Below are 144,179 nucleotides of genomic sequence, written 5' to 3' on the forward strand. Positions count from 1 at the left end.
ATCAAGCAATGTATGCTTTAACTGCTGTCTGGATCCCACTCTTTTTGAAATCTGCATGGAAGACAATCTATGTGAGGAGCAGAGCAGAGAAATGTTTTATCCTGAAGGTTGACAATCCTTCTTCACTGTTTGTATTCTCACCAGTCATAATTGAGAATATTTCCACCAGGGACAAATACTACAAATCAAGCGTCAGGTCAAATAACCTGAAAAGTGTCCTTGATTGGATAGGAGAAAAAATCCATCCCATGGAGAAAAACAGAGATTCTGGGACATGAGGGACAATTAAGTAATAGGGTAGATAGATGGCTGCATTTGAATTCTTGAAGATCAGAGTTCAAATTATGTCTTGATGCTTACTAGCTATATGACTTTAGGCAAATAATTTGCTTTCCTGAAAAAATTTCTGCCTCTAAATCCCCAAACTCATTTTTTCCATCAGCAATTTTGCCCTGTTCAGCTTCTCAAACTTTGAACAGTCCCAGAGCCTAGGGGAATTCAGTAGGAGGATCAGGTATCATAAAGAGGAGAGAAATACCCCCAAGCTAATCCCTCCCCAAAATTCAGATCATAAGGAGAAAAAGGACACTTTTAGGCACCACAATTCAAAGCTTATTTTTCTTTCATCTGAGGGTTCTGGCATTTGGCCACTATATTCCTTGGTGTTTTGATTTTAGGATCCCTTTCAGTGGGTGATCGATGAATCCTTTCAATGTTTATTTTTTCCTCTGTTCCTATGACTTCTGGGCAGTTCTCTTTGATAATTTCCTGGAAAATAGTGTCCAGGCTCTTTTTTTCATCATGTTTTTCTGGAAGTCCAATGATTCTCAGATTGTCTCTCCTGGATCTGTTTTCCAGGTCTGTTGTCTTCCCCAGAAGGTATTTCACATTTTTCTCCATTGTTTGATTTTTTTGGATTTGCTTGACTGATTCTTCTTGTCTCCTTGAGTCATTCAATTCCACTTGTTCAATTCTGATTTTCAGTGAAGTATTCTCTTCACTCACTTTTTTAAAATCTTTTTCTAATTGTCCAATTGAGTTCTTTTGTTTTGTGGAATTTTTTTCCATTTCGCCAATTTTGTTTTTTTAGAGAGCTGTTTTCTGTTTCCAGTTCACCAATCCTATTTTTCAAGGATTTTACTTCTTTATCCACTCTCTCTTTAACTTTCTCCAGGCTCTTTTGCCAAGCCTCCCTCTCCTTTTCCCAAGCTTCCCTCTCCTTTTGCCAAGCCTCACTCTGCTTTCCCCATTTTTCTTCTAGCTCCCTTGTGAGAGCCTTTTTAATCACTTCTATGAGGTTCATCTGTGCTGAGGAACAGATGCTCTCCTCCTTTGGGGATTCACCTGGGGATTGCCTGTTTTTAGTCTCCTCAGGGTTTAGAATCTGCTCTCTATCCGTATAGAAGCTGTCAAGGGTTAAAGTCCTCTTCAGCTTCTTGCTCATTCTGTCTAATAATCAAAGACAAACTACCAAAGAAAAACAGAAAAAACTGGAGTCTTTCTTTGGGGGGGGGGGGGGGGGGCTGGGTGTGTTATCGAGCTTCCTCTACAGACTGCAGGGGGCAGCAGTGAGGCACTAGCAGGACTGTGCTGCGCCTGGTGCTGAGTCACTGTGGGGGGATAAGGGGTGGGGCGGCCAGGTCCCGAGAGACTCCAGCTGTTTGGGGTTGTATTCTTCAGCCCCGGTGTTTTTAGCTTCTCTGCTGGGCTGCTGACTTGCTGCCGGAGCAAAGTATCCAAACCTGTAGTGAAGCTCTCCCCGCAGAGACAGCTGCGATCACTCCCCACCCCCTCTCCAGTCTGCTCCCGTGCTCTCACTGCCGCTGCCCTCAGCCTGCGCCAGATCTAAAACCGTCCCAGCCCTCCAGTAAAGACAGACCTTTCTTGGCGGATCTCAAGGATGGCTTCTCTTGGTAACTATATGTGGGTTTTTTCAGTCAAGCATTGATTCAGAGGCTTGTAATGAAGTGGATAGTGAGAGAAAGCGTGGAGCTTATGCAGCTGTGAGCCTCCTCTCCGCCATCTTAACCGGAAGTCCAAAGCTTATTTTTCAAAAAAAGTTTGTAACAAAAGAATAAATAGAGGATTTCCATGAAGAAATGTTAATTTCTCTGGATTTGGTTTCAGATGATCTGGGCTGGAATACTGGTTCTGCCATTTACTAAATGTATGACTTTGGTCAAGTCATTTAACTTCATAGTTAAAGATATAATGCAATACTATCCTAGTAGAACAACTCATTGTTTCAGGAGATTAGTACTATAAGGAAAGGCTGAACTTCATAATGTGTGTGCGCCTGCACACACACACACACACACACACACACACACACATGCACATCCTTTAGTTGCAAATAGAACTTAAATCCTACAAATATTGATCTTTACCTACAGAGACAATCAAACCGTTCTCCCAGATAACTGTTATACCAGTCAAACAAAATATTCCTCCAGATGGAACTTGTTTCTGTATCTCCTCTTACATTCTTCACCTCATGTCCCCCACCTTCTGGCTCTGCTCCCACATTCTTCCCAGGAATACAATAACTTCTCAGCTATCCTTTGAATTTCTTTCCCAAGAACAAATTTCTTCTCTCTTGAGTAAAGCCTTATGACTGGATTGATTTCCAGTTCGAATTCTCATACACTACTATAACATTCATTTATTAAAACTTTGTTACTAGAATTATCTCATTTTAAGCTTATGAGAAATTTAATATCCCTAATGTACATGTAATTCCTTCTTTTGTGGTTTTATGTAGTTTATTTTACATGAAGAAATGAATTCAATCACAATTTTTATGAGACCCTAGTTAAGTTAATTTCTAACACTTAGGCAGACATTGAGCTCTCTGCCTTGATTTACATTTATATCTATCTCTAATAATCTCTAGGCCTCTGTGGTTGAGACAAAATTCAGATTACTAAAAATATTTCTGTAACAGAACAACAAATTCTAATAGCTGTAGATAAAGAAGCAACATGAAGGAAGGTGGGAAAAGAGCAATAATTTTCTCTGGACCTCCTTCAGTTCTTGATTAATTGGTACACTACTGACATCAGCAGATGCCTTCTCTTCTGGGATGCTTGTAAGGCCATTGGCCCTTTTCAATTGACCCTCCTCTGATGTAGATCCACTCTACCTTTTCTCTATTCATTCATTTGTTGCCCCTGGGTTGCTGATTAATTTTGATTGAACTTTTTCAATTTCTGATCCTCCGAGGTCTGAGATAACTCCTTCATTCTGTACTTGTGACCAGCTTTTTCACATGATGGCTTTAATTGATTCATAAAATTGTACAGACCCTATGATTCAATCAAGAAGTGTTCTTCAAACAAATTAACAAAGTTAATTAATTTCAAGAGAGGTGGGATCCGCAATGGAGACTCAGCATTACACACCAATTCCTCAGCATTTTCTACTTCACAATCAGGTGCTAAACCCTTCCTTCTCTTTGTCTCTTTCAGATCGACAAGCTTCTCCCCAATGCCAAGGCCAAATTCCACAGCTGTAAGTGATTTCACCTTCGAGGGGTTCTCCAGCTTCAGGTGGCAGCACCGGCTCATTCTCTTTGTAGTTTTTCTGAGCCTGTACTTTTTGACACTGACTGGCAATGGCATCATTGTGACCATCATCCGCCTCGATCGTCATCTCCACATACCCATGTATTTCTTCTTGAGTGCACTGTCTATCTCTGAGACATGCTATACATTGGCCATCATTCCTCGCATGCTGGCTGGCCTTCTAAGTCCGCACCAGCCCATTACCATCCCAGAATGTGCCACACAGCTCTTCTTCTATCTTACCTTTGGCATCAATAATTGTTTCTTGCTTACAGCCATGGGCTACGATCGTTATGTGGCCATCTGCAATCCTTTACGGTATTCAGTCATCATGGGGAAGAGTGCTTGTATTCAACTGGTAGGTGGATCATGGGGGATTGGCCTTGGAATGGCCATAATTCAAGTGACATCTGTGTTCGGCCTCCCATTCTGTGGCGCGAGTGTCATCTCCCACTTTTTCTGTGATGTCCGGCCTCTCCTAAAACTTGCCTGTGTAGATACCACTGTCAATGAGATCATTAATTTTATTGTCAGTGTGTGTGTCCTTGTATTGCCCATGGGCTTAGTCTTCATTTCCTATGTCCTCATTATCTCCACTATTCTCAAGATTGCTTCAGCTGAAGGCAGGAAAAAGGCCTTTGCCACCTGTGCCTCCCACCTCACTGTAGTCATCATCCACTATGGCTGTGCTTCCATTATTTACCTCAAACCCAAGTCCCACAGCTCTCTTGAGCAAGACAGACTTATTTCAGTGACCTATACTGTCATTACTCCCTTGCTGAACCCTGTTGTATACAGTCTAAGGAACAAAGAAGTCAAGGATGCTCTGCGCCGTGCTCTGGGCAAGAAATCCCTGTCCCCTTAAGTGATCTAAGCCATAAAAGGCCATTTACTCAGAGTCTCATCTTCCCAACATCCAACAAACAAGAATATTTCATTTTTCAAAATCTATTTACAGGTTGCAAAGTAGATAGTTTTAACCATTTGAGGTGAGGATACCCAGTTAATGTTTTCTTCCAGGGCAGAATGTTATGCCTCTAGATGAGTGAGGAGCTGCTGGGTAGGTTTTCTTCAGACAGGGAGCAGTGATTTTCCCCACAAACTCAAATCTGGAGAAGATATGAAAGTGGTTGAAGAAACTGCTAGTGTTCTTGAAGACAGATTGCTTGGGGATATTTCAGTCCTGAAGTAAAAATCTGAAGATTAGAGAGAGAGGTTGATCAAATAAAAGTTCTAAAATTCAGTTACTATAAAGAAGAGAGCAGATGAGAAGTAAAGAGAAAAATTCCTATGGCAAAACAAGAACTGTTGCAGTTCAGAAATAAATAAATTCCTCTGACACAATTCCTAAGCTACACAAAACTGTACTCTATAACCATATTAGCTGTTTGTAATTTGACAATTGGTATATGATTTGAAATCCTCAAATCATATATAATATAAAATGTATATTCTTATATAGTCATATGCATACATATTCATTAGAACCTACATATGTGTATATATCTATATCTACAGATATCTATATCTCAATAAATACAATTTTGTGAGTTGGACTATGGTTCCAGTGTTTAAAAATTAAGTTCTCCCATGTCTCTTTAAATATATAAATGGTGACAATAGAAATGAGCGTTAATAACTAAAGGAGGGCCTCATTTAGGTTTCTCCATTGAGACATTCTTCATCAGACTGATTAGATAAAGTCTCATAATGTCAGCCATTCTCACTCCCACACTTTTTGGAAAGAACAAAATTGCAGGTCCTCCAAGAGTGGTTGAAGGGAAAATCCATTATACTCTACAAAACCTTCTCTTTCTTTTTAAGTGATGTATCTCAGAAATGCTTTAGGGATGTGTAAAGGAGAGAAGGGAATTCAGATCAAGCAGGGCATTATTTAGATTTCAGGATGTCAGTTAATAAGCATTTACTTAATAATAACTACATGTCAAACTCTGAGCTAAGAACTAGAGGTACAAAGAAAGGCAAATCCTTGTATATAAGGAGCTCACGTTCTACTGTGGGAAGATAATATATCAATAACAAAGTATGTATAGGATTTATTTGGAGCAGAAGAAAGATAATATCAGAGGAGAAAGCAAATTAAATGGATAGGAAAAGGCCTTCTGTAAAAGGTTAACTTTTCCTCCTTATGTTATGCAGTTTTCAAATAAATTGGATAAGCCAATTGATATTGTAGATACTGGGAAATCCATAGTTACTGAGAAGCCCCTGAAAATGGAATTTATGTCCTTCATTTAGTGCTCTCAATTGATGCAATCAGACACAGGCCATGGTTATTCAGTCAAAACTGACTAATGTCAGCATGACAAGGCTAAGATCATAGGTTGGTGACCAATACTATTTATTCCCTGTTTACCAAGCCAATGAGGCTTACTTGGATTTAGTTCTGGAGAAACCTGACTTCTTCCTAAGGAAAATAGGCCCTTCATTCTCCTGAATTATTGGCTTATTAAAACTCTTCACCTAGGTTAGTCTAAGGACAGTCTCTCCAGCCTTAGCTATCCCACAAAGGGGCTAATAAAAGAGGTATTCAAGAGACAACATGGATTAAGTACTGAATAAGTTGATTATAGTGAAAATAAAAGAATTCCTGTGTACACAGACTAAACCTGTTTAAGTGTCTTAAGCTGTTAGTATACTTTACTATTAGTATAGTTAATTACAAAGCTATTCAAGTCTAGTTGGGAGAAGAAAGAATAATGAAAGACTGCTAATTATCCAGTTCACCTCCACTGGCACCATACAATCAACCAACAAAGCTTGATTTTTCCAACAGTTTCTCTTGGATGCCAACTTTTCCCTTGGTGCTAGTTTGTTGGTGTTGCTGCTTAGGAAATCTCTCTATGCTAATGATTAACTCCTGAGGAGAGAAAGATGCCAAGATGTTCTTTGCACTCTCCATATTTTTTGATGCTCATAAAGTTAATGCTTCAGACAAGTAAAGAAACTAGCGAGACTAGAGGAATCATTTCAAGTTTGGCTAGTTGAGTTCAATTTCTACTTGAGTAATAGTCATGACATTATATTACTGGGGTAGAAAAAAAGCTACCTTTCTCTTTCTCTAGATTAAAGGATTCTGGTCATAAGGGAGACTACATTCAATTGGACAAGAAGGTGGAAATCACTACTTCTTTTACCAGGTATGGTTGCCTATGTTATTAGCACAGCAACCAATTAGGGGATTTTCAGCAATGAGTTATGAACTTGACTAGAAAGTGACCCTCTAGAGTTTTATCATCTTTATCATAGATGAATAATAACTTCTCATATTTTATAAGAATTTTAGAATTCTTTAAATCCTTGAATATACATGAACATATTTGGACCTAAAAATAACTATGTGATGAGTGTCATATCCATTTTAGAAATAAAATAATTAAAGTTCAGAGAGTAAAATGATTCGACTTGGTAGTTACATGGAAATAAAGACCTTTCTTCTTCACATATTGTATGTTGGCTCCTTCCCAAGTGTTCTTAATTCTTGTGCAAAGAATAAGGAAGGATAAAGACTGTGTCAATTAGATACTGCATCTGTCAGGACTATCTTTCCATCATTTTCCAAAGGCTGACATTATTTCATGAGAGAGCACCAGAACTGCTTAAAATGTCAGGGCTCATAGACCCCTGGAGTGTGCCTAATACTCATTCATTTCAAACTCCCAAAAGACATTTTAGAGGCATCTTGTTTTAGATACTCCTCAAACCATGGCTATATTCCACTATAGTTTCTTTATACAAGAGAATTGTGTAAATGAAACTCATTCCATCTTATAAAACTGACTCCATTTTGACACGTAAGTGTCATTTTCTTGTAAATTACACCTGCTTCTTAATCATGAAAAGTAAATGACATCCTATTTCATATCTGGAAAAATCCTACTCACTCTATCCTTTCCTAACTCCTAAAACTGGTGCATCCCCTTCCCAACTACCAAGTCAAAAAAGACTTCTCCTCTGTCTTCTTCCAATTAGAAAGCAGATTAACTAATCTTAAATAATAGTTTATATTCTATTAATCCTTTGTTTCTAATGTATAAAATTTTTTCTCCCCCTAAATTCAAGATTCAGTGTCAAGCTAAGTGGGCTTCATCTTGGTTTGTTATAAAATTGCAATGGATTGCTTAGTAAATCAATATTTTGGAAGCTCAAAATATTGTTTCCTCAGTTATTTCAGATCACTTATCACATCTTTTTGCAAAGCCAGCCAGGTCAAGTCAAAATCCTGAGCCCTAGGACGAAAGCCTTTTAGGAAAACACTCTTGCTCCATGGGACTTCTTCACTGAGGATTGCTCCTGGAGGTAGGACTTTCTTCTTGATTTCAATTCTTCCAAACTAAGGGAAGTCCCCCCAGCATCCTTGGGTCATGTGTTTCTTGGAAACTTTCTTTCAGGGGATAGGTAAATTTTCAGTGACGTTGGGGAAAAGTGCACTATGTGCTACAAGCAACAATATTGATGATTGACATGGTCAGTAATCACACATAACCATAGTTGGTGAATGACTGACCAACTAGTAATGGGAGCAATTCAAATTATGTGGGTTTCATTTCAAACTGCAAAAGATTCAACTGACAATCTATTTTGACCTCAATTTGGCACTTTTGATTATTAATTTATTTTTTATTTTTTTTATTATAGCTTTTTATTTACAAGATATATGCATGGGTAATTTTTCAGCATTGACAATTGCAAAACTTTTCTTCCAATTTTTCCCCTCCTCCCTCCCACTCCCTTCCCCAGATGGCAGGTAGACCAATACATGTTAAATATGTTAAAGTATATGTTAAATACAATATATGTATACATGTCCATACAATTGTTTTGCTGTACAAAAAGAATCAGACTTTGAAATAATGTACAATTAACTTGTGAAGGAAATCAAAAATGTAGGCAGACAAAAATAGAGGGATTAGGAATTCTATGTAATGGTTCACACTCATTTCCCAGAGTTTTTTCGCTGGGTATAGCTGGTTCTATTCATTATTGAACAAATGGAACTGATTTGGTTCATTTCATTGTTGAAGAGAGCCACGTCCATCAGAATTGATCATCATATAGTATTGTTGTTGAAGTGTATAATGATCTTTTGCTCCTTCTGATTTCACTCAACATCAGTTCATCTAAGTCTCTTCAGGCCTCTCTGAAGTCATCCTGCTGATCATTTCTTACAGAACAATAATATTCCATAACATTCATATACCACAATTTATTCAGCCATTCTCCAATTGATGGTCATCCACTCAGTTTCCAGTTTCTAGCCACTACAAAGAAGGCTGCCATAAACATTCTTGCACATACAGATCCCTTTCCCTTCTTTAAGATCTCTTTGGGATATAAACCCAGTAGTAACACTGCTGGATCAAAGGGTATGCACAGTTGATTATTAATGAAATTAAGATTGCTCTATAATATATAAAAATCCAAATGGGGTCCAAATTTAATCTGAAGAAGGGAATTTCAGTTATTGCAAGTTTTAGAAAACTGGGCCCACTAAGTTCTTCTGTCTTATTGTATTGTCTGAATTTTTATATCTTTGTAAAATGTTCAGGAAAAGTCTTTGTCTTGTATTATGTTAAATATTATTTGTTGATTCTGCTACCCTGAAAGATTAATAAGGGAAAAAATGTAACCAATCCTAAACCTTTCCCCACCTCCCTGAAAATAAACCTGTTATAAAAACTGCAGTCAAAGATTTTTGTGTGCTGAAAAAGATGAATGAAGTTGAAACAGTTCTATCAGTTTTCTGTAATCTGATGTTAAACTCCCTACCCTAGTAAGCAGGATTAATTTTCATTTTAGGTTTCCAATGGAAATTAGATTAAAAGAAAAAAAAACTGCAAAATATTTTTTCTCTGTCATTTCAGCCTTAAATATACTAGGGTTAGAGAGATAAAGTTAGATAATCAAGGAAAGAAAACCTTTTTTTCCTGGTTTATAGAAACTTGTGGTATTATAAATAAATTAGAGATTGAATTTGTAACTGCTAAAAACATTGTAGTAGATTTTAAAGGTTTGAAAGTTAAAGAGATTGTAGATTATTCATTAAAGGATTTGGAGATTGATACATTTTTAGGATTGTAGGGGGGATCTGTTGGGACTTTGGGTAATTTCAGGAACCCACACTTTCTCTTTAGGAGAAGCTTAACAAATATGAAATAGCTTAGTGAGTTTGGGGGTATTCCTCTGTAGAATTTGTTTTAAGGATAAATTATAAGACTTTGAGACTAAAAGTTACAGAGACATCACTTTCTCTGGTGATCAATAGAGCTATTATTTTTGTGCAAGAAAGGAATGTAGTTTTCCTGATTAGGAAAAAAAAAAGTTTTTTTTTTCCTAGTGTTAAGAACTGTCTCTTGTGAACCCTTTTTAGACAAAAAAAAAGGGGAAAAATTGTTTAAATCAGAAAGCTGCTTAAAATAAATAAAATTTAATTAAGGAAGGAAAAAGGTGATTTATATCAATAATGGACCCATTAGGAGGGACCATCTACCCCATCTCCACCATCACTCAGACCCAGATCCTGTTCTGGATAAGGGGGATAGATACTCATAATGACAGGAGGGGAAGAGGTGACCAGGAACTAGGAATGTCTTTTGGAAAGCATTAAATAGAAATCTCAAAATCTTATATAATGGAATTAATTATTTAGGAAAATTAGAAACATAATCACCAAAGAATATTAGGGGAAAAAATCATGCATTTGTAAGCTCTTAGGAACTCCCCAAAGTAATAGTATTACAATTAAGCAACATGGTATAAAATTTTGTGCTAAATTGCAAAGGAAAAATTCCATTGGGAAAAAAAAATTAATTATTTGAATACATTGGTATATGATTAGCAAATATAATAGTCTGCCCCTTTCACATGATTGTAGGACCTCCCCCCTTTCTTCCCCCCAATGTTTAGAATATCATGACATCCAAAGGAAAGAGATTGAAATTCAAGACTGCCAATTGGACTCTCTTCCTATCTTTCATCCAGGGTTAAAATGGAAAAGTCTTTGGGAAAGAGAAAGTGAGGCTAAATTATGAATATTAAATGAATTTATTTGGTATTGGAAAGGGGAAGGGAAGGAAAAAAATACATTCTTTTCCTCATTAACTTTTTGTATTTCCTTTTGTATTATTCTCATTTCTCTTCCAAATTTTCCTCTATTTCTCTCACTTGATTTTCAAAATCCCTTTTGAGATCTTTCATGGCTTGAAACCAATTATTATATTTCTTAGAGACTTTAAATGTAGGAGTTTTGACTTTTGTTATTTTCTGAATGTGTGTTTTGTTCTTTCTTATCACCATTTCTATAGTCAGAATATTTTTCTGTTGTTTGCTCATTTTTCCAGACTATTCTTTGGCTTTTAAATCTTTACTAAAGTAGAATTCTTATTTTTAGAGTTCAAAGTGCAATGTTCCAAACTGTAGGGGATTTTTGCAGCTGTTTTGCAGTGTGTTTGTAAAGAACCTTCTAGGTTCTTTGTTATGAGCCAGAAATTGAAACAAGGTGATAACTCAGTGGAATTGATAGAAACAATGTTTAAGTTAACACCTTTGAGAGTTCACACATTAGCTCACACATTAGTTCACATGTTTGGGAGATTTCAGGGTTCAGTATGAGATATCCAAATTCATACCTCCCATAATCCCACTCTCAGAGGAGAAGTCAATCTTTGAGTTTGCACCTCTAAAAAGCATAAAAAGAGCTTCAGTCAGTCAGTCAGTCAGTTCAGAAGATTGCCAGGAGTTGGAATTGAGCTAGAGGCAGAAGCTGGAAGAGCAAAAAGACAAGCTGTAAGAGCTCTTGGAACCAAGCAGAAAGATAGGCCTCCAAGAAAACTAACTGGGCTATTTTGGAAGAGACAATAAAAGACCGTACTTAAATCCCTGACTACATTTGGGGTGATTATTACTCTGAACCAACACCAAAGCTTCCTCCAGAAAACCTCCCCAAGAAACTTGCTCACAGAGAACCATCATATATTATAAAAAAAGAACACCACAGTTTTTGTACTGTGAGCTAGTACTGCAACTTGAATATGAGTATGGACAAAGCAAGTGTCCTCCCTCAATGCTAGCTAAGAGACTTCTGTAATCTTCTGATTAACTCTTTGGTCCCCTTACCTGCTGCTGTGGATTCAGTGACTTCCAAAGCTCATTCCTGGTTCGCCAGGGCTCACCTCACCAAATTGTCTTTGTCATCCAAGTACTGTTATGTTTGGAAATTGTAAGTATTGTCATTGATTCAGGTGCTCCAAGTACTATTGCTGGTTTGCTGGAGCTTGGGATGTGCATGGCCTCTGCTGTGACTGTGCTCCAGTTGCACCTTAGTGCAATAGACCTTTCCCGCTGACCTTCTAAATTGTTTTGGACTGGAAAAATGTTTTGCTTTGTTTTCTTGTGAGTTCTGACACTCCAAAATTTGTTTAGAATCATTATTTGAGAGTATTCAGAGGGGTTCTGGGGAGAGTTCAGGTGAGTCTCTGCCATTTTGGCTCTGCCTCTTGAATTCCAATCTTAAGTTTTTTGTGACTGGCATATAGAAAGCACTTGATAACTAGTTGTTGACTGATTTATATTTGGACATTTCTTTGCCAAGTAGGGGGAAGATGATCTTTATGTTTGGCTCATCTTTGCTATCTAAAGTCCTTTCCCTACTCAGTTTTTGAGGTCCGCAATGTAGATAGTCAACAGATCATAACCTTTGGTTTTTTTTTTAATCATCTCAAGACTTCAGGTTGATATGAAAATTAAACACATTCTCAGAGCATTAACTCAGAGAGTCTGGTATGTGAGGGCCAATTGTAAGGAGGTCTTTTGATTCCCTGTTGTTTGGCTCTTGATGCAAACTCCTTAGGGATAGGCAATAAGACTTTAGGGAGAGGAATTCTCAAGTCGCAGACCAGAATAGAAAGGTTTACTTCCCAGTATCAGGACTTAAAGAATTGTTTTCCAGGAGACAGGGTAGAAAAGAATGATGAAGGGGTGGTAAAGACTGATATGATTTTCTTCTCAACCTTGGTCAGTCACAGGGTGAGATGGAATCGAATTAGATTAAGTGTTTATTGGATTGAGCAGTTATTTCCTTACCAATGCCATTATCTGGGATTGTGTTTGTAGAGTGATAGAAGAAAGGGAAAAAATTCAATAGTCTTCTCTATATCTAACTAATGTCTTTTCCAGTCTTTCTTTCCTACTTCCTGGATGAACTTCATTTTGAAAGAGGGAAATAGTCACACTATTAGATCAAACAATTTGGTTGTTGTAGTAGAGTAGAAGGACATTGAATCTGAAATAGTAAGACCTGGTTTTGAATACTGGCTTTGCCATTTACAAGTTATGTGTGACCATCGAATCTCTATACTTCCTGGATCCTATGTCCTTATCATAGGGTAATGCTGGAATGATCAGGTGCATCAACTGGCATAAAATGTTATTATCATTATCCTTTTAAATAAAAAATTTCACCCAACTTCACTTTCTTTAACACATGATAAAATTGCACCAAGCCAATTGATGCAATTTAGTTCTCTGAGGGATTCTGCTCCTTATTTAATAATATTTAATTGTCTTATAACAATATTACAAAGATTAAATAAAAATGTGGAAAACGAAGTATATGTTAGTACTTATGCATCTTCTATGTGCAAAATATTGGGAACACAAAGACAAAAAAAAAGAAATAGTCCCAGTTGTAAGAGTTCAGTTTGGGGAAGGGATGCATAGGGATTATGACACACATCCAAACAAGTATATTAAAAGGAAACTAAAGAAAGGGGGAATGAATTCTAATAAGTGCAGTGGAAGTAAGAATTATGGGTCACAGAGGAGCTAGCACCTAAGCAGATCCATGAGTGAAAAGGTAGAGATAAAGAGGAAGTGCAATCCAGGAATATAAAACAACTTATTTGAATATATGGCGGTTTGGATAGAGTATCAAGTTTAGTTTATCAACCTGGCTGAAACAATGAATTTATGAAACAGAATAGTATTGAGTAAGGTGGGAACCAGATTGTAGAAGACATTCAATACTACTTCAAAGAGTTTATATATTTGTAATGTGGAGATATTGAAAACTTTAGAGCAAAAAAGTAACGTTGTCAGACTGTTAAGCATTTATATAAATACCAACAGTTATGATGATGATTACATCTTAAACTTAAATGACAAATTAGTTACAAATAAATCACAAGGACAAAGTCAGGTCCACTTAATTCAGTGAATATATAGCATTCAAGAATTTTAAAGAGACACAAGAGTAAAATTGTGAAAGTAAAGACCATCATGTGTAATTTCTTATAATAAATAGCTCCAAAACAGACTATAGGCAAATTTCCACTTGATACCTGTCTTTAAGGTGGAAAGCCTAAGAAAATACAGACAAGTGGGAGAATTTCACTTTCATGTTTCGTAAAGCATAGAATTCATAAACTATACAATCACTGAATTAAAAGACAGTAATTTAGGAGCAAAAAAACAACATAACCAAGGAAGTCTTCATGGATGAGTTGACATATCAACAATAGTTAATGCTTATATTATATATTTTAATACCTTGAGATATAGCATGGCATTGGGAATCAATCTCTGAGGTAGGAAGACTTGGGTTGAAGATCTGCCTCTGAGGCATACGAGTAAGGTGACCATGTTCAATAATGTCACCTCTCAGTGCTCTGGACAACTCCCTAAAACTATGAGTTTTAGAACAGGTACTAACTTGAATTCATAGAGGGTGTTTCTTCATTCTGGATTCCCCTATCCTAAATAAATCATAGACCCAGTCATATTTCTTATATTCATTTTATCTCATTTTATCCTCATGCTAGTTCTGTGAGATGAGTAATAAGGTTATTGTTTTACAAATGGGGAAACTGAGTCTAAGGGTGAAAAAAATTCTGTAGTTTACACTGTTGATAAGTTTTGCAAGAAGGATTTCAAACTCAGCACTCTTCTCATTCCAAATTCATGACTTTTCCTAATGTCAAATTGTTTTTCACTATGATGGCACTGTCTTTAATTAGGAATTAAATGCAGGAACTGGTACCTGGAGAGTTGAAATGGGGATAGTATTTTCTATAAGGAATCAGTTTGAATTTAAACATGAAGAAAGGAAGTCATGGAGAATTTTCAGGAAAAATTTCCTAGATCTATGAATTGACCCAAAAGTAAATGCAGTTGTCAATGGAGAAGTAGAAAGGGAAATAAAACAAATTTAAATTTTAAGCTAATGAGCTCAAAAATTTCATTGATAGTTGAGGAAGAGGATTTAGGAGTGATTGGAAGCTGTTTCCCAAAGATATAAGCCCTATATACTATAGTGGCCAAGAATACTTGTGAAATGTTGAATGACTTAAAGAAGGGCACTGGAAGGAAAAGTGAAAATGCTATCTCTTCTTCTCTAGTAAACAACACCCAGCACCCTGGGTGCAGTGTTAGTCACTGCCCTCCAGGAAACAATGGAATTGGAGTTGGCTAAAAGAAAGATATTTTGGTATAAGTGCAATTACATTAAGATCTATCAGAACTTTGGAAGTACATGTTTTCATCAGTGTGGATGTTTCCTCTACTGTAACATATTACAAGTCCTCCAACCCTTAATGAATAGCTTAATAAAATATTATGACTCCATTTTTTTTTGTGAAAGAATTGTCCCCCTTAGCATACTCTTTAATGGTAATCCTCTTAAATTTACACAAAATCATGGGTACTACAATGCATTATTGAAGCCTTCCAGCTTTGTAGGAATTTTCAAAGGTGGTTCTTCTAGGGGTCTCTGGGTTACTTCTACATAAAAAAGCATTAGATTAGCACAGAAAATAAGAATAAAATGACAAAGTAGGACCCTTTTAATCTAGAAAGCCTAAGAATGAGATAAAATGGAATTCTTTTTTCATCCTCTCCTTCACCATCTACCTCTTTCTTTCCTTTGCTGCCTTCCGCCTTCCCTCCCACCCCCTTCTCTCTCTCTCTCTCTCTCTTTCTTTCTCTGTCTCTCTGTCTCTCTCTGTCTCTGTCTCTCTCTCTCTCTCTCTCTATATATATATATATAGTATATATGTATATATATGTATATATGTGTATATATACATATATACATATATATATATACACACACATACACATTTCCACATCCACACCCACACCCACATACATATACATTGTATACATGTGTATACACACACACACACAATTTATTCCTAATTATATATTAAACAGTTTTTAACATTTAGTTTTATTTAAAAAATGAGTTCTGAATTCTATCCTTTCCTCCCTCCCTCCCTTCCCCCTTTCCTAAGGCAGTGAACAATCAGATATAGGTTATACATGTAAAAACACGCAAAATATTTCCCATATAAGTCACTTTATACAAAAAAACTCAAAAGAAATGAAAGAAAGAAAGTGAAAAATAACATGCTTCAGGCTCTATTCAAACATTATCAGGTCTTTCTCTGGAGATGGATAATATGCTTCATCATTAGTCCTTTGGGATTGTCTTGGATCACTGTATTTTTTCTCTCTAGTAAATTTATTTATTTTTAATACACATTACTTTATGAATCATGTTAGGAATAAAAAACAGAGCAAAAGGGAAAAAATATGGAAGAGATAAAAAAAAATAACAGGAAAAAGAAGTGAACATAATAGTGTTGATTTATATTTAATCTCCTTAGGTCTTTTTCTGGATGCAGCTGACATTTTCTTTCTTTCTTCTTTCTTTCTTTCTTTCTTTCTTTCTTTCTTTCTTTCTTTCTTTCTTTCTTTCTTTCTTTCTTTCTTTTTTTCTTTTTTCTTTTCTTTTTTTTGCAGCTGACATTTTGTGTCCAAAGTCTATTGGGATTTCTTGGATCACTGAACTACTGAGAAGAACCAAGTCTTTCATAGTTGATCATTGCACAATCTTGCTGTTACTGTATACAATGTATTCCTGCTTCTGCTGGTTTCACTCAACATCAGTTCATGTAAATCTTTCCAGGCCTTTCTAAAATCAGCTTGTGAATCATTTTTAATAGAACAATAATGTTCTATTACCATCATATACCACAACTTGTTTGGCCATTCCCCAATTGATGGGCATCAACTCATTTTCCAGTTCTCTGCTACCACAAAAAGAGCTGTTACAAACATTTTTGCACATGAAGGTCCTTTTCCTCCTTTATAATTCCCCTGGGATACAGACCCAGTAATAGTACTGCTGGGTTAAAGAGTATGCAAAGGTTGATAACCCTTTGGACAGAGTTCCAAATTGCTCTCCGGAATGATTGGATCATCAACTCCACCAACAATGCATTAATGTCTCAGTTTTCCCATATCCCCTCCAACATTTATTATTATCTTTTCCTGTCATTTTGGCAAATCTAAAAGGGATGAGGTGGTATCTCAGAGATATTTTAATTTGCAGTTCTCTAATCAATAGTGATTTATAGCATTTTTCATATAACTATAGAGTCATGTGAAAATTGTCTGTTTATATCCTTTGGACATTTATTAATTAGGAAATGACTTGTATTCTTATAAATTTGGTAAAATTCTTTATATATTTCAGAAATAAGACCTTTATTAGAAACATTGACTGTAAAGATTTTTTCCCAGTTTGATTGGTATGGCACTGAACAAGTAGACCAATTTAGGCAGAAATGTCATTCATATTATATTAGCTCGGCCTATTCATGAGCAATTGATATTTTTCCAATTGTTTAGATCTGACATGATTTGTGTAATTGTGTTTATGTAGTTCTTGGGTTTGTCTTGGCAGATAGACCCTCCAAGTATTTTATTTTCTCTACAATAATTTTAAATGGAATTTCCCTTTCTATCTTTTGCTGATGAGCTTTGTTATATCTAGAAATATAATATCTAGAAATGCTGACGATTTGTTTGGGCTTATTTTGTATCCTGCAACTAAAGCTATTAATTGTTTCAAGATGATTTTTGGATGATTCTCTAATCATGTCACCTGCAAAGAGTGATAGTTTTATTTCCTCATTGTCTATTCTAATTCCTTTAATTTTCTTTTCTAGCCAACATTTCTAGTTCAATGTTGAATAATAGTGGTGATAATGGGCATCTTTGTGTCACCCCTAAACTTATTGAAAATGTGTCTAGCTTCTCTCCATTATAAGTAATAATTGGTCTTGATTTTAGATAGATACTGCTTATTATTTTAAGGAAATTTCTTTATCTTTGTGCTCTTTAGTGTTTTTAATAGGAATGAATGCTATGTTTTGTCAAAAGCTTTTCTGCATCTATTGCTTTCTATTGGTTTTGTTATTGATGTGATTGATTACAGTAATAGTTTTTTGATACTGAACTAGCCCTGCCTTCCTGTTATAAATCCCACTTGGTCATAGTGTATTATCCTCCTGATAAGGGGCTATAATCGCTTTGCTAATATTTTATTTAAAATTTTTGCATCAATATTCATTAGGGAGATTGGTGTGTAATTTTCTTTCTCTCTTTTGGTTCTTCCTGGTTTAGTTATCAAAGCCGTATTTGTATCATAGAAGGAATTTGGCAGTACTCCTTCTTTCCCTATTTTTCCCAAATAGTTTACACATTATGAAATTAACTACTGTTCTTTATATGTTTGGTAGTATTCACTTGTGAATCCATCTGGTCCCTGGACATTTATTCTTACGGAGTTCATTAAAGACTTGTTTGATTTCTTTTTCTAAAATGAGATTATTTAAGTAATTTAATTAAGTAATTTAACCTGGACAATTTATATTTTTGTAAATATTGATCCATTTTGGTTAGATTATCAAACTTACTGAAGACAATTGGACAAAATAGCTCCTAATTATTACTTTAATTTCTTTTTCAATAGTGATAAGTTCACCTTTTCATTTTTGATGCTGGTGGTTTTTTTTTTTTCTTTCCTTTTTCTGATCAAATTAACCAAAGGTTTATCTATTTTGTTGTTTTTTTCATAAAACCAACTCTTAGTTTTATTCATTAGTTCAATAGTTTTCTTAGTTTCAATTTTATTCATCACTCCTTTGAGTTTCAGAATTTCTAATTTGGTATTTAATTGGGTATTTTTAATTTGTTCTTTTCCTAGCTTTTTTAGTTGCATGCCCAATACATTAATCTTCTCTTTCTCTATTTCATTCATGTAGCTAATTTCCCCTAAGAACTGTTTTGGCTGCATCGATAGGTTCTAGTATCTTGTCTTGTTATTGCCATTCTCTTGGATGAAATTAAGAATTGTTTCTATGATGTGTTGTTTGACCTACTCAGTTTTTAGATTTAAATTATTTAATTTCCAATTGGTTTTTAGACTCTTTCCCTAGTTCTTTATTGAATATGATTTTTATTGCATTTTGGTCTTAAAAGGAAGCATTTATTATTCCTGCATTTCTGCCTTTGATTATGGGGTTTTTATGCCCTAATCCATGATCAATTTTTGTGTAGATAAATTATAGATATAGTTTTCTCATCTAGGTATGTAAACAATTTACCCTTTAAATAATAGATATTTCCTCCCTATTTATCTTTCTATTTTCTCTTGAGTCCTGTATTTGTAAATTAAATTTTCTGTTTAGTTCCGATTTTTTTCAATAGAAGTGACTGAAAGTTTCTTACTTCATTGAAGATCCATTGCATCCCCTGAAGGATAATGCTGAATCTCACTGGGTAGTTAATTCTTTGTTGTAATCCTAGTTCCCTTGCCTTCCAGAATATGGTATTCCAGACTCTCTGATCCTTTATTGTAGAAACTGCCAGATCTTGGGTAATCCTGACTGTTTCTCCTTAATATTTGATTTGGTTTTGTCTGGCAGCTTGTTATATTTTTGACTTGAAATTGTAGTTCCAGTTTTGCAACATATGTTTCTTGTAGTTTTCCTTGTGTGATCTCTTTCAGAAGGTGATCTATGGATTTTTTAAAAGATTATTTCTTCCTCTGTTTCTAAAATAGCAGAGTAGTTTTCCTTAATGATCTCTTGAAGAATGCTGTCCAGGTTATTTATTTATTTATTTTTGTCATGGCTTTCATGTAGGCCAATGGTTTTAAAACTGTCTCTTCTGGATTTATTTTCCAGGTAGACATTTTCCCAATGAGGCATTTCATATTATCTTCCTTTTTTTTTCATTTATTTTAGTTTGTCTGATTGATTCTTGCTGTCTCAAAGAGTCATTAACTTCCATTTGTCCTGTTCTAGTTTTTAATGTATGATTTTCTTCAGTTAATTTTTGTATCTCTTTTTTTTTTTGTTTGATTGTTGTTTCTAGTTTTTAAGGAGTTGTTTTCAGACAATTTTTTCCTTCCTTTTCCAAGCTGTTGACTCTCTCATACATACCTCTCATTTACTGTCTCATTTTTTCTTCTGCCTTTCTTATTTGCTTTTGAAAGTCTTTTGTGAGCATTTCCAAGAAGTCTCTTTGGGCTTGAGACCAATTCACATCACTCTTTGAGATTTCTTCTGTGAACATTTTGTCCTTATCTGAGTTTGCATTTTGGTATTCCTCATCATTATAGTAGCTTTCTGTAATCAAGATTCTTTTCTGTTTCTTGTTCATTTTCTTTCCTTTTCTTTTGGTATTTCCTCTTTTTTTTTTTTTTTTTTAACTTTTATGATTGAGCTTTGCTCCTGGAGTAAAGGGGGCAGTGTCCCAAGCTTCCTGCACAACTTTGAGTCTTGGCTTTGAGAACAGGGCTCCCTTATGTTTGTAGGGATATCTTTGGTATTTGTTTCAGGAAACAGCCTGATTTCCCAGAGTTTGCTTCTTACCTGGGACTGGAAGCAGCCCCACTGATTTGCTCCTCTACCACCAGGATTGAGGATCTTAGTTTATTTATATCCTGTCACTGCCTTTCCTGGAGTCTATTTAAGCTTACCTGAACACCCTTTTCACTTTATTAAGACTGACCTTTCTTGAAGTTTGTCCAGTATATCTTGAATTCTTAGAGAATGGATTCATTCTATCAGACTCACTGTGTTGTTGAAAATAGCTAAGTCATTCATACTTCATTCTATAATTTTGCTGTTACTAAGTACAATGTTCTTTTGGTTCCATTCATTTTACTTTGCATCAGTTCCAGGTTTTTTTTTTTTTCTAAAATCTGCCTACTTGTCATTTCTTATAATATAATATTTATCATAGCTTGTTTAGTCTTTCCCCAATTGAAGGATATTGCTTTGATTTCCAATCATTAGCCACAACATAAAGAGGTGCTAGAAATATTTTTTACAAACAAGTTCTTTTCTCCTATTTTTTGATGTCTTTAGACTATAGACAGCACTGGTATTACTGGATCAAAAGATATAATTTTATAATGCTTTCAGTATAGTTCAAAATTGTTTTCTGGAATGGTTGGATCAGTTCACAGTAATGTCAACAGTACATTAATGTCTCAGTTTTCCCACATTTTCTCTAACATCTATCAATTTTTTTCATTTTTTAAAATTTTTGCCAATCTAATAGGTTTGAGGTGATACTTCAGAGTTGTTTTAATTTACATTTCTCTAATCAATAGTGAACTAAAGCATTTTCTAACATGACTGTAGATACCTTTGTCTAAAAACTGTTTTTGATTATTTATAAAGAGAAATGATTAGTATTTTTTTTTTATAAATTTGACTCAGTTCTCTATATATTTCATAAATGAGTCCTTTATCAGAGGTACTTGTTGCAAATTTTTTCTTCAGTTTTCTGTTTTCCATGTAATTTTGGTTGCATTGGTTTTGCTTGTGTGAAAAGTTTTTAATTTTATATCATCAGAATTCTATTTTACATTTTGTAATGTCTCTCAATATTTTTGGTTCTTTTCAGCAATATATAATTTTACCAAATTATGTTGTGAAGAGGATGGTGAAGGTGAATAGAGCTTGTTATTTAAATACTACAATACAGAACATAATTCTTTTTGCATATGTAGGACTATATTTTATAAATAGGGAACCAGATTCTCTCTATCCCTCTGTTCCTCCCTCTCCTTCTCTCTGTCCCTCCTTCCTTCTTCCTCTTCCTCTGCCATTCTTCCTTCTCTCCCTTTCACCCCTGTTCCCTCTCCTCCCTGCTCCTCCCCACCCTCCTCAGTCTCTCTCTGCTGTCTGTCTTTCTTACATACAATATCTACCTTGAAATTTGAAAAGAGTAGTTTTAGCATTAATAAAGTTACTTTAGAAATGTAATCTAAACTTATAAGTAGGTAAAAAAGTAATTAACATGAAAATATGATTCACAAAATTACCATGGGGTTTAAAGGGAAACTAGAATATTTCAGACATATCCCAACTTCTAGTGATTGACATCCTTTAGAATTCCCTATTTATCCATCACATTTCTTTGCACTTTATTATCAGTGATTCTTGTGTTTTTGGTATAGAAAATGATCTTTTTCATGTGGAATCAGGAAAGCCATGAAGGTCCATTTATCCCTTTACATTCTTTAATGGAGGAAATTCCACCATCATTTCTTCATTTCTTTGGCTGAAAACTAACTTATATTTGTAGAACATGAATTATCAACAAGCCATTATTTTGTGACCTTAGGGTTCTCTTTGTATGGTAATTCTCTTCACAAGACCAGTAATCCAGCTATAACTAAGTTCCTATGTCTCTAGGAATTGTCTATGGGACTTAAACATTGAGTGATTTTCCCAGAGTTTCATGGCTAGTAATTAAAAGAGAAAGAATTTGAACTAAGATCTTAATTTTAAGCTAGAAAGTTTATACATTAAATGAAGCTATCAATATTGAAGTAATGTTACTAGGAGAAATAATCATGATTAAAAAAAAGATAACTCAAGAAATTATGAAGGAAAATTGTCCTGATATTCTAGAAACAGAGTAAAAAATAGAAATTGAAAAATCCATTATTTGTCTCCTGAAAGAAAAGACAAAATGAAAAAACACAGGAATATTATAGCAAATATCAAAACTCTCATGTCAAGAATAAAACATTGCACATTCAGAAAGAAACAATTCAAGTAGAGTGGAACCAAAGTCAAGATAACAAAAGATTTAATAGCTTCTATATTAAAAGACCAGAGGACTTGGAATAGGATATACCTGAGAGAAATGGAGCTAGGATTACAACCAAGAATCACCTATCCAGCAAAACTGAGTATAATTCTTCAAAGGAAAAGATAGACATTCAATGAAATAGAATATTTTCAAACATTCTTGTTGAAAAGAGTTGAATGGGAAATTTGGATTTTTTCAAATACAGGACTCAAAAGAAGCATAAAGAGGTAATCAGGAAAATGATATCATAAAGGATTTAATAAAGTTTATATGTTTACATTCCTACATGGGGAAATGATATTTATAGCTCATTAGAACTTTCTCATTATTAAGGAAGACAGAAGTTTATATAGGCAGAGGGCACAGATGTCAGTTGGATATGAAGGGATAGCAACTAAAAAATAATAAAATTAATGAAGGAGAGAAAGGAAAAAGAGGAATGGTGTAAATTATCTTCCATAATAAAGAGGCAAGAAAAAGAAAAAAAAAGTGAAGCTTACTGTTATCAGAATTGGCTCAAAGAGGAAATAGCATACACATTCAATATGGATATAGAAATATATCTTACTCTATAGGAAAATAGGAGGGGGATGGGATATGAGAAGGGAGAAAAGTTTATGATAAAAGAGAGGACATATTAGAGGAGGAAGGGAGTGGCCAGTAGCAAAATGCTTTTGAGAATGGGCAAGATGAAAGAAGAGAGAGAATAGAATAAACGGGGGGAACAATAGCAATGATTATTGTAAAATAGCTAGCAATAGTAATTGTAAAAGAATTTTGAAGCAAGTTTCTCTAATAAGGCCTTATTTCTCCAATACAAAGGAACTAAGCCAAATTTATTTTAAAAAATAAGAACCATAATCCAATTTATAAATAATTAAAAGGTATGTTCTATGCCCAAAGGGCTATAACTAATAATATGAATATTAGGCATGAATAACAAAAAAGTTTAAGCTAAAAGGAAAAAGACCTTTATATAATAATATTTGTATTAGTTCTTTTCTCAGGGCAAAAAAAAATGAAAATTGAGGGAATGCCTATCAATTTGGGAATGGCTGAATAAATTGTGGTATGTGATTGCAGTGGAATACTATTGTTTTATGGGAAATGATGAACAGAATGTTCTCAAAACAGAAAAACACCACCCTGAAAAGCCCTCCATGAACTCAAGCAAAGTGAAATGTACTATATACAAAGTAATAACAATATTCTGGGATGACCACTTATAAATAACTTTGCTATTCTCAGGAGTACAGTGATTGACTACTAAGAAGAATTGTTGATTAAAAAATCCTATCCATACCCAAAGAAGAAACTTATTGTGCCTGAATACTGAATACATATTGAATCATATTCTCTCTCTCTCTCTCTCTCTCTCTCTCTCTCTCTCTCTCTCTCTCTCTCTCTCTCTCTATTTATTTTTGTTTAAGGTTTTTTATGTTAGGGTAGGAAATTTAAAAATATGACTTCTATGAAAATGTTGTCTAACTTCACATATGGTTTCTTAATGGGAGCTATGACTGGGATAAGGGAAAGAATCTGGAACTCAAAAATTTTTTAAATGTAAAAAAATTGATTTAAATGCAACTGGGGAAATATTAAACAAATAAATAAGGTAAAAAACACAATTCTTTTTTGATTATTGCAATGAACTGTGTTCTCTATGTGGCTATCTGTGATCCTTCATAATCAGTTATCATGGGGAAGAGAGGATATATTCAAATGACATGTGTATTATTGATCATTGACCTTAGCATTGCCACTCTTTTGGTAACATATATGTTTAACCTCCCTTTCTGTGAGTGCAGCATTATCTCCCACTTTTTTGTGATGTCTGGCCCCTCCAGAACCTTGTCTGTGTTGACAGCAGTATATATGAATATTTTCACATCCTCTGTGTGTGTGTGTGTATGTCATTTTGCTGTTCATGGGCTTGATATTCGTCTTTTATGTCCTCATTATCTCTAGTATCCTAAATATAGCCTCTTTTGTAGGCAGGATGAAGGCCTTTGCTGCATATTACATGTCTAATTAATTACATGTCTAATTAATATCTCTTCAAACACTTCAAATCTTTTATGTTCCCACCCCAACCCTGAATTTTCTTTTCTTGCAAAATGTTCCCATTGGTTGACCTATCCTCATGTCATTAGCTCAAAATCCTTCACCATCTTTATTACCTGCCATTCAATAACTGTGCTTATCAATTACCTTCATAAACTTGGATGCTGAGATCTGACAAAATAGCCTAGATGAAATCTGATGAATGCAAAGCACAATGAACTTTCACAGAAGTAAGCTGAAGTCTGTTCTAACTGGTTCTCAAGAGCTAAATTTTTACTAAAAGCATTTATACTTCAGAATATGGCAAATGTCACAAATCAGGACTTAATTTATTGTTTTGTTGATTTCTAGACTTTAAAAATGATGGAGAAAATGTTAATGCTGCAGATTAAACTTAAAATTATGTCATGTGTACATTTTTTTGAAAATTATGGCTACATATATTTGAATTCTAAACTCCCTATTTCTGAAAGGTTATGTTGATTTTTGGGGGATACCATACTATATCTCTAACTCATATTGATCTTGGAATTTTCTAAAACTTCCCAGGTCTTTTCTCAGAACAACCACTTTTTATCCACACCTCCACATTATTTTACTTGTGAAATTGATATTTTTATACCCAACTGCAAGACTTTGGATTTATCCCAAAGAAATTTAAGCTTATAGGACTCATCTCAATACTCCAGCCTGTTATGATGCTTTGGGTTCCTAATTCTGTTATCTACTGTTTTAGTTATGTTTTCAAGGTAAGTGCCATTTTCAATCTCATGCCTCTTCCCAAGTCATTAATAAAAATGCTAACTAGCAACCTAGGGCCAACCACAAATCCTTGGTATACTCCATCCATTAAAGGCACCCTGCCATCTCAATATTTCATCATTAAAATTTATTCTTTAATTCCAATTCCCAGTCAGTTTGTAATCCTTCTGATTATACTATTATCTATTACATAGCTCTTCATCTTCTCCACAAACATAGTATGAAATTTTTTTTATCACAGGCTTAGCAAGAGTCTGGGTAAACTGTATCCACAATACACACAAAATCTACTAGTTTAATAATCTTATCAAAATAAGGTATAAGCTACTATGGTCATTTTGGTTATATCTGACTTTTGTGACCCCAGTTTGGGTTTTCTTGGCAAAGATACTGAAAATGATTTGTCATTTTCTTCTCTAACTTATTTTACTGATAAGGAAACTGAAGCAAATATGGTTAAGTGACTTGTCCAAAGTCACATTGGTAGTAAATGGCTAGATTTGAACTCAGGTCTTTTTAGTTCCAGGCCTGGAACTACTTGGCTGCCCACAAGCTACCTCTACTTGTTTTAGAAGAATCCATGCTAATTTCTTGTAATTATCTGTTTGCTTTCCAAATGTTCATATCTTTAATTACTTATTCTAGAATTTCTACAGGTATCAACATCAAGCTGACCCTATCACTTGTAGACTTTGTTCTGTTCCTTTTTCTGAAAATTGGGACATTTACTCTTATCCAATCTTGTGGTTATCGCCCATATTTTCCACATACATCAGTTCCTCCAGGGTCTAAATATGTACTTCATCCAATTTCATCCAGTTCCTACCACATTAATAGATACTTAATAAATGTTTATTGGCTGACTGACTTCCTATAACAGATGACTTGAATTCATCAAGGATATGTAGGTACCCTTTCCCTTTTCCTTAAACTGTGCATCAATTCTTTCCTGCTTTAGTTACAGTGCAAAACTTTAAGTAAAAATAAAAAAATCAAACCCTCCAATCTATATCTCAAAATTGAGACTACTCCCCCCACTTTAAACACTTTTTTGGGGTGTTAACAACAAAAGTTACACCAGCAACTGCAGGGAGCCTTTGTTTTGGAGTTCTGCTGAATTGCACAATAGACCTTTCATTAAGGAGGCCTAAAATATTCCCATTATGTCAGACATCTGACTATTTCCATTTTATAAAAATTCACAAAATAAACTGACTTCCTCAGGAAACTCCCTTTGCCTTCTGGGGGACTCTTTTCTTTCATTTTGAATGACCCCATTTACTAAGAACTTAGTGTTCTTAGAGTGTGGATAGGAGAGAGGAGCATTCCTCACATCAAGCAGATCTTTTTACATTTTATACATATATTTGTTTCCTTCTCATACTATATGTTGTTGTTGAGTTGTGCACAATTCTTTATGATTTTCCTAGGGTTTTCTTGGCAAAGTTACTGGAGTGGTTTGCCATTTTCTTCTCCAGCTCATTTTACATACAGAGAACAAAGGTAAACAGGCTTAAGTAACTTATCCAGGGTTATACAACTAGTAAATATCTGGGTCAGATTTGAACTCATGAGGATGATTCTTCCTAACTCCAGGCCTAATGTTCTATCCATTGTGCCAATTAGCTGTCCTCTCATGTTATATAGTTTTCAGTTTATTTCATATGTCAGTTGATGCCATTGTCAATTAGAAAGCCCATCAATTATTCTTGGAATTGGCATTTTGGCACTTGATGATTTCAATATATAAAGTTACGATCTCTTCATATTGAGTCAACAATGATTAAGCACTCTCTGTTTGTAGAGAACTGGATTAATACTAATCCTATAAATTTTATAAGATTTGAAGAGTTTATTTAGTTAGGGCATATATTATTATCTCCCTATTTTTCCTCACTCTGTTCCTGATTTTCCAGACTTTTTTCTTTCTACCCCAACATCCTTTTCACCTTGTAGATGCCTCTGTCCTTATGACCTCTTCCTCTGACTGATGAATTCCTGTTCAGCACTAATATCCATATTTCTGTCTGATCCTGCTCTTGGCTTTATATACTTTTTCCTCTGCAATAAATCAATCAATATTCATTAAGCTCCCACTATGAGCTAGTCATTCTACAAAAGGTAGTCCCTGCCATCAAGAACCTTACAACCTAGTGGATAAGTCAAAATGCAATTACATACCTATAAACACACAACATGAACTATGGTCAGGAGAAATAAAAACATAATGAATAGGAGAGGAAAAGGACTTGAATTAAGAGATGTTGAGAAAGGTTTTCTGAGTTGGGACTTAAAGAAAGTTACAGAAGTCAGAAGATAGTGTTAAGGAGGAAGACCATTCCAGGAATGGGTGACAGAGAAAGTGCCCAGAGTCAAGAGATGAATTATTTTATTCATGGATAACTGAGGTCAGTGTCACTGGATCAAAGAGTATGTGCAATGTGCAAAAATGTTTGTGGCAGCCATTTTTGTTGTGGCAAGAAACTGGAAAGTGAATGGATGTCCATCAATTGGAAAATTGCTGAATAAGTTATGGCATATAAATGTTATAGAATATTATCATTCTATAAGAAATGACCAGCAGGATGATTTCAGAGAGGCCTGGAGAGACTTACAAGAATTGATGCTGAGTGAAATGAGCAGGACCTGGAGATCATTATACATGGCAACAAGAAGACTATATAATGATTAATTTTGATGGACATGGCTTTTTTCAATAATGAAATGATTCAAACCAGTTCCACTTGTTCAGTGAGGAAGAGAGCCATCAATACCCAGAGAGAAATGTAAGAACTGAGTGTGGACATAACATAGCATTCTCACTCTTTATGTTTTCTTGCATTTTGTTTTCTTTCCCAATTTTCTTTTTTCCTTCTTGATCTGATTTTTCTTGTGCAGTATAAATATGTACACATATATTAGATTTAACATATATTTAAACATATTTAACATGTATTTGGACTACCTGCTCACTAGGGGAGGGAGTAGAGGGAAGGAGGGGATAATTTGGAACAGAAGGCTTTGCAAGGGTCAATGTTGAAAAATTACCCATGTGTATGTTTTATAAATAAAACTCTTTAATTAAAAAACAAACAAACACAAACAAAAAGTAAACAAAGAGTATGTTTTAGGACGAAAGGTATAAGAAACCTGGAAAGATAGAAGGGGACCAATATATGAAGAACTTTTATAATTGGAAGCAATAAATAAACTGGAGTTTACTGAGTAGGAGAGTAACATGTTTAAACTTGCACTTTGGTGGCTGAATAAAGGAAAGGTTGGTTTTGGGAGAGACTAGTGGCAGACAGACTTATCCACAAATTATTGCAATAGCTTAAGGAGTCAGGTGATGAGATCCTACACCAAAAGGAGGCAGTGTCAGAGAGGGCATATCTGTGAATAGTTGCAAAGGCAAAATGGACATCTTTACAATGGATTAGGTATAAGAGATGAGAGGTTGTGGAGAGCTAAGAACAACTCTTGCTGACTGAGATATGCTTTTGCTTTTTACAATAGTAAGGAATAGTAAGGGAGAGGGTTTAGGGAGAAAGATAATGAGTTTTGTCTTGGACATATTTTATTTAAGATGAATACTGGACATTCGATCTGAAATATTTGAAAGGCAGTTGGAGAGATGAGACTGAAATATGAGATGAAATCAGGGCAGGATAGATTTAAGAATCATCAAAATAAAGCATGATAATTATATCTATGGGAACTGATTAGACTACTAAATGTAGTATAGAGGGAAAAAAGAAGAGGACCCTGGACAGAATCTTGAGGGCATCTATAAGATAGAGAATATGATCTGGAAGAAGATCCACCAAAGACAGAGAAGGAGCAGTCAAATAATTAGGAAGAACACCAGGAGCAAGTGATATCCAGAAAACATAGAAAGAGATATTAAGGAAGAAGTGATCGACAATGCCAAAAGCTAAAGAGAAGTCAAGGATAATGAGGATTGCAAAAAGTCAATAGTTTTGGCAACTAAGAGATCACTCATAACTTTGGAGAGAACATTTTTAGGTTGAAAGCCAAACTGTAAGAGACAGAAAAAAGAATGGGCAGAGAGAAAGTAGAAGCACCTATCACAGATAGCCTATTCAAAGAATTTAGCTACAAAGGATATAAGAGATAAAAGATGATAGGAGAGATAGAACAAATGAAGCTTTTTTTTCATGATAGAAGAAAACACAAATCTTTTGTAGGCAATAGAAAATAAGCCAGTAGACAGGGATATATTAAAAATAAATGATAGAGTGAAGATAATAAAGAGGACAATGTGTTGGATGGAATGTAATGGAATCACTTGAACAGATAGAGCAGTTAGCCTATGTGAGGAGTAAGGCCATTTAATTCTATAAGATGGGAATGAAGATGGAGGTAGAAGACATAGAAATTATGCAAGTTTAAATAAGATCAGTAAAGCAATGCTCTAGTTTTCTCAATCCTCTGCATTTTACCCTTTTGAATTTCAAAAGCTGCTAGCTCAATCTAGCTTTCATTTGATCCTTTCTACAAAGCTGATTTTGTACTTTTCCAATTACTATAATACTGGTGGAGGCTTAGGCAATTGCTTAGGCAACCCTCTGGCCAGAATGGGTAGTAGGGTGCTTGGCTACCATATTTCTTTCTTTCTTATTTGTTCCACTTTCTTTTCTGCATTCAAACCAAACATATTACTGACTAAAAATTTCCTTTTAAAAAATAGTATCTTATTTTTCCAAATACATACAAAATAGTATTTAACATTCACCTTTGCAAAATCTTGTACTCTGAACTTTTCCCCTCTCCACCCCTCTCTTTCCCTAAGACAATAAGCAATCTTATATAGGTTAAACATGAGTAATTCTTCCAAATGTGTTTCCATATTAATCATCCTGCACAAGAATCAGATCAAAAAAGAAAAAAAAATATGTGAAAGAAAAAAAAAACAAGCAAATTTACAAAGAAACAACATCATCAAAAGTGAAAATACTATACTATGATCTACATTCAGTCTCCACAGTCTCTCTCTGGATGCAAATGGCACTTTCCATCTCAAATCTATTGGAATTGTCTGGAATTGTTTTTTTGCTTGTTTGTTTTGTTTTGTTTGTTTATTTGTTTTTTGATGGTGCCAATTTAAATATATTTTATTCTCCAGGACAAGAATTGCATTTCCACTTGTTTATTACAGTACTTATAAAGTGCAATGTTGTTTAACTTCTCCCTTTGCACACATTCAAGTATTCAGAATGCCCAAATTTACACAGTAACTTAAATGTTGCCTTGGCTACAAACTCGAATCCTTCAATTTTTGGAAAGCTGTGTGGAATGCTCTTTCTTCTGGGAATCAACTAATTGTTGAAAAGAGCCGAGTCATCATCACATAATCTTGTTATTATTGTGTACAATGTTCTCTTGGTTCTGCTCACTTCACTTAACATCAGTTCATTAGACATTTCTTCAAAGACAAAAGAAAAAGAAACCAGGGGACCTGAGATCTATGTGACCATGTGCATTTTTTTCTGTTTTCTTCAGTGTTTCATTATATCTTCTTTCAAATTTCTGAGTTTAGGGATGAGAAAAGAGATACCTGCTACATTCAATAATGAGTCTAAATCTGCATCTGCAATTTTCTACTCTGTTCCTTATCCTACCTTCCAAAGACAAACAAAACAAGCTTAATTTCATTTCCCCAAAGACAACATTCAAATGTTTGAAAGCAATAATCACATCTCTCTTAAAGCTTCTTTTCTCTAAACTAAACTTCCCAGTTCCTTCACCCACTTTCCTCTCAAAAGCCTAATCTACAGAAATGCTCTTCTAGAAATGTAGATTGTCAATATCTTTCCCAATATATGCTGTGCAAAATGAAAAACATCACTAGGAGTGGTTTGATTCTAGCACACTGAGATAACCTCCCTCTTTGTGGAATAGATGCCTTCTTAACCATGATCTCATTTGCCTTTCTACTGTAATTGACTTAACACTGAACTTGCTTTTTTTTTTTCTTTTTTATTAAAGCTTTTATTTTCAAAACATATTCACAGATAATTTTTAACATTAACCCTTACAAAACCTTTTGTTCCAAATTTTTCCTTCCGTTTCTCCACTCCCTCCCCTAGATTGCAACTAATCAAATATGTTAAACATGTACAATTCTTCTATATAATTTTCCACAATTATCATGCTGCACAATAAAAATCCAATCAAAAAAGAAAAAAATAAGAAAGAAAACAAAATGAAATCAAATAACATTAAAAAAGTGAAAATACTATGTTGTGATCTTCACTCAGCCCTCACAGTCCTATCTCTGGGTGCAGATGGCTTTCTTTATCACAAGACCATAGGCACTAGCCTGAATCATCTCACTAATACTAAACTTTCATTGCATTAAAATTTCCAGAACTTTCTCACAAAAAACTTGCCCAGTGAAATCTCCCCATACTATCTAGAGTGAATTTTTTTTAAACTTAAGAAGTCTCCATTTATTCTTAGTAAAATTCATCTTGTATTTGCATTATCATTCTAACCTTTAAGAACTTTTTATATCCCTACTTTGTCATCCAATGTGTTAGCTATTCCTCTTAAGGTCATGAGATCTACATATATAAAATGTTCCTTTTTAGGAGTACAGATCTTTGATCTACAGAGAGTTTATCATGGCATACGTATGAGAAATGGATCTAATTCCATTTTTTTCACTATGCTGATAGCCAATTTTCCTATAGTTTTCAATTACTAAATAATCATTCTCCCTAACTATTTTTTACGATCTTGGATTTATCAAATACTATATACTATATACTTTTATACTATATACTATATACTATATACTTTTTTATATAACTATAAAATCCATTATCATATAAGCTTTCATAATATGATGTTCAACACATAATTTGAAATCTGTCAATTCAGTCCTTCTTTCTTTGTTTCATTCTTTTTGACAATATTTTCTATCTATTGCTCCATTTAAATTCCATTAGCACTTTGTCAAATTCCAATTTCATGAACTATTTATTTATATTTTGAATTTGGTTTGCCAAGTTTATTGGCTCACTTTAGTCATGAACACTGCATAGCTCTCAAATTATTTAATATTTCTTTTATTTCTGTTTAAATAATTAACAATTATATTTTCATAGCACTTTTATTGTTATGTTTTTTCAGAATTGAAAAAAATACATGAAATGTTAATTATTTTTGTGGGCGTAACTTATGGCCTGTCATTTTGCTAAAGGTATTTATCATTTTTTTGTCATTGGTTAGGTCCCTTGGGTTTTTTAAGTGAGCCAACATAAAATTGTAAAATTAATATGTTAAATTTTACTTTGCTTATGCTTATTCCTTGAATTTATTTTTCTTGTTATTTTCCTAGCAAGTATTTTCAAAATCTAAATGTTCAGATAATAATGGTGATAATGGCCAACAGTTTTTTTTCATTCTTCTTGATGGGAAGGGCCTCTAATACTTTTTCATTATATATAAACTGGCACTTCATTTTAAACATATGCTATATTCATATGAAAGAAAACATTCTCCCATTTTTATGCTTTTAGTGTTTTTTAAAAATAAAAATGAGTTTTAAATTTTCTTAAAAGTTTTTTATGTGTAAATTAATATCATCATGATTTTATCTTTGCTCTCATTGCTAATGTTTATTCTATCATTCCTTCTAATAACTAATCACCCTCATTGGTATAAATCTTACTTGAAATTTGCTATTAGTCATTTAACATTTTAAATTATTAATCAATTGTGATATTAGCTATTCTTACCAAATTTGGGATACCATATGTACCCCAGAAACAATTAGGGAGAATAGTGCATTTAAAAAAATTAAACAGTTTTTATTATGTAGAAATTACTTATTATTTGAATATTTGATGGTTTACCTTTCTGCTCTTAGTAATTTTTTATATTTTATTTTTAAATGACTTATTTAAGATGTGCTTCTGAGACTGATGCACAACTTAAAGCTGGCTTGGTATTTAATTTTTTATAGATAATCTTTAATACATGTAATGTTTGAAAGTCTTGCCCCTCTGTCTTTATTATTCTACTTTTTCTATTAAGTTTCTTCCACAGAGCCATCAAATCTAGCTTTTTCAGCACCATTTTCAATTCTATAATTTTTAATTTATATTTTTATTTGTCCCATTTTATTAGAGAAGCAATGCTCTAGTTTCTCAATTCTCTGCATATTTATGTTAACTAATCTCTAATCATTTTAAAAATAATTTTAATTGATATTTCTTATTTTATTGACTTTATTTCATTTACCAATATATTATTTTCCTTCTTTTCCCAGAGTATAATCCTCATTAATTAATGGCAAACAATAATGAATAAAATCTCAACAAAACCAACCAACATATTGAAAATTTATATAAAAATACGTTAGAATGTACAGTTTTCTATACCTATGTTCTTTTACCTTTGCAAAGAAATGAGATTATTCTTTCTCATACAGCTTTTTTTGAGTCATTGACTTGTGATGATTTCTTTTATGTGATGACTACATAAGCACCCTGGATCCTTTAGAATCAGGCAGAGTCAGGATCAGTAAAAGTCCTTGATTTTTATTCTTTGTGGACGAGAGTGGAATGGCGACACAAATCTGGCCAGGAGTCACTCTGGCTTTCTTACTCCATCCTTTTTTCCCTCCTTCTCATCTCTCTATACACCAACACATCGAGCCTGCACAGAATGGTGGGGTGGGCCATTTTCCAAGCAAATGCTAATAGAGTATTGTCCAATTGGTAATTAGCCTTAAGTGCTTGCTTGTCTGAACCTCAGTGCATGAATTCAAGAGTTTCAGCCCTTTACACTTTTATATCATTCTAAACAATATTTATTGACAGCTTTCACCTGCATGTTTAAAAATATCCATTGCTTCACAAAGTCATCTTATAACAAAGAATTAAAAATGGTATAGCCAAGAGAGGCAGAATAATAGTTTACAAAAACTAATCAAAATACCAAAAATGTGTATCATATGAAGTTTACCATGCCCTTTTTAGTGTGTTTAATAAAATGTGTGTTATATTTTATCAAAGAATTTTCTGTATCTATAGAAGTAGAAGTATTCATGTGATTTTTATTGTTTTTATTATTGATATAAACAATTATGCTGTTTTCCTAATGTTGAGCCAGTTCTGCATTCCTGGCATAAATCCTACCTGGCATAATATTTAATCAATTTAAATTATTCCTTCCTATTATTTTATTTAAAATTTTTACAATATTTATTTTAAAATGTATTTTAAAAAATAGTCATTATTCTTTCTCTGAATTTGCTCTTCCATGTTTAGTTTTCAAAACCATAAAAGGAATTTGGTAAGACTCCTTTACATATGTTTTAGAAATAATTTAGATAGCATAGGGATTACTTGCTCCTTTAATATTTGGTAGAATTCAATGGTAAATCCAGCTGGTTCTGAGGATTTGTTATTGTTATGGAGTTCATTGATGGCTTGTTCAATTTATTTTTTAAAAAGAAGGTTATTTAGATATTCTATTTCCTCTTCTGCTCATTGGATAATTTACATTTTTATAAGTATTCATGCATTTCCCTTAGATTGTTAGTTTTACTAATATATAACTGGGACAAGGTAATTCCTAATGATGTTTTAATTTCATGTTCATTGGTAGTGCATATACCCTTTTCATTTTTGATAATTCTAATTTTACTTTCTTCTTTAAAATTATAAATTAATGCATGATTTTTAAAAATTAAAACCACTTTTTCTTTTATTATTAGTTCAATTTTTAAATATTTTTCTATTTTATATATGTATTCATTTTTTGCTGAGGTAACTGGAGCTAAGTGACTTGTCCAGAATCACACAACCAGGAAGTGTTAAGTGTCTGAGGTCAGATTTGAACTCAGGTCCTCCTGACTTCACAATTTTTTATTTTCAATTTTATTAATTTCTCCTTGACTTTTTAGAATTTTCATTTTGGTGTTTAATTGGAAATTTTTTACTTTTTATTTTTCTAATTTGTTTTAGTTTCATGTCCACTTTATTAATCTACTCTTCTTTCCTTTTTTGACATATTAATTTGAGATTCTCCCTTTTCTCTTAAGTACTGCTTTGGCTGCATCTCACAAATTTTGGAATGTTGTTTTATTGTTATCATTGCCTTTAATAAATTATTAGTTGTTCTATGATTTGTTCTTTGAACCACTCCTTCTTAAGAATATTTCATTGTTAATGAACTTTAATTTATGATTCCATGGACTTAAAATGCTATTTTCAATTTCATTATGGTCTGAAAGGAGCTTGTGGGATCAATAGGCCCTAAAACATGTTAAATTTTTATAAAGTTTTTATGTACAGCTGAGAAAAAGATATACTACTTTTCAGTTCCGTCAGTTTTCTCTAGAGGTCCAGTATACTTAGCTTTTGGAAAATTCTATTCTTTCTTTCTTATTTTTTAATGGTTAGATTTATCTAGTTCTGAAATGGGAAATATGAAGTATCTTACTAGTAAAGCTTTACTGTCTATTTCCTCCTGTGATTCATTTATCTTTTCCTTTAAGAATTTGGATACTATGCTATTTGGTCTATATTAGTTTAGTGTTGATATTATTTCATTGTCTAAGGCCCTTTTTATAGCAAGATATTTCTCTGCCTATCCCTTTTAATTAATTCTATTTTTGCTTTTGCTTTGTCTGAGATCACGATACTATCCGCCTCCCCTTTTATATCAGTTGAAGCATAATAGATTCTGTTCCAGCTCCTTATTTTATTTTTAGTGTGTCTCTCTGTTTCAAGTGTGTTTCTTGTAAACAACATATTTTTGGATTCTGGTTTTTAATCTAATCTGTTACATACTTCTGATTTGTTTTCTTTTGGGAGGAGGTATAAGTTCATCCCATTTACATTTACAATTATGAGTGATAACTGCACATTTTCCCCCTTTCCTTCCTCTTTCCCTCCCTTGCTCTGTCTATCTATGTGTCTCTCTCTCTCTTTCTCTCTCTCTTCTTTGAAACTATCCATTCTTAAAAATGTTGGGTAACCACTGCTTTCTTTTATCCACTCTCCCTTCTATCATCATCCCATCCCACATTTCTTTTATATCCTTTTTCTCCTACTTTCTTGTTGGGTTGTTGTTCTTCCTTTATTTTCAAAGAAGACCAGTGACATCATGGGTAATGTCTTGGCTTGTGTATGAACTATATTAAGTGAGAAAGAGTTGCACAAAGTCATCAATCTCATTCTCTCTTCCAAAAATCATCAAAGAACAGTGGCAATACAAAAGTTAAAATGATCAGTTATGGCTTGGGATATAATAAATGCTGTTGGTATATTTGGTGTCTGACTGAGGTGTAAGTATTTCATAGTGCCTGCTTCAGCAGCCTTCATGGCTATTGAAACAAATTGTTCTGGTTCACTTATTCTGTAAGGAGAAATCTTCACATAGTTGGAATAGATAGCTCTCTAACTCACTGATGGGTTTGAAGTCTGTCAGCTATTTTCAACCTGGTTTAGTCCATCTACTGAGATGGTTTTAGAGGATTTGGCCGCTGTGCATGTTACAACTTTTTGGACCTACAGGTGAGAATATGGAAAAGTTGGATGGTAGGTGAATACCACAGGTATGGAAGTATCCCTGAAAAGGACTTAGTAAGCTCTCACCCCAGAAGTGCTAGTTTTCCTTGAATACCTATTATTGATTGATACACACACACACACACACACACACACGTACACACACACACACACACACACACACACACACACACATATATATATACAGTCTATATACCTATATATGTGTATATATGTATACATGTGTGTATATGTAATATATATAAATATAAATTATATTTATAAATACAAAATAACATATAATATATAAATACATGATATATAAAATATATAATACAATAAAAATACAAATGTACAATATATAAGCATATGCATATACATATATATATTCCTCTTTGAATTAATATAAATATGAATGAATCTAAAATGTTTCCATGTCCACTATTTTCCCCTTTATTGTAAAAGCTCTTTCTTTTGAATCTTTTTTATGTGAGGTAATTTCCCCTATTCTACTTCCCCCTTCCTCTTCTCTCACATTTTCTTTCTTTTTTATCTGTTCATTTTTTTTCACATTATCCCAACATGAATCATTTACTCCCACAACTTCTTTTTATATAAAATTCTTGTAACTTCTCCAATAATGATAAAATTTTTAGAAGTCATATATGTCATTTTCCTATATGCTAAACAATTTAACTTAACTGAATCCCTTATGTGTACTCTTTCATTTTTGTCTTTTTTGTGTTTCTCTTATGTCTTTTATTTGAAAGTAAAATTTTCTATCCAGGTATTTTTTTCAGGAATGCTTGAAAAATGCCCCCTTTTTTTTCCTGGAAGGAGTATACTCAGTTTTGTTGAATAGGTTATTCTTGGTCGTAAATTCCAGGTTCTTTGCCATCTGTAATACTGTATTTTAAGCCCCCTATTCCTTAAATATGGTAACTGGTAAATTGTGTGTGATCCTGATTATAGCTTGTTTGAATGATTTCTTTCTGAGTGTTTGAAGTATTTTCTATTTGGGTTCAGAGCTCTGGAACTTGGCTATAATATTGCTGAAAAAATTTTAAAATTTTGCATTTATAGTAGCCCTCTTTTCAGGACAAAAAAAGGGAAATTGAGATGATGCCCAACAATTGTGGAATGTCTGAATAAAATGTGCTATGTGATTATGATAGAATATTATTGTTCTATGGGAAATGATAAACAGGATGCTCTCAGAAAAATATCTGTAAAGTCCTTCATGAACTCAAGCAAAGTAAAATGTACTATATACAGAGTAATAGCAATATTCAGCTGTAAATGACTTTTGCTATTCTTAGAAATTCAATGAGCCACTGATTCACAACTACTTTGAAGGACTTATGATGAAAAATCCTATCCATACCCAGAGAAGGAACAGATTATATCTGAATACAGATTGAAACATTCTGTGTGTGTGTGTGTGTGTTAGCGTGTGTGTATTAGTGTGTGTGTGTGTGTCTGTTTCTCTGTCTCTCTCTCTCTGTCTTTGTCTTTATCTCTGTTTCTTTGTCTCTGACTCTGTGTCTCTGTCTCTCTTTGTCTGCCTTTCTGTGTGTGCCTCTCTGCTTGTCTTTCTCTTACTTTCATTGGAGTCCAGCTCTAGTGAATAAGGAGAATATGAAAGAATATCCAAGACTAGGCAGAAGATATGTTTTGTAATATCCATTTATTAAATATACATATATATGTTCCTCTTTGAATTAATATAAATATGAATGAATCTAAAATGTTTCCATGTCCACTATTTTCCCCTTTATTGTAAAAGCTCTTTCTTTTGAATCTTTTTTATGTGAGGTAATTTCCCCTCTCCACCCAAAAATAGGGTGAGTGCCAGCGTTTATATACCTTTTAGGCTAGTGTTACAATATTACTAGCTACTTTCATATACCTTCCAGAGTTAATGCACAATCTTATTTTGACATTTCAGTATCCACCTTAACTATGAATACCAAGGTACTTATCAACACAGAATTGTAAATACCATAGTTGTGATGTTCATCAATACCAACAGAATAGTTGTGATTTTGTCAATACCAAAGTACTTGTCAAAACAGAGTAGTAAATAGTACAAATTATCATACTAACATATTTACCTCAATTATGTCTTTAATTCATTGTTAAGGGGTGAATGATATAGTTAAAATGTCCTTTTCCTGTAGCAAACACTCTCCATCAAAATTATTCTAAATTTATCAAGTATGTCTTTACAATTCATTGTTGGGGAGATGGTGAACCAAAAGTTTGAATGGCTAGCCCTAGCAGAGAGCAGGTCTCAAGTAATACCTGAACCAGACTCTTGCTGTTCATGGACTTATTCAATACTGGCCTTCTACTCTCTCTCTTTCTCTCTCTATCTTTCTGCCTCTGTTTCTCTGTCTCTTTTAATTTTTCTTGAGGTTTTTTTTTTTTTTTTTTTTAGGGTGGGAAATCTATGTTTACTTTCACAACATGACTTTTATAAAAATATTTTGCATAACTTCCCATGTGATTTCTTAATGAGGGCTAGAGGTGAGGATAAGAGAGAGAATCTGGTACTAAAAAGCAAATACATCTATCTATATATACATAGAGAGAGATATAAACATAGATATAGATACAGATATAAAAATTGTTTTAAATGTAATCAGGAGAGAGGCAGCTAGGTGGAGAGAGCACCAGCCCTGAAGTCAGGAGGACCTGAACTCAAATCAGAGAGGGGAAATTTTGGTCTTCTTGTTGTGATTGTCCTTCAGTCAGAGAAGGCTGATGGACTGGACTTTTCCAACTCTGCTGGCCCTGAGTAGTTTTCAATCTTTGAACTACTACACTACTTTCAATCAATTGAACTACTCGTAGCCATTCTCGTGGCTCTTTTCCGTGGCACTCCTCATGGCTCTTTCTCACTTAATCCACGAGAAAGGGCCACGGAAAAGAGCCACGAGGAGTCCCACAGAAAAGGGCCCCGAGGAGGACCACTAGGAGAGCCACAAGAGGAGCCACGAGGAGAGCAAGGAAGAAAGGTATCAAATAGCTTTAATGATGTTGCTTTATTTTGAAGACTGCATGTGCTCTTGCCATTCATTTTTCTTGCCACTCCTTTTTCATTGTTTCTTATAATATTCTAGATCTTTTTTTTTCCTTCAAAGAAATTTTATTATTCTTTTGCCTATTCCAATAGAGTGTAATGATACCAAATGTTTAAATTAGTTTAATAATCTAAATAACGTCATTATAGTCCAGTCCTGAGCATTCAATATTCTAGTAGTTATTTCAGTTATTCTTTATGTATTTAAGAAGTATTTTGTTACTTCATCTATTCTATCCTAAGGGTGATTTGGATAGATAGATAGATAGATAGATATAAAAGTATAAAAAAAAGGTGGATAGATAGAGATTATTTTGAATGGGGTTTCTCTTTTATTTATTTCTTACTAGATTTAGTGATCAATATATGGGAATGCTGATATCTGGCATGTTTATGCTATATATTACTATGTTAATGAAGTTGTTATCTCAATTAGCTTGATTACTGCTTCTCTAAGTAAACCATTGTGTCTTGAGGAAATAAAGATAGCTTTCTCTCCTTTTCCTTTATCTGTATGTTTTCAATTTATTTCTCTTCTCATTTTTTCTGTTTCTTGAAGTTTTAAAACCATACCAAATAACAATGAGAAGGGGGACATCCTTGCTTTATTAATGAATTTATTGAGAAAGTTTCTAGTATTTACCCATTGTATATAATGCTAATTTTTAATTTTATTTAGTATATTTTAAACGATAATAATAGCCTATATATTATATTTTAAAATTACAAGACATTGAATATCTATTATCTGATTTGATCCTTAAGTTCTGAAGAAGTAAGTAAGGAAGTAAGTTCTGGGAAAAAAGTACTATTATTATCAGTGTTTTGCAGATATGTTAAATGGATTGCCAAATGATAGAGATTGAACTTTTATTGGGGGAAGGGGATAGAATATATTATTTTGTTGAACTTTTTTGTGATTTCTTGTAGATATGGGATACTTTTGAACTTGACTTGCCTTTTGAATTTGAATTTACTTTCCCTTTATCATATAAAAATATTTTATCATATAAATAATAATAAGCACTTTAAGGTTTGCAAAGAAAAATTTCAAATGTTATTTCATTTAATCCTTACAGTTCTCTGAGGTAGGTGCTATTATTTTGAAATCTCAAAATTTGAAATTTGAAGAGGGAAAAACTCTTCACAGTTATAGAAGAATTTTGTGTTAAATAAATTTCCTTTCTTTCACATTTGAAATTGTTCAATTTAACTACTGTATGCTTTGAAAATGAAGTGTGGGTTTTAATATTTTTTTCTTGGAAGCAATCTATATAATCTCTTTATTGATGTTTTCTTATAAGTAATAAGAAATTCTGAGGAATTTTCTTGAATTATTTATTGACTTCTGGCATTCAGGGTATTTCTTTTTGTTATATTCTCCTGGAAAAATTATAATTTAATTTATTCTTGTATACCTTGTTTTCAAAGTGAGTTGATATGATTTCCATAGCATTTGTGTTTTCTTTTAATGTTGCTTTTTGTTTTTTCTGGCAGGTTGTCTCCCAGTTTAGTATTTTTATTCTATTTCTGTTGCTCTTTCTTTCACTTTTTAAACATCATTTTTTATTCTGAATTCAATTTTTTTCTAATATGTCAATAATTTTAAAATTCTGCTCTAGAGACTCTAAGTCATAACCTACATCAATTCTTAAATATTTCTCTTATGGATTTAATTTTATTTTTAAAATTACTTTTGTGTTTTCTCTTCTATGTTCTATTGGAAATACTTTGGGGTTTTGCATTTCTTCAGGCATTTGTTCATTTTTTTTTATTATATTTGTTAAAAAAAAAAGTTCACATTATCTTTGATAGCTTGGTAACTCCTATTTTAGCATTTTCCCTATTGATTTAACTTCTTTTATTCTGGGCCATTTTTTGAGGTCTTTTTTTCTGAAATATTTGGTATTCCAATGTTTTTTGTATCCTCTAATCACTGGCTTTTTGATCACCCTTTTGTTGGTGGGAGTATACCCACAAAGCTGGGTTGAAAGCCTTCCTTGTTTCTTTCCTGAGAAGACAAAAATGACCTTTGGTAGTCTTCAGTTCCCTCTCTTTCATGCTTGACATGTCTGACCATGCTCTCCGATTGCTAGCTTGTTTATTCCTTGTTTGTCCTAGCTAGTCTAAATTAGTACCTACCACATTCTAGGGAATAATGTTTAAAGAGGAAAAGTGTTTCAGGCAAATCCCTCATAACCTTAGCATTTCCCAGTCCATACCTTGCTCTAGCCAAAAGACAGTGTTCTTTCATGAGATGAAAATAAGAAGGCTTTTTGTTAGATATCAGGTCATCAGGTATTTCAATCTGGAGGGAAAACTCACGAATGTAAAGAATGTAGGAAAGATTTTTCCCAAACTAATATTTGGCTCATCATCTAGTAATTCACATTAGAGAGAAACTTTATGAAGGTGTTAAACGTGGGAAGGTTTTATAGATAGTTTTTGCTGTCTATAAAAAAATCCATAATGAAGAATAATCTTATTAATATATTAAATAAGAAATGGCCTTCAACTGGAACAGTGACCTTTCTTAATATCATATTGGGAGAATATGTAATTAACTACACAAATGTAATGAATCTGGAAAGGATTTCAGCAAAAGATACCATCTTTGATTCTAAATTAGTAATGCAAACTAAAAGAAAGCCTTATAGTTGAAGGAACTTTATATGTTCTTACTGTGGTTTTTTTCAAACCAGTTTCCTTATCTTCAAATCCCTGACCATTTCCCTCCCTTATTAACCATATTTGCAACTGCTGATTTTGCTGTGTTATTCTCAGGAAATTAAGGGTCTCTTTGACAGATCCTTAATTCCACCTTTCACAAATTCTCAGAATCATTAAGCACTTTGTCCTATTCATAGGAGAAAAGATATTTCTGCTTCTTGCTAAGTCTAATTATTTTTTTCTGCTTCCTAGGTCCTATTCCCACTTCATTACTCCAGCAGTCATTCTTTTACTTGCTGACTCATCTCTGTAAGGCTTTACTTATCATGTCATAGAAACCTCTTTGGTACTGGAAACTCGTTTCACCTCTGGACTATTTCTCCCACTGGAAGTACTCTTTCTCTCTTAGACTCACCTTTTGGTTCACTGATCCCTTTCCATATATCCAAATTGAAGAAAAAGAATTGGGCAAAAATGCCTTAATTCCCCTCAAGATTGTAATACTCCTTTTCAACTTTCTTTTTTGTATTGTCCTCTCTCATAAAATGGAAACTTTTTCAAGACAGGGGCTGGCACATAGTAAGTGCATAATAAATGCTTGTTAATTGATGGACTAATTTTACTTCTTCCCCTCATTCTTCACTTCAGGCACATATGACTGGGTGGAATCTATTTCTGCTGTTCTTTGGACAGGGGATAGGTTTTATTAGAGTCTCAGGGTGGTGGGGGGTAGGAGAGAAAGGGGGCAGTTAGTGTGAATAAGGTACAGGTCTAAAGTTAATAAAACTCATCTTTTTTAGGTCAAATCTGACCTTAGACATTTATTAGCCATGTGATCATGGCAAGTCATTTGATCCTGTTTGCTTCCGTTTCCTCATCTGTAAAATGAACTGGAGAAGGAAACGGTAAATTCCCAAATGGGGTTATGAAAAAGCTAGACACGATTGAAATGATTGAACAACATCTAGAAGAAATTCTGCCAATGATAGATAACAGAATAGCGGAAGGGGAAATTTCGTTGTAAAGGTCCACAAAAGCCGCATTTCTCCTCAGGATTAAGGATAAAAAATGAAGGCACAGAAGGAAAAGTGCTAATATATTGACACTAGAAAAAAAAGCTCTGACCAAATATTTTAGCTCTATCCTCTTATTTTACAGACAAAGTCAATGAGTTCCATTGGGAGAAACATATTTATCTATGGTCACACAATTAATCAGTGCTAGAGCTGAAAACTAGAACTCTGGTCTCCTGATTTTCAGTGCGATGTTTTGAATCTCGACAGTCATAAGCTTTTTTTTTTTTTTTTTTTTTTTTTGGATATACTACTTCTTCCCCCCTTTCCCCCATAATTAGTAGAGAAAGGAATGCAGCTACTCAAATGACTGAGTTTTATGCTTCAGAATCTTTTTAGTATTGGAAAAAAAAGATCCCAAACTCAATTTCAAAGTCTGTGATGCTTTACTGGAATGAAAGAGATTGACGGACACAGCCGTTGATTCTTACGAGAAGCAGGCACATGCTCCTAAGACGGAGTGCCCTCTTAACAGAGGCTAGAGGAAGCTTTTCTATGTTAGTCCCCGTCCACTTAGCCTTTAATTGGCTAGAGAAACAGTTCCTTGGACGGCCAAAGAACGCCCCAGGGACGCTCTCTTCCCCACCCCAAGGTGTCTAGATTTGTGTTATTGATCCTCCGGGCAGAGAAGATACAATTCCCAGCCTCATTAAGAAGTATTATAAAGAAAAGCCTTTTCCCTGTCATCTACACCAGCTCGTTTAAGCCAGTTTCCAGACTAGACCCCCTTATCAGAATTCTGCAGCCATGTCAGTTTCTCCTGAAAGCTCATTGGTCATTATTATCTTACATAACCTTGAAATTTACAACTTTCTGTGAAAACTTAGTTTGCTTTTCAATATTTCTCATTGTCTGCTCGAGGTTTCTGAGGAAATGAATTTTAACTGTTTTGTGGAAACTTAAGCCTAGTTTGTCTCTCACCTTAATGAACAAATCTATCTTTTTGTCTTTCTGCCATATCAGCTGCTATAAACTCAAAATGTGAAATGCCCTTCCAAACTCAGTGATAAATATTACTACTTCCCATGACATTCCTTAGTGCAACTATAACATTTAGTTCACTTGTTCTATTTCACAAGCAGCCCTTGGAATGAGGGGAGAGAGTAGGACACCATCTACTAACTGAGATCAAGCTAAAAAGGGAAGGAAGAATGGGTAGAGGGGATGACCTGGAAGGTTCTGGAGGTTTGTTTATGTGTCAAGAAAAAGGATAAGGATAAAGTATAAACCGAAAGAGAAAGAGGCAAATAAAGCCGGAAGGAATTTTAACAATTATTTCAATTTTATAGAGGAAGAAAATTAGCCCTAAAGCAACATCTGCTCTGTGAAGCTCTATTGCTCATGCTGTAACCTGAGATATCAATGATAATGGTATCAGGTCAGATCAGGATCTAGACTAGTTTCAGATTCAGAAGATCAACTCCATTTTCTTGGACTCAGGATCAAGGTTGGCCTCCTATAGCATCTCAACCTTTGATTCAGCTTCAGGATCAGCCTTTGAACGGCGTTTGGTTGCCAAGATCCTCTCCTTTTCCAACAGGTAATGGAGTTGCTTCCTTGTCAAAACCAATAAAGCCGTGTCCACACCAAATAGAATTCCTGTCATCAGCGGGATAAGGATTTGCATATAGCTGAGAGTACCTAGAAGAAGATTTGAGACAAGCAGCTAAATGAAACAGTTCCCAATCTGAAAATCAAAATTTAGAAATAATTGAATGAGACTCAAAACTTTGTCCCTCACTTTTAGTTCTACATGGTCTTAAGATGAGTAGGAGGAATGAGGAGCCGGAGCGGGGCACTCAGTATGGTTGGGAAATAGTAAAGATTCTCTTCCTATAAAGCTCCTCCTCTCCATAAAGTAAAAAAAAAAAAAAAAAAAAAAATTGAACCAAAAATTATGAACAGGTCTAACAATCAGTCAATTAACAAAAAAAAAAATCAAGCCCTGCTACATGCTAGGCACTGTCTCAGACCCTGGGAATGAAAGGACTGAAGTGAATCAGTACTTTTTAAGGAACTTACATGCTCTCAGGAGAGATGGGGTAGTAGGGAGATCAGAAAAAGCCCCATGCAAAACAAGTATAGTTTTGAAGTAGACTTAGGACATGGGAAAAAGCTGATATGAAGTCATGGAGAGGAAGAGTTAAAAAAAAAAAAGTTGATTTGACTGAAGCCCAAAGTAAAGTGATGTAGAAAAAAAGAGTGGTAGCAAAGTATAAATGGCACTAAATGCCAAAAAAGAGGAGTGCAAAGTGGTGCAGTGGATAGAGCACCAACCCTGAAGTCAGGAGGATCTGAGTTCAAATCTGGATCAGATATTTAACATTTCCTAGCTGTGTGACCCTGGTCTAGTTACTTAACTCCAATTGTCTCAGGGAAAAATAAAAGGAGGGGTGAGACATATATTTGTAGGTATCAAAGAAGGAAGGAAGGTATAAATAAGGAAAGACAGGTTTAGAAAAAAGGAGTATAATAAGAAGAACTAACATTTGGATTAAAAAAGCTTTATACATCTCATTTGATCTTGGTATTCACTCCCAGCCCAGTATTCTATACACTGTATCACTTAGCCACCTCAATTTTAGATGAACTTTGTTGAGGGAAATGGAAAGGAATAGTATTAAGAACAATCCTGGCAGTCTTGGGACTACTTGATCATCAGAGATAGGGAATAAAGGAGAGAATTGTGGTGGAAAAGTAAAGTCAGCAGAGTCTGAGTTATATAGTGAAGTGGAGGAGAGAGCTCACAATGAATATGCCCTTTTTTTTGTTTCAGCAAAATACAAGTAAGTTTCTCAGAAGAGGTTTGAGGATAAAAGAAAAAAGTTTGGAACACCCACTCAGGATAGTCATAAAGAGAATAAATTAGGATTCAGCCAAAGAACTACTTCATTATAAGGACTCAGTTAAGATTAGTTAGCAAATTCATAGTTGACCCAGTCAGTTGAGTGACTTGATCAGGATCTATCCAACAACATGTTAAATAGGGGAAAAGAAAAAAAAGGTTGAAGAGATTAACCTAAGACTGATGTTGATAATGTGTGAGTATCAACAGGACAAGAAGAAATGGAGAGTAGGTGATTGAGTAGCATTGAATAGGTCAAGATCCAGAAGGAAAGAAAATAAAGTCATTGTAGGAATAATGGCCTCAGAAAGCACTAATGAGTATAATCTTTAAAAGCTACAGTAAGAATGAAAAACAATTTTAAGTTTAAGAAGAGTAAATCATGGGGGAAGATAGACTAAGAGGAGATTATATTTTTAGAGAGAAATTTCAGAATTCTTGATCATGGATGTAGAACTTTTATGAGTGATGGCAAAGAACAAATTTGTGAATGGGAATGATATGGACTAAAGGAATAGAACATGGGAAATGAATAGACAAAAGAGTATATTTTTAAAGTGGCATTAAAAGTACATATTCTTTTTTTTGAAATTGAAATTTTGAAATAATCTAGGTTACGTGGTTTCCAGACTGATTACTACTAACCTAAGAAGTTTTTGCAACATTAAGTTAAAAGCAAAATATTTTCCTCTAGGACTAGAAGATCTAAAGAAAATGGAGGAGGGAGCAACTAGGTGACACAGTGGATAGAGTACCAGCCCTGAAGTCAGGACAACCCCAGTTCAAATCTGGTCTCAGACCTTCCTAACTATGTGACCCTGAGCAAATCAACCCCAAATAGCCTCAGGAAAAAGAAGAAAGGAGAAGGAGAAGGAGAAAGAAAAGAAGAAGAAGAAGAAGAAGAAGAAGAAGAAGAAGAACAACAACAACAACAACAACAACAACAACAACAAGAAAATGAAGAAGATGAAGAACAACAACAAGAAGAAAGTGAAGAAGATGAAGAAGAAGATGAAGATGAAGAACAAGAACAAGAAGAACAAGAAGAAGAACAAGAACGAGAAAGAAGAACAAGAAAAATAATGAAAAAAATGGGCAGAGTAAATGGGATGATTATTGGGTACACTCTATTTTAAAATAGGAAGGTTCAAATAGGTGACCATTAAGTCAGTTTCTAGTTCTAACATTATGTGTATCAGAGTTTATGTATCAGATACTAGCTAGTCTCAATAAACCTTGAAATTAGTATGTATAATGTTCACAAAACAGAACAGAATAGTTTCCAAGATGTTAGGTGGAATTTCCATGGGCTCTTTTAATTTCCTCAGAAAATGTAACAAGGATAAATTTCCCCATAGGTCATGGAATGAACACTAATTGCTTTCTGGAAAAGTCTACTCTATTTCCTTTCCATCCTCTGTCTCCATTGATACCCCAAACAGTTGGCTTCCAATATTAATTCAGACCTTCTGCTCCCCGAAGTGAAAGATACCCTCCTAGGGTCCTATTTTTCTGGACTCTAATCATAAAGGGTTCTTTACCTTGATCTTAACTCACCTTTGAAATCAATATATAAAAGTTCTGAGGTATAGAATATTCTCCATAGGATGCCAGAGCAGTGGTAGAAGCCTCTGTTGTTGATTGTGGCATAAGGAATATAGAAGTTATGGTTCTCATACCAGTAGTTGAGAGATCTGTTATTATGGTAGAAAGTCACCTTGTAGACATTTCGGTTTTTCCAACCATGGCAACTCAAAATTAGAGGTTCTCCTTCTTCTATAACCAAAAGTGAAGCTTGAAGGAGCAGCCAGTCTGAAAGTGAAATAGAAAACCTTCAGAGACTTTCTGTAGTTTTGACATTTCCTTCCTCTCCATGGAGTATTGGAAGGATAGAGAGTTAGAGAGAAATGAGGGATGGAATAGAATATTTAATTTTTCTTCCAGACATTTATCTAGATCATGAATTCAGAACTTCTTAAATGTCATGAATCTTTTTGGTAGTCTGGTGAAGCTTAGGGACCTTTCCTATCAACCCCTTCTTAAAAGAACTTTTAAAAATCATTATTAAAAAATTCCTTCAATCTATGGAATCTTCAGCATGGATCAGAACTGATATCTTGAACCCATTTTAACTGTTTCTCCCCCAACCTAAGCTACAGATTATTTAGGCACACCAAGTCCTCATCAAGAGTCTTAACTTGTGGAATAGTCTATTCTATCCTCTTCTATTCATTTGTGAATATATCATAGTTCCTCTTTTCTTTCACCCTTTCTGCAGCCCATTTAAGTCATTGGGTCATCATTAGGCAATCATCCACACTGGCCTTTCCATATAATTTCCTGCTTATTCCATTAGAAGATGATATTGATGATATTAAAATAATTTTTTGCACATAATTTGCAATAATGTTTTTTGCATAAACAAAACCACTGCAACCAGTATTAAAAGGAAAGTAGAGATCTGGGAAATAATCTTTGTATTAAATATCTTTAATTAATGTCTCATTTCTCAAAACATATAGAGAACTGAATCAAATTTATAAGAATACAAACCATTCAGAAACAATTAACAACTTTAACAAAGTTTCAGGATACAAAATAAATCCACATAAATCATCATCAAAGTCCAACAAAGTCCAGCATCAAGAGTTATAAAGAGAAATTCTATTTAAAATAACTGTAGATAATATAAATATTTGGGAGTCTACTTGCCAAGACAAAGTCAGGAACTATATGAACACAATTACAAAACATTATTCACACAAATAAAATTAGATATAAATAATTGGAAGAATATCAAGTGCTCATAGACAGACCAAGCTAATATAATAAAATTGATAATTCTATCTAAATTAATTTATATATTCAGTTCCATACCAATCAAACTGCCAATAAATTATAGAGCTAGAAAAATAATATAAAAAAGTTCATCTGGAAGAACAAAAGGTCTAGAATTTCAAGGGAGCTAATGAAAAAAAAAAAAAAACAAATGAAGGTTCCTGTACCTGTTTACCTTTACCAGACCTAAAACTATATAATAAAGCTGCAGTAATCAAGGCCATTTGGTAAGGCTAAGAAATAGAGTGGTTGATGAATGAAATAGGTTAGGTTTACAAAACAAAATAGCCAATGACTATAGTAATCTAGTGTTTTATAAATCCAAGGACTACAGCTTCTTGGATAAGAACTCACTATTTGACAAAAATTATTGGAAAATTTGGAAAATAATGTGGCAGAAATTAGGAATTGACCAGTACCTAATATGCTATATCAAGATATGGTCAAAATGTGTTCATATATAGACATAAAGGATGATCCTATAAGCAAATTAGGATCTGTTGGAAAGGAAGAAATTTGTGGCCAAGACAAACTGGAGAATATTGTGAAATGCAAAATGGATAATTTTGATGGTATTATATTGAAAAGTTTTAGTACAAACAAAACCAATGCAGCCAAGGCCATAGGCAAAGCAAAACAAAACAAAACAAAACAAAACTGAAGAAAAAGTTCATTGAAGGGTTCTGATAAAGACCTCATTTCTAAAATACATAGAGAATTGACTCAAATTTATAAGAACACAAGCCATTTTCCAATTGATAAATGGTCAAAAGATATGATAATTTTCAGATGAAGAAATCGAAGCCATGTCATATGAAAAACTGCTCTAAATCACTATTGATCAGAGAAATGCAAATTAAGACAATTCTGAGGTACCATTACATACCCCTCATATTGGCTAATATAACAGGAAAAAGCAATGATAAATATTGGCAGGGATTTGGGAAAACTGGGACACTAATACATTATTGGTGGAATTGTGAACTGATCCAACCATTCTGGAGAGTAATTTGGCACTATGCCCAAAGAGCTATACGAGCATACCCGTTGACCCAAGAGTGTCTCTACTGGATCTGTATCCCAAAGAGATCATAAAAAAAGGAAAAGGACCCACATGAGCAAAAATGTTTGTAGTAGCCATTTTTGTGGTGGACAAAAACTGGAAATTGAGTGGTTGTCCCTCAGTTGGAGAATGGATGAATAAGTTATGGTATATGAATGTAATAGAATAACATTGTTCTTTAAGAAATGATCAGCAGAATGATTTCAGAAAGGACTGGAGAGACTTCTTTGAAATGATGATAAGTGAAGTGAGTAGAACTAAAAGAACACTGGACTACAACAACAAGATTATATGATGATCATTTCTGATGGACTTAGGTCTTTTCCACAATGAAGTGATTCAGGCCAATTCCAAATAGATTTGTGATAGAGAGAGCCATCTGCATATAGAAGAAGAGCTATGGGAACTGAATGTGAATCACAACATAGTATATTCACCTTTTTTGTTGTTTGCTTGCTTTTTTCTCTCTCATATTTTTCCCTTTTTGATCTGATTTTTCTTGTGCAGCAAGGTAAATGTGGAAACATGTTTAGAAAAATTGCATATGTTTAACATCAATTGGGTTATTTACTGTTTAGGGGAGGTGATGGAGGGAAGGGAGGGAAAAATGTTGTAACACAAAGTTTTGCAAGGGGAAATGTTGAAAACTATCTTTGCATGTATTTTGAAGACAAAATGCTATTAAAACTAAACAGTGATTACAAGCCATTCTCCAATTGACAAATGGCCAAGTTTTCAGATGAAAGAAATCAAAGGTATCTATAGTTATATGAAGAAATGCTCTAAATCACTATTGATTACAGAAATGCAAATTAAAACAACTCTGAGGTACCACTTCACACCTATCAGATTAATTAATATGACAGAAAAAGAAAATGACAAGTGGAGAAGATTTGGGAAAATTGTATGATAATACGGTATTGGTGGAGTTTTGAACCGATCCCACAATTCTGAAGAGAAATTTGGAACTATGCTCAAAGGGCACTCAAACTACCCATATAATTTGATCCAGCAATACCACTATTAAGACTATATCCCAAAGAAAACACAAAAAGAGGAAAAGGAGCAAGATGAACAAAAATGTTTATAGCAGCTCTTTTTGTGTTAGCAAAGAATTGGAAACTGACGGAATGCCCACCAATTGGAGAATGGCTGAACAAGTTGTACATATGAATACTATTTTGCTATTAGAAATCACAAGCAGGCAAATTTCAGGAAAAAAAGTGAAACGGCTTTCATGGACTGATGCAAAATGAAGTAAGCAAAATCAGTAAAACACTGTTCATAGTATCACCAATATTGTATTATGATGAAATATGAACAACTTAGCTTTTCTTAACAATACAATGATCCAAAACAATTCCAAAGGACTCATAATGGAAAATACTATTCATATGCCAAGAAAGAATTATGGAGTCTGAATGCAGATCAAAGCATGCTATTTTCACTTTTTTTGGTTCTTTTCTTTTGGCTTGTTTCTCCTCTCACAATATGACTAATATGGAAATATGTTTTACATGATTACATATACATAACACATATTAACTTGCCATCAGAGAAAAAGTGAAGGAGAGAGAATTTGGAACTCAAAAATTTTTAAAAGTTAAAGTTAAAAATTGTCTTTACATGTGTTTGGGGAAAAAATGCCATTAAAAACAGAATATGAATTCTTTGAGAGCAAAGATTGTCTCACTTTTCTATTTGTATCCCTAATACTTATAACTGTACTGTGTTAATAGGAAGTAATTCATGCTTTTTAATTCATTCATCCATGTATCCATGCATTCATTCATTTGAATATAACTATCATGTCTTCCTTAATTCTTTTCTTTTCCTTGCTAAATATCCCCAGTTCCTTCAATTGATTCCCACAGAGTATAGTCTCAAGATTCTTCACTGATCTAGTTGCTATCTGCTGGGCAATCATCACTTTATCCAATTTCTTCCTAAAGTAGGAAGCTCAGAGCCACACATTTGTTATCTGACTCAAGCAGATTACGATGAGATTATTATCTATTTAAGTTTGAAAATTGTGTCTTTCTTAATGTAATCTATTTTAGTTGTTATACTGAAATTATCGAGATTATTTTATTGACTCAGATTGAAACTACTGTCTCCTTCCCAAATCCCAAGATCCTTTCTACACACACACACACACACACACACACACACACACACACACATCCTTTGTAATCATGTCTTTTGCAATTTGTATTGGTGAAGTTGAATTTTAAATTCAACTGGGGGTTTACATTCATCTTTCTTCAATTTGATCAGAGTAGAGTAGAGGATTGTAGACTTAAAGCTAGAAGAAACCTCAGAGATCATCTAGACTAATGACCTCTTCCAGATGAAGAAACTAAAGTATAGAAAGGCTAACACTTAACTAAGAGCATTTTTTGCATAATTTGGAGAAATAAAATGCTATTAAAAACAGTCTGTGATAAATACTAATCTCAGTTTCATCATCTGAAATATGAGGATAATAATAGCATCCATCTCACAGGATAATTGTTAAGAATAAAATGGGGGTAATATGTACAAACTAAGAGATTTGAACTAATTCAAATAGAGAGCTTTCCCTTATACCATTCTCATTGTCCAACACTTATATTTTTCAAGTTTTTGCATCTTGATTCTGTTGTCTAACATATTAGCTATCTTTTTAGCTTGGTGCCATTTGTAGATTTGGTAAATTTTCCTTCTGAGCCTTTAACAAAGTCTATGATGCACCTCTCAGATTAGGTAAATGACAGAAAAAAATAATGATAAATATTGAAGGGGATGTGGGAAAACTGAGACACTAATGCATTGTTGGTGGAATTATCAAATGATACGATTTTGGAGAGCAATTTGGAACTATGCCCAAAGGACTATCAGACTGAGCACCGTTTAATTTATCAGTGGCTCTACTGGGTCTGTATCCCAAAGAGATCATAAAAGATGAAAAAGGACCCTCATGTGCAAAACTGCAGTCTTTTTTATAGTGACAAGGAACTGGAAATTGAGTAGATAGCCATCAGTTGAGGAATGGCTGAATGAGTTATGATCTGTGAATGTAATGAAAAATTATTGCTCTATAAGAAATGATGATTTCAGAAATGTCTGGAAAGGCTTATATAAACTGATAATAAGTGAAATGAGAACATTGTACACAGTCTCAACAAGATTATGTGATGATCAACTGTAATGGATGTGGTTCTTTTCAACAATGAGTTGATTCAAGGCAATTCCAATAGACTTGTGAAGAAAAGTGCCATCCACATATAGAGAATTATGGAGACTGAATGTGAATGTGAATCAAAGCATAGTATTTTCACCCTTTTTGTAGTTTGGTTGTTTTTTTCTTTCTCTCATGTTTTTTCCCTTTTGATCCGATTTTTCTTGTACCAAATTACAAATATGGAAATATGTTTAGAAGAATTTCATGTTTAACCCATATCAGATTGCTTGATGTCTTAAAGAGAAGGGAACAGAGAGAGAAGGAAAAAAATTTGGAGCACAAAGTTTGAAAAGGTGAATGTTGAACTATTTTTGCATGATTTAGAAAATAAATATTATTTAAAAAACCCAAAGTCTATGATAAATGTTGGTCTCATTTCTCCATATGAAATATGGGGATAATAATAGCACCTGACTCATAAGATAGTTGATATGATAGATGAAATAATATGTAAAAAGCACTTTGTAAATCTTAAAGCAGTATATAAAGATGCTACTTCTCCTCCTCCTCATCTTACTATTATATGGAAGCAAACTTTTCAAATTAGAACTTACAATGTGTCAGGCATTGTTGGCATTAATTGGCAATTCAAACAGTTCCTAATCTACCTAAAAGTATTCTTATAATTCTTTTTTTTTGCTTTATCAACAAAAATAACATAAGGCAGCTTGTCACATGCATTATTAAAATCTTGACAAATGCTATAGAAAATATTTTATTGTTCAATCAGTCTTTTAACTCTTATAAACCTTATCAACTCTATCAAAAAAACAAATGAGGTTAGTCAAACATGATCTATTCTAGATGAAAATATTCTGACAATATGATTCTAGTTGCTTCTTCCCCAAATTCCCTCCTAACACAGTTAAGAGAGTTCAGCTCAGTCCTGCAATCATTTATGATCAGACAATTTGAGACACATGACATTGAGTCAATCCCTTTGGCATCTCTCCTATATGAATCCTACTATCAAGGAAAGTTGGGGCCCATGAATCAAACCAGTTTTAAATCTTGCACAAAAAGAAAGAGAGTAGCAGTGGAGAATTGTGCAGTATGGAGAGTCAAAAAGACCTCATTCAGGTAGCTAAGCGGGAAGAACCATTAGGAAGGTACTCCTCATTCTTTCCTTACTTTCTCTATAACTTCCTGGATACTATGTAGAGTGGACAGATTGAAAAAAAAAATGACATGAGTATTCATTGTGTTTGGATCAGCTGTAAGTCAATAGCTATAATACTCCCAGTGATTTTACAATGCCCTCTGGATCCCTTGGCATTGTTACTATCTGATTTGCTTATGTCCTCTAACCTTGACATTCACACTAAAACTTTCAGACTTATCCAACTTTCCTGCAACTCTGTTGCTTTATACATCTTCTTTTCTAATCAGAATGTGAACCTCTGAGCAATAGAAACCATTGTGGTTTTTTTTTTGTTTGTTTGTTTGTTTGTTTTTGATTTGTGCATCCAACATTTAACCTAGTGCTTAATACACATTAAGCACTTGAAAAATATTTATTCATTCAACTTTTCCCCCAAATCTCCCTAGATCCAATACTTACCACTGTAGACACCCAGAAACATAGAGTCACTGAAGGCAGAATCACCAATTTGACACTCATATTCTCCACTGTCTTTGTAGGTGGCAGAAATGATGTCATAAGTGGGAGTTTTTTCTAAGAGCCGGGAACCATTGTGGAACCACTGAGTCTGGTTAGTACTGGAGATGTTGTATCCCTTACAGTGAAGGCTCACATTTTCTCCCCTGAAAATTCTGTTCCATGGAGGAGTCATGGATAGTAAAGCCTTTGAAGTATCCACTAAAAGTCAGAGAATAGAAAGGCAAAGAAAAGAATAATTGAAAAGGTGTTAGTGTCAGAAAACTCAGACATCAAAAGTCAATTTGACAGTCAGTTGTTTGTCCTGGCTTGCTCTAAGGCCCTGATGTTCTGGAAGGGAGACTCAGAGGAAGAGGAGTCCCTGACTCTTAGTACACCTGCTAAATCCAATATCCTGATCTCTATTGTCATCCTTCTTGTCCTCTCTGCAGTCTTTCATGATCAGTATATCATCCATTTATCTTGATATTTTTTTCCTAGGGTTTCTCTCTCTCTCTCTCTCTCTCTCTCTCTCTCTCTCTCTCTCTCACTCTCTCTCTTTCTCTGTGTGACAATACTTTCTCTTGGTTCTTTTCCATCTTGCCTGACTATTTTTGCTAGATTTCTTCCGCACCTTTCTCTATAATTGTGGGTATCCCCATGGGCTTTCTTCCCTGCTCTCTCTCTACTGTCTCACTTGGTGATTGCAATAGCTCCCATGGATGTAATTATCATCTCTATGCAGATAATTCTGAGGTCTATTTGTCCATTCCTAACTTCTCTCCTGATTTTCAGTCTAACATCTTTTGAACTAGATCTTGTAGACATGTTAATCTCAACATGTTCAAAACTTAATTCATTATGTTCTGCTCTACCCCTTCCCAAATCCTCCCTACTTCTTAACTTTCTTAATATTGCCAAGGATGTCACCGTATTTCTAGTAAAACAATCTCCCAACCTAGGTATTATTTTAAATGCTTTACTCTCTTTCACTTTCCATATTCAATGAGTCCAATTCAGTCGCCTCATTATGTTTTTTTTTAACCTTTCTGAGTCTCAGTTTCTTAATCTGTAAAATGTATAATACCATGTATTTTTTACCTCTCTTGAAAGGCTTGAAAGGCTGTTGTGAGGAAGGTGTTTTGTAAATGTGCTATAGAAATAGGAGTTATTATTATAAAGGTGAGACTACAGGTAGAGGGAACAAAGAGAGGATAGATAAATTAGAAATGCTTACCCATGGGCTTTCTGCTTGAAGCTGTAAGAGAACAGAAAGAACAGATTAGCTCCAAGGGAAAAGAGAATACCCACAAATCAGGCCATTGTCAGGATGGGGGTAATCTTCCAAGATAATCAAATTACCTTGGAGCTAAGTAGTCATCTAGGAGTAGCCTAATCATGGAAGACTATAATGGGATTAATACTTAATAAAGCCTGTGTGCTATCACTGAATGGACAGCCTCAGTCAAACTAAGGCTCGTTGAAGATTTAGATTAAAAAGGCCAAAATCTCTCATTACATCCAGGGCATCTCCAATCATCCTGATTTATATTTATCCACTGAACTCAGAAGGTTCTGGAGGAGAAAGTGAGGCAGGTGACCTTGCACAGTCATCCCTCACTTAAATACAATCCACTTGCATGTCACAGCAAACCCTTCCTAACATCATGGTCCTCTTGGAGAATGAAGGACAAACAACAATAGTATAGCTCTTAATGCTATGGCTATTTGCATTTCCTATTTTGTCTTGTGAAATTGATATTATTGATATTATAATATTAATTTATATTGAGATTTCAGTCTCCCTAAATGTTAAAATCTTGGGGGAAAAACAACCAGCCTTCTAGCTGGGAATGTTTCTTTTTCTATCTTATACTTGTAAAGTTGACATTTTAACTCCCTCTTAATGATTTGTGTATAGCTTGTGGGTGTATATTTAATTATTTACTATTTCTATTAGATTAGTGAACTGTCTTTTAGTAGGGACTGTCTTTTGCTCTTTTTTGTATTCCCAATATTTAGCATGGTGTCTGGCACTTAGTAAGAGCTTAATAGATGTTCGTTGACTGACCCCAGCTGGAAAGGTTTATATCTATCCCCACTGAATTTGATATTAGAGAAGAGGATCATAAGCTTATAGCTAGAAGTGACCTGCCTACTCCTTCATTTTACATATGAGGAAATTAAAGTATGGGGAGGCTGTCACTTAACTAAAATCGCACAGGAAAAGAGCACCATAAGCAGGATTTTGATTCAAGGTCATCTAATTCTTAAACCAGAAAGCTTTCCCTTATGCCATGCTAATGGTCCAACACTTAAGTCTGTCAAGATCTTTTTGGATCTTGACTCTATCATTCAATGTATTAGTTAGTCTTCAAGTTTTTTTTTTCCTGTCTGCAAATTTAATAAACTTGCCATTTGACCCTTTAACGAAGTCTGTGATAAATGTCAGTCTCAATATCCTCATCTGAAATATGGGGATAATAATAGCATCTTCCTTACAGAATGGTCGTTATGGAATTAGAAATATGTATGTATATATATGTTATATATATATATATACACACATATATGCATATATATGTATTGTGAATGTGTGTATATACATCTATGTGTGTGTTTGTCTCTTTGTAACCTTAATGAATCATATAAGCAATCTTTATTATTCTTCTTACTATTTGAAGGTTGTCTTTCCAAGTTGCTATCAACTGACTATTTATCTAGGTCCTAATCCTAACTATGTCATTATTTAGTCTATATTTCTCTATTTATCTACAAAAATAGTGAAAGATAGGTTGTCAAATACTTTACTGTAAAAGAAAAGAAAAAATGTTATTTGGATATGATGTGTTCTAAATAAAGACAAGCTTACTTTTGCAAATACTATCTCTTTTCTAGATATTTATCAATCATTCCTGTCACAATGCACTCCTGAATTTGTTGAGGAACTGAAGTCAAGCCATCATTGACAGATTGTATCCTCTTTCCTTTTTAGAGGGCCGGGACAACATTTGTTCTTCTTTAGTTTGTGGCTCTTCTTTTGTTCTCATTTCTCAGCCAAGTCTTAGAAAATCATGGGTCAGCTAGGCTTAGTGTTGCCAACTCATCAAAGGCAGCTAGGGTACTTTTTAAATATCACTCTATCTTAGATTTCTTTTTTCCTATAACTTATTTGTTCTGTCCCTTCCAGTCCAAAAATTATTCTCCATGGATGAGAATAGAGAGATAAAAATAAGAGTGAAATACAAAAAAAAAAGTGTTCTATAGTTTCTCCATTGTCAGTAATCATTATTTTTCCATTCCTACTCCCAGCAGTGCTCTTATTGCTTTTTTGATTGATCTTTAAAAATTTTTTTTCTCTTCCCCCATTTGACCATTTCCCCCCAATTTTCCTTATTTCCTGTTAGCCACAGTCCATAGTTATTGTAAGAGGATAGAATGGGGGAGCAGGGATGGAGATTGACTTATAGGAATCCCATCCTTCAAACATGGCAGCAGTGCTTATAACATATCCACATGCAGTTTTGGCAAGCATTCCTCTGGCAATGAGTAGGTCTTTACTTTACTTTAGAACATGCACAAATGCCCTGTGATCATTTCTTATCCACTACACATGTTGGGAAGAAAAATAGGTCTGATTGGCAGATACACTTTAGGGGTCCTGGCTGATCTGTACTGACTTTCAGGATTTTAAAAAATTCTAAATTGATCCATTAGTATCTAGTGCAATCATGCAGATCTTTTTAGAGGTCTATGATGCTTTAGAGGAGTCTACTGATTTGTAGTTTGTCTTTTGTGAACTTCTAGAGATAACTAGAACTTCTAGTTATCTCAACTACTATTCATTGTAGTTACTCTCCATGACATCTGGAATACTTTCATCCTTTAATTAAAAAACCCTTTTGATTATATTTGTATAACATCAGGTAAATGAATTTAATCAATCTGGAATCTGTGATCTTCATGCATTATGGATTCTGAGACCTGAGTAGAAGTTTCAGTGGAGTCAACATGTAGCATTCATAGTACATTATATGCATATAATGCTAGAAAATCAAGGTTTTAAAATTGACTTAAACCTGAAGGAACTTCAGCTGGATCTGTTCTATGACTGGAAGAGATTGTTGATTGGAGTAAAGAATAGCTTTCTCAAAAGGAAATTCCCATTTCAGCTAAGGTATAAAGAAAAGATAGATTCTTTCCTCCCACTCCTATATCAGGGAAGAAATAACTACCAATAAATAAATAGCTATCATTTTGGTTCAATTGCTGGATTTAAGGTCTCCGACTTTATAAGAGAATTATAACAAAAACTCTCAGGGCTTTAAGCTATGACAATAATCACAGAGCCTATTCTTCTTATAACAGCAATGGGATAGTACTTCAACTGACACCACCAACCAAAGCCAGAAAGTGGAAGTGGGGAGAAATTTCACAACTTCATCAAAACCTAGGGTGTCACATATGGACAAGTATTAACCACTCAGGACCAGCAGAGGGCTATATCGAGCAGAAACTATATAGGACACCCATGAGAATGAGAGACTAGACATTTAGCAGAAACAGCAGGCAGTGAGAAACCAGTAAGAAACAATGTTAATGGGAATACCACAAAGGCATCATTAGGGTAATTCTGCAGAGCTAGGGACTCATTTTCTCCTCCATAAGTGATACTTGACTACATATGCTCCCTGAATATGAATTCTTCCTCAATGTATTATGTTTGCTTACTTATCCTACTGGTATGTGTATGTTATATCCAGGTTTCTGGAAAAATGATTTATTGCTATTTTCTGACTTTGAAGTTTCATTAAGTGCCTTTGCTTCAAAACAATTGTGTATTGAGGTGATTAGATATACTGGTAAGGCTTCATGAACTATGTTTTGGATTGGACCTACAAAGTGCCTTGAACTTGGGTAGCCTTGTAGAGGGACCCACTGTGACAGGTGCAGTTGATTCTCAAGGTTTTACATCTGTTTTTGAGGCTGATGAATTCAGTGAAGTGAAATAAAAATTTTAGAGCGGAGATCTAGAGAAGTAAATGCTGGGATGAAGGCAGAGTGAGAGAAATATATCCTGAAGGTGGTTCTAACTTCACTACATCAAATGAAGTCTGTTAAGAGCCTCCAAATGCAAAAACAAACAAAAATATAACAGGAAAAAAAAAACAAGAGAGACCATTCCAGAGTTGTTATAGGAAAAAAAAAAACAAATCTGAAAAACAATTTGCCAGCATGTAGTTCTGGTCATACATATGGAATCTCTCCCTTCTTTCCTACCTTTTCCCAACTTTCCTGTAGGCCTAGGATGACCCTGTGATGTCCGAGATGGTGGCAGTTTTAGGCAACAACTTTTGCAGGGGTCCTCAAACTTTTTCAATAGGGGGCCAGTTCACTGTCCCTCAGACTGTTGGAGGGCCGGACTATAGTAAAAACAAAAACTTTGTTTTATGGGCCTTTAAATAAAGAAACTTCATAGCCCTGGGTGAGGGGGATAAACGTCCGCAGCTGCCAAATCAGTGGCCATAGTTTTAGAATTATCACTCTGACTGTGTGTGTGCACGTACAAAAGCTCGAGGTCCTAGCTACTAGCACAGATGAAGCTCCTATTACTATAGATGCTTTGATTCTCAACCCTCTTCTTCACACACAACTTGAACTATCCCAGAGCAGCCCTGAGACCTGTCCAAGACAAAGACAGGTAAATTAGAAACACCTGACCTTTAGGATGAATCTCTTGCCAATGTCTCAGTGAGAATCCCACTATTACAGTTGAGGCCCATGAATCAAGTCAATTCTAAGCTTTGCTAAGAAAGAAAGATGGAGGATGTGGAGAGCTATCTAGTATGGAGAACAAGAAAATGGGGAAAACAGGAGACCAGAAATGAAGAACTATTTTAACATACCATAGGAAGAAATAAGCAAAATATAGGAATAAGACAAAGGACACATATACATACCCGTACACATACACAAACACACATAAAAATATATAGACATATATAATACACATAAGATACATGTGATTATGTAAATACATTCATTTATATGAAATATCAATTTTTACACAGATATATTTAACATATACATGCATATATGTATATAAGCATTCTTTTTCTTAACTGATGCTATCAGCTAGCAGGTACTTCATTCAGGCAGCAGTGGAGGGGAATGTTATCTTTCCCCCTTATCTTAACTTCCTTACCCCAACTTCTCATACCCCATGAATAGTAGCTGGATGAGAAGAATGATACGGATCTTCATATCTAATGAACTAAGCAATAAACACTTGGGTTTGGGTGAGATCAGGGCTACGAATTATTAGCATCTGTTCTGACAAGTGTCCTAAACCCCTGGGCACTACCTGACTTGCTGGTTCATCCTAAAGGCCATTGTACTTTGCCATCCATATCAATCTTCCATTCTTAAAAACTTTCAGTTCTAATTATCTACTCTTTAACTTTTACCTCTCCTAATTAGAACATGAGCTTCTCATATTTCCTTCCCTCCCTCACCCACCCCTCTCTTTCTGTCTAACTTTATTTTTTTGTTAGGATTGGAGATCTATATTTTCTTTCACAGCATGATGTTTATGGAAATGTTTTGTATAATTTCACATGAGGTTTCATAATATGGGGATGGGGATGAAGGGAAAGAATCTAGAATTCAAGTTTTAAAAATAAATGTAAAAAGTCTTTTAAAATGTAACTGGTAAAAATATTAAAGAAATAAATTAAAAAGAAAAAAAGAACATGAGCTTTTGAGGGATAGAGATTATCTCGTTTGTTTACTTTTTTAAATATGTATACCCAAATATACTTAAAATACTTTTTCATTCATTCTCAGATTCCTGGATCTTGCCTCAAATCTTCCTAGGTCCAGCACTTACCAACATAGACTCCCAGATATACAGGGTCACTGAAGGAAGAATTATCAATCTTACATCGATATTTTCCACTGTCTTCAATGGTAGCTGTGAGAGTAAAACTGGAAGTTTGGTGTGAGATGTTAACGCCATTGAAAAGCCATTTGGTCTGATTGCCACCCGAAATACCAGGTATTTTACAGTGAAGGGTCACATTCTCTCCTTTGGAAACTCTCCAGGAGGGATGCAGGGAGACTATTGATCTTATAACAGCATCTATGGATCAGAAAGTAGGGGAAAAAAAAGCAAAAGAAAGGATATTTATAAGGTTGTTAAGACTCAGAAATTCAAATAATTTAAAAATCTAACAGTCAATCAATCTTGCCTTACTTTGAGGCTTTGGATAACCTGAGCACTAAAGGGAGATACAGAGGGAGTAGGAAAATCTTTGCTTTTTTAGGACTCAGTCCTAGAAAGATAGGTGAAGTCAAGTTTCATATCCAGGGAAATATTTAAAGCTGGGAACTATGAATAAGTATAAATCATTATGAAGAGTTAGGGTTATGAGAAAAATCATTTCAAAAGGAAATAAGAAGGGAAGATTTCATGTGTAGCTATGGCTGAGTCATTTATGTTCCCTGGAATGTGGTTTCCTTATTTTTAAAATGAGTGACTTGGATTAGATGCACTTTGAAGTCACTTTTAATTCAAGAGCTATGTTCTTAGAGGTGTTGAGTATAAAGTAGAATTTGAAAGAAAACTTGTTTCAGATAGTGATACTAGATAACAAAAAAGTGGGAAGCAAATGAGTCTGTGTGGATCTGAGAATAGAAGTCACAAACAAGTAGATTGTATGAGTGCAATTTAATTAATAAAGCTCTCTGAATCTGTTTTTTTTTAGCCTAAAGATGGGTATACTAATACATACTCTGCCCATCTTGTGAGTTTTTTTTTGGGGAAACTATTTTGTAAACCTTAAAGGGCAATAGAAATGGAAACTATTGTTATTAGAAAATAAGAGGCAACAGGTAGAAGAGACAAAGAGAGGATATCAGGAGTACTTACCTACGGACCTTCCACTCAAAGCTGTAAAAGACAAGAAAGTAATGATGAGCTCCAAGGGAGAGAAAAATATCTGAAGGTCAAGTCATTGTTAGGGTAGAGACTGGAGTATTTGGGGAAAGTAACCAGATTCTAAGACAATAGTTCCATCATTCCTTTTATATCAACCTGCCCCTATCTCTGAGCTGTGCTATGCTATCAGAAGTACAGGGTTATATTCAGAATTTTCATAATCCTGGCTAAGAATTGAAGAATACTCTTAGTGCTGGAGTTCCTTTATTCTTCTCTTTACTTAATCTGAGCTGCCACTCCAATCCGAGTCAAACCTCTAATGTTTCATTCAAGATTTTGATAAAAAACAATATTGAGTGTCTTCATTCAAAAACCAAGGGAGTGAAATTAAACTACAATCTTCTTTCAATTTAGTGACATTGGAGCATTTCTTTTCAAGTCTTTGACTCTAGAAATTCCACACAGATGTGACCAAAGCCTGAGATTCTTGGGAAGTCAGAGCTGGGGGAATCTCTCACCTGGATTCCTTCAGCCTTTAAAAGGGTCACTGTTCTCCAGGGATTTAAACCAAAAGTTTCCATCTTTTTATAAAGACTTCTTTCCACTCTCATCCAACTCTGGCTTGGTAGAAACTATATCATGAAGGAATTAGGGTTGTCATATTCTTAAGGTCAGACCTTCATTAGGCTTAGCTCAGTCTTTTTTCTTTTTCCTTCTAATCAGAGCCCAAATCAGAATCCATAGACACAGGGAGAGATGAAACCTCCCTAGGAAAGATCCCTAACATACCATCCCTACTTGGCATCTGTATCAGTAAAAAAAAAAATCCAGCTTTGTTTCCATGCTTCCATCCCAACACTTCTCAGAACCCTTTACTTACCCCCAAATAGTAGAATTACCCAAAGTAATTTGGGTGTGAATGAAAAACCTTCCATAGGAACATGAGCTGTCTCAGTAGCCTGCAGGGACTGAAAAGAGAGGAAGGAACTGTAACCAAGAATACATAAAAAAGAGGAAGTGTGGTGCTTTTGGTATCAGATCTCATTCAGTACTAGCAGCCTCTTGACTTCCTTCCATTTCCAGAAATGATATTCAATAAGATTACATGTTTATCCAATTCACTTTCACAAATTCATTTTCTTCCCACTTTATTCACTTCCCATAAACCCATGCAAATGGCAAAAATTTGATTGATGGGAGCAGCCAGAGCAGATTCTTGCCTGGTAGAGGAGAGCCATGAGTATATGGGGATCCATTTTGAAGAAGGCATGTAATCAGTTAAGTAAGCAACATATGGAGGAGGGGACAAAATATATATTTAGTATCAATTCAAGTAAAAAAAAAATTAAAAATTACCCCGTTTAAAGTTCTGAGAGAGACACAAAGATATATTTGTGTCTTTGATCATAGGGTTTTGAATTTGAATTTGAACACTCTATTCCAATCTCTGATTTGCATTGCCTCAGACAAATTGAGACTTAAGCCAATATCTCCCACTGTATCTAGGGCTATCATCAATCATCTTCACCTATATTTTGCCACTGGACTTTAGTAAATTTGGAGAAAGAGTGAGGCTGATGATTTTGCATAGTTCTGTGTCATTCAGATTCAACTGTCTTGCAAGTCAAGATATCACCCTAATGTCATTGATCCTCTTTGAGAATGAAGAATGTACTACAATAACAAGGCAACAATTTTACAGATAGACTGAAGCCAGAGGCAAAGTGACTTGTCATACAGCTTGTAATTAAGAACCAAAACCCAAACCTCGGTCATATGGCTATAGAATTAATGGTCTTATCATGGCAGAAAACTTTTCTTTCTCTGTCTCTCCCTCCCTCCCTTTCTTCCTTCATCCCTTCCTCCCTTCCTTCTTTTATCCCTCTTTGTCTGTCTGTCTCTGTGTGTCTGTTTCTCTTTCTCTGCTTCTCTCTCTCTCTTTTTCTTTGTCTCTGTCTTTGTCTCTGTCTCACTGCTTCTGTCTGTCTGTTTCTTTCTGTGAATTGCAGTACAATTAACAGAATCCACCTTATTCAAAAACTTGAAATTATCTTTGATTCTTCCTTCTCCCTCACTTTTTTTTAGTTCTTAATTCTTTATTCTTTCAGACCCTACCTTAATATAAGTTTTTATTGTCAGCTATCTAAGAAAATACCTTCTAACTAGTCTTTGTACCTTTCCTTCCCCCCCCCCCCAATCTAGGTTTGAGTTAGTTGTCAGAATACTGATACATACAGCTTATCCTCTAAACTCCTTTGATCAGAAATTCAAGGAATCTTCACTATTACCCTATTTTACCTCAATGTTCCTTTAACTTTTCAGTTTCAGGTACCCCTTTTATTTTTAAAAGTTATTGAGGACTCCTCCTTCAAAGAGTTTCTGTTTATGTGAATTATATCTAGCAATACTTATAATATTAAAAATCAAAGTATTTTAATATTATTGTGAAAATTGTTTTGAGGTCATTGGATCCCTGAAAGAGTCTTCAGTGACTTTCTAGGAAAGGTCACATTTTGAAAACCTCCAGTTTATTTAAAAAAAAAAAAGAAGACAAATCTCCTTACCCCTGAGGGATCTCAACTATCTGGTATTTTACTATCTTAACCTGGCCACTACTTTTCATTATCAACTTAGGTCTCAATGACCTAGATTGTTTGCATGCATCCCAAGTTTTCCTACCTCTTTACTATCTTTCATACTATTTCTAAAGCATGAAACAATCTCTCTCACCTTAGTACATTGTTATAAAATGCAAATTTCCCATCCCCAGCATCTAGTATTGTGCCTGGCATAAATAATACATGTTGAATGTCTATTGAAGTTCTGTCCATCCAGAGAAATCTAGCTCAACTTTCATCCCTTCCATAAGGTTTTCCTTGATAATTCCAAGTAAGAATGATCTTTGCTTCTTTAAACTATTTGGTACATTGAGCTTCTCTCTATGGTCTTATCATTGTTTTATTTCACATTCATTCTAGCTATTTATGCGCTATATCCACTTTGCTAGGTGTTAAGCTTCATGAAGGCAGGAATTATCTTATTTACAGTTGTATCTCCTCTACATGATATAGATCTGGACATAGTAGACACTTAATGAATTTAAATGTGTTGAATTTGTGGCATTTGAATGATTTAATCAAGAGGCAGCAGTATAGTCAAATGGATTAAAAAGCTGGCTTTAAAATAACAAAAACCTCAGTTTAGATCTTGTCTCTGACACATTTTTGCTTTGTGACACCAGGCAAGTTAATTAAAAATTAAGTGCTTGAGGCAATTGTCTAAGTTACAAAGAAGGTGCAAACCTGCATTGGTACCTCATCTGGAAGATCCCTATTTCAGTGAAAAATCATGGATTCAGACTCTATTTATAACTTTATCATTTAGGCAATATGGAATTAATTTTGATGTATGATCATTAAGAAAATTATTCTTGAAATGTATCTGTGGTAGATAGGTGAGAATGGACTAGGACCCTAATTAGGGAGAAGAGTATGTTGAAATCATCCATTCAAGAGGTCTAGCAAATCATTTCCCCTAGATTAACTTCAATGTCTTTATCTGAGAAACAAGAGGGTTAAAATCAATGTTCTTCAGCAGTCCCTTCCAACTCTGATAGTATCATGATAATTAACGCTAGAGGAGTTCAGGAAACTCTGATGTGATGGGATGACTGGGTTACTGATTATTTGTCCTACAATACAAGGATTACATGTATATCATTCCCCTTTAAGTCCTTATGCCCCCTATTGGCTCATCACAGAAATTATTCAAGTCAGGTCAGAGTCATCTCTGCATTCTGGAAGTTGTCTGTCTACACTTCTGAGATACTGCCAAAGAACTGATCTTGGTGAAAAGAAGGTACAGTGAGGTACTGGATGCAGAAGAAGAGTCATAGAAGGAACTAAATGGGATGTAAGTTTGTGAACCTTGGAGATAAGAAATTGGGAAAGGTTAACTAAGAGAAAGAAGATTAGTTTCTAATGTGAGAACTAGTTAGCAGGTAAGGCTGGGCTGGAGCCACAATTTAGCTTTTCTCTACTGAAAATTATAAGAATAAACATTAATAATAATACATTTTCCTAGTGTTTTGAGGATTTTGCAACACTTTCCTTACAACAACCTTATGAAAGTAGTATTATTCCTGTTTTACCTATGAGGTTACTGAGTCTCATAAATTTTAATCAAATGGTTTGTCTAAGGTCAGGCTAACAAGTATTAGGACTACAAGTGTAACCCATATTTTCCAACTATAAACTTTCCATTATAACAACATTGAACTATTCTTATAGGATTTAGAGTTATATGGTACTTTATAAATCATATAATTTAATTTTCTTTCTTTATACATGAAGAAACTGAGGCATAAAGAAGTTAAGTAACTTATGCAAATCCATATAGTTAACAAAACCATTAGCAGAATTAGATTCCCCCCATTTGTGCTTCCTCAAAACTTCACCATTTTTATTGATCACACCACCATCTTTATGGTTAATCATCTTCACAAACTTGGAATCATATTCCCTCTCCCTGACCTTCCATATTCATCTTCCAAGTACTAAAATTCTATCTTCATAATACATCTCATATTTGTCCCTTTCCATTCCTACAGAATCTACCCTATTTTTACTCCTCTTCACCTCTTGCCAAGACTATTATAATAATCTGTTAATTGGTCTTCCTCCCTCAAGTCCCAGCTGTGCAGTTAATGTTACCAAAATATAATTCTGCCCATTACTCCCTATTCAAAAATCTTCAATAATTCTCTTCTCCCTAGAGTAAAATCCAAACTCCCTTGTTTGGTATCTAAAGTTCTTTGCAGTCATGCTTCAGTCTATCTTCCACTTACTGTACATTATTTATCTTTACATATTCTATATTCCAGTTAAACTGACCTGCTATATTTCCTTAGGCAATAAAAATCATTTATGATTTGGGATAATTAGGAAAACTCATCTTGATATGATAAATAAGAGGGAATAGACAGAAATCTTAATTAAGCCTAATTCCTCAATGACATTTCTCTAGAAATTTACATATTTTTCCAAATCCCAATCATAAAAAAAAATCAGTAGAGAAATTTGAAAAAAAATTACAATTCTCCTGTTAGAATTAAAGGTTAGCAGTCCGCATAGAGACATTACTGATTCAAAGAAATTCAATAACATCAAGTTAAAAGTAAGAGCAGTTACAAAGAATATGTACAGTTTTTCTGGGAACCAAGATAGAAGCACATAGGAGAAAGATGATTATAATCTAATCATTTTTGCTTGTAGCTGTTGCCATGTTATAAGTATGCGATCATGATCCCATTTGCTGTTAAGTGAGTCATTCTTGCAAGCAAAATAAATATTAATAAGTTTGTGCTCAGTATATTTTATACAAACCCTATGAGTGATCCAAGAAATTACAAGTTTTGGAAGCAAAATAATTCCTCAAATTGGCAATTTTTATATGTGATTGATTCTGTGTAAGTGCTGAGAGCCTTACTAGGATATCAGGATTCTATTATATCAAAATCATTTGAATATTACCCAATAATGTTTGCTGGAGTTCTCTGATGTTTGAATATTCAGAATAGGCTGTCATCCCAGTGCTTAGCACAACGCCTGGCACATAGCAGACATTTAACAAATGTTTAGTAAATGACTTATCGAATTTTCATAAATGTTACTAAACTTAATATTTTTATTTATTAAACAAATTTTGCAATAGCCATAATAATGAATAGAGTATGAAGGATCCTAGAGTAGTTTAGGAAAGATAAAGTAAATTGATCAGCTTAGTAACAGATACATTTGAAATTGTTCTTAAAATATGTGTGTGCTATGAAAAATATAATTTCTTGATCACAAATGCGAAAGATTAGTATCTGTTGGGGATTTGAAAACATTATGAGAAAAGGTAATAAAGTCTGGCTATTCACTTGCCTTGTCTGATCTCACTTTTGTATAGGAAAAATGAAATAGTGGAGTCTCTCTGTAGTCATATACAGAAGGTAATTCATCTGCATAACTGTCTTAAAGGATTGCTAGGTTTTTTCTTTTTCAAATGAGAGATTCAATACCATTTTATTTAGGTTTGTACTAATTTTACCTGTCATCCAAGAGATTTCGCATTCTCTCCCTCCTAAAACTACTTTGTATTACTCTTTACATACACTTTGTAATTTCCTTTTTGTTTATGCTGTGCTTTAATACTTTTCCTGCCCATAGTAGGAATAGAATACATTTCTGCTGATTGAATCAAGTAAAATTGAATGGACTCAAACCCAGTTCTCCAAATCTACAAATCTACACCTCTTTCCACTTATACTGTGAGATGTGTGAGATGTACAGAGATTAAATATTAGAGTCATTGAAATACTTCCCTCATTCATAGGATCACAGATTCTGATATGTGAAGGATCTATTTCTACTCCAATTTCTATCTTATTGATAAACTTCCTCTGAAACATCTCCACTGTTCTTCATTCTACATCAATTGAACACCTCCAGTAACAGGGAAGTCACTAGTTCTTTTTGGTTTTGTATAGGTATATTTCTTAGGAACATTTTCCTTTGAGGGGAAGAAGGAAGGAGCCAAGATGGCAGAGAAAAGACAGGAAGTTGCTTGAGCTCTTCGCAGTTTCTCTCAGAAACTACCCTAAATAAAGTCTCTAAATGGATTCTGGAGTGACAGAACCCACAAAAATTTGGCATGAAACAATTTTCCACCTTGAGATATCTTGAAAGGACTTCAGGAAAGGTCTGTCTCACTTGGGAAAAGGGGGAACTTTGCCCAGCCCAACCATATTGTGAGAAATCTAGCTGGATGTTCTTAGCCAAAATACAGACCAGCAGTGGCAGTCTCTCCAGTCTGAATTATATGGCTAATGACTCAGCAGACCACCTCTGAGACCTTCAACCTCCATACAGAAGGCACATTGTTAGCCCCAGAATCCTGGTACAACAGGTGGAACTAGGATAGGCCAACCCATTGCAGTGAGAAAGCAAGCAGAACCTCCAGTCCCAACATAAAAAGCCAATGAAACACTCCTGTTCCCCTGCAGAAGAAGCTTGGGATAGTCTCACTTGTCTCCTAGGAGCAGAACTATTTTTTTTAATGAGCAAAAAAGAGCCCTGACTGTAGAAAGCTACTATGGCTCCAGGGAAGATCAGAACACAAGCCCAGAAGAGGACAGCAGTAGCAAGATGCATATATGTGAAGCCTCAAAGATGGATATAAATTGGTCTCAAGCTCAGAAGATTCTCTTAGAAAAGCTCAAAAAGGGTTCTAAAAATCAAATGAGAGGTAGAACAATTGGAGGAAAAAATGAGAGCTATGCAAAATTATGGATCAAACAATCAACAGCTTGGGGGGAACGACCAACAGCTTGGAAAAGGAAACAGAAAACTTGACTGAGTAAAACAACTCCTTAAAAACTAGAATTGACCAAATGGAAAAGGAGGTTAAAAAAAGCTAACTGAAGAAAATAATTCATTAAAATTAAAATTGGACAAAAAGAAATGACTTAATATGATATCAAGAATCAGTAAAAAATAAAGAAAGAAAGAAGAAAATTTAAAAGTACCTTACTGGAAAAACAACTGACCTGAAAAATAGACTCAAGAAAGATAATTTTAAAATTATTGGACTATCTGAAAGTTATTATCAAAAAAAAAACAAAGGAGTCAGGACAACATCTTTCAAGAAATCATCAAGCGAAACCACCCTGATATTTTAGAAACAGAGGTTAAAATAGAAATTGAAAGAATCCACCTGACATCTCCTGAAAGAGATCCCCAGATGAAAACTCCAAGGAACATTGTAACTAAATTACAGAATTTTTAGGCCAAGAAGAGAATAATGTAAGTGACCAGAAAGAAACAATTCAAATATTGAGGAGCCACAGTTAGTATTACCCAGGACTTACCGGCTTCCACATTAAAGGAGTGGAGGGTCTGGAATATATATTATAAAAGGCAAAGGAACTTGGACTTCAACCAATAATCAACTACCCAGCAATATAAAGCATTATTTTTCAGAAGAAAAGATGGACATTCAATGAAATAGGGGATTTTCAATCATTTCTGTTGAAAAGATCAAAGCTGACATGAAAATTTGATCTTCAAATAGAAGATTCAAGAAAAGCACAAAAAGATAAACAGGAAAGAAAAAAATGTTAAATTGTTTATATCCCTACATGAGAAGATGATGCTTGTAACTCTTGAGAATTGTATCTTTGTTAGGGCAGTTAGAAGATATATACATAGAAAGAGAATAAGGTATAAGTTGACTTTGATGTGATGAAATTAAAAAAAATTAAAGGGCAAAATAAAGTATTATAATGGGAGAAGAAGAAAAGGAAAGCAAAATAGGATAAACTGTATCACATGAAGAGGAACAAAAAACATATTACAGTAGAAACAAAGAAGGGATGAACATTGTTTGAATCTTATTCTCATTAGACTTGGCTCAAAAAAAGAATAACATATCCATTCTGTTGAGTATAGAAATTTATCTAACACTATAGAGAAGTAGAAGAATAAAGGGGAAAGAAAAAGAAAGGGAGTGGATAGGAGAGAGGACAGAAGGAGAGGAGAAGTAGAAGAAGAAAGAGGAAAGAATGGAGGGGGCTGATAGAATGAAGGGAAGATAGAGATGGTAGTCAGAAGAAAAATACTGGTAAGAAAGGGTGAAAGGTGAGAATAGATAAAAGTTAATTTTGATATGGTGATATAAAAAAAATTAAGAGATGGAAAAGGATTATACTGGAAGAAAAAGAAAAGATAAGTAAAATGGGGTAAAATTGGGAAAGAAGGGAGGAAAATAAGCATTATTTGAACCTTAACTCATCTTATTTGGGTCAAAGAAGGAATAGTACACATAGTTCATTGGGTACACACATTTATCTTACCCTATAGGGAAGTAGCAGGAAAAACAGAAAAAGAAAAGGGAAGAGGAAAGGTTGATAGAAGAGAGGTCAGAAAAAGAAGAAGGAATGGGTATGAAAATACAGAGCTGATAGAAGGAAGATTGAGGAAGATGGTGGTCAGAAGAAAAGCACTAGTATGAAGGGAAATAGTGAAAGGAGAAAGAAAAGTATAAAAGGGGGAAAATAATATAGAGACAAATATAGAGTTAGTAATCATAACTGTTAATGTGAATGGGATGGACTCTCCCATAAAAGCAGATAGCAGAGTGGATTAAAAGCCAGAACCTTACAATGTGTTGTTTACAAGAAACACATTTGAAGCAGAGAAACACAGAATAAAGGTAAAAAACTGGAGCTATATATACTGTGCTTCAGCTGAAAAAAACAAACAAACAAACAAACCAGGAGCACATCCCTGCTTATTGCTTCTGTCATTGTTGTTCAATCATTTTAGTTATGTCTAATTCTTTGTGACCCCACTTAGGTTTTTTTAAAAGGTATTGGAGGGGCAGCTAGATGGTGCAGTGGATAGAGCACCAGCCCTGAAGTCAGGAGGACCTAAGTTCAAATCTGGTCTCAGACACTTAACACTTCCTAACTGTGTGACCCTGGGCAAGTCACTGAAGTCCAATTGCCTCAGCCAAAAGAAAAAAAAAAAAGAAAAGATATTGGAGTGGTTTGCCATTTCCTTTTCTAACTCATTTTATAAATGAAGAAACTGAAGGAAGCAGAGTTAATTTGATTAGGGTTACATAGCTATTAAGTATCTGAGGCAGGATTTGAACTTTGGTTTTCTAAACTCCAGACCTGGCAAACTATTTATCGCCCTATCTAGCTGTCCTAAAATTTGTATTTTCCTTATGGCTTGTAAAAGAGGCCATTCTCTGTCTCATTTCTTAACCAGCCTTAATTATTAAGTGGGCATTGCCTCAGTTAAACAGACCTGTTAGAAACTGTAGCTTAAAAAGGCCAAGGTCTCTCACTGCATCCAAGGCTTTTCTATTCATCTTTATCTATATCTGGCCACTGGACCCAGATTATTCTGAAGAAGAAAGTGAGGCAGGTGATCTTGCACAGCCCTTTCTCATTTAAATCCAATTCATTTGCATGTCATATCATCACCTCCCTGATGTCATAGTCTCCTTCAAGAATGAAGAATGAACAACCACCACAATTTTTCTCACATTGAATCTAAATCTTTCTAATTTTCAGTCATTGGTTTTATTTCTATCCTCTGAGACCAAAGTTGAAAAACTTGAATCTCATTTTATGTTAAAATTCTTCAAATATTTAAAGATATCTACCATGTCTCCTACAATAATATTAATATTTACATAATGTGTTAATATTTACAAGCACTTTACATATGTCCTTTCATTTATTTCTCACATCTCTGTGAAGTAGGTTCTATTATTACTCTCATTTTATAGATGAAGAAATTGAGGCTGAGGGAAGTTAAATAATTTTGCCCAGGAACACACAACTAGTTTTGGAAACAGAATTTGAACCCAGATCTTTCTGATATCGATTCCAATGCTCTTACTCATAGCTGCCCAAACCTTCTTTATTGAAAATTAAATACCTCTCATCACTTCAATCAGTCTTAATATGGCAGGGTTTTAAGTTTCCTCATCATCCCTTATTCCTCCTCAAGAAGCATTCATCTGGTTTCCATGCACTTCTTAAAATGCAGTGCCCTAAATTAGACAAATTACTAATACAATGAAAAAAAGTTCTAAATTTAGAGTTTGAAGACCAGGGTTTAAAATCTTATATTGTTACTTACCTATTTTGTGACTTCGACTCAGCTACTTTTTGCTGGGTTCCAATTTCCTCATCTATTTAAAAAAAAAAAATAGCTGCAAAATTCCTGCTAGCTCTGAATCTATTATCCAAAGATCTACATGTGGACTAACAGAGTAGAGTGGAAGTCTCACCTTCTTCCTTTTAGATGCTATGTTTTTTCTGATTTTTATTAAAATCACATATTTTTAGCCACCATATAACATTGCTGATATTATGTTTTTTATAGCCCATCAATCCCTTCCTACTTGCTCCTTTTACAAATTGTTTTAATTCTTAGAATTTGTTCTCCTATATGGGTTACTTCACAACAAACTTTTTAAATATTTTGCTCTATGTAGATGATTTTATTGGGAAAGGTAACTTTTGAAGTGGAAATTCCCTCTGAAAAGCAGATCAGGAATTGATTTATCCTTAACATAGAGACTTAGAATATTTTCTGGGACACTGAGTTTTGACTTGTATGGAAGTATACATCCAGAATTTATCTGTCAGAGAAAGGACTTGGAACCAAATTTTTTATCCAATTCTTTATCCACTCCTCAGATCAGACATGGCGACCCGCTGAATTTAAGCATATTAGTCAACGGAGGAAAAGAAACTAACCAGGATTCCCTCAGTAAAAGTACATTTAAAAAAACTTAACTCCCATACTTTGCCTTCTGATAAAATGATAATCATTATCATCATCATCATCATCATCATTAATGATAATCAAATAGTTAAAAATACTGGCTATTATAATGAATAACTATGAATAAAAAGTAATTGTTCTTTTTTGTACAATATTTTGTAAATAGTCTCTCAAATCCCAGAGAGACTTAGGCTGCCACACAATAATATTAACTGAAATTTCTAATAAAGTATTTCAATGGATGACAATGCCTTGAAATAATTTAATCTATGGGCTTTTTAAAAATTTCTTTCCTCCCACAAATTCAGTTTCATGAAAGACCAAAGGAATTCTAGGGCTGAGAAAATTGTTCAATTTTAGACCTCAATAGGCTTTACCAATTTTTTGGAAGACTATCCCCCTAAAATGATGCTAAATGGGTGCAATTTAACAATTGACATTAAATACAAAATCACAAAAAGTTTCTGCCCCTAAATCAAATAGAGTCTTGGGAGATGGACCTTGCTCTTGGTAAGTAGAAACTTGAAATTACAAAACAGATAATTCCTATGAGGACAACTAAGTAGTCCTCATTTTCTTTGCTAAAAAAGTAAAATTTTTAACCCAAACCTTAGATCTCAAGGTTTGGGTTAAAAATTTTACTTTTTTAGCAAAGAAAATGAGTTAAGCTTGTGAGAACATGCAGACTTTACTTGTAGAAGAGAAAAAAAAAAACAGAGAAGAGTTTTTCCTAAGTTTGTTGATTAGTATTTGGGGTGCTTGCCTTTGCAAGAAAAAAATATAATTAATTGCTTGATTTTACATTAAGAGATAGATAATAAAGTCTGTCTTTTTATGGAGCAAATTATAACAATCAGATAGGATTGCCTTATGAAGCCAAAAGCTGGACACAAAGAGGAATATCACATTGTTGAGCTATGCTTGTCAGCAACTAGCAGTAATTATAGGGCCAACTGATCATTATCTAGTTATCACCATATTTAACCAGAAGATACCCTCATACCTAACAGAAACTACAAAACTGAAAAAGAATATATTCCACCTAGTTGGAAGTAAGTTCAATGGGAACAATTCAATCTCATTATCAGAGTCCTGATAAATTAAAGAAGTGACACTCTACTTCAAATGAATACACAAGTTCTCTAAAAGTATGTTACTCTGTGTGTGCTTCCTGGTGTTATCTACTTTTTCCACTAATTGTGGTTATTATTTATTTTGTGGAGAAAAATTTTGGTTTTGTTAAATATCTTCATTTTGACATGCTTTTGTCCTCTGGTTAACTAATAAAAGGTAAAATATTAAAGGAGATTTATGATTTATGGTATTTTAGTGGGTTGGAACATGAAGGTTTATTGAACTTGAGACAACTCATCTGGGGTGAACTATGTTCTAATAGTAAGGTTCTCCTAAGGGTACATGCAGCTTGTTAACTGAAAGGAAGTTTATATAGTTTGGAACCAAATTTCTTGTATTTGTCATGTACCTTGTTTTCTTTTAATTTTGTGTCCACTTACATGACTAAAATCATTGTGGGATTTGTTTGGATAGTTCTGATATCTCTATTTTGAATCAATTCAGATTAATCTACTGGCTTCCATGGGATATAGTTGTGAAAGAAAAGGATTAGGCTTATAATCTTACAGAAGGCAAAGGAACTTTCTCCATCCATGGAGAAAGACCAATAGTAGAAAGAATTGGAGATGATTTGGAGGCTTTTGCAATTGTAAAAAAGACAATAATTATTTTGCTAATTAGGAAAAATTGGGAAGGACCTCAAGATAATAAAGCTGGTGAGACATAAGGAAGAGAAGAATTTTAGAGGAGGAATTTGAGAAAGAGGAAAATCAAAAAGAAAAGAAAAGAAAAATACTGGAGAAGAAAGAAGAAGAAAGTTCTAAGATTATAGAAATAGAATAGGAATGAATGAATGAATGAATGAATTGTTAAGCACTTATTCTTTGCTAAGGGATGTATGAGATACTCAGGGAGAATTAAACATCTCTGGGATAAGAGCTTGTTCAGGCTTTTTCAGGGATACTTACCACCTGTGGTGCCCACCTGGCATTCAAATGTCACCTGTGGCTCCAAAAAGCCACAGTATGTACAGCAACCACACTCTTATAAAACCATCTCTCCAGAAGTGCTTAATAAGGTTGAATGAAATTAAACAGGTCTCAGATCTGTATTTCAGTTAGAGGTATGTCAACTTAAGCAAGTAAAGACTTTCTTTGGTAAAATGGATGAGTGAGAACTATTTGTTTCAATAGCCATGAAAATGGATGAAACATGTCATGGAGTGCTTAGAGTTTGGTCAAACACAAAAAAATACTAAGGTTAGCCATTACTTCTTGGATTTGAGTTTTGTCCTGCCACTGGACTTTAATGACCCTGGAAAAGAGAGGCTACTGATTTTACACAACTTTTAACACCATGATTACATAGTACATAACATCATGATGTCATTGATCTTCAAAAATAAAGAACAAGCATCTTTGCTAAGTACTAGACTAAATGAAAAGACTTACATACAAAAAACTCAAATGCTTGCCTTTAAGAAACTTGCATTTAAACAAAAAATAAAACATGAAAAAGAATAGAATTCAGATGAGAAGATGATGGCAAGAGTCAATGGTTGTATGGGCTTTTAAAGGTGGTTTATGGCTGTTATGTGTAGTAAATCATGTGAATTTGTTGAAACTCTTAATTTAACAGATAAAGAAACTGAAGGCCAAAGAGATTAAATGAATAGCCAAAAATTACATAGGTACAGGGGCAGAGTTGAGATTCAAGACAAGATCAGTAAATCAATCAACAAGAATCCATTAGACACCTACTGTGCTAGATATCCTGCCAGTCACTAAGGATATAGATACAAGTGAAATAGTTCTTTATGTCAAGGAGTTTATGTGCTATCATAAGGGAGTAAAGTACATTTAGGTATATAAACAATACAAGATATATATTTTAAAAATTAATGAGGGAATAATTAGCAGATTAATGAGGGAAGAATTAGAATTAGATGACCTTCCAGTCATAATTTTAGAGTCATCCTTGACTTCACATTCCTCCTTTCCTCAAATATCTAATTGGTTATCAAATCTTATAAATTCTACTTCTAAAATATCTCCCACATTCATTGTTTTCTCACTATTTGTGTAAACACTATCCTAATTTAGGCTCTTATCCCCTCTAGACTGGACTATTGCAATAGCCTTCTGCTTGATTTGTCTGATTCAACTCCCTTTTCTCTCCTCTCCAAATCTGTTGTCAGCATAGTTACTTTTCTTCACTACTCAGTAAACTCCAGTGATCCCTCATTACCTATAACAGCAAAAATATACTCCTTTTGCAATTTAAGCTCTTCACAAGTTGGCCCTTTCCTTCTTTTCTAGTCTTTTTACACATTATCCTTTTCTTTCTTTCTTTCTTTCTTTTTTTTTTAACATATTCTGTGATCTATACAATCAGAAAACATTTATTAAGTGCTTACAAAGTACAAAGCACTATGCCAAGCCTTAGTGAAATACAAAGAAAGGTAAAAAAAAAAAATGACCCATGCCATCATATAACTTACATTTCAATGAAAGATAAAATGTTCTTGATGTTGCTCTCAGGTACTATTTCATTTCCATCTTCTTGCCTTTGCATAGGATTTTTATGAATGATTGTTTATTTAAAAATTAAATGAATGCAATATTCTTAATGACATTTCTCCTTTTTATCTTTTGCTATCATCATATTTTTAAAAAATATGTAATCATTGTTTTTCCTAAAATTAGACAATCTTTATATAAATACAATTTGATCAAAATAAAAAAATGTTTTGGATAGTTAGAATAATTTTTAAAAATTAATTTTAAGTTCTAATTTTTTTCTTTTCCTCTAATCTTTTTCATATTCATTGAGAAAGGAAGCAGTATGATATCTATTAAACATGTGAAGTCATGCAAAACTTATTTCCATATTGTCCATGTTGCAAAACTATAAAGCAAAGAATAAACTTAAAGGTAAAGCAATATGCTTTTATCTGTACTGAGAGTTCATTAGTTCTCTGTCTGGAAGTAGATAGCATTATTTATCATGAGTCCTTTGTAATGTCATGGATTATTATATATTAAGGATAATTATATATAATAATCATTTTGTGAAGTAGAATGCTTTAGTAGATAGAAAAATAGCTTTGAAGTTGGGAAGATCTTGGTTCAATTCCCACCTTTGACATATTCTTACTATATGATTCCTAGTTAACCTGTCAGCATGTATTCATAAATGCCTCCTCACAATTTTTTTTTAATAATTATACACTGCAAAGCAGTTGCTGTTTTGTATTGCTAGGAGTTTCTTCATTGGAAATATCTACAATTGCATCTATGAATTAAATCACAAACCTTGCCCCATCATGTCCTCCCCAAATAGTTTTTTTGTTCATTTTTAAATAGAAAATGTCATTATTGTTTTTAGCATTATTGGTCAATACCTCTTTCTCTGGCTTACCTTTCTCTGGTTTGGGTATCCAGACCATATTTACATTATAAAAATTTTGAATAAGACTATCTTCTTTATTTTTAAGACCAATTTAAGTAGCAAATTAAAAACTCTTTTTAAAGTATTTTATTTTTCCAAATGCATGTGTAATTTTCAACATTTGCTTTTGTAAGACTTTGTGTTCTAATTTTTTATTCCTTTCTCTTTACCTCTCCCTTCCTCAAGATAGCAAACAATCTGATATGGGTTAAATATGTACAATCCTTTTAAACACATTTTATTTTTGTCATATTGTGCAGTAAAAATCAGATTAAAAAGGAAAAAATGAGAAAGAAAACAAACCCAAAAAAGTGAAAATACCGTGCTTCAGGCCACATTCAGTCTCTGTAGTACTCTGTTTAGATGTAATTGGCCAGGTCTGTTTCTCAGGTCTATTGTAATTGCCTTGAATCACTACATTGTTGAGCAAAGTCAAAAATTAAAAGTTTTTTAAACATTTGATAAGGCTCACTTATAAGTTTCTTCATAAGGTGATTCTTTTTTCCCCCTTTGAATATACAGATATGGTTAGCTCATTTTTCCTTATGATTATATTTGTTTCCTGATTTGTTGCTATTGGTTATTTTACGTGTTTTTGGAGATATTGATTTATTTTGGGGGAGTAAACATCATGGTTTGCTTACTTCTTTATTTTACATGAATTCATTTCCAGTCATTCTACTTGTGCATTTTATTTTTTAAATCCAAGTGTAAGGATTTTTAATCCTCATAAATGAAATCTTATTTGATTTATTCTATTGCCATCCTTTTAACTTAATTTTGTCATCCAATATATGAAACTTATGAGATCTACAAATAATGTATAAATAATTTCTGTTATTGTTGATAAAATCATAAATAGAATGTTGACTTTTTTTCCTTCTAGATCTAAATGAACATGCTAAAGGAAGAGTGGTTCTTAGATCTATAGAAGTTGAAAGTTAGGGCATTTGGAATTACTTTGTCATGTCTCCTATGTTTGTACAGGCATACCTCATTTTATTGTGCTTCACTTTATTATTGTACTTTGCAGATAATGCATTTTTTTTTACTAACTGAAGATTTGTGACAACTCTGCATCAAACAAGTTTTTTAAAACTAGTTTTCCAACAGTATAGGCTTCACATTATATTTCTCTGTCACCTTTTGGTAATTATCACAGTATTTCAAACTTTTAAAATATTATTATGTCTGTTATAATCATTTGGGATCATGAGCTTTGATGTTACTATTGTAATTGTCTTGGAATGCCATGAACCACATTCCTGTAAGATAGCAAAATTAATATTTAAATGCTGTGTGCATTCTGACTATTTCACTGACCCCTATTCTTCCCCCCCTTCTTCTCAGCCCTTGATAGTCCGAGACACAATAGTATTGAAATTAGGTCAATGAATAGCCCCACCATGATCTCTAAGTGTCCAAGTGAAAGAAAGATTCAGTTGATGCCCAGTAAACTTCATTGTTGTTTTATTTTAAGTAATTGGCAGTTATCTTAACCTTTGTCAACCACCAGTCTTAATCAGCAGTCATCAACATCATGGCAAGACTCCGCTGGCAAAAAGATTATAACTAGCTGAATGCTCTGATGATATTTTTAGCAATAAAGTATTTTTTAATTAAGGTATGTATAGTTTAAAGACATACTATTAGTACACACTTAATAGACTATAAGGAAATATAAGCATAACTTTTCAATGCACTGGGACATCAAAAGATTTGTGTCATTCAATTAATTTTGATATTCACTTTATTGCAATGGTCTGATGGTCTGGAACCAAAGCTACAATATTTCTAAGGTATGCTTATATTTATTTTTAGCATAAAATTTCCATAGGGAATGGACCTATGATTTCATTAGTATAACGAATTCTTAGTATAGAAACTCTATCACTTCAGATCAGCATATTGTCTGAAATATATAGTATTGGATAATTGATGAACACAGAAAGATTAAATAATTTACTATGAGTCCTACAACTAGGGCATGTTAGAGGCCGAATTTAAACCTGGTTCTCATAACCACTATGCTATACTTTCTCATTTTCTATGGTGGGTTGATTTCCTAAATCCAAGTCACTTTGATAATCAAAAACTAAATGGAAATCACTTTATTCTTAATGAGCCCTCCAGAGATGAGGAGCTAGACTTTGTATTGCCTAATCCTCTGTGCCCCTGAGTGATAAATACTCTAGGGGAAGTTCCCAGAGCTTTGGGACAGACCAATTCCATCCTTGTCTGGAGGCCAAACAGCCAAAGATGCTTGAAATTCAGATATGAAAAGGCTGCATCTCTCCCTTATGAAACTCCTGGTCTACAAGAACCAATGGCTTGGACCTTTCCTTCATTTGTGGCTGCAAGTCTACAGCCTTCTGTGGCAGCCTGGAGAGCTGGTCTCTCCTTGGATTCAATGTTAAATTTCTTCTAGCAGGACTTCATAGAGACTGGACCTTCTGTCTTGTCTTTCTCTGAATAGGTAATAGCTATTTTAATTCCTCCTAAACTTTCCTGGTTGGGGGCATTCCTTTCTTTTGATGTAGGCCAATAGAAATAAGTTGTCATTGGTAGAAACGAATGAGAATGGTTTCTCATTTTTTGAAAGTTCCACTCATTTCTTAGTCTTAGTTTCTAAAGATGGGTATGCCATATTCATTTTCCCATACCTTTATGCTATGGTAACAGACAATAAATGACAAAAACATATTTAAAGCTGTTAGGCAAATAAATAACAAACTAAGCAGTTCACAAATGGTGGGAAACTATCTTTACAATAAGAGGCACATAGTATGAAGTAAATGATATCAGCATCTTTACGACTCTCCAGTGGCAGATGGCTATTCCCCATCAGTCTGAGGATAATTGTCTTCTGAAGGGAGTTCCAAGTTCAGGAAAACTTTGCTTCTGTTACTCCTACCTGGAAATTCAGAACTCAAGACAAGGGGAGGTAGTATTTTTTATTACATTTTTCCTTCACATGACTAAAATATTCATTAAAATTATGACTAAAAATTCAGGATCTTAAAAAAAGCAAAGTAGACCCAAATATCCCTAATGAGATCACATATCACTGTGACTTTGCTATCCTCTTGAGTCAATGAGTTTTGGGATTGTTAGGGAGAGGTTGCAGATTATACAACTGTTGTGACCTTGGATGAGCCACTTACAATATTTTGGTCTCAGTTTTCCCATTCATAAAATGAGGGGAGTTAGATCACATGACTTTGGCTTGAATTATCTTCTAGCTCTAGATCTATGATTCTGTCACAGTACATTCTGACCCACTCAATTCTAGTTTTCCTAACTCAACTCTTTTCTTTCCTCATCATCTCCTCCATTCCCTTTATCAGGAGGAGGATAATTTCCTTAGTGATAATAGTGCCTTCATAGAATAGAGCTTACAGAAAGAATTCAGATGTATTCTAACTTTCTCCTCCTCTTTACCATAATCATAACAAGCATTTTTATTTGTGTGATTTCATTTGATCCTCACAATAGCCCTGGGAATAGGTGCTATAATTGTCCCTATTCTATACATGAGAAAACTGGGGCAGATAGAAGAGACTCACCTAGTTATTAAGTATCTGAGGCTGGATTCAAATCCAAGTATTCCAGACTCCAAGACAGACATTCTCTATACTCTGCTATCTAGTCTCCATGTAAAATTTCACTTAATGTTTTTTCAATGACTTCTTTGCCTTAGTTGTAAAGATCTTTAGAGACAGAAATTTCCCAACTTGTCACAATTAACCTTTCACATTTCATACTGGTTGTCAACAGAAAGTTCTTCCTTAGGTCTGACCTTCCACAGTAAAGGTCTTTTGGTATTTCTTCATTTTTTTGGTCTATCTTCAGTAGAAAAAAAGATTCTTAGGTCACTATTTTCCATTAAATGTCTTTTTGAGAGATTTGGAGAATGTCATTTATCTATTTTTCAATCCTCCCTTTTCTCCAGTTGAAATAACTCCATTCATTTCTCCAATAATTTGTCCTTTCTTCCTTACTCTTTCACCCTTGACTAATGCTTCTTCTGACAAAGGATCCTTTCATTCACAGATATAACTTGTCAATATCCTCAGCAAAATGTCAAATTAAGACTTGTTTATTTGCTATATTTTAAGCCTTGAAAACAGCTCTTAGTTCTGGAACTCTAAGGTTTACTATGAAACAACCAGATTCTTCTGTAGTTAGTGGACCAAACAATATCACTTGTGTTATAAATGAGAGAATAAATACCCAAATAACTTAAATGTCTTCCCCATGATCAGGTAATAAACACCAGAGCTGGGATATAAACTACTGGGATATAAACCCATAGTTCTTTACTCCACATCTAATTCTCTTTTCTTTTTGTCTTCCTGTCATCCTTATCTGCTTTCATAGTTGAGGTACCTATGATGAGGGAAGAGCCTTCATGGATTCTGCTTCAATGGACTCCTTCCTAAAGCCAGAACTCTGTTGCACTGGGCCAGCTTCCATACTTTATGAATTTTGTTTCCTTTCTAAGGTGGAGCCTTAGAAAGCAAAGGATATGGAAAGAAATGCCTTGTAGAACTCTTTCTTACAGAGCTCTTTATTAATGCTCTGACAACATTAGTTCTTCAGAAAGCTAAGCATTTAATAAGAGGGATGAGAGAGCCATGGCTATATACATTAAATGATATTATTCAAAGAAAACTGAAAATACAAAGAGAACCCACTACAGACTATCTTAGCAAGATAACATAGGAATACAGATTTAAAACTGAAAAGACCTCAGTGCCTATATTTTCAGGTGATAAAACGAGGTCCAGGCACCCAGAGTGATTTGCCCAATACACCACAGGAAGTAAGTATCAAGGGCAGGATTTGAACTTGGATCTTGGTGGAAAATTTGCCATCTGGTGGTCTGAGTGTAGGGAATGAATTCTAGTTCTAGTGTTCCATGGAAGAAATGGATGGAAATTGAGTAGAGAATGATGGGTAATTTTTTGTAATTCACAGCCTAGGCAATTCAGGTTGCTTTTCTAAACTTTGGTTTTCTCAGATGAAAAAGTAGACATTGAACTAGATAATTTGTAATCCCAAATCTAGCTTTAGGATGAAACTTTCTAAGTAATAAAAAAGACAAAGGGAGAAACAAAAACTATTGCCTGAAAAAAGGGGTTTTTTCCAAGGAAAAATCCAAGTTATTGTTGCATCTATGACCATAACAAAGAAAGAGTGAGACTAAGAAAAATTAGACAAACTTGACTATTTTGCTCTCTTATTCTTCCATTTTCTAGATGAAACACCCTGAATTCATTACCCTTTGTTTTTAGAAGCCACTTCCCAATACAATACTACAAGTCCAAAGGAGGCTCACTTAGAGTTTTAATTACTATGTTCATTCCCCTGCCCAATTTTATAAAATTCCACATGAGCATAAATTTCTTCCTGGTTGCACTGAGTCAATCTTTCAACATGTGTTTCTATTTCCCCAAACATATAAGGAGCAGCTTAGGATTGTCACTGTTTCCTTAGTATAAAGTCCTCTGAATAATGAGGCTTCTTTTACTACATGACCAACTGATTAAATCTATATTTCTTATTTTTCAGACCCCATGAAGAGAGAAAACTATTCAGAGGTGAGTGAGTTTATTTTCCAAGGGTTCTCCAACTTTCAAGAACACCAAATTACACTTTTCATGGTATTCCTTGCTCTGTACATCTTAACCCTTGCAGGGAATGCCATTATTGTGACCATCATCAGCATGGATCGTCATCTCCATACTCCAATGTACTTCTTTCTAAGTATGCTGTCCATTTCTGAAACTTTCTACACATTGGTAATTGTCCCACAAATGCTGGCCAGTCTCACTGGTCTGAATCAGCCCATCTCTTTAGCAGGTTGTGCTACTCAGATGTTTTTCTTTATCACTTTAGCTATCAATAACTGCTTCCTGCTCACAGCCATGGGATATGATCGTTATGTGGCCATTTGCAACCCCTTGAGGTACACAGTAATCATGGACAAGAAGATGTGTGCCAAGTTAATCTGTGGTTCATGTGCCATTGGTTTGACTATTGCAACAGTTCAGATTGCATCTGTGTTCAGGCTGCCCTTCTGTGATGCAAGAGTACCCCATTATTTCTGTGATATTCTCCCAATAATGATGCTTTCCTGTGTTGACACCTCTATTCATGATATTATCAATTTTATCATTAGCTCACTAGTAATTGTGGTTCCCATGGGTTTGGTCTTCATCTCGTATGTCCTTATCATCTCCACCATACTAAAAATTGCATCTGCTGAGGGAAGGCAGAAGGCCTTTGCAACATGTGCTTCTCATATCACTGTGGTTATTATTCATTATGGATGTGCTTCTATTGCCTACCTTAAGCCCAAGTCAGAAAATACCAGAGACCAGGATCAACTGATTTCAGTGACTTATACTGTTTTCACTCCACTGTTGAACCCTGTTGTATATACTCTGAGGAATAAGGAAGTCAAAGATGCTCTGCGCCGGGCTGTGGGAAGAAAATCCCTATGCTAAGATCTTTGTGAGTTTGGCACAAGATAGTCTTACTTGACACAAATTAGAGAATATCTTTTCTTACTGGCTCACTGCCCTAGAACACAACAATCTCAACAATGGGGCAAGGCCAATAATGGCAAGACCAATTAAAGAACCAAAACCTACTTGAGAATGAGTAGCAGAAAGTATAACAGACTTGGAGGCAGAGAACCTGAGTTTGAATCTGGGATCAAATAATTATTTGTTCTATGATTATGGACATTTAGCATCTAAACATTAATTTTCTAATAGATAAAATGGAATAATAATGCTTATATTTTATACCTTACAGGGCTGTTGTGATGAAAATGCTTTGTAACCTCTAAAGTGATATAATAGAGTTCATCTTATTAATAATAATAACATTTACTTGAATTATATATTATTTTCCTAGGGAGAATAAGGATTTTTTATGAGCTTGTTATTAAAGAGTCAACACACTCCTGAATCTTTGATTTGGTATTTTGTGTCCTGTGGTACTTGGTGCTCATGTCTTATGACTGTTCAAGGTTTATTTAGCTACTTATTACAAACTGTGAGATTGAGAGCATTCTTATTCAATGGATTGATTATTTTAAACTTAATGCAAACTATAAGATGAGTAGTCAGAATATCGATGCCCAGACAAGTAAGATTTGGAGATGGGAAGACCTTAATTCAAAACAAATGAGATATACAGCTTCATGGTGATGAACAAGACATAATCTGGAAAGCCTAATATTGGAGTTGACGATTATGAGAGAGATGTTAAGTTAGAAATTATTAGACTAGAATTTCCTTGAAGAAAAGAATGATGTCCAAAATTTAATTTTAAATTTACTTTAAATCTGATCCCTCCTTGACAGCTTGCATACTGATTTGTGAACATAACAACAACAACAATAATAAAACACGCAATAAGTAAATGTTTGAACTGAGAAAAGAAAACTAACTTCTCATGATGACCCTTATATTATATACATATACACACACACATACAAGCATACAAATACATATACATATATATATATATACACACATACACATGCACAGACATGTGTGAGGCTGTATATTTATGTGCATAATCATGTACTTATAAATACATGTATAAATTCATACATATAACACACATGTGTCTGTTATATACACATATCCCACCAGTCTGAAAGAGAAAAGATTTAGGATAAGTTAGGTTGTAAAACTAGAAAAAATATTTTTTCATCTTTAAAAATGCATGTTTTTAAACTGGAGGCAACCAACGTATGGCAGGGTGGAGAAGGGGAGAAGACAGACAGAGACAGGGATAGAGATACAGAGACATAGAGATAGAGAGACAGGGACAGACAGAGACACAGGGAGAGACAGAGATGCAGAGACAGACTCAGAGACAGACACAAAGAGAGATGGAGAGACACAGAGACAAAGATAGAGACAAAAAAGAAATAGAGGGAAAGAGAAAGGAAAAGGCAGAAACAGAAGAGAGGAAGAATAGAGCGGGAAAGAGGAACAAGGAATGGGAATGAGGGATAGTAGGAGAGAGACAGAGAAGTAAAAAGACCATATTCTTCAGTGCTTATTCTTGCATTGAATGGGAAACTTACTGCAAGAGTTAAACCAGCTTCTGCATAAAAAGTCCAGTTCCAGTTCTTCTGGAATATACTGGTTGTTTTAACTTGAAGAATCCCTATCTTTCTTGAAGCCTCATGATTAAGTTTCACGCCCACTAGTATGACCATAAGTCAGAGTAGGTGGGACTCTACATTGGTAAAGGAAGTTTCTGATCCAGAGTTCTCTAAACCAAAGAAATTTTGGGTCTCATTCAAAACAGCAGCAGCAACAATCATATAATAACAACCAGAAAAAGAACAAGGACCAGAAACAATGAATAGACTGTTGGTTTTGATCATTCGGGGAAGAAGGGGCAATAATGAGAAGCCCTCACAGAAGTTGTGCTAACTTTTTATAATGTCAAGGAAACTTAGTGGATGCTCATTAGTTGGAGAGTAGATGAATAAGTTATGGCATATGAATGTTGTGGAATATTATTATTCTATAAGAAACGATCAGGAGGATGATTTCAGAAAAGCCTGGACAGACTTACTTGAAGTGATTCTAAGTGAAATGAGTAGAACCAAGAGAATATTAGACACAACAAAATTCATGTGAAGATCAATTCTAATTGATGTGACACTTTTCAACAATAAGGTGATTCAGGCCAATTCCAATAGACTTGTGATGGAGAAAGTCATTTGCCTCCAGAAAGAGGACTATGAAAGAACTGAGTGTGTATCCCAACATAGTATTTTCACTTTTTCGTTATTGTTTTCTTGCTTTTTGTTTTCTTACTCATTTTTTTTTTCTTTTTGATCTACTTTTTCTTCTGCAGCATGATAAATAAGAACTATACATGGGAAAGGATGGGGAGAAAGGAGGGAGAAAAATTGGAGCACAAATTTTGCAGGGGTGCATGTTGAAAAATGTCTATGCATATTTTGAAATTAAAAAGCTAAAAAAAGTTGTGCCAAAAGGAACTAGGCACACATATGAATGTAGAAATTCTCAGAGAGGCACCTAGGTTTACTTAAAGGTAGTCTTCAAAGGTAAGGAGGTGCTCAGGTCACAGAGAAGTTTATTTCCTTCATCATATATGTCTTTGTTGCTAGAGAGTTGTCCTCTTTCCTATCCTATAAGTTCTTATAGTTCTTATAGTTCAAGGTCCATCCTGTCCCTTCCTCTGTCTTCCCTAGCTCCATTATACACAGTCATAACAGAGATCTCAGTTCTACCTCAGTCTACAATCCTTTGAACTCAAGAACAATCCCAGGTGTGAAATCCCTAGAGAAGGCCCATTTAAGAAGAGACTTAAAGGACAGAAACTTCTCTTGGAAAAGAAGGATTTTACATCCGATGGGAAGCCTGAACTAAGAGGGGAGACTGAAAAGGAGAAGGCAGAGAAAGTTAAATGGGAAATATGTGAAGCTGAGCTGGACATAGGGGAACTTCTCTGAGTCTAAAGCATCTGGATAAACCAGGATGTGACATGTTTGTGGTTCAGTTATAGAATTTGTCCTTATCATAGTATAATAAATTTGCCAGCTATGGAATTAGAAAAGCTTAAATTTGATTTCTGGATGTTTTCTGTAGACTTTTCCCATGGGTCTCAGTTTCAACAAATGCAAAGTGATATAGTTAAAATCAGGTGGCACGATGGATGGAGTATCAAGCTTGAGGACAGGAAGACCTGTATTTAAATTCAGCCCCAGACACTTATAAGCTATGTGACTTTAGGTAACTTAAAACTGCTGTTTGACTAAAACCTCAGTTTAACTATAAAAGGGAAAGTGATAATCATGATATCTACTGATCTGCATGAGTATATTCCCATTGTTTAAAAATTTTCAAGATAATCATCTACACATATAATTATGGTGTCATTGATAGTAACAAAAAAAAAAGAATTAGGAAAAGAGAATAAACAGGCTTTTTTATGAAGAGACATATCTTTGTAAACAGACATACTTTTTGCCTGGGCAAAAGTCTGTATGCTAAACAGAGCAAAGTAAAAGGAAAAGAGCCTATATGTACAAAACATTTATTTATAACAGCACTTTTGAAATGGCAAAGAAATAGAAATTGAGGGAATACTCATCAATTGGGGAATAGTTTACAAAGTTATGTTATGATTGTAATAGAATACTATTGTGACATTAAAAACGACTAGCAGGATGCTTTCAGAAAAATGTGGGAAGACTTATGTGAACTATTGAAAAATGAAATGAACAGAACCAGGAGAACAGTACACATTAAGAACAAAATTGTATAATGATTGGCTGTTTATGATTTAGCTATTCTCAGCAATACAATGATGCAAGACAATATTGAAGGACTTATGATAAAAAGTGCTATCAACCTCCAGAGAAATTGTGAATAGTGCAGATCAAAGCATACTTTTTAAAATTCACTTTCTTTATCTTTTTTTCTTTTACAACATAGGCTAATATGAAAATATGTTTTGCATGAGCGCACATATGTAACCCATTTCAAATTGCTAACTGTCAAGAGAGGGACAGTAGGAATGAAGGGGAAAATTTTAAATTTTAAATTTTAAAATGAATGCAAATTATTTACATGTAATTGAGAAAAAACAAAATGAGAGAAAAAACCAATAAAGATTTATTAAATGACTACTATGCATCAGGATCTTGGTAAGGCTAGAAAGGATTTTGGTTTTGAAGTTAAGGATGTGGGTTCAAGTAATGATTCTGACATTTACTATCTAGGTGACCTTAAGCAAATAATTTCATTTTTTAGGGCCCATTTCATTATCTATAAAATGAGAGTATTGAATGACTTTCACATTTTTCTAAGTTCTAAATCTATAATATCGTGATCATATGACTGAGATTTGTTGCTAGATGCACAGATTTCCTGCATTGTGCTTTGGGAATAAAATGGTAATGAAGTAAAATTCATTGAAATTTCCACCCCATGCCACAAACTCTATGCCCCTTCTCCTCCAATACAAAACCTTTGCCATCTTCAGAATCCCTTATGGTAATAGAGTTCAAGAACAACCTCATTGGGGTCCAAACTCATTGGGGGAGGGGAATCCCAAGTAAACCATCATCATTCTGAAGGTTCTTTATTGATGCTTTAACTGGGTTGGACAGTTCAGAGAGTCCCGGCATTGGAGCCAAGCCTTCCAGCTGTGGTCCTGAGAAGATCTGAGGCTTTTGTATGAAGAGGAGTATGCATGAGCAAATGGTCCTTTTTGGCCTTCCTTATGTCTATGATTTCTCCATATCATGAAAAAAGCTACTCGGTTAACTAGCAGGCTGGGGAAAGTGTAAGATTATTTTAGGGATATTGGATCCTATATACTCAGAGTAGCTTTCTTTTCTTGTATTATGAGGTAGTCTGAAAAATCTTTTCTTGTGACTGACTTGTGTCAATGAGAAATTGAGGAATCTTACTGTTATTAGATTGATTAGACTTCTGAATTGTTCTAACCAATGAATTCAATTCTATGAGAACTTTTTGAGTATTGATGCAAAGCAAACTATAACACATGATCATTGCCTTCAGTGAATTTGTTCTCCATTGGCTGCCTCTACTTCCTTTCTAATTATTATTATTATATTTATATGATATTATATTATATTTCTAATTACACTTTCTAATTATGTAACTCTTGGCTACCTGCCTTCCATTCTCTCTCTTTTTAAAAAAATTTTAATAACTTTTTATTGATAGAATGCATGCCAGGGTAATTTTTTACAGCATTATCCCTTGCATTCGCTTCTGTTCCGATTTTTCCCCTCTCTCCCTCCACCCCTTCCCGCAGATGGCAAGAGTCCTTTACATGTTGAATGGGTTGCAGTATATCCTAGATACAATATATGTGTGCAGAACCGAACAGTTTTCTTGTTGCACAGGGAGAATTGAATTCAGAAGGTATACATAAGCCGGGAAGAAAAACAAAAATGCAAGCAGTTTATATTGATTTCCCAGTGTTCTTTCTCTGGTTGTAGCTGCTTCTGTCCATCTTTGATCAATTAAGGCTCTCTTTATCGAAGAAATCCACTTCCATCAGAATACATCTTCAAACAGTATCGTTGTTGAGGTATATAATGAGCTCCTGGTTCTGCTCATTTCACTCAGCATCAGTTCATGTAAGTCTTGCCAGTCCTCTCTGTATTCATCCTGCTGGTCATTCCTTACAGAACAATAATATTCCATAACATTCATATACCACAATTTACTCAACCATTCTCCCATTGATGGACATCCTTTCATTTTCCAGCTTCTAGCCACTACAAACAGGGCTGCCACAAACATTTTGGCACATACAGTTCCCTTTCCTTTCTTTAGTATCTCTTTGGGGTATAAGCCCAGTAGAAACACTGCTGGATCAAAGGGTATGCACAGTTTGATAACTTTTTGAGCATAGTTCCAAATTGCTCTCCAGAATGGCTGGATGTGTTCACAATTCCACCAACAATGTATCAGTGTCCCTGTTTTCCCACATCCCCTCCAACATTCCCCATTATCTTTCCCTGTCATTCTAGCCAATCTGACAGGTGTGTAGTGGTATCTCAGAGTTGTCTTAATTTTCATTTCTCTGATTAATAATGATTTGGAGCATATTTTCATATGTCTATAAATAGTTTCAATTTCTTCGTCTGAGAATTGTCTGTTCATATCCTTTGACCATTTATCAATTGGAGAATGGTTTGATTTCTTATAGATTAGAGTCAATTCTCTATATATTTTGGAAATGAGGCCTTTATCAGAACCTTTGATTGTAAAAATGTTTTCCCAGTTTATTGTTTCCCTTCTAATCTTGTTTGCATTTGTTTTGTTTGTACAAAAACTTTTCAATTTGATATAATCAAAATTTTCTATGTTGTGGTCAATAGTGATCTCTAGTTCTTCTTTGGTCATAAATTCCTCCCTCTTCCACAGGTCTGAGAGGTAAACTATCCTATGCTCTTCCAATTTATCTGCCTTCCATTTTCATCACCTTAATAACTGGTGTCTCAAGCATCTCCTCATCCTTCATCCTACTTTACTCTCACTGCAACATTTGACATTGACCATCCTGTTTACTTTTTCCTTCCTTGTCTTTAGTGATATTATATTCCCTTTGTTTCCACATTTCTATGATTATTCCTTCTTTATCACTCCATTATTTTCCCCCTAGATGTAAGCATTCTTTTTTTTCTTATTAAAGCTTTTTATTTTTATTTATTTTTAAATTTTTTTCTCACTTCTACAAAGAGAAGCTCATTTCTTTCTTTCTTTTTTTTTTATTATAGCTTTTTATTGACAAAACATATGCATGGGTAATTTTTCAACATTGACTCTTGCAAAAACTTCTGTCTCAACTTTTCCTCTCCTTCCCTCCATCCTTTCCCCTAGAAGACAGGTAGTCCCATACATGTTAAATATGTTAAAGTATATGTTAAATACAATATATGTATACATATTTATATAATTGTCTTGCTACACAAGAAAAATCAGATTTAGAAAGAAGGTTAAAAAAAAGAAGTGACGTAAGGAGGAATAGCTTGTGCAAATGCATGGAGATGGGAAATAGAATCATATGGGAGGAACAGTAGAAAGGCTAGTGGTCTGATTAGGATACTTTGCATTTATATCAAAGGAATTGATTCTGCATACCTTTATTTCTTGGTTTTGCATATCTTCATTGTTCTCTTAACTTTCTATCTACCTCTCCCTGCAAGTCCTTGTATCACCTACACAGGTGCTTGAATGCTTTGCCATTTTTTTTTCCAGTTTATTTTATAGATCATGAACTGAGGCAAACAGGGTTAAAAAATAACTTGCTCAGGATCACACAATTAAATAATATCTGAGGCTAGATTTGAACTCAGGAAGATGAGATGAGTCCTCCTTGTTTCAGGCCCAGTGCTACCCTATTAAAAAGTTTAATCAAAAAAGTTTACTCAATTTCAGGATGATGCTTCTGTGCATGAGATTTTATGCTTGCATGTCCGATGTTTCCTTCTCTACAGCTGTAAATAATGAGGAATAATGCTTCAGATTAGCTGCCAAAGTATAGTAATGGGTCCATTTTCCAACAATACTTGTGCTGTGCCCTCGATGAAGCCCTACTCTATGAATAGTCTGTAATATTTTTTTGGTTTTCCCATATCAAAACCCCAAGGCCCATTTTAAGTAAAGACACGTTTTGAAATTGTTAAGTAGGGACTTGGTGAGGCTTGGAAACTTGCCTGGACAGCCTGAATCAGAAAGGTGAAAGTATATCCTGATTAGCACATTCTCCCCACAGGGGAGTTTTAATTTCCTTTTCTTAGTTAAACCATGATGTGATTTGGCTCTGCTTTTGACAATTGTATTGATTTGAAGGTTTGTCCTTCACAGTTAATAGCTCCAAAAAGTTGGGCCTAGTATTAAGTGAGCTTCTGATATTCATACCTTCTAAATTGTTTTGTGACTGTCCCTTTCTGATACATAGTAAGTTTTAAACTTTCCATAGTTTGTCTTTATAGAATATATTAAGTGGATTTGGCCTGAAAAGATCTTAAAACTTCATGGCTACTCTCTTATTGTGAGCTGTTTCTGTTTGTTATTGATTGGAGACTTCATAATCATCTAAGTTTAACCATGGCTCTGGTTTCTGTTAGTATTGCCTGAAAACCACTGACTATGTTGCTTAGATAAGACTCCCTTGTGTGTTAGTTTTATCTAGTTATCTTGAAACTTCCTGATACCCTGAGCTGACTATATCTGTGTGTCTTTCTATATCATGTCTATAGCCAATTATGTCTGCTTATTTCTCTTGTACCTTCCCTTTTTTTGTGTTCCAGATATCACTATCTCTATTTTTTCTGAAAGTCTTATATCTTTTCCGTTGAGTCATATAATATCATGAAAGGAGGGGTACTCTGAAGTTTTACCACATTTCTTAAGAAAGATAGAACTTATCTGTGAGCCCTTTATAGTTTGCCTGTCAGTTTTAGAAAGTCAGTTTTTATACAGTTTTATATATTATATAAAATAATCCTTTACCTAAATATGTGTACTTTATTTTTTAAATAGTAAAAATGATTAAATATTTATATTCCCTCCCACATCCATTATATACTGAAAAGAAAAGAGAAAAAAATCATAACATATATAGTAAATAGAAGCAAATTCTGTCACTTATAGTTTCACTGTCAGAAGATATCTTTCTTCATCATTGGTCCTATGTTTTGTCATTGCATTGATCAGAGTCTTAAAGTATTTCAAAGTTGTTTTTCTTTAAAATATTGTTACATAAATGTTTTTGTTTCTGTCTTTATTCATGGAAGTCTTTCCAGTTTCCTCTGAAACTGTCTATTTTATCATTTCTTTTGATGGTAATATTCCATTATTAAATTACTTACTCATGCTCCAATAGGTGGGCACTCTCTTGGTTTTCAGTTTGAGATTATTATGAAATTACTATAAATATTATGTACATAGGGCTATTTTCCTTTATCTTTGAAAATTTTAGGGGGTGTATTCTCAGTAGTAGTATAGCTAGGTAAAAGGTCATGTACAGTTTTTTGAACATAGTTTTAATTTGCTCAAAGTACAAGTTACTTCAAGGCTCCGCTAACAGTGTATTTATGAGCCTGTCTTCACACAGGCCTTCCAGTGTTTGTCATTTTCCTAGGATGATCAGCCTTGATGAAGGGGAATCAGTTTAAAAAGAAAACAGAATTTCTCAGTTTGAGATCTTTCCTTTCCTATGCTCTGGCCATTTTAGGAGACAGGAAGAAGATCATGCACTTGAGACTGAAAAAAATATTTTATCTTACTCCTGGTATTTTGGGGAATAAGGGAAAAGCCTAAATTTATGACTCCACTGAAAGACTGAAATGCAGTACTTGAATTCATTTTCATGTAGTAAGAACCATGGCCTAAGCAGTCAGGTATGAACTTTTGAATATGAATGTTCAAATTAAAATGGAAACAAAACTGACTTAATCCCAAATTTCATAGTAAAGTTTTTTATGGATTTATTATAGATTGATAAATTAAAAGTTAATAATTTTGGATATATTTAACAAATCCTATTATTTTACTTTACTATGAAAATAATTGACACAATAATTTTCTAATATCCTGTTCTGACTTGTATCTCCTATGCAATGTAAATACATTTTGCATGGATCAACATTTTATTGCTTTGTTTTCTTTCAAATTGCTAATTGTATTTGAGGTGATTTATTAACAGAAAATTTTTAAACTAAACTATTCCTCCTGCCTTTTAATTTTTCCTCTCAACTGAAAGAGGTTATATTTTCTGAGGAAAATCAATGCTTCATTTTTTAAAAGAAATCTGTCAATTGCGCATAAGCAAGCATTAGTATAAATAAATGACTTTGTTGAATTAAATTATTTAGCAAATTGAAGCAAATGATATACAGATCTAGTTGTAATTATCTAGTACGAATGAGAAGGGGGAAAAAGAAATTATTAATAGACCAATACACAGAAATTATACTAAATTGTAAGAGAGAATGAGTGGAAAAAAGCAAAATAAAACTAATGATGTAATTGAAACACATAAAACATGAATTGGAAACTGAAATGTTTAAGCTTAACAAAAAAATAGTATATAAAAAGGAAGGTGAAGTATTGTGGATATATAACAAGAAATGTAGTAACTTAGAACAGAATCAATCTGAGTTACCAAACATTTGCAAGTTATTGGAATTAAAAACTGAAAATCAGAAGGAAGAAAGGCACACAAAAGCACTTAAATAATCATCTCTGGAAATAGGCCTAATAGTGAGTTAAAGGGAATAGGTTAGAAACTGGAACAAGAAACAGACAATTCTTATCCAGGGAATTGGGAAGATTTGTAATAATCTTTCATACTTAATTTTACAGATACATATTTCCTAGGGTAGATTTAGAAAAAGAATTTGAAATATGAAGTAAGCTTAGAATTGATTATATCAAGTTCAGATTGCCACTGGCTTTGATGGATTAGATTTAGCTAATTAGTATAATATACATAGTCTGAATTGTGAATAATAATCTATGGAAAATGGTGCCATGCTTTTACAAATGCAACACTAATATTGAGAAATATTCTATTTTTTAAATATATCTTGCATTGAATCCCAAATTGAGAGAGTCTGAACCAGCTTTCTTCACCACTAATAGTTAATCAGTTCCATGGAAGTAGCATGGAATGTCAAAATTGGGAACCATTCATGTTTTTTAGAGATGCATTTAACTAATACTATCAGCTTGGTGACAATACATTCAATTTCATGGTTTCTAAAATTTCAATACTATATGGTTGCTTTATGTTGATTAGTAATTCAATAGTCACTAAGTATTCATTCAGAAATTACTATGTGCTAGGAAGTATGCTGGTCATTGGGAATACAAGGTCAAAAGTTACATAGTTCCTGAACTTAAAGAGCTTATATTATGATGAGAAAGATATCATCGATACATTAAAAATACAAAATAAATACAAAGTGATTGTTATAGGAAAGTCAGAAAGACTAAAAAAAGGCTTCCTGAAGAAGTTGTCAATTGAGCTGAATCTCTGGTTTTATTTGGGACTTAAAGAGGGAAAACATTCAAGACATGGAAAAGCAGCCTGTGAAGAGTCAGGGAGAAAAGTTAACGTAGATTGTCATGTGTACAGAACTGCAAAGAAATCATTTATAAATTCCGTTTATAAATTCATCATTTTGGAAAGAATTTTATAGTGGGGAGATATGATACACTCCTCTTGATTAATTATTCTCTAAATATCTATAGTGTGGTATGTGAAGTGGTAATTCTGTTTTATTAAGCATTCAAAAGACAATGTATATTGTAGAGAGGTACCAAGATATTAGCTGTAAAACATAATAAATGTAAGGAAAAAAAGAAAATTCTTAAAGTACATTTTAAAGTATGGCAAAGAGTAGCGTCATTAATTGATCATGATCCCAAACTTCTGACTTTAATTTCTCATTGTCCAACAGCAGGAAGAGCTCATGCCACTTTATAACTAACACACTAGAAAAAGCAGCTCAGGTGGCTGAAACATCCTTAATTTTAAATCTGAAAATCAATTGAAATCTAAAAAACCTTCATAAACATTTTAATCAGCATCAGTAGTTCTCTCAGTGTACTAATTTGAAATTTGGATATGGATTTTAAAGTTCTATATTAACTATGAATAGAGGGTATACAGATTTTTAAATCAGTTTGGAACAACTGGATAGGTGCTTGTTATGAAAAATGACTAAAGATATCTGAAACTTATTTCCCACATTCCACAAGATGATGAAATGGTACTTTATAGCAGTTTCATGAAGAACTTCTTTGATACTAAATTTATTCACCTCTTCTAACAAGCTTTTTCTTGAGCAGTAATGAGTAGACAGTGCCAACTTTAAAACCACAAAAATTATGCTTTGAATACAATATAGTTCACAAGTACTGGAAATGTATATATATATATATACATATATATATATATATTGCAATATTGTATACAGGGTTTATAAAGAAGGGGTATAAAAATGATCCAGGAAGATGTAAAGATACACTGAGAAAAGCAATGATCAATAAAACCAAAGAGAATCAACTATAAACTCTTCTGTTCAGTGCAAGATCATGCTAAAGACTGCCAGAATTCTCAAGTAAGATAGGTAGAAGGTAAAGTACAAAATAATCTAGGCCTATAATAAGACACAGGGCCAAAGTAGTACTCAGTGTAAAGTACTCTGGATTCATCATCAGTAGCAGGAGATAGAGCTAAAGTAGTACCCTGACCCAAAATTCATGCCCACTGCATAATCCAGATAATCTAGACCTGAATCACACCAGGAGACAAGGAAGTCAAAACCTAGATTTGGTCACAGAACTCAAGCTCGGAGGGGGGGTGGGGAGAGCACTGCTGCCCACAATTGCAAGAATATAGGCATAGAGTTCAATACAAACACAAGTCTTCAATCCAGAAACTGAGACAAGAAATGTGGGGAAAAAACAGAAGAAAATACCAATAAAGAAATTATTTGGACTGAAAGAAGTCCAAAAATTAAAACCAGACTTACTTCACAAAGTCTGCAAAGAGCCTCAGAGATAAGAAAACCTTGGCTATAAAGACTAAAGGAGGACATGGAAGAAATAATATATATATATGTATATATATATATGCAAATTAGAATAGCTAGAGAAGAAAAAAATGGCAAGGAGAAGTTATATTTTAGAACAGATGGTAGTAAACCTTGCTTAAGAATTAAACTTTCTGAAAATTAGAATGGGACAAAAATAAGCCAACCATCCCATGATACAAGAAATGTTGAAACAAAATAAAAAGATTATAAAAAAAGAAAATGTAAAATGTATATATTTTTAAAATTAAAAACTAAACAGAAAGCTGGTCAAGAGGGATAATCTAGAAATCAAGGAATTACCTGAAAATCATGACTTCCCACAAAACAAACAAATGACAACTCAAATACCATAATTCAAGAAATCAAAAATGCAAATTGTCCAGATATAAAATTAGAGGGAAAAAGGAAAACTAATAATCTACCAGCTATCTCCTAATAGAATCTCCAAACTGGAAAATCCCAAGATCATCATTGCCAAAGTTCAGAACCTCTAGGTAAAAAAAAAAAAATGCCTCAAGTACCCAAAGAGAAATAATTTAAGTGCCAGAAAGCAACTACCAGGATCATACAAAACTTGGCAACTGTCAAGGAGAAGAGAGTTTAGAATGTGGTATTTCAAAAAATAAATAACGAAGACTTATAAACAAAAATAAGTCACTTAGAAATAATCTGTATAATATACTATAAAGGAGAAATGAATCTTTAATGAAATAGAGGATTTGCTAATATTCCTGTGGAAAAGTTCAGAAATGAATAGATATTTTGAATTTAAAATAAAAAAGCAAGAAAAATGTAGTAAAGTACACATAATTGATTAATTGGAAAAGACTTTATTGGGGATTGTTCATATATTAATAGGGGAAGAAGAAACAAATGTCTTCTCAGAACTCTAGAGTCTTCAAGGGCTATCACTTCTGCCTGAATCTTTTGAATTCTCAGGGACAGAGCACCAAAAGAAAAAGATAAATGCTGAACAGATAACCTACTGGTGAAAGAAGAGGGTTTTTCTAATCCAAAATGAAACCCACTTTGTAATGTTCTCTGGTTCTGTTTTCTTGGGGTCTCTGGGAGTAGCTTTCTTTTCAGTTCAGTAATTACCACGAGAGCAGTCAGGTGTTAAAGTCCAAATACTTTATTGTCTCCTTGCCTGGGGCTGGGCAGCTTTCTTAAAGGCCTTCTGGAGTCTTGGTTTCAGTGGAGAAACTAAGGAAAAGAGCCTGCCACCAAGGTGGTGTGAGATGGGATGAATCTGTCTGAGTCCAGGGGCTTGTGCTTCAGCCTCCAGTCCTCTGATCTTCTCTAGCTCTCTCTCCAAGCCTCTCAGTCCCCCAGGAACCTGACTGAAGATTGAATGAATCTCTCTCCTTGGTTCTGAGAGCTTAAGCTCCTGCCTCCAGTTCTCTTATCTTCTCTGTCTCAATGAACTTAGCTGAGGCTCCTAGTTTATATGTTCTACACTGAGTATAAACTAATCATTATATTACTAGGAAAAATTATTTGTTGTAAGATTAAATCAATCATACTGAACTTAGAAAACTATTAAGCACCACGAACTAGATAACTCTTCTCTCATTAATTCCACTTAGTACTTTGTTTCAAGTTCTAGCCCATAACACCACATGAAAGGAAAGCCTGTCCTAGTTCTGATTTCCAAAGTGGGCATGCAGTCATTTTTGCCTCTTGCTAATAGGAGTCATATGGGCCATTCTTCCTAAACCTAAATATACAAAAACAAAGGACAAATCTTGCTCTATTCCAGGGCTTCTTAAACTTTTTTCACTAACAACTCTTTTTTTACTCAAGAAAATTTTACACAAACCCAATTACATAAGTTTATAAATCAAACATTTAAGGGCAGCTAGGTGGTACAGTGGAATAGAGCAGCAGCCCTGAAGTCAGGAGGACCTGAGTTCAAATCTGCCTTCAGACACTTCCTCGCTGTGTGATCCTGGGCAAGTCACTTAACTCCAATTGCCTCAGCAAAAAAATAAAAAAAAAAAAAGGAAATAAATAAATAAATTTATGAATGAACAAACAAATGAATCAATAGTTGAATAAATAAATAAAGCATTTACTGGATTCAGCAGGTGGCATCTTTATATGTCTTACCTGTATCATTGTCCTAATATTCAGAATGATATTTGACTGTTTCTGTCTCTCTTATGCTTTTGACAATCATGCATCAGTTTTATGCTCACCCAAAGAGAGCTTGACCTTTTAAAAGATCACTTGTATACCACTGAGTATGTTAACAACCTCAGACTCTTAGATTGTAGAGAGATGGTCTTGAATGCTGGGACAATCTTTTGTCCTCAGGAAGTACAAAAAGTGGAAAATGTGGAGTAACTGCTCCAAGTGTGATGCATATAGAAAGCTTTACCTTCTTAGAGAGATATATAGGTAGACTAGATATTGGTATTCTGAAAGATTGTGAGGATATTGTCTTTCCTGTGTTAAAATTGGCCAACTCTAGTCAGAACAAAGTAAAGCATCTGATCAAGTTACTGTGATCAAACATTCATTAATTTATATGTTTTTCTTTGATTATTTCAAAACTATCTACTTGACAGATGAATTCAAGGATTTTATATGCTTTCTTTCATCTCCTTTTTATATACTTTTATCAATTTCTTAACTTTCTACCTCCTTTGCTTAGATAAATTTGTACCAACTTCATTTAATTTTTTTATCTATTCAAGATTAGAAACAGTTCATCTTTGATCTAACTCAGGGATAGTTTCCACCAAGAATATTTGGGAATATACACATATATTCATATACACAAAGCATGTATATGAACATAATAAAATACTATTTTGCCATAATAAATTATGAAAGAAATGGCTTCAGATAAACCTGTGAAGAATGATACAAAACAAAACGAGAAGAACCAGAACAATTTAATAACAACGTTTATGTTATCATTATTCTTAAAATTGTCATCATTACTAAGATAATTTGAAAGAAAAGTTGAATCTGAGTTGTATATGATGGGGTGAATTTAAAAAAATAACAAAATAGGTAGGAGAAAGTAAAAGGGAGAAATAAGAATTAGAGAATAGAAGAGCTAATACAGAGGAAAGAGGTGGGAGTGGGGGTTGGTAATGTGGAAATCTCGTCCTCACTTGCATTGAAAAGGAAATGTTATGTATATCTGAAGGGGTATAGAAATCTTCTAAACATGTAAAGAGGTCAGAAACTGTGGGACAGGATGAGAGAGGGACTTTCAGATAGTGTGTAGATTGGAATTTGGGAATATGGGGGTGGAAATGGGGGAAGGGCTTTTGAAGGGGTGTATAGATTGAGATTGGGTGGTGGAAAGGAGATGGATGACACTTGGAGGAATGGATAAAATGTAAGTGAAATGAAGTTGAGGGAAAAAATAATGAAACAGGGATAGGGTAAAAAGAGAGGTCAAGAAAGAAAAAAACACTAAAAATAAGACGGAGGAAAATCCACAAATAGTAACTATAATTTTGAATGTGAATAGAATATTTATGATATCTCTCTTTGTGGTGATAAAAAACAACTGGAAATTGTAGGGATTAAAGAATGGTTAAATAAATTGTGGCTGTGAGGGAATACTACTGAACTGTAAGAAATGAAGAGCTCATTGATCTTAGAAAGGCAAAGAAAGACTTGCATGAAATGAGCAGAACTGAGGGAACACTATGAAAAAACAGTAATGTTTAAGAATGGCTTTGGGTGACTAAGTCATTTTAACTATTATAAATACATAAATTAAAAATAAAGGATATATGAATAAAGATTTTATCTGCATCTAGATAGAAAGAACTAATAAGTAGAAGTAGTTTAAAATACGTTTACCAATCTATACATGCACATGTATATATATGTACATGTGCATGTATATATACATACCTGCATGTATTTACATATACATCTATGTGTGTATAAATAAATACCTATCTGTTTCTAATGGTAGCCATCTCTAAGGCAGGGGGAGGAAAAAGAAGAAAAAACGAAAAAAATTCCATGATAACTTTGTTCTGTATTTGGAAGGAATAGCAAGTTATATATGGTGCATTTGCATGTCTTTTTTATTGGACTATATTATGGAAATACTTGTTTTGAAAATATTTGCTTGAAGATAAATAAATAAATAAAGTTTTAGATTGTACACTATGATCAGGTGAGATTTATACCAAGAATGCTGAACTGTTTTAATATTAGGAAAACTCTCAGCATAATTGACCCATATCAATAAGAAAAAAACAACAAAGATGTGATTATATCAATAGATGCAGAAATAGCCTTTGGCAAAATGAAACACCCATTCCTATTAAAAGCACTAGAAAGTATAGGACTCAATAGAGCCTTTTAAAATGATATCTGTCTAAAAACAAGAGCAAACATTATTTGTAATGATGATAAAGTTGAAGCTTTCTCAAAAAGATCAGTAGTGAAGCAAGGATATTCATTATCACCACTATTATTCAGTACTGCCCTAGAATTGCTAGCTATAGTAATAAGATGAGAAAAAAGTAATCAAAGTGGTAAAAATAGTCAATGAAGAAACAAAATTATCACTTGTTGCAAATGATGTGATGATATATTTAGAACACTCTAGATAATCACTCAAAAATAGTTGAAGCAATTTAGCCAAGTTGTAGGATAAAAAATAACCCCACATAAATCATTAGCATTTCTATATGCTACCAACAGTATAGCAGGAAGAGATAGATTTCATTTAAAATAATTGCAGACAATATAAAATACTTTGAAGTCTAGCTGGCAAGATAAACCCAGGAACCCAGGGTAATGACAGAGCACTTTTTATACAAATAAAAACAAAGCAACAAATGAAGAAACATTAATTGGTCATAAGTAGATTAAGCCAATATAATATAATTTATGATTTTACCCAAATCAATTTACTTATTCTGCGCCATGCCAAATTAACAAAAACTTATTTTATAGAGCTAGAAAAAAAATGAAAAAATTCAAATGAAAAAATAAAAAGTCAAGGAAATCAATAAAAAAAAGTAAAAGAAGACAAACTAGAAGTATTGGATTTTAAACTATATTACAAAGCAGGAATCATGAAAACAATCTGGTACTAAGAAATAGTTTGTTGGATCAGTGGAATAGAGTGCACACAATACATAGTAGTAAATAACCGTAGTAACTTACTATTTGATAAGTGGGATAAGAAATAACTATTTGACAAAAATTGTTGGGAAAACTCATTTGGCAGAAACAGGGAATAGACATATCTACATTGCATACTGGGATAAGGTCAAAATGAGTTCATGGTTTAAACATAAAGAGTGATATTATAAACAAATTAGGGTAGCATTGCTATTTTGCCTGTCAGTTTTGTGGATAATGGAAGAGTTTATGACCAAAGAAGAAATAGAAATCATTGCAGGATATAAAATATGCAATTTTTGATTACATCAAATTAAAAGATTTTACATAATCAAAACCAATGCATTTGAGATAAGAAGGGAAGCAAGAAACTCAGGGAAATTGTTGTACATTAAGTTTTTCTGATAAAGGCCACATCCATCACATATAAAGAGGACTGAATAAAGTTTATAAGAATATAATTCATTCCACAATTGATAATGATCAAAGTCTGTGGACAAGCAATTTCCAGAAGAAATCAAATCTCTCCATATTCATATCAAAATCTTCTAAATCACTATTGATTAGAGAACTTCAGATTAAAAGAACGTAAGATTTTTTTCTTAAGGACCATGCCTAAAATCAAAACCAGCAAGTAGGTGCAGGAAGTCTGTTATCTCTGTCCAACCAATGAACAGAAGGACTCTAAACATGTCTTTTCTGATAGCAGGATGGAAGGAGATGTTGCTAGCTCCAGATGTCTAGCCAATCATTTTGCTTTTGCTGCCTATGATACTTCAGACTTTATAACCGTATTGTTTTCCATCTATGATACTTCCTGGTTTTTGTTCTTTTATACTTCCCAAAACTATATGAAGGCTAGTAAGCTCTTTCTTGTAGTCTTGGTTTGCTGAGGAGTCCAAGATATATTTTGTTATTGACTACTAGTCTCACCAACAAGATAATGTGTTGAAAACTTTATTGCCTCATTTTATCTTAATTTTAAAATGTAGCACAAACAACCAGGTTAGCAACACTGAAATTATCCTTCATTTCTCTCTCCCATTCACCTTATATATCCAGTTAGTTGCCAATCTAGAGTGTTCTTCCTCTACACTATCTCTTACCTATATTCCCTTCTCTCCAATCACGTTTTTTATCCTAGAAGATTATTGTAAAAACCTCTTACTTGTTCTGCCTGGCTCTGTTTTCTCCCCTTTTCCAATCTATCCTTCTTACATTGCCAAATGTGTGCCAAAGGTGTGACCATGTAACCTTCTTGTTCAAAAAGAGCTAGAAAAAAAATGAAAAAATTCCCTTAAAAATAAAATCTTAGGTCCTCTGAAATTTATAGCCTTTCACAATCTGAGATGACTTATTTTTCTAGTTTTATTATACCCTTGTTATCCCTTATAACATTATTAGATAGCTTTTCCCTGCAATCTCTGTTCTAGCCAAATTTATGTATGTGTTGTTCCCCATACACTGCATTTCACCTCTCATTAATGGACCCTTAGACAGGCTATCCTCTATGACTGGAATGAACTCTTTAATTTCTTTCTTATAAAATCCCCTTTCTTCAAAATTCAACTTAAGTGCTACCACCTACTGGAAACCCTTGATTGTTAATGTTTTTGTAAGCACATAAGAGACTATCCTGCTAGCTCTGCCAATTGTAAGACCAGATTTAAGAGGGCTGATCTGTTCTGCCCTGATATGGCACTTGTAGAGTGTGTAGACCCTCCGAGACAATACTGAGATATTAAAGAAACAGTAGCCCATGACAGCTTGATAATTGTTAGGTTTCATTAGGGTTAATTGTATTGTTTAAGAAAGTTTATGCATGAGACCCATTCTTGTCAGGAGGACAGAATGGTGCAGTGGATTCCTGAACCAACTCCAGGTTAGGTCAGATATATAAAAACAAAACAAGGAAAACATAGTGCCAGAGACGACAAGGGTCACATAAAATATTCCCATGAAGTAGTTGGACTTTTTTGATTGTTTATAATTACTTAAGGTAGTTTGTATTCTTGGTGAGACTTTCTTAAGGTCATGTTCCCAGGTTCTCTCTGGCTATCCCTGTATAGTACCCTACCTTGTATATCAATGTTTATCTCTTATATATGCAAAAGAATATGTGATCTCATTAATTTGTCAATTATTACTATTGATTTGGATCATAACCCATATATGCCTGCCCATTCAGTGTTACCCTCCATCACGGTTTCCCAGAAGTTTTCTATAGAAATCTATGCAACTTGTGAGAGACTTTCATCACTTTCTTCTGACATCACAGAGGATTAGTGCAAAATTCTGGTTGTGTATTTTCCATTCATTCCTCTTATATGACCAATATATTTTCCATTTTTATCATATAATTCCTTGACAATATTCTTTACATCTTTTATTCCTTGAAGTCTCTCATTAATGATACATTTGAGCTATTCATATATATCATACATGTCATCCATTTTTCATTGCTCTTGTACAATATTCATTTTTAGTACTTCAGAGTTAGTAGAATTCTAGATTGTGATTAGTTACAGAAAGATGGCTAACATGTCGATATTGAAAGATGGGTTTTGTTTGTTATAAGAAGTATAGTAATAGTAAAAGAGTTTATCAGCTTCTCAAAGTCAATTTAATCTGATTTTCTCATTTTTAATTATGGGCCCTATTAATTTTCCATCAGTATTGTCTATTCAGAAATACATACACTGGAGAAAATCCATGGTGCCCAATCATGCATGTTTTAAAATAGATAAAATATTCTTTATCCATTTAATCTTTCCTTTATGGATGAATAGTACAGGAAGGTATGCAATGTCTTGAGAAGTGATGAAGACCACACAATATTATTTGAAAAAAAGAAAGGACAAAAGGAAAAGGAAAAGAGCATCTGAAAAACTTCACTATCCACCAGAAATTCTTATTCTACCTGGATTTGGTACTAGATTTCTTCTGTTATTGCGTTAATTATTTTTGTGAAACTATATCTCAATTTTATATTCAATCCAATATTTATTCTGAGAAGGTCATTGAATAATATTGTTGCTGTGGTTACATTTTCCAAAGAGTCCTGGATGATGAGGATATGTGTTTTGGGAGAATTCTCAGTATAAAAGAGCCTGGGCATTATTTTCTATTTAGTCTAGGATATTCAGAACCGAATCAATGGAATTCTCTCTTTCTTTTAGTCAATTGTGAGATAAAGATGTTGAATGACACTTCTGACTAACATTTCAAAACTTTTTCCTTCCTTAATAATAATACTTTTATTCAAGATTTGCTCAATTTGTCTATTTATGGTACTCATAAAGATTTTGCATTGATGAGAGAGTAGGCATACATGTAAGTAATTGTTAATATTCTCTAGATTAGTTATATCTTGCAATCAATAAGATTTGAGATTTTCTGTCACATCTTTTGGATTTTCTTCTCCTTTATATATCTTTGTAAGAGGTCAGAAAAATTTCTTTGTCTCTAGCATGGGTCTTTTCAATATATACTTGCTTTAATATAGCTACTTTTCCCCATCTTCTCTCTAGATCCATTTTTACTTCCTCTGAAAACACTGCAAAGGTTATGGTGTTAGGGACAAATGTGGTGATTCAACCTTCTTTAAGAGAGAAAACAGTTTGTTACACCATTTTTACAAAACATACCTATCTGTATTCTATGATGGGAGAACTGGTCAGTGCAAGCTATTCAATGAATACTATTCAGTGTATACAAAATGTCTTCTTTCTTCTGCTAATTCAGCATATGGAATTTTAGAAGTTGATTTTGTCCAATCTTTTGGTTGGTTGAGGAGCTAGAAGGAATAATGACAGTGAAAAATGAGCCAAAAAGGGTTATGCATGCATAAGATTTAAATGGATGGTCTCTTTGTATCTTCCATGACAGATTTCAAGAAGGGGCAACTTAGTGTTACCTACCTTATCTTTCAGGCTAGTCATTATGTGTCCCTGAGTACAAGCTGTTTCTTTGGTTTTTACACTTCTTGATCATAGATGAATGAGTATCCATAGATGGAATGAATCAGATGGCTATGAAAGGTCAGAAGAACCAACAAGTCTTCTCAAAAACTAAATTCTGTAAAAATGCTGAGTCCAGAGAAAATCCAGCCCTATAGAGAAAGGAATCAGTTTCTCTAATGCCAAAGTTATGTCTATAAGCAAGGTGCAAGGAGATTCTATGAAAGCATAAAAGGACTCCCAGAACCAGGAAGTATGAAGTATTTCTCTACCCCACAGATTTCCTTAGATGTGTGCCGCATATATCTGTACCTTTGAACGTTAAATTTGTGCCCATTGTCCCCAGAGACTAAATATATAGAGAGGGAAGAAAGCAGTTATTGGTTTTTTTGGGGGAGAGAGGATCTTCCTATAACTTCATAGTGAATATCTCTTTGTAAAAGTGAATTATTCCCAAATGGTTAAGTAATATAGAGATGTATAGGAGAACAATTTAGAACTATGCCCAAAGGGCAACCAAATTGTGTAAACAATACCACTACTAGGTCTGTATTCCAAAGAGATCACTTAAAAGGGAAAAAAAAAACTTATATGTGCAAAAATATTTATAGCAGCCTTTTCATGGTGGAAAAATTTTCTCTGTTTTTATCCTTAAATGCATTTAGAATGATTGCTTAATTGATCATCTGGCCAGTATTTAGACAAGTTCTGCCCATTATAGCTTCTTTCTGTTTTATGAGATGCTGCTCTTCATCATTGTCCATTCTCTTTCATTAGATTTTATAGACAAATTTATAGTTTAAACTGCTGTTAGCATTGGTAGCCATTTCTCTCTGTTTGACAAGTAAGCCAAATTTTTCCAAACTAATACGTTTTTGGGCTCTTTTACTTTACTTGTTGTTAATTACTAATTTATCTTGGCTTAATTACTGGATGAAATCTTTATAATTATTCCCTATGGCATTTCTGTTGTTTATTTCTCATTTTTTAAATTTTCAACAGCTTATTTAAATAATTCCAGATATCTTAATTATACGCCACATTTTTTGTCATTACTACTATTTTTTTTTCTTATGTTAAACTATGATCTTAGCTATGATATATCTGACTATGTGTTGACTTGGAAATAACTCCCACTTTTCCAATCTGTCAAAATGCAGTCAATTTCATATTTTGTGTTGTGGTATTATTTGGAACTCTGTCAAGCACTTACCAAGATTTTTAAAAATAGTATCTATGATTTAGAGACATGAAGTTTCTATATAACCTACAAGTCTTTGAGCTCTCTTTTTTTTCTCCTGAATCATATTTTCTGATATATTTCTTCCAATCCATGCTTTTCCCTAACTTTGTATTAATGTCACCAAGTAGCTGAGTGTATGTTCATTTGATTTGGAGAATCTTATTAAACATTTCACAAAATCTCTCTATCACATTGTCCTCAGCAAATGTTGGTGCATAATCTACAACTATCATCATAATGGTCTTTAAAACATTTATTTAGTTTTTTAAAATTTTTCCCTAATTACACATAAAAACAATTTTAACATTCTTTTTTTTAAAAATGAGTTTTCTCCTTTCATTAAAAAGGCAAAGGCAAGCAAGTTGATATGTCATACTTGTGTAGTCATTCAAATAATATTTCTGAATTAGTCATGTTGCAAAAGAAAATATAGACCCTTCTAAAAAACTCCAAAATAAAGTTGTTTGTTTAAAGTATGTTTTCCTGTAGTCAGACTCCATCAGTTCTTTCTCTGGGGTTGGATAACATTTTTCATCTTAAGTTCTTCAAAGTTGTCTTAGATCTTTGCATTGCTGAGAATAGCAAAGTCATTAACAGCTGATCATCATGCAATATTGCTGTTATTGTATACAATGTTTTCCTGGTTCTTTTCATTTCATTTTGCATCAAATCAAGGATATCCCTTGATTTAAGGGATATATATCCCTTACATTTCCAATTCATTGCCACTGAAAAGAGCTGTTGTAAATATTTTTGCATATATCAATTCTTTTCTTTTCTTTTCTTTTTTTTTTATTTCGTTGGGATAGTGACAGTATTGGTATTATTGGATAAAAGTGTATGAATGGTTTTAGAGCCCTATGAGCATAATTCTACATTGCTCCTCAGGATGGTTGGATCAGTTCACACCTCCATTATGGTGGTCTTTGTGAAAGTACTTATTACTAATACTGCAATTTATGATAGTCAAATATTTACATTTCTAGCAAAATGTCAAGATTGACATAATTCAGATTCTCTAGCAACCTGTCCATTACATTATTCATTAGATTGGGATTTAACTAATAAAAAACTAAGTCAAATTGAAATCTGTTGACAATCTAAGAATTCTGTAGTTCTTAACATTCTCTGCCTTCTCACCTACCACTCTTATCATTACTGCAGAACTAAAAGATGACTGATTGAACAGGACTGAGAGTTATTTAAATTTTTTCTTTGTTTCACAGATTACTATGGTCAAAGAAGTTTCATCACTAGGTGGCCAGCCTACTGGTGATATATCTTTCCTTAAGTTTAATGGTCCTTGACAAATATAATTCATCTGATCCTGGGGTCAAACTGAAAAACTTTCCAATGTGAGGAACCTTGTCAGAACTCATTTCACTGGGTTAACTTTTCAAGAATTCAGGGTAACTTCCATGCTATGAAAAGACATTGGAAAAATTCCTTTATGAAGGAAGTTGTTCTATTTCATATACATTTTACATGAACTTTTCTTCATAATATTGATTTATGTTTTTATATCTGATACCTGGCACATTCCTGGGAATGGAGTAAGTACTCAATAAATCTTTGTTAAACGAATGAATGTCATCAGTTCACTATTGCTCCCAATATCTTTTATGCTTCACTTATTGCAAATCATTGGGGTCACATTGCATGAAACCAAGTCTGTTTACAGTGATAGCAGATTATGTTCTACTTTCCCTTTCTGCTTTTTAACATGTCATCTGGCCACCCCAGACATCCTCCAGACAAACTACCTTATAAGTCTTAATCCTGTCAAATACTGTAAGTAGCTGGAGACCTGTTGTTGTTCAGTCTTTTAGTCATGTCCGATTCTTTGTGACCCTGTGGAATGGGGTTTTCATAGCAAACATACTGGGATGATTTGTCATTTCCTTTTCCCATGAAAAGGCAAACTTAGATTAAGTGACTTGCTCAGACTCACAGAGTTACTAAGTGTCTGAAGTCATATTTAAACTCAGGTCTTCCTGACTGAAGACCGCAAACTCTTTATATTGAACCATCTAGCTACTCTTTGCACCTGTAGCATCACTCCACCCTGTGCATGACTACATAACTAATATAATTCCAGACATACTATTCCTGAAAGTCCCAATCATTTGTTCTCAGGGCCTGAGCCCTAAATCCTATGAGATGTTATGCATACCAACAGCAAAAGGGGATCCATATAGCCATTTACTTCTGTGATATTACCACTGTTAGGATTTGGATAGCCATACCTTACCAAGAATATCAGGCTTTTAATACAAGCACGTCAGCCCACATAGAGAGCTTGACATCTGTTTAACAACCCAGTCTATGAGTCTGCTCATCAGCTCAGACCTCCTAAAAGGTCAAAACAGATCTGTCAAAGTCTGTTCAATAACTCATTTATAAACCAAAGGGAATCTACATTTTGTGTAGATCCTCCTGATGGTTCAAGGGCAAAGTCTATGAATCAATGAAATTCTATATTTTTGGTTTGCTTCATCTGTATTGTCTGGAAATAAACCACTATAAAATTAAAACCCTGCAGGAAGAAAGAACCTCAGATCCTGAGGAAGATCTGAACTCCCTATATAAATCAGTTCTCCATATATTTGAGAAATGAGGCCTTTATTAGAGAAACTTGCTATAAATTTCCCCCCAATTACCTACTTTCCTTCTAATCTTGACAACATTGGTCTTAAAGAATTATTCATTGATTTATTTTGAGCCTACAAATGCAGCCTTGCCCTGGAATCCCAGTCAATGGTAATAGTAAATGAAAGTGTGAAAAACTGTTCGATGCTTCTCCCTATCTTTTAATCCTTCCAACCTGAACTCCTATTGTTGTTGTTAATGAGGCTGGTGGGAGTAGAATATTTATATATAGGTTAAATATTAATTCTTGCTCTCTGCTAAAGGAGCTAGCTGACAACCTATCCATCTCTTGCAGTTTTTGAATTCTATTCCGGTTTTTAGGTAAAGTTTATCTCAAACCTAACCTTTTCATACCTTATCAATGAACTTGGGATAACAGAGTCTAGTTCTAAAAGGAAAACAAGGAAGGAAACAACATTGACTAAGTGCTTTCTATGTCCCAGGCATTGAGATAGGTGTTTTACAAATAATCTCATGTGATCTTCACAACTCTGGGAGGTATAATTATCACCCCTATTTTGTAGTTGAGGAAACTGAGGCAGACAGAAGTTAAGTGATCAGTGAAGCTGCCCAGCATTCATAGGACAATTGCCAATGTATAGAAGACCTCATAAATGAACATCATACTTAGGAAAAAGTACATTGAAGTATGGAGGTGATGGTCCATGCTGCTGATAGGCACAATAATGATATTGCCTGCCAGGGTTAAAATGTACAGAGCAAGGAACACCATGAAAAGTGTAATATAGTGTTCTTGAAAGTTGAAGAACCCTTGGAAAATAAACTCATTCAGGACTGAAAAATAAGAAATATAGATTTAATCAGTTGGTCATGTAATGAAAAGAGCACCCATTATACAAAGAACAGTATACTAAGAAAAATAGAACACTAAGCTGCTCCTTGTATAGTTGAGGAAACAGAGCATACGTCAAAGATTTAACTTAGAACAACTAGAAAGAAATTTATGGTTATATAATTTTTTTTAAAAAAAATTGTATTGTGGAATGAATATTGTGATTAGAACGCCAACCTTCTTTGGAATTGTAGTATCAGGAAAAGGGAGGAGTCTTAGGAAGTGCAGCCTGTGAAGAAAGGGTAATGGACTTAGGGTGTTTTGTCTTGAAAATGAAATGATGAGAGAGTAAAATAGTTAAGTTTGTCATATTTTTCTTGTTCTCACCCATTTTTTGTCATGGACATAGATGCAACCATAACTTGGCTTTTTCTGTGGAAAAAAGCCCTTTTGCCAGACTACAGTTTTTTGCTTCTCTCATTGTCTTTTTTTTTTTTTTTTTTAATTCAGGAAGTGTCATTCTACAGTTGGAAATCACAAGTTATCTCATACAATGCTTCCTTTTTCAAATGAGAAAGTCAAGGTTCAGAAAGGTAGGCTGACTTGCCTAAGGTTACATCTACACAGCTTCCATCCACTTCTTCCATGGAGTATCACACAACCTAATTCAGTTTTAAATCTGTATTCTTATATCTTGCTAAGATAGGCTTTAATAGGTTCTGTCTGTAGTTTCAGGTTTCTTTGAATGATATAATTTAATGTATATAGTCATAGCTTTCTCAACCCTTTTATTAAATGGTGAATTCTCTGAAGGACTAATGTCAGAGTATTAATAAAGAGCTATATAAGAAATGTGACCTCAAGGCACTACTTTTCATATTTTTTGCTCTCCTCAATCTTAGAAAGGAAATAAAATTCAGAGCAGGACAGAAAGGAAAGAGAACTGGATGTGGAGTAAAAAATTGTGGGTTTACATCCCAGCTCTGAAATTTATTACCTGATCATGGGAAAGCCATATCAATTCTTTTATATTTACCCCACCAACTATAGAAAACTGGCTAAGAAACTGCATAGTAAACTTTAGAGAATTCTAGAACTGAGAGCTGTTTTCAAGCCTTAAAATACAGCAAAAAAAAAGTCTTAATTTGACATTTTGCTGAGGACATTGGCTTGTTACATCCAAGATGAATATTAATAATGGATTCTTTGTCAGAAAAAACATTAGACAAGAATGAAAGAATGGAGAGGAAAGGACAAATAAATGGAGTTATTTTTTAGCAACAACAACATACTGTTGTTCAGTTTTTTTTTTTTTTTTTAGGAATATCCAACTCTTTGTGTCCCCAGGGACTAAACTGTTGATGTGGTTTTCTTGGCAAAGAGGGATTTGACATTTATTCTTCAGAGAATTAAGGTAAGCAAGTGACTTGCCCTGGTTCACAAAGTTACTAAGTGTCTGAGGTCAGATTTGAACTCAGGTTGTCCTGATTTTATGCCCAAAACTCTGTGCACTGGACCATCTAGCTAACGTTAGCACCATACCACCACTAAAGCTGATACTCTGATTTTTCACCTTGCACAGGATTTATAATTAATCCAATTCCAGGCATTCTCATTCCTGGAAGTCACAACTTTTTGTTCTCCAGGCCTGAGTCTTGAACCTGTGAGAAATTTAATATACCAATGTCAAAAGGGATTTCATATGACCATTTACCCCTGCCAACTAGACAATGGTATTATTTGCATACCCATACCTTACCAGGAATACCAGGCTCTTACTATCATCACATAATAAATTTTTTTTGACTGGCTTACCATGCTGTTAAATAGGTACAACACACACACACACACACACACACACACACACACACACTGAAATAGTCCTTCCCTTCAAGGAACTTACATTTAATTGTTATCCATATAAATTTAATATTGAAGAATTGCTGCTAGGTTCCATAAAGGGCAGGAAAATATAAAATTCCCTTTTCCCCTACAGATATTCTTTGCTCCGACCATTGACAAACAGTTGTATGTGGCTGATGATGGTCTCTAATGAAAAGGATTTAGCTCCTTTTTTTCCTCATGTTCTTTGGCTCATTGAACTAACTCTATGGTATCCCAGGAATAAAATTTCTTATCCATGAGGTTACTGCTAATATCTAGAGTTTCTCCAAAAAAGGGAAGTAAAAAGGTTTTTAATGTACAATATGAACTATGAATTTAGTTCTGCTCACAAAATAAATATTAAATATAAAGATTCACAGTAAGACTCTGGTGTCTTGTTATTGATAGCAACTTCTGACTAACTCTTATAGTGGCTAATTCATTGCATGTACAACAGGACTTTAATTCACTGCATATGCTGCAATGTTATAGCCAAAGGTAGGCCAGATATGGTAGAAACAGTCTCTGTTCTATTTTCTATGTTTTTTTTTATCCCCAGGCATCTGATGATTGTGAATTGTTCAATTTAAATTTATGGTATTTAAAACTTTTTTTCTGAAGCAATAATTTGGACTTTATTGTTACAGAAAGAACCATCAGCTATCCTATCAAGACTTCGAGACCATTATCTGAGGGAAACAAACTTTGTGAAATGAATTCAACTAAAATATCTGGGAATGAGAACTTCTAGTAGTCAAGGTAAACCTTTGAAACATAACAACACCCTTTAAAATGGCACATACTTATTTAAAATTTAAATATGAAATAAGAGAAAAACAAAATAGAAAAAGAAGTAAATACAGAAAAAAGGGGAAAAAAAGCCATGTGTCCACTGGAATATCAGGGAAAACTGAAAATATGTAAGCATAAATTTCCATTTCAAGAAAACACAAATAACAATAGAAGACATATTCTGTCCATCTTTGCTTTATATATATATATATATATATATATATATATATATAATTTCTTTTGTTCTCTGCTGTGTACTTTTAACTTTATTTATTTATGGCACAGTGAAAATACTATGTTTTGATGCACATTCAATCTTCATGGTCCTCTTTCTGGATGCACATGGCTCTTTTCATCACAAGTCTATTGGAATTGTATGGCACAGTGTAAATGAACATTCATATCTACCATTAAAATTGACTATATTTAGCCAGAACCTGAGGTGAAGTTTTTCTTTTTTACCAGCTTTTTTTTTGGGGGGGGGGAAGCAGTTGGGGTTAAGTGACTTTCCCAGGGTCACACAGCTAGCAAGTGTTATATGTCTGAGGCTGGATTTGAACTCAGGTCCTCCTGATTCCAAGGCCAGTGCTCCATCCCCTGTGTCATCTAAATGCCCTGGAGTGTTTTTCTTTAGTTGATTTTAATTTAAACTTAATACTGACCTGGAAACTAAAATGAATGAATATTGGCAAATGGAGCCAACGGAAGAATGATGCCTATAAATTCTCCTACAGGTCAAGAATTCTGTGGTTACACAATCTCACCTGACTTATTGAAGTTACCCAGCAATTTCAGTAGTGGGTACAAACAGTCAAACAGCTAGGGAAATAATATAGTAGAAAAGAGAAGTGGATTTTGAATCATAACAGTTGTGTTTAAAATCTGGTTCTACCATTTATTATTCTTGTCACTTTAGAGAAGTCCCTTAAGCTTTTTGAAACTTAATTTGTTTCTTTATAAAATGAGGATGCTATGGTCACTTCCAACCTTAAATCCTATGATCTATTATCTAATTGCCTTCTAACTCAATTCAGCCTTTGTCTCTAGAAAAGAATCAATTTCAGATGAGCTTCTATACTATATAAAACCTCTTGTATGGGTAACTGAATATACTTCAACTATGCCATGACAAGTGGATAGCCAGGCATGTCATTTTTTTTTTTAATTTTGAATCCTCTCCCTTCTTCTTATCCCTCCCAATCCATAAAGAAGACAAGAAATGTGATATCAATTACATATGATAATCCATGAAAAATATATTTACATATTTGCCATGTTCCCCCAAAAAGTAAGACAAATAAAGAAACAGAAAAAAGTATACTTCAATCCGCAAGGTTGAGAGGGAACACTCATTGATGGTTTATTAAATTTCTTTTTTCTTAGAAAACATTTTTGAGTATTTCCTTTTTTGTTAATTTAGACAATTTATATTTTTGTAAATATTCATCCATTTTACTTAAATTGTAAGATTTCTTGGCATATAATTGGGGAATTATTATAATTGTATATGTTATTATATATAGATGTATGTATTATTATATATGTATTATATATATAGTTATATATATCATGTATAATTATTATAATTGTAATTATTGCTTCAGCTTCATCCTCATTGGTGGTACATTCATTCTTTTGTTTTTTCATGTGGATAATTTTTTTTTAAATCAAATTTACCAAGAGTTCTGTTTTAAATTTTTTTTTCATGAAACATGGTGCTTATTTTTTAATTCATTTTTTGTTTTCAATGTAGTATTGCATCTTTGATTTTCTGGATTTTTATTTTGGTGTTTAATTGGGAATTTAAAAAAAATAGTATTTTTTTCCAGTTATATATCAAGACTATTTTAAACATTCTTTCTTTCTTTCTTTCTTTCTTTCTTTCTTTCTTTCTTTCTTTCTTTCATTTTTCTTTCTTTTTTCTTTCTTTCTTTCTTTCTTTCTTTCTTTCTTTCTTTCTTTCTTTCTTTCTTTCTTTCTTTCTTTCTTTTTTTGCTGAGGCAATTGGGGTTAAGTGACTTGCCCATGATTACATAGCTAGGAAATGTTAAGTGTCTAAGGTCAGATTTGAACTCAGGCCCTCCTGACTTCAGGGCTAGTGCTCTATCCACTGTGCCATCTAGCTGCCCCTTAAGCATTCATTTTTACAAAATTTTGATTTCTAAATTTTTCTCCCTCCCTCCATGCCCTCTTCTGAAAATGGTAGGCAATATTATATGTTATTCATAAGTAAATTATGTAAGATACATTTCTATATTAGTCAAGTTGTGAAAGAAAAAAAGAAGTCAAAAGGAAAAAAAACCCACAAGAAATTATAAAATCAGTGAAAAAAAGTATATTGTGATCTACATTGAGATCCATCAGTTCTATATATGAATATAGATAGTATTTTCCATCTTTAGTCCTTTGTACTTGAATCACTGAGTTGCTGAGAATAGCTGAGTCATTCATAGTTGATCGTCACACAATTTTGCTGATATAGTGTGTTTTTCTAATTCTGCTCATTTTACTTTATATTAGTTCATACAAGTCTTTCCAGGCTTTAAAAAAAAAAAAATCTGTCCGTTCATCATTTCTTATTGCACAATAGTATCCCACTGCATTCATATACCACAACTAGTTCAGTGATTCCTCTACTGATGGGCATTAACTCAATATCCAATACCTTGCTAATGCAAACATTTTTGCACATATGGGTCCTTTCACTTCTATTATTATCTCTTTGGGATACAGATCAAGTAGTAACACTGCTGAATCAAACAATATGTAGTTGTACAGTACTTTGAACACAGTTCCAAATTGCTCTCCAGAATGGTTAGATAAGTTCACAACTCCACCAACAATGCATTAATGTCCCAGTTTTCCCACATTCCCTTTAACATTCAACACTTTCCTTTTTTTGTCATATTACTCACTCTGATAGGTGTGAGATGATATCTGAGAGTTGTTCTAATTTGCATTTCTCTGATCCATAGTTCTTTTGATATCATTGAGCTTTTGTTCTTCCAGATAAATTTTCTTATAATTTTTTCCCAGAACTATAAAATAATTTTTGGTTTGATTGATATGGCACTGAATACATAAAGTAATTTAAGTAGAAATATCACTTTTATTATATTAATTCTGCTTATCCATGAGCAATAAATATTTTTCTAATTGCTTAGATTTGACTTTGTGTGAGAAGTGTTTTATAACTGTACTCATAGAGTTCTTGGGTTTGTCTTGACAGGTAGTTTCCTAAATATTTTATATTGTTTATACTTTATTTTAAATGGAATTTCTTTTCTATTTCTCATTGAAATTTGTTAGTAATATATAGAAATATAAGTGATTTTGTGGGTTTATTTTATATCCTATAATTGCTAAAATTGTCAATCACTTCAAGTAGTTTTTTAGTTGATTCTCTAGAATTCTCTAAATATATAATTATATCATCTGCAAAGAGTGATAGTTTTGTTTCCTCATTGACTATTCTAATTCTTTCAATTTCTTTTTATTCTGTTATTGCTGTAGCAATTGACTCATCAGGGTAAGAATGGGAGTTCTTGGTCCACCACTGATATTGAGAAGTCTTCTGGCTTGTCCCTATTACAGATAATGCTTGCTGATGATTTTAGATAGATACTGTTTATCATTTGATGATATTCTATGTGCAATCCTATTTTCTCTAGTGTTTTTAATTGAAATTTTAAATTTATTTTTATCTAGTTTATTTTTGTAAATTTCATGCCCAATTCATTGATCTACTCTATTTCTTTTATTGATGTATTCATTTAGAGACATAAACTTTCCCCTGAGTACTGCTTTGGCTGTGTCCCACAAATATTGCTATGTTATCTCATTGTCATTTTCTTTAATGAAATTATTGTCTCTATAATTTTTTTCTTTGTCCAACTCATTCTGTAGAGTTTTTTTTTAGTTTCCAATTGATTTTAAATCCATTTCCATTGCCCTTTTTTGAGTGTAAGTTTTTCTTGCCTTATGATCTGTAAAAGGATGCATTTTAAATTTCTGCTTTTTTGCATTTGTTTGTGAAATTTTTTACCCTAATACAAATGAGATAGCATGTTGAAAAAGCACTTTTCAAAACTTAAAACATTAAGCAAATTCTAGCTTCTGTTATTATTATTAGCAGTAGAAGAAATTGGAAGATGTAGAGAAATTTCCCACTGACGGACATAACTATGAAACTCTCTTTATGCCCAATTGAATCATATCAATGACCATTCTGTGACATCACAACCCACTACCACAATGAAAGACAGCCTAGAGGATCACTGAAGACAGAAATTAGTCCCACAATTCACAATAGCATAAGTTTAGTCCATTCAGAAATGAATCTAAAGTATAAGGACCACTAAGGATCCTTAGTGGAACCTATATTAGATAAGAATTTTGATGGTATTCAAATTCTGACTTTAATCACAAGTAAGGAAGATCCTTTAAATAACTTTTTAAGAAATAGATTTTTATTAATATTTTGATTTTATATCACATTTATATCACATTCCTTTTTCCTCCTTCCCAGAAAATCATTCACTTTAACAAGAATATGTTTTCAAAAGATGAAGAGAAAAAACTAACATAAAATTTCCCACACATGGATTCTGAAAAAAAAAATAATGTAGATGCCTTCTCATAATTTTGTTGGAGCCAAAATTATTTTTAAAAAATTTATAATATTCTGTTTTTATTGTTTTGTTATTGTCTTCTCCACTTAAATTTTGTAGTCTTTATATTGCTTTTAAGGATATTTTTTATTTCTATTGAAATTATTTAATATACATCTTCTCATTTGCCTTTATATCTACCACTTCCATTGTTTCTTCTAGCAGGGTAATTCTAGCACTAATTCCATTACTTTCATATACAGTAATTTATTTAACCATTTCTCATTCAATGGGCAGATACTTTGTTTCTAATTCTTTGACATAAAAAAGGTTTGCTATAAATATTTTGGAATATATCATGCTTTTGTTTTTTGTTAGTGTCTTTTTTAGCATATGCTTAGTATTAGAAAATCTGTTTAATACTGACAGGTATACCTTGGAGATATTATGATTTCAGTTCCAGACTACTGAAATAAGGTGAATATCAAGTATAGTGAGTTGTATGAATTTTTTTTGTTTCTCATTGCATATGTTATTTTTACACTATAAAATGGTTGATTATGTGTATAATAGAATGATATCTAAAATAGCATTTCATAATCTTTTTGCTGGTATAGAGTCTTTTTTCCCTTTTTTCCTCTTAATTTTTTTTTCTGTTTACACATGTACATTTATTTTTAAAAATACATTTCCTATGAATCATTTTGGGAGAGAAAAGTCAGGAACAGAAGGGAAAACCAGGAGAAAGAAAAAAAATGGAACAAAAAGGAAGAAAAGTGAACATAGCATGTGTTGATTTACATTCAGTCTCCACAGTTCTCTCTCTGGCTGCATATAGCATTGCTATTCAAAGTTTATTGGGATTTCCTTGGATCACTGTACTGCTGAGAAGAATCAAGTCTTTCATAGTTAATCATAATCTTGCTGTTACTGTGTACAATGTATTCCTGGTTCTGTTTGTTTCACTCACCATCAGTTTATGTAAATCTTTCCAGGAATTTTAAAAATCAACTCTTCATTTTTTATAAAACAATAATAATCCATTACTTTCATAATAACTTATTCAGCCATCCCCCAATTGATGGGCATCTATTCATTTTCCAATTCTTTACCACCACAAAAAGAGCTGCTACAAACATTTTTTGCACATGCAAATTTCTTTCTCCTCTTTATAATTTCCCTAGGATACAGACCCAGTGGTGGCATGCTGGATCAAAAGAAATGCAAAATTTTATAGCCCTTTGGGCATAGTTCCAAATTGCTTTCCAAAATGGTTGGATCATTTCATAACTTTTTTTTTTTTTTGCCTTGATGTTAATGGCTGCTGACTGCTTGAGATGGTATTTGCTAAAGATTGGGGTGGCTGTGGAATTCCCTTTTAAAAAAAATATTCTAACATTTTAAAAGTTTTGAGTGCAAATTTCTGTCCCTCCCTATTTGTCCTCTATGAGACAATAAGAAGATATGTTGTATATGTACAATTATGTAAAACCTTTACATATTTGTCATTTTGTATAAGAAGATTCAAAAGAAAAAAATTGAAAAAGAATAAAAAAATAGATGCATTAGTTTGTATTCAATCAATATCAATTCTTTCTCTGGAAAGGGCTAACACTATTGCTTTGTGATTGTCATGGATCATTGTATTACTGAAACTAGCCAAGCCATTCAGTTTTTCATCAAACAACATTGCTCTTACTATGTAAAATGCTTTGCTACTTCTGTTCACTACACTATGCATCACTTTATCTAAGTCTTCACAAGTTTTTTTGAAATCTTCCTGCTTGTCATTTTTATAGCATATTTTTACAATTATATACAATAACTTGTCTAGTCATTCTCCAATCAATGGACATACTTTTGATTTCCAATTTTTAGCCACCACAAAAAGAGCTGCTGTAGGATGATTTCAGAAAGGCCTGAAGAGACTTACATGAACCCATGCTAAGTGAAATAGTAAAGCCAAGAGAACATTGTACTCAGCAACAGCAAAATTATATGATGATTGATTCTGATGGACATAACTATTTTCAACCAATGAGGGGATTCAAGGTGATTTCAATAGATTTGTGATAGAGAGAGCCATCTGCATCCAGAAAGAGGACTGTGAGGACTGAATGTGGATCACAATATGCTATTTTCACCTTTTTGTTATTGTTTGTTTGCTTTATTGTTTTCATTCTCATTTTTTTCCATTTTGATCTGATTTTTCTTGTACAACATGATAAATGTGGAAATACGTATAGAAGAATTGCACATGTTTAACCTATTGAATTAATTGCTGTCTAGGAAAAGCGGTTGGAGGAAGGGAGGAAGAAAAATTTGGAACACAAGGTTTTGCAAGAGTGAATGTTGAAAACTATCTTTGTATATATGTTGAAATAAAAGGCTATTATTTTTAAAAGGGCTGCTATAAATATTTTTTGCCCAAATAGGTCCTCCCCTCTTCTGATTTTCTTTGGATTATAGAATTAGAAGTGGAATATGCACAGTTTTATAGTCCTTAATTATAGTTCCAAATTGCTTTCCACAATGATAGGATCAATTCACAACTCCACCAACAGTACATGTGAACAAATTTTCTCACATCCCCTCTAACAGCAAGCATTCCCCCCCCCTTTTTTTTGATATATTAGCCACTTTGTTAGTTGTGAATGATACCTTACAATTGTTTTAATTTGCCTTTCTATGATTAATAATCATTTAGGGCATTTTTTCATGACTATAGATAGCTTTGATTTATTTGTCTAAAAACTGTTTGTTCATATTCTCTATTTATCAATTAAGAAATGATTTGCATTTTTACAAATTTGAATCAGTTCTCAATATATTTGAGAAATGAGGCTTTTGTCAGAGAAATTTGTCGCAAATTTTTTTCCAGTTTTCTGTTTTCCTTATAATTTTGGTTGCAAAATCATTTTAAATTTTATATAATCAAAATTATCCATTTTACAATTTGGAATGCTTTCTATTTCATTTTTGGCCCTAAATTCCCTTATCCTTAAATCTGATGGACAAACTATTCCATATGTGCCTTCTTTATTTGCTTATTGTATTACCATTTAGGTGTAAATGATGTACCTATTTTGACCTTGCATTGGTATATAGCAGGAGATGTCATTCTATAATTCTTTTGTGATCATACTATTTTCCAGTTTTTTCAGCAATTTTTGTCAAATAATCAGTTTTTATTCCAAAAGCTTGGGTTTTAGAGTTGATCATTTATTAGATTACTATGGTCATTTACTATAATGTAATTTGCACCTAATCTATTCCACTGATCCACCACTCTTTTTCTTTGCCAGTACCAGATTATTTTGTAATTACTGCTTTTTACTATAATGAGATCTACTACAGCTAAACATCTTCTTTCACATTTTTATTTATTCCTCTGACATCCTTACACTATTGTTTTTCTGGATGCATTTTGTTATTATTTTTTTCTAGCTCTATGAAATAATTTTTGCTAGTTTGCTATGGCACTGGATATAAAGATTAATTCAGGTAGAATTCTCATTTTTATTATATTGACTAAGCCTACCCATAAGCAGGCAATTTCTTAAAATAAAACAAAAATGAACATTTCCACATTTATTGACTTTTCCTTTTATGAATGATTTTTCTATCACATAAGTTGCTATTTCAGGGCATTTTACCCATGATAGAACTTGAAGTTGAACTTTGAAATATTGTAAGAATTACCAAATATGACACAGAAACATAATGTAACGACATATTGTCAAATAGATTTGTTTGACCCAGAGTTGTCATAAACATTTAATTTGTTACACACACACACACACATATATACATGTATATATAAACACATATATACATATGTATATATGTGTGTATACAATATCTGCAAAGCTCAATAAAGTGAAGAACAATAAAATGAAGTATGCTTGTATTGAATCTAGTTGGAAAATTTCAAATTACTTTCCAGAATTATTGTATCACTTCACAGCTTTACCAATGATGCATTATTGTGTCTATTTTTCCACAAACATTCCACAAACATTCCTTTTGTCATCTTTGTCACTTTCTTGGACACAAGATGAAATATTAGAATTGTTTTTATTTTTATTTCTCATATCATTAGTGATTTGGAACACTCTTTAACATGTTGTTAATAGTTTTCAATGCTTTTGAATACTTTGTTTATAGTCTTTGACCACCTGACTTTTACCACTTGTCTCAGAGAACTTTTGACCACTTTAGAGAACATTTAAATCAGACAGGGATAGTAGAAATCTGGAATTTTTAGAAAGCTGATTATATTAGTAAAGGTTAATGCAATAGAGGAATTTATATATGAGAAAAGAATATTTACCAGGAGATTTATACATTGCCTTTAATATTTTAAAAGTCATCATGTATGAAAAGATTATTAATTTTATTCTGTATTGCTCCAGAGGAAAGAACTAAGATTAGAGAAAATCTATAAGGAAATGAATTATTGCTTAATATGAAAAATAAGAGTGCAAAAAAGATAATATATTGGTTCATAATGTAGTATGCTCCCTGTCAGTAGAGTATATAAGCAAAAGTTTGACACATATTTACTAAGAATACCACAGTGGGGCACTCTTGTGATAAGTGTCTTGGATGAGCTTGAAGGAGGTCCTTTCTAATTATTCCATTTTTTTCTATTATTTCTATTATTTTCAATCATTCTATTATTCTGACCCCTTCACTTCCTTGAATTTGGTCTCTTTAAGGAAATACAGAGAAGCTGTGGAAACAATTTTAAGTAATGTGACCCCTGGCAACATATTTAAAAAAATAACCATGTATTCAAAAGATAATTAACTCTAGCCAGTCAAGAGCAGGGTTTTGAAGAGGAGTGAACTCTGAGAGCCTAAGAGAAAGTTTAACAAACAAGTTAGCAGAACTGGTAAAACCAAGAAGGAGTTGTATGAGGAGTCTATGAGGATATCAAGACATTCTCTCACATGTTTCCTACATGTATTCCTCACTACGATTGTATTGAAAATCTATTTCTATCTTTGCTATAGACATTCTATATTTGTGGAAGAATACATCCCAGGTTGTTAGAGAGAACATTTTATTGCTACCATTTGGATTGTGATATAGTAATAAATGCCTTTGCTATGATAACCAAATTGAATCTACTGACTGACTTGTAACAAGAAGCCCACTGGTGGGAGTTTGTGAGCTGTAGTGTTGAGAGCAGGCCTATTCCAGAACTGAAATTAATAGCTGTTCCCCTGGGAATATAACTTGAAAAACCTAGAATCTTGAGTTAAGGAAATAGCCAGGAAGGGAAGCTGCAATAGAATCATGCGATCATAGATTTAGAGTTGGAGTTGATTTCACATTCCAACTGGTATGGCCTCTTCAATTTACAAGTGAGGAAACTTAAGTTTGGGGAATTTAGTGATTTGTCCAAAGTGATAATAGTGGTAAACATCAGGGATAGAGTTGGAACACAATCCTCTGATGCCAGATTCAAATATTTTCCATTATAAGGTAATTACTGGGACAGCTAGATGGAGTAGTGCATGGAGTGCCGACTCTGAAGTCAGAGGACTTGAGTTCAAATCTGACTTTAGACACTTAATAATTTCTAGTTGTGTGACTCGGAGCAAGTAACTTAACCCCAATTGCCTCAACAACAACAACAAAAAGATACTTATCAACTGTTTGAAAGACATAGAGCAAATCATTTCACCTTTCTGAGCCTCAATGCCCCTAACTGTTATAGGACAGGGTGAGACTCAGGGATCTCTTGGGTTCTTTCAATTTAATTGAACAAATGTTAATTGTATGCTGAGTGCAAAAATATTTACTTGAGAAGAGAATGGCAAAGTATTCTAGTATCATTGCCAAAAATATCATGGATAACATTGGTATTCTATGATCTATGTGATCACAAAGAATTGGACATGACTGAATGATTCATCAAGAACAACTAATGCAAAACCTTGACCTGGGCTCAAGTTTTAGTACTTTTTAGATGTCTGAGCACAGGCAAATTATTTAATCTTCTCATCTTTACAAGGGCAGCTTGCATTACCTACTTCCAGGTTTCTTGTGAATAAGTACTTTGTAAACCTAAAAAACTCACAGAACTATCAGTGATGATACTCATACTAATGATATTAAAATTGTTATTAGCAAGCAATAAGAGTATAATTATTTTGTTTCATTGACTGAGTTCTTTTCCTTTTTCTATTCCCTAGCCTCAGTCATTTTCTTCAATTTTGTTTTTACATCTTCATACTTCTTTTTGTACAGCCTTTGTTTCTTGATGAATTCATCCACTTTCTGGTTTCAACTATGTCATCTTTGTGTGGAACTCCCAAGTCTAAACCTCCAGTCTTTAGTCTTACCGACATTTCAGAATAACACTTCTTGAATATTGCCATGGTTTCTTGCTAAATTTGTTATGTTTCCTTCACAAACTGTCTCCTTTTCCCTCTGGTGTCAATTAGAATTTATAAAGACTTTGAATGTTCACAAAATGGCTTTACATAAATAATCATATTTGATACTCATCATGACCATAATATTATTGACCCCATTTTACAGAAAAGAAAGCTGAGATTGAACAAAGTAAAATGATACATAGCCATTTCTGTTGGTGAAACCACATTTTGTCCCAGTAATGATGGATTCTTCATTGTTCATTCAACCCTCCCGTGTGGGGTCCAAAATCATCCAAATTACAAAAAAAAGATACTAAGATAGATCCCACTTCAGTAACACTTCTTTAAAGGGTACATGACTTCTGCTAATGAAGTAGATTTAAGATTATTCTAATGAAGTAGATTTGAGATGTCTCCTTCCTTTAGGGACCTAGTTTAATAGTGTTTGATAGCCAGACAATACAGATGAAGCAAATAAAATACATACTCTCAGGAGTGGATAGACCTTGAACCTCTAGAAAAGTATACACAAAATACAGATTCCCATTGGGTGACAAATGAGTTGATGAGCAGACTTTGACAGACCTGTCTTGACCTTTCAGGTGGTCCTACTGTGCTGATGAGCAGATCCATGGGCTGGACTGATAAACAGATGTCAAAACATTTATGTGGGCTGAGAAAGGCAGGCCACAGGCCAGCAAACAAGGTCATTTATTTACCAAATGCTCATGAACATCTATTTTCCCATGTTGGGTAATAGAGGAATGATGAGGGATATAAGGCCAACAAAAGCAGCTGGAAAACTTGTATGTCATTAAGTCACCTCTATTACACTGGGTTTCATTACCATAACAATGAAAAACAAGAATGGAGGTCCTCTAGATAGTTTTCTATGATTAAGCAAGTGAACTTACAAATCTTAGTTCATAATTCTAGGGCCTAATATGCAGAACGTATAATCACTATCTCTATGGAATTATATTAAAATGATTAGTACTAATTTGGAATAAAATAGGGGTCTAATTAATCATTTATCAAATTTCTCCCTTTGTCCAAAGAAAGGTGAATCTTTCCATGGATTATCCCAATCTAGTTGTAAGGGGGCAGTCCTTTATATGTGATGTAAAATCAAAGGGGATAGTTTTAACAATATGAAGGGAAAAAAAGGAGAAAAATTGACCAATGTATTGACAGGTGACATTGTGAGTAGTTCCCTTTGACAAATAGGCCTTACAGAGGATAATGGTGCAATTCCTTTCTCAGTAATCCATTTTCTTCTGTCTATTTCGTCAACCATAAGGTTCAGATATCATCTCCTAAATAGTTGCCTGGTTTCTGCAATTGATGCAGCCTCTGTTCTGGAGATCTCTCTTCTTAGATACTCTAAAATGGGTGGGACTCTGGATTAGCTGCTAATAGATTTGTTTTTCTGCTTCAAGAAACTTGCAGAGATTCCCTTTGCTGTTAAAATTTCTTACAAAATAAATCTTAATTCAAGTTTGCAATGAGAATAACAAAGTCAGGTAGTGAGAGCTAGCTCAAGCCTCAGAGCACTAATATGAACTGCAAATTAGGAACCTTTAGACTTAAGGATTTTCTTTTTTTGGTGTATATAATTATCTAGTCTTTGTTATTATTATTATCTTTTATAAACAAAATTAATTTTCAAAACCCATCTCCTTCCCTTGAGAGTCTGCTAAGGAACTAATAATGTTATTTTTTGTAAGAAAATACATACACAGCTAAATTCATTTAAAACCTGCCAAAATAATTGCAGTTGACAGAAAAAAGTTCTGAAATGGGATGTATTGAATAGTTAATTTCAAGACAATGAATATCAAATAAGATGTTTGCACAAAAGTATGTTTTCTTTTCAAGGTGTTAGTAATAACTGATATTTCCCATTTAGGTAACACAATATTGTCCATAAACCACTCTCCTCTAAGGAAACTGATTGCACAAAAATTCTTTTCTTCAAAGCCAAACTGAAGATATTTTTGTTTTAGGTTCAAGAGAGCAATAGATTGGCCCCATAAATTGTTCCATCAATACTGAATTATTCTCACATTAATTTTAGAAAGGACTAAAATACTAGGATAAATCTTATGCCTGTATCTATTATATTAGCTCAGATGTTCTTCAATATTAGCTTAGAAGATAAAGATTTAATATTATGGTCATACTGATCACCTGCAATGAATATTGTATTTTTCCATAGAAATAAAAAAGAGACATATCCAAAGTAAGGGGGAAAAATATTTCCTTAACCTAACTTCAGTTCTAGATAAGAGTCATATAGTCAATCACACTGACAAAATGGTACAATTAGGCTCAGTATTTTAGTCAGGTGGTACTATTTTTAATTTAAGAGGAAATTCTAAATGAGGTCAGAGGAATCCTATCTTAGCCCATTCTAAAAGCCACTCTCCCCAACTTTCCTTGTGACAAAGCTCCACCTGAAGTATTTTTCAGATGTCATTCTTGTTTCTGGTCTCATAGATCATTGACTCAATACCACTTCTTGATAATTACAGTTGGAATCACTCAGAATAATTACAATCCCACAAAATTCTAAAAGCAAGTTTTCATAATCATAGTAGTGGATGAATTAAGTTACTAAGCATCACATATCCTTGATGTCGATGGATAAGTTCAAGGATCTATATAGTACTGAAACCCCACACTGTGGAGTTTTCTCAGCCTGCTTTGTAATTGCATATTGTTAGAGTAAACCACATTCTTGATCAGCACTAAAAGGCTCCTTTCTAATAGATTTGCTTTTCAGATTCCAAGATTTAAGACAGACTCAACATACAATAAATCTATAAGAAAAATCATTATATTAAGAGCACATAACTGGCCTAAAACCTCAGAGAATTTGAATTGTTATGAAGGCCTGAATTGGAAAATTAGTTGTGCCCTTCTCAGTATTATTAGATTTTCCAAACAATTTTTTACATTTAAAATTCTTAATCCAATTTAGAAATTGTGTCACATTTCTCATTAATTTACCCTTATGAAGACGACATAATCATATTAACATAATGAAAGGATGTTATGATTTCTTTTATTTGTGGTTCAAATGACAATTCAAAATAATTCCTTACAATAGTAGCACTATACTAGCATACATTACTTAATCAAAAATCACCAAAACATTTCTTTTACACTTTCCCCTTACCAATGGAATATGCTACATGAGGAGAGAGGCAAGGATATAGCAGCATTAGTTATGTTTGATTTCATAGGCAACCAATTGTAAAACAGGATGTCATAGTCAAGTTTAGAGTAAAGTAGGTTGGGAAATGCATTATTTATGAAATTGGGGACAGGTCAAGAAAATTCTATATCTTTCCCAAGAACAAATATGCACCTGTGACATGCCTAAGAATGCAAGGATACATAGCATTTTTCTTGAATGATGAACTAACAGCCTTGTGTGAGGTCAAATACTTATACCTGAATTCAAAATTTAGAAGAGTAGCAAATTAAAGTCCCAAGAGATTCTGCCTCAAATAGCAAAATTTTCACTTGGGTTAGATTATTGTTATTTTCTCAAATATTAGGCTCAAAATTGTATCTAAAACTTCACGTATTCACAATTATCCTCCCTTTGGTTTGTAGGTAAAACCAATGAGTAAATATAAGGCCAGTTCTAGAATACAATGAGCTGAGAAACTCCATTCCATCAGAGTCCATGTAGGCAAATGCCTGGGCACAAGTTTTCTTGGTGAAAGTTATGGTAGTAGAGGAAGTAGTGGCTTTATAATAAAAGAAAAGTTCAACTTTGGTCAAGGACTGTCTGGGACACAATAATATATTTTTCAAGAAGGGGTGCAAGACAACAGATAGCCTTTAACATATGAATTTTAGTCAGCAATCTCATTTAAAAGTACACAAAGTGAACAAATGGTTGTTGTACAAGTTGGTACCTGGAGCAACCCACCTTTGTTTAATTGAATCAATTATTGCTTGTAGATCATAATAACTCTCCTTATGAAATAAAATATATACCTGATGACATAAGTTCTGAGTAAGAGTGGCTTACCTTACTCAAGTGACCATACCTAAGAAATCTGTTTAGTCTTGTACTACTGTTTTTACTTCTTTAGCTCAGTGTCTTTGTAGGGTATAAAATGCTATTATTCTAACAATTGTCATGAATTATATCCATATATAGTAACACATGTTCACACACACAGTAAATAGTTGGAATCAAGATACAATGTCATGATCCTCTAAATCATCTTTTTCTTTACATTTCTCCATTTGGGTTGGAAAAGGTCCTAATTTTTCAAATGGCAGTGCTGCAGAGTTTCACAATATCCTGTCAGCAGGGTTATTAAAATCTCATAACTCACAATCAAAAAATTTATAAGAAGACTCTGCCATTCTCTTCTCCTAAGAGTAAGTTTTCTAATTTATTAAAGCAAAATATAATAAGTGATAATAATTTAGTCAAATGAATTTCAAATTCATCAATTCATGAAAATTTTATAATCCCTGCTATTTGTTGTCCTTCTTTTTTAAAAATAAAATATTTTATTTTGTTTATAGAATGAAACAAATATTTCCAAAACAGAGTATAATTTTAAAAAATTTGCTTGTATATGAAATTGAAAATCTATTACATATATTTTGCTATTACTTTTAAGTACATAAATTATGTAAATTTATTTTTTCTTCCCTGCCCAAGCTCTTACCTTTAAGTTGTCAACCATTAGACACAAATAGGTTTATGTAGATAATGTGTAAAATTATTCTATTCATATTCTTATTTATTAGCTCTTTTTCTAGAAGTAGATAGCTTCTTTCTTCATTGTCCTTTATATGTCCATATAAACAACTGGGTTATATCTGAAAACAAGTTTCCTTGGGCATTTGTAATAGTTAAAATAATTTATTCATTCAAAGTTGTTCTTAAAATGATGTTACTTTTCCTGTATGTGACATTCTTCTGGTTCTGCTCATGTCACTCTTTATCATTTTATGCTTTTATTATTTCTCTAAGGTCTTTGAATTCATCATTTCTTGTAGCATAGTAGTAATTCATGACAATCATATGCCACAACTTATTTAGCCATTCCTCAATTTATGAGCATCTCTGTAATTTTCAGTTCTTTGCCACCACAAAAAAGTTACTATTGACATTTTAGAACACATAGGGTTTTGACTCCCCTTTTTTTCCTAATCAATTTTTTGGAACCAGATTTATTAGTGGTATAGCTGAGTCTTAGAGCATATATAGTTTAATAACTATTTTGGCATAATTCCAGACTGTTTTCCAAAATGGATGGATTTGTTCATAATTCCACCAACAATGAATCAGTGTCCCAATTTTCCCATATCTCCACCAATATTTGTCTCTTTTCCCTTTAAAAATTTTAGTCAATCGAGTAGGTTTAAAATGATTTCTCAGGATTGGTTTGATTTGCATTTCTCTAATCAATAATAATCTATAATTATATGACTATTTATTGTTGTGATTTCTTCATTGAAAGAAGATGCTTGTTCATATCTTTTGACCATTTATCAATTGGGAAATGTAATTTTCACATAGTAGTAGTTTATATAGTGCTTATCATATGCCAGAGATTTTCTTGGTCTTAAAAAGCACTTTAAGAATTCCAGACTCCTATTTGCACAAGTGCTTTTAAATGTTAAGTCTAGACCTTTCAATTAGAATTTGAATTCCTAAAATATATCAGCAAAAGTATTAACATATCCTACTGATTAGGAGAGGTGCTTATACTGAATTGAATTCCTATACAAGTCAAGTCCTTTTCTAAGCATTTCATAATTATGCGCTTCTCCCAACAATCCTGGTGCAAATATTTTTTTATCCCCTTGTACATACAAAGACCAATTAAATCTTCTTAACTACTAAAATTATAATGTAGTTTCAAAATGAAATTTTAAACCTAATCAATTTTTAGGTTATAATTACTGGAGACAATTATTTTAATTATTTTTCAGTTGACTCATATTAAAAATCTTTGATGATAGTCCCAACACCCTTTATTGCTTCTTTATTTCTTTGAACCATACAAAAAGTCAAATCAATTATTTTAAATTTTCTAAATCACTAATCCTTCAACATACTCATTTAAACCACAGCAAAGAAATTATTCTTTTCATATCAATCAGTTCATTAATATGCATTTGTCAAATTTTCTACTTAACCACTGTCACTTTAAAAATTCATGGATTTAAAAAATAAAAATATAAAAAAAAAAATAAAAAAATAAAAAAATAAAAAAATATTATTTCAATTGGATTAGATCTCATTTTTTCAAAACCAATACATTTACTTTTAAACCCTGTGTTCACACTGTATCAGTACAAATTCCAATTTTCCTTAAATTTTCTTCTCATTCTTCTCTCATCCCTATATGGTTATAAAACCTGTGGAACTATCATTTTTCATTTTATAAAACCCTTTCAAAATTGGATCTTTCTCATTAACTTAGCCAGCACTTTCTTCCTTCTTCTATCTTGTTACTTTCTTCTTACTTTCTTCTACTTGCTTAATTCTTTTAGTCTTTATTTCCCAATTGTACAGACTTAATCATTACTCCACTGAATTTTGCTTCAGCCTAAAATTTTATTACCGCAAAATCAATTAATTGCAATACAGCCCCCCTTTTTTGGTTCTAAAAGGCTTATAAATGCATAATTCTTTCCAATATCATCAAAGCCTGAATGTTTTATAAGTAATAATCAAATCTACCCAAGTGAAATTTACCAAGGACAATTGCAGAGTTTATAAGGTCCTGCCTAATTCCTCAGTGATTACCTTAGAGAAAGTCATTTGTCTCCTCAAAGGTAACTTCAATGCTAGAAAAAGCATTTATTTAGCTATTTCATGAAGGAATTCACTTGGCAATGACAAATTATTGGCATAGGAACTCCAAAAATATTCTGTTAGTAAGTTTACAAGAAATTATTACTATCTACTTTAATTTTCTTATGATATAAGTTAACAAAATTCATTATTTCACTATTTTAACTTTGAGTTCATGTACATGAAAAATGGTAATAACTATGAATGGTAATAATTTTAAAATTTCAACTTCCACAAGAGTTATTAATTGCCAAATTTTAGGACCCACTATTATCATTCAGTTTATACTTTAGGTTTTCAAAATCAACCTATCCATATAGGATAGGGAAAGTGATAATGACACTAGAATGGTGGGGTATAGTGGTGAATATTATATGTTTCTAATTAGTAAATTAAACAACTGTACTTTTGATTGACTTATACTAGTGTACTTAAGTAAATTCTATGATATTTAAATAGACTATGACATCAATTTCACTAATTCCTTGAGAATAAAGCAGATTATTGCTTTTATGATCTATACTAAAATTTATCTCTCTGTTCAAAAATTAGAAATATCTCTTGATTTATATTATAATAATTTCTTGATTAAAAGTATCTGCTTATATTATACTCAAGGGCTAAGGGCAACTCTTCTGCTTTCTTGCCCTAACTTTTTATAATGTTACTAATGATAGTTCTATCAGGATACCATAATGACCTTATTTTCATGTCCACTGATATCAACACAAGATTTGCTGTATTTTAATTTGCCTAAATAACTGATTTGAATCACTTATCTTTAGTTGTTCCTGATCTCAAACCAAGCCTTTCCTTTTCTAGCAACACTTTCTAATTATCTTCAATCTGAGAGGCCCAATCAGGACTCGCTTGGTGCCCTCATGTTGGTTGTTTAAAGGTAATAAACAATAGAATGCTAAATGAACTCCAATTCTACCCACAAATAACAAAACTTCGTTCCTGCAGTAAATATCTGAATTTTAAATATAGTTTTAAAGTATACCTTTATTCTGCACTAAAATTAAAACTAATTTCATAAACTGAAACTCCAAAACTTTAAACTTAGAAATTGGCTGACTAAAATTGGTTTGGGTTTAGCAAATGTTTTCCCAGTTCTGAGTTATGGAATTATTTAAACTCATAGAATTTTATTTTAAATTCTTCTGTACTAATTTCCTAAATACTTTTCTGAATCTCTATTTCACTGAATCTCTCATTTCATTATTAATGAAACAGCTCTTAAAAATCAAAATATAGCTTTAAATCAAAGATATACACTGTTTAATAAAACAGTTCTTAAAAATCAAACTATAGCTTTAAATCAAAGATATATACTGTATGTTAATCCCAGTGGCTTTCTTTTGTAAAATGCTAGAGATTTCATATGAGATTTATTCCTTTTTTTGGTAAATTGAGTATTTTTCATGGTTAAAACTATATTAAAAAGTTTTTCTTAAAAATGATAAATTGAACTAATGTCATGATCATCATGGAATTATAAAATTCTCCCCATTATTAATAAGTTAATCAACTACCAAAGGTCAAAATAGTTACCCCATGTCTAAGTTAAAATAGTAGAAAATTCAATGACATAGTCTCCTCTTGTGATTTGTACCTGCTTCATTTCCTCGAGAGTGGAGTAAAACTTGTCAGTGTTGATATAATGACCTAGGAAATCATTTTAAACTTAGCCTTTTATGGAGCAACTAATCTATGAATTTTTTGTTTTAGCACATTTTATATTGCTGGTACCCTAAAGGCTCATCAAAATACTTTGTAAAACATCCAAATTATAATTTTATAAATGATAGAATTTAATTATTTTTCCACAAATTTGGTTTCTAATCAGTTTTTGTACTTTTGCTTCAAATTAATTTTGATTATGTCTTTCATCTCAGCAATTTCCATCATGGTCAGTGTTGGGAACAGAAAAAAAAAGAAATTTGCCCTTTTTTTGGAGATTTTTTTGAAAGTTTACTTAAGACAGAGGTAAAACACCTACCAGCTCTGAGTTAGCACAAAGCATGGAGAGCATAGTATAAACAAAATAGATATTTGTACAAATGGATCTTTTAAGGAACAGTGGACACATGTTTTATTTCACCTTAGTTTCTCTAATGTGAAAAAAGAGAAATCACAGCTTTCAAGCTAACATTCTTTCTAGTGTTTAATTTTTTTCACTAATTATTTTCTTCTTTATGGATTTCTTTTTTTGCTGAGGCAATTGGGGTTAAGTGACTTGCTCAGGGTCACAATGCCAGGAAAGTGTTAAGTGTCTGAAAAGTCAGATTTGAACTTAGGTCCTCTTGAATTCAGGACTGGTGCTCTATCCACTATACCAACTAGCTGTCCCTGTATTTTGTTTTTTCTCTTTGAAACTTTTAGACAAAAAATAATATCTAATTTTAAAATCTGTATAGAAATAGATGTGCTTTAACAAAAACTTCCTTTCTATTTTGCACTTAAAGAAAAATGCCATCCTTCTAGACTTTTTTATGAAGTATATTCATAGAAAAAAATCAACTAAAATTTTACAATATTGTAAAGACAAATAATTTAGCAATATCCATAGTTAATTTGTTCTAAATTGGTTTTGGCAGATTATTCAATAAAATTCCATTATTATCTAAGGGTGGAGTAATCAACATTTCTATACTTGACCAAAAAAAATTTCCTAAATTCTTTGTATTCTGAAACCAGATCTTATACATTTTGATAGCTCCATCCTTGGTCATTCCCTGTTGGCCAGTTATCAAAAACTTATTCATCAGGGATCTTGACTAAATGCTTATACTTGATATCATCTCACATGTGGGCATCCCCATCCAGGAGTGAGAATTCTCTCAGGAATTTCTCCTCTCTCAAGTCTCAAGTGAGTTCTCTCCTATTCAGAAACTCAATTAATCAGGGTTTGTTTTTGCAAGTTCTCCATTTCTTCCAATTTTAATCAGGACTTGATCTCTAAAGTCCTAAAACTAGCCAACTAAGAACCTAAGGTCCTTTATGAATAAATATTAAACAAAATTTACTTTAGCTTTTCCTATAAAGTGAGTCAGGATTACAAAGTCAAATTTCAAGTTATGGTTTTCTGTCCTAGCTGAAAGAAAGCCTTCTTTCCTGAATTTCTCTTTCCTTTCCTTCTTAAAATGAATCTTCTTTTCCAGTGGTCACATGCCTTCACAGTTTACCATTAAGGTGGGGAATCTCTCCCCGAGTGTCTTGAATTATTGCTCCCTCAAAGTGATATCAGAGTACTTGAATGAGAAATCATTTCTCCAAGCCCTACTCAGCCAAGAATAGATGGTAAAATCCACAAGATGGGTTCCTTGCCCCACTGTGAGCCTCTGCTAGAGTCTCTCTTAAATCAGTTTGAGAGATTGCTCTAAATGACAAAATGATTTAATTACTCCTTGTTAAAAGACTTTAAAAGGAAAAATAAACACCTTGTTTTGTCTTTGATAAAGGAAGTTCTTTTAGCTGTTAGCTAGCTGGCTAAAAATGAGAAACTAGCTGTTTCATTACTTATTAAATTTCTCTAGATTTGTCCATTTAACAAAATATAAGTAAGAAAAATGGAAGAGAAAAATACATTAGCTTATGCTTTAAGAGTTAAAATTGTGTTCATATTTTTATTAAAAATTTATTTAAATGCTACAGAGCTTATAAATCTCCCTTAGCTATAAGCCCCTAAATACGGGAGTTATCCATAAGTCTTTCTTAATCCAATTGGGAATTTCCTTTAAAGGAAAGAATTTTAGGAGGTATCCTAAGACAGGCTCCTCCATCTTAAAAAGACTTACCTCAGGTTCAGAAAATTTGGGTGTGAATTGCAAATGGAGTCTAATGTCCCAAAGCCAGTTTTCATAGAGGAGCCAATGGCAAAAATTCATCTGGACGTGTACTTCATTTTTGGGTTCTTTGTAAGGCCAGTCTAAAAATCATGTGTTGGGCAAAGGGAAGGACGCACATTGCTGTCCTATCTGGATCATCATAATATGGGGTTCAAATTTATTTAACCTACAATGAAATAAACTGAGGCAGAGAGGCATGAGTACTTTATTAAAGGGTCCATGGCTTCCTCTAATGAAGTAGATTTTAGGTCCTTTTCGTGATCTGAAATGACCTCTTTCACTAGAGCCTTCATTTTATAATGCTTTATACCCAGAAAATATAGGTGAAACAAATAAAAAGACAGAATTTCCTTGGTTGGTAGACCTTGCCCTTGACCCTCCAGAAGGATCTCCATAAAATAATTATTCCCATTGGTTGACAAATGAGCCAATAAACAGACCTTGACAGACTTATCTTGCTTTTTCAGGAGGTCCTACTGAGCTGATGAGCAGAACTATGAGCTGGGCTGATAAACAGATGTCAAAATGTCCATGTTAGTTGATGGACTGGTAAAAAGGCAGGTCACAGACCAGCAAACAAGGTCATTTATTAACTAAATGCTCATCGTCACCTTCCCATGTTAGGCAATGGAAAAATGAAGAGGGATGTAAGACCAACAAAAATAGCTGGGAAAGTTTGCATGTCATTGAGTCACTTCCATGCTAGATTTGGTTGCCATAACAAGAGAAAACATGCCTAGAGCTCTGCTGGTTAGCTCCCTATAATTAAACAAATGAACTTACAATTAGCATATCATAACTCTAGTACTTAATATACAAAAATTATAATCACTATCCCTTCAAGGAATTACATTAATATTGATTAGAATAAAATAAAGGTCTAATCAATCATTTATCACATCCACTCTCTTATATCTGATCTTTCATAAAACAATCATTTCTTCCTTAGAAACATCTTTAAGACTTATCTACTCCTCTCTATTCTATGTCTAAATCCAGACTTTTATTACCTCACAAACTTATTACTAGAACATCTGATTAAGTGATTTTATGCTTTCCTCACTTCCCTACACCAATCCATCCTGTATCAGCTGCCAAACAAATATCCTTAAAACATTTTTATTGTAAAGTTTCTCCTGATTAAGGACAAACAATAGCTCATTGTTTCCTTCTACACAATTTTGTATCCTTTATCTTGGCTCTCAGAGGCCTCTTCAACCTGGCTCTGCCCTTTCCATACAGCCTTATTTGCTATATCCCTATTTTTTCCTAATTAAGTCTACCCCATCATTGATCCTTGTATGTCAGTTTGATTCTTGTTTCCATCTTTGCTGATAGTGTTCCCTAATACATAGAAACTCCTTTCCCTAGTCTTCACCTATAAAAATCTGACATTTTCTCTAATACCCATTTAAAATGCTACTTTCTTCATGTAGCCATTGATATTTTCTATAATCCAAATTTTTCTCTCCTTGTCTCTAAATCTGTAATGTCCCTATGTTCAATGGCACAATGTTTAGCACTTAACTGCTCTCTAAGGTGTCATGTCTGGTAATTTTATCTCTTTAGTCATTCCAATTTTAGAACTGAAAGAGTGCCATTTAGAGTGGTAGGGTAAGAAAAAGGAAAAAGAAAAACAAACTTTGATTCAGGAAAGACCTGAGTTCAAGTCCAGCCACATCTGTGGGTTTTTTGAGGGCCAAATAAGACAATGATAGCAGTTTAACAAATTTAATTTGCAGGTGGGGAAACCAAAATCCAGAGATGTTTCAGTTGACTTATCTACCATCTCTGATTTTAGACTATTTATTTTCCTTAGAAACTTCAGGAGGTAGAGATGGTCACCATGAGAGACCCTATTCCTCATCTCCTTCTCAGGAGCTATTGCCCAGACAGATAGAAAATGAACTTGTTGGTTTGGGCTTCCCATAAAGGAAATGAGGCTAAGACAAACATAAGATAAGGGAGGTTGATGTGCATGACAGCAGAAATAAATCAAGCTAGAAAATCAGAAAACTGGCTCTAAAGCTGGAAGGTTTGATGTTGCCAATCTTGGGGAAAAGAGATATGATTTAGGGACTTTACCAGAAGGAGACACCATAAAATCATTTAATCTGAGTGTGTTGTTCATTTATTTTCAGTCATATCTGACTCTTTGTAACCTAGTTTAGAATTGTCTTGCTAAAGATATTGGAATGACTTGACATTTTCTTCTCCAGCTCATTTTACAGATGAGGAATCTGAGACAAACAAGATTAAGTGACTTACCTTAGAATCACACAACTAGTAAGTTTCTAATGCCATATTTGAATTCAGAGAGATGAATCTTCCTTATGCCAGGCCCAGAATTGTATCTAGTGTGCCACTTAGCTGCCCTAATCTAGCTTTAGGAAGACCTATAATTCATTCCCTATTGCTGTATTAAGGTACATCAGTTCTATAGAACTCAATTGTTTTCTGACTTTTTTTAGCATCCCTGCTTCAACTACGACTTCCCTGAAAGAGCTGTAGTGCTCCCACTTCACCTACCTCTCTTTGCAATAGCAATAACTACCAACTTCTTGCTTCTATTACTGTAACTGGAAAATCTATTGTGTTCAGTTTATTCCCCATGTTGGGTGGAATTACATTGGAGATAGGGGTTGGGGAGGTAGCTGATTATAAATTATAAAATTAGTAAAGGATAAATTTATGGATAAAATAAATCCCAACGTCACATTCACAATAATCTTGGACCTTTCATTCATTACTAAACATTTTGCATATACAGACATGTTGTGTGTGCACATGTGTGTACATGTATATGTATATATGTTTTATGTATACGTATACAAGCACATACACATAAACACCAATACACACATAGTATTCATAAGACAATGTCCTGGATAATAAAGACACAAAGCCTGCAAAAAAGCAGTCCCTGCCTTCAAGAAACTTACATTCTATTGTTCTGAATCTAACACTATCCATGTGAAGAACAACATGGAGGAAATCGTATGGCAACTCTTTCTTCACATAATTCTTCATACATAGATCTCTGGAGTAAAGTATTTCTGTTTTCAAAATCATCAGCTAATTCCTATTTGTCTCTGATTCCACTGTTTCACTGTATGTCTGCAGAACTAGTCAGACCTACTCGGTATTGCCCTGTGGCTACTTTATTTTCCTATGTCACTCGAACTTTAACCAATGAGATAGATACTTCTCTTCAGGGATAATTGGACAATACAGTTTGACATCTGGGAGAGAAGTTACTTTCCAGGTGAATGAATTTCTTACCCAGTAGGTGGAAAATGATTCCCATTTGGGATTGCTTCAGAGATTGCTGAAATATAATATTTCAATGACAAGTAGTATCTATTTTAAACCATTGGAAAGCATTATGTGTCATGGGAATAAGTTAGAAGCCTTTCCAATAAGATCAAGGGTGAAGTGAGGATGGTCATTAGCATCACTATTTTTCATTGTAGTAGTAGAAATGTTAACTTAAACAATAAGAGAAGAAAAAGAAATAGAAAGAATTAAAAAAGACAAGGAGGAAGTAACACTTTTTGCAGATGATATGATAGTATAGTTAGAGAATCCTAAAGACAGAGTCAACTAAAAACCTAGTTGAAATAATTAATAATTTGTAAGTACTACCTCACATCTATAATATTGTTAATATTACAGAAAAGGAAAATGATAAATCTTGGAGATAATGTGAAAAAATAAATACTAATGCATTTTTGGTGAAGTTGTGAACAGATCCAACTATTTGGTGAGCAATTAAGAACTCTGTCCAAAGGGCTGCAAAATACAAATATCCTTTGCTCCAGTCTGAATCCCCCAAAAAAGATGTTAAAAAAGGGAAAAGGGCACATATGTACAAAAGTATACATAGCATCTCTTTTTGTGGAGGTAAAAAAAAATGGAAATTGAGGGAATGCCCATCACTTGGAGAATGGCTGAACAAATTGTATTATATGAATATAAAGAAATATTATTGTGATATAAGATGAGCAAACAAATTTCAGAAAAACCTGGAAAATCTTATATGAACTGATGTTAAGTGAAGTGAACAGAATCAGAACATTGTATACAGTAACAACATTATGCAGTGATCAGCTTTGATAGACTTGGCTTTCCTCAGCACTTTAAAAATCTAAATCAATTTTAAAAAATTCAGGATGGAAAATGCTATTCACATGCAAAGAAGGAATAAAGAAGTCTGAATGCAGAGCAGTGTATACTATTTTCCCTTTTGTTTATTTTTTCTTTCTTATGGTTTTTCCCTATTGTTTTGATTTTTCTTTCACAACATGACTAATGCAGAAATGCGTTTAATATAATTGTATATTTCCAACTTGGATTAGATTGTGTGACATCTTGGAAAAGGGAAAAGGATGAGATGAGAGGTAAAAAAAAATGGAAGTCAAAATCTTAGTTAAAGTTGGAAAATATCTTTATATGTGATTAGAAAAAATAATATAGTATTATGTAAAAAAAGGAAAAGAATCTTTATAACAATTTTACAAGATATTATTAAGAAAAATTACCCTGCAGTTTTAGAACAAGGAAGCAAAACAGAAATAAAAAAAATTCCATTGATAACTGCATAAAAGAGATCCCACTAGGAAAACTTAAATGAATATCATAGCCAAGTTTCAAACCTCAATATTACAAGCAACAGGAAAAAAAATAAATATTTCAGCTCTATAATCAAGTTTACACAAAACCTAACAGTTTCTACACTGAAGGATTATAGGTCTTGGAACATTTTATTTCATAGAGCAACATAGCAGGAGTTATGGATAGTATAACATGCAGCAAAGTTAAGAATAAACCCGCATGAAAAAAATTGATATTTAATGAATTGAAAGATTTTCAAGAATTTATAACAAAAAGCGCAAACATAATGGAAAATTTGACATATAAAATCTAGTAGAAATATAAAGTAAACATTAATAACATTTATTATTAATTGACATTTAATTTTCTATTAAATGTCATTAAGTTATAAAGAACTCAATACGATCAAATTGTTTGCTTTTTATGTGAAGAAATTACTAGTACTCTCATAACTCATCATTATTTTGGTAGTTTGGAAAAAAACACTTGGGCTGAGATATATATAATGGGGTGATTTTGAAAATTAAAGCTACATAGGGAGAAATAAAATGACTAATTATCTCTACAAATTAATCATAAAAGAAAAATTGATACAGAAGAAGTAAATGTGTGAGGGAGGGCTGCTAGTAGTGCTGGAACCATATTTTCATCAGAAATGGGTTAATGAGGGAACAACATATACATTGAACAGAATGGAAAAGTTTTTTTAAATTTAGAAACAAATAAGAAGCCCAGAGGATAGGATAAGAAAGGGACTTTTATAAGTGTGGTGGATTAAGGATGGGTTTGGGGAGTAGGGTATATGGGAGAAACTCTTAAAAAGATAAATAAATTGAAGTCAAGGGTGGGGGCAAAGGATCAGGGAAGAACAAGAGGTATATTAAGGAGCAGGAAGGCAAGATACAGGGAGAGGTAAGTTAGACAGTGAGGAGGGATAGTGTAAATAGGCTAAGAAGGATATGGCCCATGACTGAAAGAATGTATTTTACAATAATTTATATTGGTGTTAGAAAGAAGGCACACAATGCAAATGAATATTCTTGGAAAGGAATATCACCAACAAATGGTATTCAAATTAAGAGAGTGGGACAGTGAAACACCTTGTCATCTGGGTTAGAAAAGAAAAAAATAAAAGTAATGCAGTTGGTGGAAAAATGAATAAAAGAAAAAAAAAGAGTAACAATTTAAGTCAAATGAAGTAATTTGGAATAGAATATATAAATGAGAGAATATATAAATCCTCTACCTTGAGAGAATCTAGGAGGAAAAACTTAGTGCAAATAAAATTAATCACAGGAAAAAGATTATTAAATTAAAAGAGAAAAAGAAAATCTATTCAGAAGACAAATAAATAAATTAATAGATAAATAAACAAATTATGATCTTAAATGTAAATAAACTCCCCAATAAAATAATGAAAAATAACAGAGTGGATACAATGAAACTCCAAAACTGGTGGATACAAAAAAAAATTTAAAAACTAATGATACAGATTAAGTTAAACAGCAAAATAAAATACATTATGCATCAGATTATTTTACAAATAACTTTCAATGATATCATCAGAAAATAAAATAAGTACAAAATAAAAAATAGAAAAAAGAAAAATCTGCAGAATCAAGAGAAACAGCCAAAGTAGTTGTTTTAATGCATAAAGATACTATAGATACAGAAACATTATCCTAATTGAATTTATCCATAACATTATAATTTCCAAATTATTAATAAAAATAAATAGCAAAAAGGCAGAGGTAATATAACCATTATTTTGGGAAGTTTTAATACTCCATTCTGAGAACTAGATCAATTTTAAAACTTCATAATTTTGTACCTTCCTATTTTTTCCAATTTTTTTATATCCAACTCTTCCCATGTACTCATTGATCCAATGACAGATTTCCTTTTATTTCTTCCATGATATTTTTTTTAAGTACTGAGCTTTTGATTGTCCTCTATCCCTAGAGCTTTCTCTCCTTTCTCATTTCTTCATTCTGGCTTCCTGGCTTCCTTCAAATCTCATTAAAAGTCTCACCTCCCACAAGAAGTTTTTCTCAGTCCTCTTTAATCTTCATACCTTCCATTTCAGATTATCTTTAACTTTCCTTGTATATGTCTTGTTTACAAGATATATAATTATTTGTATGCTGTCTACCCTCATTAGACTATGAAGTCTTTGAAGGCAAGAACAATTTTTTTTTCAATTCTTTGTATTCCCAGAATTTAGCTTAGTGACTGGAACATAACAGACACTTAAAAAACAAATGCTTGTGGAATTGACTTGAGAAAGATAAAGAAAAAATAAATTACAAACAAGCTATAGGGCAAAGAATACATATATCTTTCAGCTCTACAATCTACATTTTGAAGCTAGTTCTACATTAAGACACAGAAGAAGTATAAATTGCAAACCATAATGTAATAAAATAGTAATTAGTACAAAAATTATCTAACACAATAAGTAATTATAAAGTGAATGATGAATTGATCAAAACCAAATTTGATTCAATTCAATAAACATGCAATAAGCAGCTACTATGTGCCAGACTCTTTGCTAGGTTCTGGGGACACAAAAAAGAAAGAAAGAAAAAAAGGAAAGGAAAAAAGTCCTTATTTTCAAGAATTACAAACCCACGGTGTAGTGAGCTTTTTCTTCTCAAAACACACCAGGTGATAAAAGTTCAGTTTCCAATATAGCCCGGTTAGCTTAGAGGCCTATCTCTCTGCTTGGTTCCAAGAGCTCTCTCCAAATGTCTTTAAATCCAAAGGTCTGGTCCTTCAGCCTCTGCCTCTACTTTCTTCAGCCTCCAGCCAGCTCCAGTCTTTATGTCATTCCGGTGAAATCTCGACTTGTAGCCTCTTCCTCTCTAGAGCACTCTCCGACTGGCCCATTGGCCTATTTATGCTCCTTCCAGAGAGAGGGATTATGGGTAGTTCTACTTAGTACCTTGTTTCAGGTTCTGCCCAAAACATCTTCTTGTAAGATTAGATCAACTCTAATTACTTAGCAGTTAGTAAGGATTCCAACACCACGGAGTTTACAATCTAATGGAGAAAGATAGCACACAAATTAAACTAAAAGCAGAAAGAGAGGAGAAAAGGAAAAAGCACAGAGGTGTGATGTTCCATGGAATTAAAATCAAGAAGTAG

General features: G+C 33.5%; 2 protein-coding genes and 1 long non-coding RNA gene across 3 annotated transcripts; 2 read left to right on the plus strand and 1 right to left on the minus strand.

Moving 5' to 3' along the window:
• Nucleotides 1-3,486: 3,486 nt before the first annotated feature.
• LOC127561297 (olfactory receptor 10J1-like) lies at nt 3,487-85,639 on the plus strand. Its single transcript, XM_051996580.1, has 2 exons — nt 3,487-3,994; nt 84,702-85,639. Exons 1-2 carry the CDS (start codon nt 3,487-3,489, stop codon nt 85,637-85,639), a joined length of 1,446 nt encoding a protein of 481 aa, XP_051852540.1.
• Nucleotides 6,547-47,477, plus strand: LOC127559730 (uncharacterized). The gene is made up of 3 exons (XR_007953200.1): nt 6,547-6,724; nt 7,789-7,883; nt 47,287-47,477. It is a non-coding gene; the product is annotated as an uncharacterized LOC127559730 (long non-coding RNA).
• Nucleotides 44,115-64,244, minus strand: FCER1A (Fc epsilon receptor Ia). Its single transcript, XM_051993702.1, has 7 exons — nt 64,133-64,244; nt 63,244-63,264; nt 62,203-62,454; nt 56,551-56,571; nt 55,278-55,535; nt 48,150-48,404; nt 44,115-45,388 (listed from the first exon to the last, which is right to left on the minus strand). Exons 1-7 carry the CDS (start codon nt 64,185-64,187, stop codon nt 45,204-45,206), a joined length of 1,047 nt encoding a protein of 348 aa, XP_051849662.1. The 5' UTR covers nt 64,188-64,244; the 3' UTR covers nt 44,115-45,203.
• Nucleotides 85,640-144,179: the final 58,540 nt, after the last annotated feature.

This window comes from Antechinus flavipes, chromosome 4, assembly GCF_016432865.1.
Source record: "Antechinus flavipes isolate AdamAnt ecotype Samford, QLD, Australia chromosome 4, AdamAnt_v2, whole genome shotgun sequence".
In the NCBI taxonomy this organism is placed as follows: domain Eukaryota; kingdom Metazoa; phylum Chordata; class Mammalia; order Dasyuromorphia; family Dasyuridae; genus Antechinus; species Antechinus flavipes.

Excerpts from the sequence above, each read along its gene's own strand:
- LOC127561297 (XM_051996580.1), top strand. The coding sequence starts at position 3,487 with ATGCCAAGGCCAAATTCCACAGCTGTAAGTGATTTCACCTTCGAGGGG. Across the intron at positions 3,995-84,701 it reads TGTGTTCGGCCTCCCATTCT|ACCCCATGAAGAGAGAAAAC; the intron begins GTGGCGCGAGTG and ends CTTATTTTTCAG.
- FCER1A (XM_051993702.1), bottom strand. The coding sequence starts at position 64,187 with ATGGAAGGTTTTTCATTCACACCCAAATTACTTTGGGTAATTCTACTA. Across the intron at positions 62,455-63,243 it reads TTTGAGTGGAAGGTCCGTAG|ATGCTGTTATAAGATCAATA; the intron begins GTAAGTACTCCT and ends TCTGATCCATAG. Across the intron at positions 45,389-48,149 it reads TTTATATATTGATTTCAAAG|GTACTCTCAGCTATATGCAA; the intron begins GTGAGTTAAGAT and ends ATCTTCTTCTAG.